This window comes from Neoarius graeffei, chromosome 18 (genome assembly GCF_027579695.1).
Source record: "Neoarius graeffei isolate fNeoGra1 chromosome 18, fNeoGra1.pri, whole genome shotgun sequence".
In the NCBI taxonomy this organism is placed as follows: Eukaryota; Metazoa; Chordata; class Actinopteri; order Siluriformes; family Ariidae; genus Neoarius; species Neoarius graeffei.
The window spans coordinates 33,287,562-33,431,740 of NC_083586.1; the positions used below are offsets into that span (position 1 = coordinate 33,287,562).

A 144,179-nucleotide genomic window follows, 5' to 3' on the forward strand; every position below is an offset into this window, starting at 1 on the left:
TTTAATGAAGCCACACCCTCCAGACTGGATTTTTGGACTTCAGACTACTTTTTTGGTACTTGCTCAAAACTCAATTCTGATAGGCTGGGGCACCAACCCTGGCCCTAAGCCACAGCCAACCTGACTCGGTTTCTGGTTTCCAGACTACTTTTTTGGAACTTGCTCCAAACTCAATTCTGATGTGCTGACATGTGCCACCAGACCATAAGACACTTCACCACACTCTTTTCTTTGGAAAACAGACAACTTCATCAGGAAAAACCCTTATATCTCGCTCCCTGAAAGACATTGGAGGAAACTTTCACCACAGGGTCGTACAGACTGGGCTCCTCTATCAAATTCCAGTGCTATTACACTAGGATTAGGGTTAATTCCAAAAATCAAGTCTCAATTCCAAAAATCGAGTCTCAATTCCAAAAATCAAGTCTCAATTCCAAAAATCAAGTCTCAAACTCCTAACCGAGACTTGATATTTGGAATTGAGACTTGATTTTTGGAATTGAGACTCGATTTTTGGAATTGAGACTCGATTTTTGGAATTGAGGCTTGATTTTTGTTATTTTTGATCTCTGGGGCAAAGTAGGGTTGTGACTTGATGTCTGGAACTTGATATCTGGAATTGAGACTTAATACCTTGAACCCATTAGGTTTCACACTTTATACCTGGAATTCAGACTTGATATCTGGAACAAATTAGGGTTGGGACTTGATATCTGGAACTGGACACCAAAAAAGCATTTTATTGCAATTCAATAACTTTAATGCACTTCCATATCTTTGATAAAGCCACAATTTAATGCACTTCCATATCTTTAATAAAGCCACACCCCCCAGACTCGATTTTTGGAATTGGGACTAGTTTTTTGGGACTTGCTCCAAACTCAACTCTGATAGGCTGGGGCACCAACCCTGGCCCTAAGGCACACCCCACCCGACTCGGTTTCTGGGTTCCAGACTACTTTTTTGGGACTTGCTCCAAACTCAATTCTGATGTGTGGGCATGTGCCACCAGACCATAAGACACTTCACCACACTCTTTTCTTTGGAAAACAGACAACTTCATCAGGAAAAACCCTTATATCTCGCTCCCTGAAAGACATTGGAGGAAACTTTCACCACAGGGTCGTACAGACTGGGCTCCTCTATCAAATTCCAGTGCTATTACACTAGGATTAGGGTTAATTCCAAAAATCGAGTCTCAATTCCAAAAATCGAGTCTCAATTCCAAAAATCAAGTCTCAATTCCAAAAATCAAGTCTCAAACTCCTAACCGAGACTTGATATTTGGAATTGAGACTTGATTTTTGGAATTGAGACTCGATTTTTGGAATTGAGGCTTGATTTTTGTTATTTTTGATCTCTGGGGCAAAGTAGGGTTGTGACTTGTTGTCTGGAACTTGATATCTGGAATTCAGACTTACTACCTTGAACCCATTAGGTTTCACACTTGATATCTGGAATTCAGACTTGATATGTGGAACAATTTAGGGTTGGGACTTGATATCTGGAACTGGACACCAAAAAAGCATTTTATTGCAATTCAATAACTTTAATGCACTTCCATGTCTTTAATAAAGCCACAATTTAATGCACTTCCATATCTTTAATGAAGCCACACCCTCCAGACTGGATTTTTGGACTTCAGACTACTTTTTTGGTACTTGCTCAAAACTCAATTCTGATAGGCTGGGGCACCAACCCTGGCCCTAAGCCACAGCCAACCCGACTCGGTTTCTGGTTTCCAGACTACTTTTTTGGAACTTGCTCCAAACTCAATTCTGATGTGCTGACATGTGCCACCAGACCATAAGACACTTCACCACACTCTTTTCTTTGGAAAACATACAACTTCATCAGGAAAAACCCTTATATCTCGCTCCCTGAAAGACATTGGAGGAAACTTTCACCACAGGGTCATACAGACTGGGCTCCTCTATCAAATTCCAGTGCTATTACACTAGGATTAGGGTTAATTCCAAAAATCAAGTCTCAATTCCAAAAATCGAGTCTCAATTCCAAAAATCAAGTCTCAATTCCAAAAATCAAGTCTCAAACTCCTAACCGAGACTTGATATTTGGAATTGAGACTCGATTTTTGGAATTGAGACTCGATTTTTGGAATTGAGGCTTGATTTTTGTTATTTTTGATCTCTGGGGCAAAGTAGGGTTGTGACTTGATGTCTGGAACTTGATATCTGGAATTGAGACTTAATACCTTGAACCCATTAGGTTTCACACTTTATACCTGGAATTCAGACTTGATATCTGGAACAAATTAGGGTTGGGACTTGATATCTGGAACTGGACACCAAAAAAGCATTTTATTGCAATTCAATAACTTTAATGCACTTCCATGTCTTTAATAAAGCCACAATTTAATGCACTTCCATATCTTTAATGAAGCCACACCCTCCAGACTGGATTTTTGGACTTCAGACTACTTTTTTGGAACTTGCTCAAAACTCAATTCTGATAGGCTGGGTAACCAACCCTGGCCCTAAGCCACAGCCCACCCGACTCGGTTTCTGGTTTCCAGACTACTTTTTTGGGACTTGCTCCAAACTCAATTCTGATGTGCTGACATGTGCCACCAGACCATAAGACACTTCACCACACTCTTTTCTTTGGAAAACAGACAACTTCATCAGGAAAAACCCTTATATCTCGCTCCCTGAAAGACATCGGAGGAAACTTTCACCACAGGGTCGTACAGACTGGGCTCCTCTATCAAATTCCTGTGCTATTACACTAGGATTAGGGTTAATTCCAAAAATCGAGTCTCAATTCCAAAAATCGAGTCTCAATTCCAAAAATCGAGTCTCAATTCCAAAAATCAAGTCTCAATTCCAAAAATCAAGTCTCAAACTCCTAACCGAGACTTGATATTTGGAATTGAGACTTGATTTTTGGAATTGAGACTCGATTTTTGGAATTGAGACTTGATTTTTTGGAATTGAGGCTTGATTTTTGTTATTTTTGATCTCTGGGGCAAAGTAGGGTTGTGACTTGATGTCTGGAACTTGATATCTGGAATTCAGACTTAATACCTTGAACCCATTAGGTTTCACACTTGATATCTGGAATTCAGACTTGATATCTGGAACAAATTAGGGTTGGGACTTGATATCTGGAACTGGACACCAAAAAAGCATTTTATTGCAATTCAATAACTTTAATGCACTTCCATGTCTTTAATAAAGCCACAATTTAATCCACTTCCATATCTTTAATGAAGCTAGACCCTCCAGACTGGATTTTTGGACTTCAGACTACTTTTTTGGAACTTGCTCAAAACTCAATTCTGATAGGCTGGGGCACCAACCCTGGCCCTAAGCCACAGCCCACCCGACTCGGTTTCTGGGTTCCAGACTACTTTTTTGGAACTTGCTCCAAACTCAATTCTGATGTGCTGACATGTGCCACCAGACCATAAGACACTTCACCACACTCTTTTCTTTGGAAAACAGACATCTTCATCAGGAAAAACCCTTATATCTCGCTCCCTGAAAGACATTGGAGGAAACTTTCACCACAGGGTCGTGCAGACTGGGCTCCTCTATCAAATTCCAGTGCTATTACACTAGGATTAGGGTTAATTCCAAAAATCAAGTCTCAATTCCAAAAATCGAGTCTCAATTCCAAAAATCAAGTCTCAATTCCAAAAATCGAGTCTCAATTCCAAAAATCAAGTCTCAAACTCCTAACCCTAATCCTAACCGAGACTTGATTTTTGGAATTGAGACTTGATTTTTGGAATTGAGACTTGATTTTTGGAATTGAGACTTGATTTTTGGAATTGAGGCTTGATGTTTGTTATTTTTGATCTCTGGGGCAAATTAGGGTTGAGACTTGATATCTGGAACTTGATATCTGGAATTCAGACTTAATATCTTGAACCCACTAGGGTTCACACTTGATATCTGGAATTCAGACTGGATATCTGGATCAAATTAGGGTTGTGACTTGATGTCTGGAAACTGGACACCAATAAAACATTTTATTGCAATTCAGTAACTTTAATGCACTTCCATATCTTTAGTAAGCCAAAAAACCTTTAAAGAAATGCAATAACATCAAACATTTCAAAACACACTTTTAATAGAACAGCATGGAACAGAAGGTCATGGGGACACTTTGGGCTTGTTCTTCCACAGCCCTAAATCCTCCTGGGGAACGTTGTTAGGAGCATGTTTCAGGCCATTTGGAGTGTATTGGTGCCTGTTTTGGAGACATTTAAATTTGATATTGAACTCTTTTAGCTTGAGCCTAGGCTCGTAAGCCCCAACATCACGTCAAGGTAGAGTTCACGTTGGGGTTGTTAACACAATGTGGTTTTGTCTAAGCAATGGGTCGGGTTAGGACTCGTTCCGGAAATCGAGTCCAAAGTCCTAACCGAGTGATTTCCAGAGCCATTTCACCCACTTGAAAGCCAGAAAAGTCATTTCTGATGGGCTATCGTGTTTCAGCATCCCATATAAGCCCTGGGAGTGGGGGGAAAAAAAAAATTTTTTTGGATGAGTTTAGGCCCACGGTGTCGAGTAAAGGTATTAGGCCTTTGACCCATCCGTAGGGTCTGGCAACGAGGCCAATTTTTTTTTTCAAAAATACGTTAAATATGGTTACCCTGAGCACCATGCATTCTTTTTTGTACACATACAACTTTCAGCCTGCAAAAGGGCTCTCTCTGAAGTGAAGGAGTTAGGGTTAGCGGGTTAGGGAAATAGACTTCATTTCCGGAATTAGGCCTATTGACAGTATCCTATACCTGGAACGAGGCCTAACCTTTCAAAAACATTTAACACTACAAGTCCCAGCATTTTTCTGTCTACCTAGAAGACCCACATAGGGGCCATTTGGCCCGACCGCTTTTCCCTTATGCACTCCTTTTGTTATGGTAATGAGGCTGTTAGTGGCAGTGTGTGGGGGGAGGGGGTCACCCTTCACACACTTCACACTTCAGTGGTGAAGTCATGTTGGCTGCTTCTGTGAGAATGAGGAATAAAAACACATTCTATTCTAAAATGTGAACATGTGAATGTCCCATGTGACCATAACATTTATCCCCATGGCAATTAATCAATTGAACAAGATATGGGAGATACATACTACACTCATACTTATGTTAATGTACAAATGATTCCTTTTAACATTTCTAGCATTGATTGATGCCTCTGACCAGTGGTCTGTATTTATTTACACGTTTTGCTATTTATTGTGTTGTGATGGGTTTTTTTATTGTATGTGTTTTTTGTCACTCTGCTGTGCTGTAAGACAAATTGCCTTTTTTAAGGACATTAAAGCTTTCAAGTCAAGTCAAGACAAGTCATAACGACTCATGTGACTGCAACCAGACAATTGTTTGATGGATAAATACCTCAGTGCACATGGACTATCGCTTCAGTTCCCTCAAGAATTTTGTGGTGAAAGAAGCTCCTCTCCAAGGAACTAAGATGCAGAGATTCAACATTCAACAGGCATTGGAAATGATCCTGGATGGAGCAAACCCTTGCGACAAGTTCAAGTGGCTCCGGCCGTGTGCCACTAACAGCCACATTTCCATAACAAAATGAGTGTCCACAGGGGGGACTTGGGGCCAATTGGCCCTCTTGTGGGTTTTCTAGGTATAAAGGCCAAATGGCCCCTATCTGGGAAAAAAATCATGTCTCCAAAATAGGTAGGGTTATCGGGTTAGGGAAATAGACTTGATTTCCGGAATTAGGCCTATTGACAGTATCCTATACCCGGAACGAGGCCTAACCTTTCACAAAAACATTTTTTTAAAAATCATGTCTCCAAAATAGGTAGACTCCAAATGGGCTGAAACCTGCTCCTAACACCTTCCCCTGGGAAGATTTTTGGCAAGTGGGACTTGGGCAAATTTTCACTACCGGCCTTCCATTGAAATGAATGGGTTAGGGTTTGTTTTTGAATAACTCTGAAACTAAAGGTCCTACGGCTTCGCGGACGCCTCAGCCACGATCGGGGACCCCAAGTTAGGGGGTATGACGAATCTGAAACCGCGGGGACATTCGGGTAATTTTTCACGAATATTTTTACACTTTTTTTCTGACCTGTGAGCTTTGGGCGTATCTCAGGACAGGAAGGTGCTAGAGACTCGGTTCCGAGTCAGGTGCGCTCGGCGCCCTCGATTTAGGGGGGGTAGACTTGATTCTGGGTCAATAACACCTTTTCCTGATTTTTTTGTGAATATTTCCAACTATTTTTACGAGGCCTTTTGCCGAGTGCGTTTCGGGCCGCCGTTCCGGACAGGAAGGTCATACGGACGTCAGACGAGTATCCCCCGTTTCGTCTCGCTTAGGGCTATCTACCGATAGGGGCGCGAGGCCCTAGCCCGAAAAGGCGGGCCGTGATTGGACGAAATCAAAATTCCAACCGGCAAGTCTAAGCAATGGGGTCAGGTTAGGACTCGTTCCGGAAATCAAGTCCAAAGTCCTAACCGAGTGATTTCCAGAGTCATTTCCCCCACTTGAAAGTCAGAAAAGTCATTTCTGATGGGCTATTGTGTTTCACCATCCCATATAAGCCCTGGGAGTGGGGAAAAAAAAAAAAAAAAAAATTGGATGATTTTAGGCCCACGGTGTCGAGTAAGGGTATTAGGCCTTGGACGTAGGGTCTGGCGACGAGGCCGATTTTTTTTTTTCAAAAATCCATTAAATATGGTTACCCTGAGCCCCACGCATCCTCTTTGTACACATACAACTTTCAGCCTGCAAAAGGGCTTGCTCTGAAGTGAAGGAGTCAGGGTTAGCGGGTTAGGGAAATAGACTTCATTTCCGGAATTAGGCCTATTGACAGTATCCTATACCCGGAAAGAGGCCTAACCTTTCAAAAACATTTTTTAAAAAATCATGTTGCAGTTGCAAAGAGAATTCACTACTAACGCAAACTTTACAGCACATCAGGGAAAAAAGGACAAAAAAGGCTACCGGTAAACCCACTGAACTTTTTTATATGCAAACGCTGCGCTCGCAGTAATCCGTGGGCATGACAAATGTTTGTTCCTTACCTGTGATTGGTTTAAACTTTCTTTCTCAGTGGCGTGTAGTAAAATATCTTCAGTTAAAGTGAACAAACTGCCTGTGAAAGGGCTAATGGTTAAAATGGTTCTTACTTTAACACTGGTTTTTTGTTCAGTTATATTTGTTCAGCAACATATTACCTGAATGATTACAAATTGTTAAAATATACTTAATTTACCTTATACATAAATATTTATATATTGTTGCCTAATGAACTTGGGTTTTGTTATAGAAAAACAAGCATTTATTCATACATGCTTTGTTGTAGAAAAACAGGCATTTATTCATACATTTATTTTATGTTTGTATGTTTAAAGGTTTTTAACCTTCTAGCTTCTACTTCTGATTCTGGTTCTATGTTTTGTTCTGGGAAAACCCACTAATACCACAATTCTACTATAACGTCAGTTCCACTGAAAAGCAATAAAATACAAGACGAGTGGAATGCTGTGTCCGAGTCCTTCCCTTTCAAGTGTGGGAAACCCTGATGCTCACATACACTTGACAGACCCTGTGTTTGACTTACATCTCTGTTGTTGTTGTGAAAAGAAGTGTGGGGGAAGGGCATTAGCAGCAGAGAGCTTCTGTGTGGGTGGGGAGGGGCAATAGCAGCAGAGAGCTTCTTCTAAGAGCTTTTCTTTGACAAGACCCAGACTGGATTTTCCAAAAAAACACCTTGGCGGCGTGGCTTAGGTCCTAGGGCTACCCAGCACGTCAAAATTGAGTTTGGACCAGGTTAGGGCATTGGACGTCAATACTGGAATTAGGCCTATTGACAGTATCCTATACCCAGAACGAGGCCTAACCGTTCAAAAACATTTAAAAAAAAATCATGTATCAAAAATAGGTAGACTCCAAATGGGCTGAAACGTGGTCCTAACACCTTCCCCCGGGAAGTTCTTTGGCAAGTGGGACTTGGGAAGTTTTCACTACCGGCCTTCCATTGAAATGAATGGGTTAGTGTTTGTTTTTGAATAACTCTGAAACTAAAGGTCCTACGGCTTCGCGGACACCTCAGCCACGATCGGGGACCCCGAGTTAGGGGGTGTGACGAATCTGAAACCGCGGGGACATTCGGGTAATTTTTCACGAATATTTTTACACTTTTTTTCTGACCTGTGAGCTTTGGGCGTATCTCGGGACAGGAAGGTGCTAGACACTCGGTTCCGAGTCAGGCGCGCTCGGCGCCCTCAATTTAGGGGGGGTAGACCAGATTCCGGGTCGACGGCACCTCTTCCTGATTTTTTTGTGAATATTTCTGACTATTTTTACGAGGCCTTCGGCCTAGTGCGTTTCGGGCCGCCATTCCGGACGGGAAGGTCGTACGGACGTCGGACGAGTATCCCCCATTTCGTCTCGCTCGGGGCTATCTACCGATTGGGGCGCGAGGCCCTAGCCCGAAAAGGCGGTCCGTGATCGGACGAAATCAAAATTCCAACCGGCAAGTCTAAGCGATGGGGTCAGGTTAGGACTCGTTCCGGAAATCAAGTCCAAAGTCCTAACCGAGTGATTTCCAGAGCCATTTCACCCACTTGAAAGTCAGAAAAGTCATTTCTGATGGGCTATTGTGTTTCAGCATCCCATATAAGCCCAGGGAGTGGGGGGAAAAAAAAAAATTTTGGAAGATTTTAGGCCCACGGTGTCGAGTAAGGGTATTAGGCCTTGGACGTAGGGTCTGGCAACGAGGCCGATTTTTTTTTTTCAAAAATCCGTTAAATATGGTTACCCTGAGCCCCACGCTTCCTCTTTGTACACATACAACTTTCAGCCTGCAAAAGGGCTCGCTCTGAAGTGAAGGAGTCAGTGTTAGCGGGTTAGGGAAATAGACTTCATTTCCGGAACGAATCATAACCTAACTCATTGCTTAGACATTGCCGGTTGGAATTTCATTTTCCCTCCAAAAACAGTCAGTTTTTTGGGCCTGGGTTTCGCGCTTTTTAGGTATCGGTAGAGAGCCGGGTCTGTGCGGCCCTACGGTAAAAGTTTTCTCGGGTGTCTTTCGTGGACCGAGTTATGGGCCTTTTTTGGAATGATTTTGAATTGAATTTTGAAACGAATGGGTTAGGGTTTGTTTTCGAATAACTCTGAAACTAAAGGTCCTACGGCTTCACGGACGTGTCGGCCACGATCGGGGACCCCGATTTAGGGTGCGCGACGATTTTGAAGCCGCCGGGACGTTCGGGTAATTTTTCACGAATATTTTTACACTTTTTTTCCGACCTTTCACCTTCGGGCATATCTCGGGACAGGAAGGCGCTAGAGACTCGGTTCCGAGTCAGGCGCGCTCGGCGCCCTCGATTTAGGGGGGGTAGACTCGATTCCGGGTCGACGGCACCTCTTCCTGATTTTTTTGTGAATATTTCCGACTATTTTTACGAGGCCTTCGGCCTAGTGCGTTTCGGGCCGCCGTTCCGGACGGGAAGGTCGTACGGACGTCGGACGAGCATCCCCCGTTTCGTCTCGCTCGGGGCTATCTACCGACGGGGGCGCGAGGCCCTAGGCCGAAAAGGCGGGCCGCGATCGGACGAAATCGAAATTCCAACCTGCAAGTCTAAGCGATGGGGTCGGGTTAGGACTCGTTCCGGAAATCGAGTCCAAAGTCCTAACCGAGTGATTTCCAGAGCCGTTTCCCCCACTTGAAAAATAATTTCTGACATCGACCCGTGCGGCTCGATCGGACTCGGTGCGCTATTACGTTGCACGACCCCTTTTTCCCCATTAATTTATATGGGCTTCTTTGGAGATACGTGAGATCTCGCCAGCAGATGGAGGCAAAACACAAGCGATAATACTCTGCCTCTCGACTTCAGTTCCACAGGGAATATTGGTGTGATTTTCTGGGGTCTCCTCACAGGGCCTGGCTAAGCGCGCTGCATCACTCTCGCGATTTCCCACAGGGGAATTGTCTAGTTATTATTATTCTTATTCTTCTTATTATTTTTTTTTCAAAAATCCATTAAATACAGTTGCCATGAGCCCCACGCATCCTTTTTTGTAGACATACAACTTTCAGCCTGCAAAAGGGCTCGCTCTGAAGTGAAGGAGTGAGGGTTAGCGGGTTAGGGAAATAGACTTCGTTTCCTTGAATTAGGCCTATTTACTGTATCCTATACCCGGAACGAGGCCTAACCTTTCACAAAAACATTTTTAAAAAAATCATGTCTCCAAAATATGTGCCAAACGCCTCCAAATGGGCTGAAACGTGCTCCTAACACCTTCCCCTGGGAAGTTTTTTTGGCAAGTGGGACTTGGCCGTTTCACCCACTTGAAAGTCAGAAAAGTCATTTCTGATGGGATATTGTGTTTCAGCATCCCATATAAGCCCTGGGAGTGGGGGAAAAAAAAAATAAAAGGGTTTCATTTCATCCCAAATCATTTTGGATGATCTTAGGCCCACGGTGTCGAGTAAGGGTATTAGGCCTTGGACGTAGGGTCTGGCGACGAGGCCGATTTTTTTTTTTCAAAAATCCGTTAAATACGGTTACCCTGAGCCCCATGCATCCTCTTTTCAAACTGTTTTTACGGGCCTTCGGCCTTGGACGTTTCGGGCCGCCGTTCCGGACAGGAAGGTCGTACGGAGGTCGGACGAGTATCCCCCGATTCGGCTCGCTCGGGGCTATCTACCGATACCGCGTTTGTTACGGTTCGACCCCGTTTTAGGGGCGAGACGGTCGGACTTGATTTTTGGAACTCGGACTAGTTTTTTGGAACTCGTTCCCGGTTTCCCAAAAAAACGATTCGGGGGAGTCGCCCGGGGTCCGGGGGCACGTCCCGTCGTATCGGAATCGAGTTTCGAGCGATATTTCAAAAAAGCGGTCTCGGATCCGGATGTCGGGTCTGGGGGGCGTGGCCTAGGGTCCGGGGGCGTGTCCCAGCCTATCAGAATCGAGTTTGGGGCGAGTTCCAAAAAACCAGTCCCAATTCCAAAAATCGAGTCCGGGGGGCGTGGCCTAGGGTCGGGGGGCGTGTCCCAGCCAATCAGAATTGAGTTTGGGGCAAGTTCCAAAAAACCAGTCCCAATTCCAAAAATCGAGTCCGGGGGGCGTGGCCTAGGGTCGGGGGGCGTGTCCCAGCCAATCAGAATCCAGTTTGGGGCAAGTTCCAAAAAACTAGTCCCAATTCCAAAAATCGAGTCCGGGGGGCGTGGCCTAGGGTCGGGGGGCGTGTCCCAGCCAATCAGAATCAGGTTTGGGGCAAGTTCCAAAAAACTAGTCCCAATTCCAAAAATCAAGTCTGGGGGGCGTGGCCTAGGGTCCCGGGGGGGTCCGCAGCCAATCAGAATCGAGTTTGGGGCAAGTTCCAAAAAACTAGTCTGGAGTCCAGAAAACAAGTCTCTAGTGTTAGAGCGCCACCTAGAGTCCAATATGCCCTCGGCCTAGCCGACTAAGCTAAGCTATCCCAATTCCACAAACTGTGTTCTTGGATTCCAACTTGCCATTACCGATGAATGGTCGCAGTCTGTCGTGACCGGTCGCGACGAAAAAATTCCAACTCCACAGTCCCCGCAATGGGGCCGGTTCCACAAATCAAGTCTATTTGCCTAACCCTAAGTAAAGATGGGAAGAGGATCACCAATCCCCCTAATTCTGCACCGACAAATAGTGGACCAATATCAGAAAGGAGTTCAACAGTGTAAAATTGCAAAGAGTTTGAACATATCATCATCTACAGTGCATAATATCATCAAAAGATTCAGAGAATCTGGAAGAATCTCTGTGCGTAAGGGTCAAGGCCGGAAAACCATACTGGGTGCCCGTGATCTTCGGGCCCTTAGACAGCACTGCATCACATACAGGCATGCTTCTGTATTGGAAATCACAAAATGGGCTCAGGAATATTTCCAGAGAACATTATCTGTGAACACAATTCACCGTGCCATCCGCCGTTGCCAACTAAAACTCTATAGTTCAAAGAAGAAGCCGTATCTAAACACGATCCAGAAGCGCAGACATCTTCTCTGGGCCAAGGCTCATTTAAAATGGACTGTGGCAAAGTGGAAAACTGTTCTGTGGTCAGACAAATCAAAATTTGAAGTTCTTTATGGAAATCAGGGACGCTGTGTCATTCGGACTAAAGAGGAGAAGGACGACCCAAGTTGTTATCAGCGCTCAGTTCAGAAGCCTGCATCTCTGATGGTATGGGGTTGCATTAGTGCGTGTGGCATGGGCAGCTTACACATCTGGAAAGACACCATCAATGCTGAAAGGTATATCCAGGTTCTAAAGCAACATATGCTCCCATCCAGACGACGTCTCTTTCAGGGAAGACCTTGCATTTTCCAACATGACAATGCCAAACCACATACTGCATCAATTACAGCATCATGGCTGCGTAGAAGAAGGGTCCGGGTACTGAACTGGCCAGCCTGCAGTCCAGATCTTTCACCCATAGAAAACATTTGGCGCATCATAAAACGGAAGATACGACAAAAAAGACCTAAGACAGTTGAGTAACTAGAATCCTACATTAGACAAGAATGGGTTAACATTCCTATCCCTAAACTTGAGCAACTTGTCTCCTCAGTCCCCAGACATTTACAGACTGTTGTAAAGAGAAAAGGGGATGTCTCACAGTGGTAAACATGGCCTTGTCCCAACTTTTTTGAGATGTGTTGTTGTCATGAAATTTAAAATCACCTAATTTTTCTCTTTAAATGATACATTTTCTCAGTTTAAACTTTTGATATGTCATCTATGTTCTATTCTGAATAAAATATGGAATTTTGAAACTTCCACATCATTGCATTCCGTTTTTATTTACAATTTGTACTTTGTCCCAACTTTTTTGGAATCAGGGATGTAAATTGCCACATTGCTTCCAATGGAATTCTATCTATGACAAAAGATAGAATAGAATGCCTTTACTGTCACTATACACATGTACAATGAGATTAAAGCATCTCCAATAACAGTGCAAACACCGTGTAGAGAGAGAGAGAGAGAGAGAGAGAGGAAGGGGGGAAAGGGGGGGAGTGCAAGGGGGTAAGGTGCACAGTCTGAGGTGTATGTGTTGTGTTACACATTATGGAGTGAAGTATTGCACATATAAAGTATTTCGCAGAGACAGTCACATTATAAATTATTGCACGAGAGAGTCACATTAGAAGATAAAATATTACACATTATGAAGTATTGCAAGGTAAGGTAAGGTGCACAGACTTGAGGTGTATGTGCTGTGTGTAAGGTGCACAGTCCTGAGGTGTATGTGCTGTGTGTAAGGTGCACAGTCCTGAGGTGTATGTGCTGTGTGTAAGGTGCACAGTCCTGAGGTGTATGTGTTGTGTGTAAGGTGCACAGTCCTGAGGTGTATGTGTTGTGTGTAAGGTGCACAGTCCTGAGGTGTATGTGTTGTGTGTAAGGTGCACAGTCCTGAGGTGTATGTGTTGTGTGTAAGGTGCACAGTCCTGAGGTGTATGTGTTGTGTGTAAGGTGCACAGTCCTGAGGTGTATGTGTTGTGTGTAAGGTGCACAGTCCTGAGGTGAATGTGTTGCGTTTCACATTATGGAGCGTGGTATTGCACATTATAAAAGTATTGCATAGAGAGTCACCTTATAAAGTACTGCACATTATAAATTAGTCAAATAGTAAAATAGTAAAATAAATAGACTATAAAGTCAGAGCATATCTGAGTTCAGGGCAGTTATGGCTTTTGGAAAGAAGCTATTTTTTAATCGATTTGTCTTTGTCCTGATGCACCTGTAGCGCCTCCCTGAGGGCAACAGGTCGAACAGATCAAAGCCAGGGTGGGAGCTGTCCTTGATAATATTCTTAGCTCTGCTAAGGCAGCGGGAGGTGTAAATGTCCATCAAGGAGGGGAGAGGGCAGCCAATGATCTTCTGTGCTGCCTTAACTACCCTCTGGAGCCGCTCCCTGTCTACAGCAGTGCAGCTGCCGTACCATACTGTAATACAGTACGTCAGCATGCTCTCGATGGATGAGCGGTAGAAGGTCAGCAGCAGGTTGGAGCTTAAGTTGTACTTCCTGAGGACTCTCAGGAAGTGTAGCCGCTGCTGAGCCTTCTTAATGACTGCTGTAATATTTGCTGACCAGGAGATGTTGGCGGAGATGAGGACACAGAGAAACCGGAAGGTGTGGACCCTCTCCACATACACATTATTGATGTAGAGGGGGGCTAGGTCGGTGCTGTGCTTCCTGAAGTCAACAATGAGCTCTTTGGTTTTCTTGGTGTTCAGAGCGAGGTTATTTTCTGAACACCAGGCTGCCAACTTCAGGACCTCCTCTCTGTAGGCTGCCTCGTCTCCCTTTGAGATGAGTCTGACCACTGTGGTGTCATCAGCAAACTTGACAAAAAGGTTGTTGTTGTTGTGGGTCGGACTACAGTCGTGGGTGTAGAGGCAGTACAGGAGGGGGCTCAGCACACAGCCCTGTGGAGAGCCAGTGCTCAACGTGCGGGTGGAGGAGAAGTGGGGGCCAAGTCTCACAGTCTGGGGCCGGTTAGTAAGAAAGTCCTTTAACCAGGCACATGTGAGAGGGGGGAGGCTGAGAGTGTCCAGTTTTCTAATAAGGATGTCCGGGATTATTGTATTAAAAGCTGAACTGTAATCCACAAAGAGTATGCGGATGTACAGTAGCTCTGCTGCTGCTCCAGGTGATTTAGCACAGAGTGGAGAGCTATGGCAATGGCGTCCTCTGTGGATTTGTTTGTGTGATATGCGAACTGGTAGGGGTCGAAGTCTGGGGGGAGGTGGTCCTTGATGTGCTGAAGAACTATTCTCTCGAAGCACTTCATGATTACTGGGGTGAGGGCCACAGGACGGTAATCATTCAGGCTGGTGACGGGAGACTTCTTCGGTACTGGGATTATTGCTGCAGATTTTAGGCAGGGCGGGATGACTGCCTGAGCCAGGGAGAGGTTAAAGATCCTGGTGAAGGTATGGGCGAGCTGGTGGGCGCACTCTCTGAGCACCTTACCAGGTACACCATCTGGGCCGGCAGCTTTCTTGGGGTTCACTGCCAGGAGCACCCGTCTGACATCATGCTCCTGTACAGTGAAAGGAGTGGTGTAGGAACTGTGTGGTGGTGGGGGCAGGGCAGGAGCAGATGAGTGCTGCTGAGATGTTTCAAAGCGAGCAAAGAAGCGATTTAGCTCCTCTGCTAGCAGCGCACTCCCGTCTCCTGTTGGCAAATCACAGTCTCTGAAGTTTGTGATGTCCTGAATGCCCTGCCACACCTCCCGTGTGTTGTTGCTGGACAGGTGGGATTCTATGCGCAGCCTGTGGTCTGCCTTGGCTTTATTTATTCCTCTTTTCAGATCAGCTCGAGCAGCTCTGTACAGAGCTCTATCACCTGACCTGAAGATGATGGATGGATGGATGGATGGATGGATGGATGGATGGACAATGGAAAAACACCTCGCACACGACTCTGGTGCAAATTAGCATTTAGAATAGAATAGGAAAATATTAGGAGGTTGAGGTAGTTTTCAAAGTACAAAGTATGAGTAATGAAAAGACACTGAGCAATATTCACTCTGACCAGTATTCTAAAGTATAGAGCTGCAGCAGATAGTTGTTATACAGGTGCCAGTTATATCAGTTACCATGTAGTTGGTCTCTGACAGGTATTTGTCAGTCCCATGAGATGTGGACACCCAAGAACCTGAAGCTGGACACCCTCTTCACCTTGTCTTTTTTGATGAGGACTAGAGCATATTCATCCTCATTACATGACCTCCTAAAGATGATGATAATAATGTCCTTTGACTTCATGGTTGTCGTCAGAGCACCAGCTCACAAGTTTTTGCACTTCCACTTGGGCTGATTTATCACTATCTGTAATCAGCCCAATTACTGTTGTGCCATCTGCAATTTTTTTATGGTGCTGGTCATGTACATAGGTGGACAATCATGCATGAAGAGGAAGCAGGAGATGGGGCTCAGCCTGAGACATGTGGTGTGCCAGGCCTCAGAGTAAAAATGAAGGACAGGCGGGTACCAAGTCTGACTGTCTGAGGGTGGTCTGATAGAAGGTACAGGGTCCAGTAGCAAAGGGTTGAGCTGGAGCCTTGTCCATTTAGATTAGAGATTAGTTTGCTGGGGATGATGGTGTTGAAAGCAGAGATGTAGTCAGTGAATGGTATCCTGATGTGTGTGTTCAGTCTTTCTAGATGGGTTAGGACAGTGTGGAGGGCAGTGGAGATATTTTTGGTGCGGACAGGATAACTTTTGTAGTCTGTGATGGATCGAAGGCCTTGACACGTTCACTGGGTGTATGTGCTTGAAATGATCAATTCATTGTTTGTGGGTAGCTTTGACATTCTTTATGCCTCTTTTCAGGAGAAACTTTTGCAATAGAATCTCTCTATTTACCAGTCAATCTATATCCCTATCCTTACCTATGGGCATAAGCTGAGCAGGGGTGCTGGAAGTCAGTTAGAGTTGGGGGTGCTGAGAGAAAGTTTATATAATGACATAATATTAAATGCAGTGCAGCAGCGCAACATTGGTGATTTTTGTATTAACACATGAACACACAGTACCAGAAAACATTAACGAGTAACTGTAAACAGGCCATAGCTTTGCTAACAGGCTTTCACTGAAGAACGTGCTCCAAAATGCCGACTCCATACTAGAGACGTCCTCTTGCTCTCATTAAAACATGTGACATTACAGGATCTGTGACAGAAACAAGAAATAACATAACTTACTAAATTATATGCCCAATCCATATGCCCTGTAACAGGTGAGGCAGTAAATTGTGAGACAGGGAATCCGAATCAGCCATGAAAAATCATGATCGGTGCATCCCTATAACTAATCATCCAGCAGCACCATCACACCAGGCCAGATCCAAAACAGTCTGTGCAGTCATTTTCTCTTTGGGCTATTTCACAATCATGGTTATCTTTTTGAATAACACCAACTAACTCCTGCAACTAGCTCTAGTGTATATATATGCTGGATTTTCTTCTACCTTATTTTACAGGGACACACCTACAGCCCTACCTACAGCAGTAATGTCGCTTATAAGTTCTTATAAATATGTTATAAATAAGTCAAATACAGGCTCAGTTTTGACCATGTGGTAATTTCATTTAATTCTACTTTAATTATTACACTTAGATTTTACTGGTTAAATTCAGAATTGCATTTTTTTTTTAGCACTAACTAGGTTTTACTTTGGGATGTATACAGTACTTTCATTCACAATAGAAAGATATTTAAGTGGAAGTTACATGTTTTTGTAACTAAAACTAAGTGCCTCTGACAGTATCCTTTGTCCATCAAAAATGTCCTCTTCGGAAAACACTGACCATATGATGAGGTTGTAAATGATTTTTTAAGAAATATTTGTCCCTTTTGAAGCAGAAGACTGTTGTTGCACAGTGAAAAACAGGACTTGAAACGGACGTGAGACACATTTGCAGCAGAACTTCATGTCATTGAAATGTGGGTGTCAAAAAGTGTCCTCTCTGGAAAACCACAAGGATTTTCAGCACTTTAGTTGTTATTACAGTTACCACCGTGTACAAACATCACTGCACAGGACTTGAAAATGTGTACTTAAAATTACATACATTTCAACAGTTTTTCACTTTGTATACTTTACTCTTGTGGACTATAAGAAAGTGGGTCAATTTTAGAAATACACTATAAAGAATCTTCTCACTACAAGTAACACACTCAGTATACGACCTGTAGCTCTGAAATTCTGCGTAGTTCATTTCCATCTCAAAAGGTTATTTCTGGCAGCAGTGAAACACCACAATCTGAGGTTTGATTTTTGGACTACTGTGGACCCAAAACATATGCCCTGATTATGAAACAGCCCCTTTAGCAACTGCATGTGAGAGGAATGCGTTGATTGGTGTTCTTTTTAATGCTGCCAGTTTGTTAACAGCTTCTATATGAAAATGGGATTTCTCATGCTCCCGAAACTTTCCCCCTGCTTTTCGCCAGTTGCTAAACCCACCTTTCACAAACTTTCCATCTCTCCTCTGACACTGACAAGGTTCTTCTGAATGGCAGAGCAGCATAATAGGCATACAGGTTTGTCATTTTCCCTAATGGAGTGAAACTACTGTATATCCATTGTGAAAACCAACCTGACTTGAAGGATTGGGTAAAGTTTTAGTTTCCAAAGCACCTGGCTGGAAATGAAAACTCAGTTGACTGGAAAGGCTCTTGACCAATGGAATAATTAGCCAGGCACATGCACACAAGGCTTTAGGGGTGCTTGAGCCCCTGCCCTTTTTGCTTCGAATTAAATGTTGCCCTTTTAAAATAATAATAATAATAATACAGTCCTGTTAGAAGTTTAAAACAACGGCGGTACAAAAACTCCACGGCAATCTACCAATGTTCCTGTAATCCGGGGTGGTTGTGTGCGCTGAGCTGCTGCTTCTCTGTCCATTGCTGCTCCGCTCAAGCACGGCCAGAGAGAGGGCGTGCGTGGACAGAGAGAGGGGGCGAGCGGACTGAGTGAGGGGGAAGAAGCCACTGTGTGCGCTGCCACAATGAGAACAGAGGAGACGGACATTGAGGCAGCTTGAACATGTGAGTTATGGTCTAACAGTTAGCCCTTTCAAACTGTATGTACATGACATTTGGGCGTTTGTAGGGCTACTGACATTTGTGCAAGTAATTTAAGTCTCTGTAGCTTAATAATCTGCTTGTTAACTGACGTGACCTGACCTGTTACTGTTCACAATCGATTGCCTCGGCCATGCTTCGGTGGACATGCAAGTATCATATATCGTCGGGAAGCTTGCAGTCTCCTCTTGTTGTATATATAACTAGTCGTCGACCTCTTCCACAACGTGCTCAAATCAAATGTGGGTTATGTTTCAGAAAAAAACAAAAACAAAAGCTTGTGAAAAATGTACTCAGAAGCCTATGCAAAGAAGAGAGGCTCTCTGATCTCCTTCTCTCGATTGAAAAAGATACCCATAAATCACAGTGAGGTCATTAATATCTACAGGGACATGGCCCCCAGAAGGTTACTGCTTTAAGGCCCCTGGAATGTTAGGCTTCTACCTTATGAGAGGAAGGACTGATTTTTATCATTTTGTCCATTAGGCTATTTACTTATTTGTTCAAAGTTCAGGTTTCACTGTTCAATGTTAAATCTTTAACAATAAAAAAGCCTAATAATGCACTAGTGTTTTATTGCTTTGCATGTCTTCCAAGCCTATGATAATGTGATTGACAATTTTGCTGACACAAAAGAAATGGCAATTGCATATCACTTTCACCAACACAGGACACATAGCTAAGTACTTACCTTCCTATTAGTACGTTAATTTTAATTCTACATTTCCATATTTTGGAAAGGACCGGGGAAAAAAATCATGCACTTGCTGCCATTTTTCTGACTTTGAGCCCCTGCCCCTCTATAATCCTGTGCACGTCCCTGTAATTAGCTATGACTTGCCCGCGAGCTGCCATAGGACCATCAGGGGGTAATGTTAGCACTGACATTAGCTGCACTGATGTCACAGCAGTAGCACAGCAGCAGTAGGCCAAATCTCCAACAAATATTATAAAAGATGTTGTTTGGTAGATGTTCAGCCTACTGCTATGCTACTCTCACAATGAAATGAAATAAGTGTTGTTGTTTTATTAATGAATTGTTTAGAAATTTTGTTTTTGCCTTGAAGTTACAGCCCTCTTAGCACCCCTACTTCCAGTGCCCTTGGAGCTGTGGGCAGTGACTTAAAGAATAAATGTTAGAAAATGAGGGTCACTGGGCTCACTCTCCAGGGCTTACTTTCCATAGCAGTTCAGGAGAGACTTGGTAGAGTAGAGCCACTGCTCTTCCTAATAAAGATGAGCTAGTTGAGGCATCTTACAATGATGCTTCATGTTTTGCTACTGCTAATGATGTATCAGGTACTCCTACTGGATGGAGACTCCAAGGCAAACACAGAACCTGCTGAAGAGATTTTATCTCACAGGTGGCTTGGGAACTTGTTGGCATTACCAGGAGAAGCTGTGGAGAGACTTAGGAAAGGGTTAGCTTGTTCAAGCTGAACTTCTCTTCCTGCTGCCCCATGACTACCAGGAAAACCAAAACATCAGTCAATCAATACATTGTGTGATTAATGAAGCCAATTATGCATAGATGCATGTCAGACTAATAATTTCTGTGGCAACCAGTGGAAAGGGAAAAATAGTTTCATTGTAGCAGCCATAAAACTGATTAGCAATATTTCATATACATTTAATAAAATAGCTTATTTTACAGAATTGCTTATGCGTTTTGATATTGCTATAGCCTACAGGCCAGACGCGCAGCTTGTGAACAGGCAAGGCAGGCAACTGCTTGGGGCCCCCTGAGAGTCGGGGCCCGAGGGCTTATTTATTTTGTTTTTTATTGTTTTTATTGTTTTTATTGCTCTTTACCATTGTATTTTCACATTTGGAATTAAAAAAACTTTGGTTTCATACATTTTTCGTTGGTGTCAGATTATTTATAACATATTGGTGATGAACACTGGTCAGAAGGGCCCCCTGAAAATTTTTGCTTGGGGCCACAACAGACTCTAGAATCGCCTCTGCTACAGGCTAATAGATAGCATGACAATATGCTAACTCTAAATGTAGCTATAGCTTTTGCCCAGAGTTTTCTTTTTAAATTGGTTTGTAAATTGAATTATGATTGACTGGCTATATTTTTTGTGTATATGTTACATTTTATCTATCACTTTAAGTACTGTAGGAGACAGCAGAATGGAAACTCCCCCTCCTTTTGTCACTTCCTCAATATGCTTTCCAGTAAATTATGCACATTTTCCTTCCCTTGTGTAACTTACTGTTTTAACCGAAATTCATTTTGGCAACTTCACACGAAGGAACCCTGAGAGGTAAGCATAGTTTTATTTAGACACTTTCTCATCATTTCGCATTATTTTATGATGGTTTTAACCTGTTCTAAACTAAAAGTGATACACAGTAGTGTGAACTACTGCCAACTTTATCAAGTTTATATTAATCAGTGTTCTCATGCCACAGTTTAATATGAGGCTGTGTGGATTGCTGCTGACTCTCTCCTTGGTTCTGGCAGATGAAAATGGTAACAATCTTTCCATAAATTAAATGATAGAGATGACGACATTTCCTGGCATCTTGATGTTTATTTTCAATTATTCAGTGTTCAATTTCAATTTCTGTACTTTGGTTACAGGTGATGACAAATATTCCGAATGTGACAAGGTACTTTCAGTCCTATATTTTGATATGTTACAGTATGTTGTAATTTTTCATGCTACGGTATGTACAGAAAGAAAAAAAAAAGATTGAAAAGTGTATTTCTGTTCTTCCTCCCAGGATAGCACATATGTAATACCGAAGAAGGACCATGAGAATCACATAAATTCAAGTAATCTAGGACATATACATTTACATTTATATAATACAATTACTGACTTGTATTTATATCACATTTAGAAGCAAAACTTCAATGAAATGAAAAAAATGTTCAGTGGGTTTAGATAGTCAACTTCCCTTTCGAGATGGTTCTAACAGTTTATAGAATTGTTCAAGATCATGGGGGCATTTAATAAACTGCCCTGTTACATGTTTTAGTCAAGACAGTCTGAATAGACAACTTCAACTATCCACTGTAGAATCGCTTTAGTGTACTGGGTCACGGTGATGCAATTGATGCAATAAATTTTAATTTCTTGCCCAATAATAATAAGGTGGCTGTATTATGTATTAGTTATTTTCTTATTTATTCTGAGAAGTACCTCATTTAGGGGAAATTGGGTGGATTCATCTCTACTTGCACTTCTCTCATCATGTTTTGCTGCAGGAATGGAGTTCCTTGGATAGAATGATGTATTAGGTTTTTCAACAGATAAACCAAAATTTTGCATATTTACTAAAAAGTTTGTTTTCAGACAGGCAAACTCTCTTTGTTTTCTTTCTTTTTTTAATATAATGCCTGGCCATGAGATACTAAATCTTTGTCACAAAATTGTCACACAGAAAACGTGTGTTTGAACATCCAAAGATTTTTTTTTTTAAGTGGATGACTTAGAGAACCATTTGGTGAGCCTCTGCCTCCTCTGACATTATAGTGAGTAATAGGGTTTCATTAGGTTATTGAAGTTGCACAAGCTTTAATTCTGTCAACGCACTGATTTGGACCAAATAATTTGTAAATTAAAGGAAGATTACACTGCTCATATAATTTTAATGTAATTTATTAATGATGTGACATATCAGACTTTTTAACCATCTGAAGTTATATTAATGTTATAGGACCTGCTTGAGACAAGTCGGTTCCTGTTTTTATTAATAACATCTATAAACAGTAGTTCCGTCACTAATCTCATCAAATGAATAAGATAAAAAGTGCAGCTTGCTGTAACATATAATGTTACAAAGTAGTTGAAACTTTTGTTTATAGCTGTTATAATGTAAGTCAGAACAGAAACTAACTTGTCTTGTAGATTTGACACAACATCTAACTATAAATGGTTAAAAAACATGACGTGTCATTCTTAAATAAATAAAATAAATCATTAGTGCTAGCAAAGTGCTATAGTATAATTGTCGTATAATAATTGTATAATGGCATGCTGTTATTGTGGGGAAAAAATACAACTTCAAGACTACACATAAATTGGAGATTTTATCTTGCTTTTATTGAGTCTTTTTTTACTTTTGAATTGTTTCACTGTAAAAAAAAGAATAGTTGAGAATACTTGAAATTTCAAGGCAACCGTCTGCATTAAGAATTTTATGTTTTGCCAACGATGTGCCCATGATAATCCAAACTATGATAACACTGTTATCTTTATTAAGAATTCTTAATTAAGTCAATTTTCAATTCCTCATTCTACCAACATAGATTTCTCTTTTTGCTGAACAGTGACATTCACAGTAGTACAAAAAGGCAATTGAGGTTATCACAATTTTGGGGGGGGGCTTTTTTCACCTTTATTTGGATAGGACAGTGTAGAGACAGGAAATGAGCGGGAGAGAGAGATCAAGAAATGACCTCAGGTCGGAATCAAACCCAGGTCCCCAGATTTATGGTATGACACCTTATCCACCTGAGCCACAACGCCCCTGAGGTTATCACTTATCATTAAACTATACATGCCTTTTTTCATTGTTCTACACAATTACAAAACTTCAATAATGTACAATAAACTTCACACTTTTTTAAAAACTTTATTTCAATATTGAAGTTTTGTAATTGTGTAGAACAATGAAAAAAGGCATGTATAGTTTAATGATAAATTGCAATAACCTTGGGGGCGTTGTGGCTCAGGTGCCATGCCATAAATCTGGGGACCCGGGTTCGATTCCGACCTGAGGTCATTTCCTGATCCTTCCCTGTCTCTACACCGTCCTATCCAAATAAAGGTGAAAAAAGCCCAAAAGAAATCTAAAAAAAAAAATTGTGATAACCTCAATTGCCTTTTTGTACTACTGTGAATGCCACTGTTCAGCAAAAAGAGAAATCTATGTTGGCAGAATGAGGAATTGAAAATTGACTTAATTAAGAATTCTTAATAAAGATAACAGTGTTATCATAGTTTGGATTATCATGGGCACATCGTTGGCAAAACATAAAATTCTTAATGCAGACGGTTGCCTTGAAATTTCAAGTATTCTCAACTATTCTTTTTTTACAGTGTACAAATTATGGCTTTTATTTAAATAACTCACACTGTTGAATACAGGCAGTGGAGACTGGTGGGATAATTTATTTATTTATTTTATTTATTTTATGGGGGGGAAGCCCTGTGATGGCCTGACGACTTGTCCAGGGTGTACCCCGCCTCTCACCTATAGTCTGCTGGGATAGGCTCCAGCTTGCCTGCGACCCTGTAGGACAGGATAAGCGGCTACAGATAATGGATGGATGGATGGATGGATGGATGGATTATCTGGGGAGGGGTGCACAGTGAATAAAATATGCTCCTGATACAACCCTGTTTCCAAAAAAAGTTGGAATGCTGTGAAAACATAAGTAAAAACAGAACGTGATGATTTGCAAATCATGGAAACCGTATTTAATTGAAAATAGTACAAAGACAACATATCAAACGTTGAAATGTTGACACTGCATTAAAAACAGAAACAATCACTGCATGGGCTCAGGAACGCTTCTGAAAATCATCCTCTGTGAACACAGTTCATTACTGCATCCACAAATGCAAGTTAAAGCCATATATAAACAATATCCAGAAACATCACGGCCTTTTCTGAGCCCGATCTCATTTATGATGTATAATAATTGAAGGTGAAAGCTGTCCTGTGGTCTGATGTATTGAAATTTGAAGTTCTTTTTTGAAATCATGGATGCCATGTCCTCTGGGCTAAAGAGTAGAGAAGACCATCCGGCTTGGTATCAACGCACAGTTAAAAAGCCAGCATCTGTGATAGTATGGGGGCATTAATGCCCATGGCATCGGTAGCTTGCACATCTGGGAAGACACCATTAATGCTGAATGATATATACAGGTTTTGGAGCAACATGCTGCCATCCAGTCGATGTCTTTTTCAGGGAAAGCCCTGCTTATTTCAGCAACACAATGCCAAACCACATTCTGTACATATTAAAACTGCATGGCTCCATAGTAGAAGAGTCTGGGCGCTAAATTGGCATGCCTGCAGTCCAGACCTGTCTCCCATTTAAAGCATTTGGCGCATTATGAAGCGTAAAGTATGACAAAGGAGACCCTGAACTGTTGAGCAAACAAAACTGTATATCAGGCAAGACTGGGACAATTTTCTCTTTCAAAACTACAGCAACTGGTCTCCTCAGTTCCCAAACATTTACAGAGTGTTGTTAAAAGTAGAGGTGATGCAACACAGTGATAAACATGCCCCTGTTCCAACTTTTTTGAAATGTGTTGCTGACATCAAATTCAAAATGAGCATATATTTTTCAAAAAACAATAAACTTTCTCAGTTTCAAGATTTGAACTCTTTTCTTTGGACGATTTTCAATGAAATATAGGGTTTCCATGGTTTGCAAATCATTGCGTTCTATTTTTATTTACATTTTACACAGCATCTCAATATTATTGTATATAATTTAAAACTATATACATAACTTTTGAGATTTGAATCTGAACTGTGTTTCATCTGAATAGCAAACATGGTGCACACATGTTGTAACCCTTTTGTTTAAACAAAGAAACAAAAAATCTGAAAATCTTAGTTTTGTTTTCTGTCCTTTTATGTAATTTGTACTTTGATTAGACAAAGTTTTCAGTCTATCAACTGAGACTGGGGGGGGGGGGGGGGGTTCGCCTGTTAGCCCACTGATACGAGAAGCCCTTGAAGACAAATAAAGGTGGTTAGTTGATCAGAACAGATTATTACTAGGAAATAGTGCAATTATAAGATATGGTGCACATTTACAAGGTATTTTACTTTTTTTTTTTTAGATTTAACTTTATTTTTAGAATACTTCTCAGAATACATTTTATTTTCACATAGCTAATGTGGTTAATGTCTATAACTAAATAGAAAAGATTTGAATTTTAATGTCCTACAACATTATATAACCAAAGAAACAAATGTTGAAAAGAGTTGATGACTTTCTCGACCCACTAAATGTGGTTATTTCTGTTCAGTTTCCTTTTGAGTCTCGAGTCAATTAATATAGCTGCATTTTATACCAGCCGTGACACTGAAGTCTTTTTTTTTTTATCTTGTGACACCTTAATTTCTGATGTCTTTTCTCAGATATATCTAAAATCACTTGCCTTATTTATAATGGAAATGCATTAAATTGTTCCTGGAGCACAGATTCACTTCCTGAGGATACACAATACTCTGCTTCATTTTTTCAGTAAGTGTTGGTAAAGTTTATGGTTGTCCCTATTGAGTGATGTTATTCATCTTGTCAATACAAATATTTAGCAGTTTATTTTTGTTAATTGTAAATATAATTGACATGTTAGAAATTGATGGTTTTTTGTTTGTTTTTTTGTCCTCATAGCAGATATGACCCATCAAATGACTCCGCTTTAAACTGTGACTCAGAAAGGTCAAAGAAATTGGTTGAATGCCAAGGCCAAATTAATTTGGATGTTTTTGACACCGATATTACTGTTAAAGCCAATATTTCCATAAATGGTGACTGGTACATCATCTGCCAAAGTTATGATCCAGTAGATATTGGTAAGAAATACTCTATTACACACACATAATACCATCAGAAGTACCAGTATTAGCTGAAATTTATATGCAAACAATTTAACTTTACAATAATTTGCCATTATATTTTGTCAAGATTGCTTTACTTCCTTGTAGTTTAGACTCACAGATACTCTAAAATATTATATTATGGCGGCACGGTGGTGTAGTGGTTAGCGCTGTCGCCTCACAGCAAGAAGGTCCGGGTTCAAGCCCCGTGGCCGGCGAGGGCCTTTCTGTGTGGAGTTTGCATGTTCTCCCCATGCCCGCGTGGGTTTCCTCCGGGTGCTCTGTTTTCCCCCACAGTCCAAAGACATGCAGGTTAGGTTAACTGGTGACTCTAAATTGACCGTAGGTGTGAATGGTTGTCTGTGTCTATGTGTCAGCCCTGTGATGACCTGGCGACTTGTCCAGGGTGTACCCCGCCTTTCGCCTGTAGTCAGCTGGGATAGGCTCCAGCTTGCCTGCGACCCTGTAGAAGGATAAAGCGGCTAGAGATAATGAGATGAGATGATGAGATAATATAATATAATATAATATAATATAATATAATATAATATAATATAATATAATATAATATAATATAGGGCGGCACGGTGGTGTAGTGGCTGTCGCCTCACAGCAAGAAGGTCCTGGGTTCAAGCCCAGCGGCCGGCAAGGGCCTATGTGGAGTTTGCATGTTCTCTCCGTGTCTGTGTGGGTTTCCTCCAGGTGCTCTGGTTTCCGCCACAGTCCAAAGACATGCAGGTTAGGTTAACTGGTGACTCTAAATTGACCGTGAGTGTGAATGGTTGTCTGTGTCTATGTGTCAGCCCTGTGATGACCTGGCGACTTGTCCAGGGTGTACCCCGCCTCTCGCCCATAGTCAGCTGGGATAGGCTCCAGCTTGCCTGCGACCCTGTAGAAGGATAAAGCGGCTAGAGATAATGAGATGAGATATTATTTTATATTACAGGACACTTTTTCGATGGAATAAAAACATGTATTCTATTCCCTTCTAGCGGGTTTCGTTCATTTGGTTTGATAGCATGCAATATTGTTTGCATATTGTTTATCCTACATGTATTATGTCACTCTACCCAATGGGGAATGAGTGCTGAATATAGTTTACGATATTGCATGGTTGTCAAGACAGCATGACATCACACGTTGCACATGTAAAACTTCCACGCTAGCAAGCGACTGTGACAATGTGTAAAGAAACATGGCCACCAGGTCTGCTTCGTTAAATATGGAAGATTTTGAGAGAATTTTAAAAGAGAAAGACATGTTGAATACCTGAAAGGAACGTGTATGTATAATAAGAATAATATTGGCTGGCTTTTTTCTGTGGTATATCAGATAAATTCCATTCAGCTTCCATGCTAGCTGAATGGAATATATCTAATATACCATGAAAAAAAACAATTATTTAAATATAATATAATATAATATAATATAATATAATATAGGGCAGCACGGTGGTGTAGTGGCTGTCGCCTCACAGCAAGAAGGTCCTGGGTTCAAGCCCAGCGGCCGGCAAGGGCCTATGTGGAGTTTGCATGTTCTCTCCATGTCTGTGTGGGTTTCCTCCAGGTGCTCTGGTTTCCGCCACAGTCCAAAGACATGCAGGTTAGGTTAACTGGTGACTCTAAATTGACCGTGAGTGTGAATGGTTGTCTGTGTCTATGTGTCAGCCCTGTGATGACCTGGCGACTTGTCCAGGGTGTACCCCACCTCTCGCCCGTAGTCAGCTGGGATAGGCTCCAGCTTGCCTGCGACCCTGTAGAACAGGATAAAGCGGCTACAGATAATGAGATGAGATGAGATGAGATAATATAATATAATATAATATAATATAATATAATATAATATAATATAATATAATATAATATAATATAATATAATATAATATAATCTCATCTCATCTCATTATCTCTAGCCGCTTTATCCTTCTACAGGGTCTCAGGCAAGCTGGAGCCTATCCCAGCTGACTACGGGCGAAAGGCGGGGTACACCCTGGACAAGTCGCCAGGTCATCACAGGGCTGACACATAGACACAGACAACCATTCACACTCACATTCACACCTACGGTCAATTTAGAGTCACCAGTTAACCTAACCTGCATGTCTTTGGACTGTGGGGGAAACCGGAGCACCCGGAGGAAACCCACGCGGACACGGGGAGAACATGCAAACTCCGCACAGAAAGGCCCTCGCCGGCCCCAGGGCTCGAACCCAGGACCTTCTTGCTGTGAGGCGACAGCGCTAACCACTACACCACCGTGCCGCCCATAATTCCATACATATATGTTCCAAATGCTATTTCATAGTTTTGATGTCTTCAGTATTGTTCCACAATGTAGATAATAGTCATAATACAGAAAAGTCAGAAAAGCCTATGAATGAGGAGATGTGTCCAAACTTTTGACTGGTACTGCATATACAAAAGAAAATTCACACAATGCTGTCCAGCTTTCCAAGCTATCCAGAATAAGAGTGACATTTTAAATTTGTTGATGACACACTGTTAAAAACAAACAAAAAACCCAGACATTTAGGAGACTAGGCATTATATTCCTCCAGAAATACAATGTATGCACGTTATATACACATTACCAGGTCATAGGACAACAATAAGCAGCTCCTCTTTACACGTACAGTGGTGCTTGAAAGTTTGTGAACCCTTTAGAATTTTCTATATTTCTGCATAGATATGACCTAAAACATCATCAGATTTTCACACAAGTCCTAAAAGTAGATAAAGAGAACCCAGTTAAACAAATGAGAAAAAAACATTATACTTGGTCATTTGTTTATTGAAGAAAATGATTCAATATTACATATCTGTGAGTGGCAAAAGTATGTGAACCTTTGCTTTCAGTATCTGGTGTGACCCCCTTGTGCAGCAATAACTGCAACTAAATGTTTCCGGTAACTGTTGATCAGTCCTGCACACCAGCTTGGAGAAGTTTTAGCCCATTCCTCCGTACAGAACAGCTTCAACTCTGGGATGTTGATGGGTTTCCTCACATGAACTGCTTGCTTCAGGTCCTTCCACAACATTTAGATTGATTAAGGTCAGGACTTTCACTTGGCCATTCCAAAACATTAACTTTATTCTTCTTTAACCATTCTTTGGTAGAATGACTTGTGTGCTTTGGGTCGTTGTCTTGCTGCATGACCCACCTTCTCTTGAGATTCACTTCATGAACAGATGTCCTGACATTTTCCTTTAGAATTCGCTGGTATAATTCAGAATTCATTGTTCCATCAATGTTGGCAAGCCGTCCTGGCCCAGATGCAGCAAAACAGGCCCAAACCATGATACTACCACCACCATGTTTCACAGATGGGATAAGGTTCTTATGCTAGAATGCAGTGTTTTCCTTTCTCCAAACAGAAAGCTTCTCATTTAAACCAAAAAGTTCTATTTTGGTCTCATCCGTCCACAAAACATTTTTCCAGTAGCTTTCTGGCTTGTCCACGTGATCGTTAGCAAACTGCAGATGAGCAGCAATGTTCTTTTTGGAGAGCAGTGGCTTTTTCCTTGCAACCCTGCCATGCACACCATTGTTGTTCAGTGTTCTCCTGATGGTGGACTCATGAACATTAACATTAGTCAATGTGAGAGAGGCCTTCAGTTGCTTAGAAGTTACCCTGGGGTCCTTTGTGACCTCGCAGACTATTACACGCCTTGCTCTTGGAGTGATCTTTGTTGCTAGACCACTCCTGGGGAGGGTAACAATGGTCTTGAATTTCCTCCATTTGTACACAATCTGTCTGACTGTGGATTGGTGGAATCCAAATGCTTTCAAGATGGTTTTGTAACCTTTTCCAGCCTGATGAGCATCAACAATGCTTTTTTGGAGGTCCTCAGAAATTTCCTTTATTCATGCCATGATTCACTTCCACAAACATGTGTTGTGAAGATCAGACATTGATAGATCCCTGTTCTTTAAATAACACAGGGTGCCCACTCACACCTGATTGTCATCCCATTGATTGAAAACACCTGACTCTAATTTCACCTTCAAATTAACTGCTAATCCTAGAGGTTCACATACTTTTGCGACTCACAGATATGTAATATTGGATCATTTTCTTCAATAAATAAATGACCAAGTATAATATTTTTGTCTCATTTGTTTAACTGGGTTCTCTTTATCTACTTTTAGGACTTGTGTGAAAATCTGATGATGTTTTAGGTCATATTTATGCAGAAATACAGAAAATTCTAAAGGGTTCACAAACTTTCAAGCACCACTGTAACTGAAGCATAAAACATTCTCAGAAAATTTGCAGCCTTATAAAATGCCATGGTGAGAAGGGGGAAGGCATGTTCAAAAATCATGAATGGGTCAAAGCCTAACAAAGAATCTGGTCTAGGGAAAAGTACAGTCATTTACATAGCATATATATATATATATATATATATATATATATATATATATATATATATATATATATATATATATAAGCAATTTGTAATTACATATGAGTGGGACATTTAAAGTGATATTTTAGGTAGTTGACAAACAGTTTTGCTACAGTGCCTTAGGACTACCACTGCCATGATAACTTTAGGACTGCATCAGTCCTGACTCAAGTCTCCATCAGTAAACAGTTGATAGCATCAACAAAATTAATTTCCTGATTACACAGTTGCACATTTTGACCATGCAGGACACAGTTATAGAAGGGAGTTATTGGCAATCATGCTGTCCATTTTCACCCCAAATGAAGATGGGTTCCCATTTTGAGTCTGGTTCCTCTCAAGGTTTCTTTCTCATATCGTCTCAGGGAGTTTTTCCTTGCCGCCATCACCTCAGGCTTGCTTATTATAGAAAAAATGTATAAATTCACATGTTCAATATTTATATCCAGAATTTATATATTTCTGTAAAGCTTATTTGTGACAATGTCTATTGTTAACATCACAATACAAATTGAATTGAATTGAATTGAACTTCAGTTTTTGGCTGTTTTCCAGAAAAGCTGAATCCCCCAGAAAATATTACAACTTTCATTAACTCAACAAACTTAGAGATACGGTGGATGCTGCCAATAACTTATTTTTCTCCCAAACCAAGTTGTTTTATTTATCATCTGAAGATTAATGATGAGGTAAGAATTTGTACACATTTCATACTCACAGTTTGAATTTTACTGTCAGTGCTTGCAGAGATACTGTAATGTGGTTCCCCCCTCGCCCTAGGACATAAAGTTGGAAGGTGATTTGGAATATATAAAAAAAAACATTGACCCAACAAAGAGTTACATTATTCAAATAAGGACAAAACAGGACCATACCTGTGCCAAGACTGAATTCTGGAGTGACTGGAGTAAACCTGTGGGTAAGTCATTTTGAATCATCAAATGGCCCCTTGGCTTTAAGTGTAAAGATTATAAATAATGGAATATATGTGTGCTCTTCAAAACAGTGATCAACCCATCTAAAAGTAACTCCCAGCTTGACATTATTGTGATTGTATCCATTACCTTTGTTCTTCCTATGATTCTTTTGGCTATTCTGCTGATCTGCAGGTTCCAAAGGTAAATATTTCTAGTATTACTTCTTACTCTAATTAGATTAATTAATGTATAACTCATGAATTTTAAGCTTGAATTAACTGATTTCAAAGTCTGTATTTGACATTTGTTTTATGTGCACACCCTCTTACTCTTTCAAGCTATTCACTTAAATCCTGGTGTCTTGTAAAGAGTACATCCTGGGCTTTCCAATGATATATCATGTGACCCGGAGGGTTGCTGGGAAATTCCTAGTAAGGAAATCACAACAAAAGAGAAATTGAGAGACACATTTTTTTCTTGGTTCCCAGGAGGATGAGTGTATGTATGTGTGTGTGTATATATATATATATATATATATATATATATATATATATATATATATATATATATACACACTGGGTGCGATTTGCTGGGGGGGATGGGGGGGATCATCCCCCCCTCTGGTTTTTATCTCTGCTGAAAAAAAATCCTCGGGGACAACCCCGTCAATAAAACAAACAAACCAAAAAAAAAGTTGACATGACAAGCATGTTGTGACACAGTTTTCTATGGTCTACATTGCACTCACTTTCAAAATGACCCGAAGTGGCAGCTTTGATGTTCACGAACGTCCCCAGCAAATAGATACATTGTAGATAATAACAATATCTTTGCGTTCTCATAGAACGCAAAGATATTGTTATTATCTACAATGTATCAATGTATCTGCAGGGATGCAAACAGCGCGCCTTTTGGCGGATGCCACCTTTTTCACGGCCGATTTTTTTTTTTTTTTTAGGGGGGGCGTTGGAGTGTCTGATTATAATTTCAAAGTAAATTCTGTATTAAAATTACTAAATAAGCAAATCCGTTACAGTCCATGAAACGGGAAGTATAAGGATGAGAAAAAAACAGTTTAAATCGGAAAGCTGCGCACAATGTGAACTGCGCCATCAGAGCAAACTGTTAATTTAGTATTCATGTATTTTAGTGATTTTCGAGTCACTGTCCATTTAATCCAGAGGGAGAGAAACATCACAGCAACGCGACAAGCAATGCGAACTTTGTTGTGTTAGTGTTCGTGTATTTAGAGAGATAGGAAGATGAATTTACTGTACTATCTCTGGTTTAGTGTTCATTTTCATTTAGTGTTATTCATTTGATATCATCGGATGTTACTGAGCTGTTAGCCTATCGTTACCTTAATTTTGTGACCTTTCATGATTTAAAAAAAAAACCATCCCCCCTTCTGTTTTTTTGACAAATCGCACCCTGTATGTGTATATATATATAAAATACACTGCTGAGTTCAAATTGCTTTTTTTTAATTACATTTACAGTGGTTAGAAGACAGCCTTATCCAGAGTGACTTAGTTATAAAAAACACATCCTTATGCTCGTTCACTAAGTCAGGGACTAAGAATACCATCAAGAAAAGTTTATGAAAACTGTCACTTTATATTATTGCTATGAAGTAAAATATATGAAAAATAAAAAATAAAACCAACAACAAATCCATCAATTAAGCCAAATAAGACATCAGTTTGACAAAAGAAATGCAAAATGAGGACAGGCCGGTCTGTCTGCAAGCTGTAAACAAGTGACTCAGCTGATGGAAGATTTAACTCTTGCTTATTATTATTAATATTATATGTTATGAAATGTATTTATTGCCATTGATGTGAGTGAAAATAACTGAAAACATTTGAGGAAATGGGTGAATGAAGGACATAGGCTTTATATGGGCTTTTCAGCACCATTTATTTCAGTTCATTAGATTTGTATAATATCACTTTTCATGAGTTCAGTATTGTAACAGAAGAAAAGCATGATAATGGAACCAGTAAAAAAAAAAAAAATCTGCATTCTACAACTCCAGTTCCAAAAAAGTTGGGATGCTGTGTAAAATGTAAATAAAAATAGAATACGATGATTTGCAAATCATTTTCAACATATATTCAATTGAATACATGTTGAAATATATTAACAGTATATATAATGTTGAAAATTATACTATTTATTTATTTATTTATTTATTTATTTAAATATACACTCATTCTGAATTTGATACCTGCAACATGTTCCCAAAAAGGATGGAGCAAGGTTCAACACTTTGTGAAAAAACTGCATGGGCAAATAGTCCAACAGTTTAAGAACAAGGTTTGTCAATGTACAATTGCAAGGAATTTAGGGATTTCAGCCTCAATAATCAATAATATAATCAAAAGATTCAGTGAATCCTGCACATAAGGGGCAAAGCTGAAAACCAACACTGAACACCAAAACTGACATGATCGTATAAAACACATTACTACATGGGCTCCAGAATGCTCCGGAAACTTGTATATTGGTAAACACAGTTCATTCCTGCATTTACTATGCAAAGCAAAAGCCAAATATCAACAACATCCAGAAACATTGCTGAATTCTCTGGGCCCGAGCTCATCTGAGATAGAAAAGTTTGCTGTGGTCTGATGAGTCCAAATTTCAGATTGTTTTTGAAAATCATGGATGTTGCCCTCTGGGCTAAAGAGGTAAAGGACCATCCGGATTGTTACCAGCAAAAAGTTCAAAAGCCAGCATGTTATGGTATGGGAGTGTATGTTAGTGCCCATGGCATGGGTAACTTGCACATCTGTGAAGGCAATATTAATGCTGAAAGGTACACACAGATTTTGGAGCAACATACAGTATGCTGCTATCCAAATGATGTCTTTTTCAGGGACATTCCTGCTTATTCCGACAAGACAATACCAAGCCACATTCTGTATGTGTTACAAAAGCAAGGCTTCATAGTAAAAGAGCTAAACTGGCCTGCCTGCCTTCAGTTGAAATATGTGGCACATTATGAAGCACAAAATACAACAATGACTGAAGTCATATATCAAGCAAGAAATTCATTTTCAAAACTTCAGCAATTAGTGTCCTCAGTTCCCAAATGCTTACTGAGTGTTGTTAAAAGAAAAGGATGTAACACAGTGGTTATATTAACATGTCCCTGTCCCAACTTTTGTTGGAATATGTTGCAGAATGAGTCTATATTTACAAAAAACAATAAAGTTTATCAGCTGCAACATTAATTATCTTGTTTTTGTATTGTACTCAATTAGATATAAGTTGAAAAATATTTGCAAATTATTGTATCCTGTTTTTATTTACATTTTACACAGTGTCTCAACTTTTTTGTAATCGGGGTGATAAAAACAGAGTCTTGATGTTGTCCTCTAACTTGACTTTGATTAAGACTGAAATAACTCTTGGTTATTTAAGACATGCGGTTAGGTTAATATGGGACGGCCTTGGGCTGAGGTGCCCTTGAGCGAGGCACCTAACTCCTAACTGCTCCCTGGGCGCTTTTAGCACTGTTGCCCACTGCTCTGGGTATGTGTGTGCTCATTGCTCACATGTGTGTGCATGTGTGTGTGTTCACTGCTTCAAATGGGTTAAATGCAGAGACGAATTTCACATGTGTGTGATGAATAAAGTTGTGCTTTCTTTCAATGAGCGGCCCTCATTGGCGTGATTGAAAACTACTTTAAATTCTTTAATAAAATTGTCGTAAGTGTCGGACTGGACTATGGGCCAGACTACGGTAGCCCAATCTAAGGCCTTGCTCGTAAGGCGAGAAACCATAAAAGAAATACGAACCTTGTCCGAGCTCGGGGGGAATTCGCAAAAAATATTGAACATTGTAACAAACCCCCTTACACTGATTAGGTGAGCCATCAAATTTATCCGGCTTGCTGACAACAAATGGACTGGAACCTGCCGTGGGGGGAGCAGCCTGGTTGGTGACCATAGGTGCACCGGGGAAGCTGAGTCATTGGAGTTGGGTAGTAATTTCCTTCATGCTTTCAACGATCTGCATTAATCGTTTTTGCTGCTCCCCCTGCTGCTGCATAAGATTCTGGATGGACTGAGTCATGGAGTCGAAATGCTGGTGATGTTGTCCAAGCATTTGTTCTTGGCTGCTAAGCGCCACCTGTAGCTCCATGTAATCCACCGTCTGTGTAAGGGGGATTGTGGGAAGTGGAGTCCTGAGTGTTACGTGAGCCCAGGAGCGTGACAGTAGATGGATAGTCACAGCAGCATATGTCTAGAACGCAGTGCAAGCAATTGTCTGTTAACAACATTTTCCTGTAATTTAAGTAGAAATGCTCTCCCTCTAGCAGTGATGCACTAGGAAAATAAATTTCTGTAGAAATACAGAGAAAAATGTACTGGCAATATTGGTCCTATAGCAGTAAAACAGCATTGTCTCTGAGGACATGTAGGCTGTCCAGTCACAGTGCATACATCAATAGTGAATAATAAAAATTTAACAAGAAAAAAGTCTTTGGTATATGCAAAGAAATGCTGTAAAGATATCTTCAGAAACAAATAAATTAAATGTTTCTACAATAAAAAATACTATAAATGTAAAAAGTAAACAGTAATAAATGAAGCAAAGTTAATATTTGGTGTGATGACTTGCTGGGGAAAAAATTGTAGTCTCAGGTACAGTGAGTGGAGTTTTATAAGGAAATGAGCTGTAGGTTTTACTGAGCATCTTACAGAACCACCCACAGTTCTTCTGGACACTTTGACTGTCACACTTGCTTTTTCTTTTCTTTTTTTTTTGAATGCATGCAAAACCCAACAGTTTCCATGGTGTTTTTCGTCTGAAAATCTATCTTTTTTTTTTTATTTCAGATTAACTGAGAAGCTTTTTCCATCCATTCCAAATCCATCGAAAAACGTTCAAATGCTTCTTGAGAAAAATGATTTTGATCAGGTAAAATAAGTTACCTTATATTTGGTATATGAGTGTATCCTATTGGGTTTACATTGAAATTCACAATAACAAAATAAAATTTGTTTCTCTTTCTCTACCAGGCTATCCCTCCTAAACAACGTGAAGAATGTGCCGAAATCCTTGACGTGATGGGTTAAAGAACCATTCTATAACAACATATATTAAACTAGCATTAAGTGAAAGTTATCTATTATAACAAATTGTTGAGTCTTTTTGAGACTGTGTACAAACAGATGGAATTGTGTTCAGTAGAGTTTGAAGATGTTGCATAGATGACACTTCTCAGTGGTTTTGGGTGTAGATAAGTGGTTGAAAAAGAAGAATTGTGTAAAAACTTCTTGTCGCCTTAGGTGATGTGATATCGCCCCCCCCCCCCCCCCCCCCCCCAAAAAAAAGTTCAAAAATTATGGCAACAGTATTGCTGTATCACTGATGTGTACTATATGATGTGTACTCCATATTTTTAGTTTTTATGTACTGTTTTAAAACATTTTGATGTTAACACATGACGTGAATAGGCCTATGGATTTTTAATCATATGTAGATGCTGTAATGAATGTCAGCATTGTGTTTATAGCAATCAATTAAAAAGCTTTGGGACATACATTTTACTTGCAACCATGCAGAAATGTAAAGCAATACATGTATAATGAAGACTTTATTTTAATTTGATTGTATCTGTTAATAATCATTATTTAATGTATATTGATGAATTTCTTTCAAGTGCTTCACTGTTTGTTGCAGTAATTCTTTTTGATGACCCTATGACTACATGCACATCCTTCCTGTAAAGGCATTAGAGCATTTCACATGGGGTACTTTCCACCTTATTTATATGCACACCAGCTTTGTAATATCTAGCACTGTATGCTTTATATTTCATATTTCCCATGATCTCGAAATGAAGGTGAGTACATTTAGACATGTTTAATGTTTAAGGCTGAAATAGGACTGATTTGTTTCTTCTAAAAAATGATCTGTTTAATAAAATTTTTAATTATTATTTTTTTTTCATAATTAATATTTCTAAAGTTACTGTGCCATAAAACTGATGTAAGTTGAGATTGCTTACATCCATGTCGTGTATTTTGTGTTCATTCATTTTTTGTTTTAATGAAAAAAAATTTAATTCAAATCATATATAGTTACATTACTCAAATATCTTGCATTTCACCTTTATTTGTTTATCATTTCAGATTCATCTCATCTCATCATCTCTAGCCGCTTTATCCTTCTACAGGGTCGCAGGCAAGCTGGAGCCTATCCCAGCTGACTATGGGCGAAAGGCGGGGTACACCCTGGACAAGTCGCCAGGTCATCACAGGGCTGACACATAGACACAGACAACCATTCACACTCACATTCACACCTACGGTCAATTTAGAGCCACCAGTTAGCCTAACCTGCATGTCTTTGGACTGTGGGGGAAACCGGAGCACCCGGAGGAAACCCATGCGGACACGAGGAGAACATGCAAACTCCACACAGAAAGGCCCTCGCCGGCCCCGGGGCTCGAACCCAGGACCTTCTTGCTGTGAGGTGACAGCATTAACCACTACACCACCGTGCCGCCCCCATTTCAGATTCATTTACACCTAAAATTATTTAACAATCCGGAATAAGCCTGCTGCATATGCCAATTACTGGGTAGTAGCAAGAAGAGATCTGCCGTTAATGCCTGATGTATTGCTAATATACAGTAGATCACTATGTTCTTTATATAGCATGTGGGTGACGGTAAAGGAGGACGACAAGGTGGTTAAAAAATCAGTAGGATTTTCCTAGTGCTGCAATTTAATAATATTTTTATCGACCAAACTATATTTCTGCATATATTGATCCCATTTGATCATATATTTTGTTGAAACAGAATTGCAGAGTCTCTGGTTTAGATAACTAAGGAATAGCCTGTAGAATATCTTACTTTTACTTCCATGCTGACTCTGTTCATATCAAAATGTACTGTAGTGGGCAATTTTTTATATGTATACTTGGATTCATGAAGATTTGATTTCTAGGCTTTATGTGCTGAAACAACTTGAATAATTTTTTTTAATTTGTCAATATTTTATTTTGTAAAAATAATTTTATGAAAAATGAATTAATTTCCTGCGTTGACCTGGCGACTTGTCCAAGGTGTACCCCACCTCTTGCCCATAGTCAGCTGGGATAGGCTCCAGCTTGCCTGCGACCCTGCACAGGATAAGCTGTTATGGATAATGGATGAATGGATTGCGTTTTGTACTGTGTGCAATGAAAAATAAAAACAAAATAAACAGTTGCAGTTTATTTCCATTTTCCATCCAGAACGATGTACAAGGGCAGCACCGTGGTGTAGTGGTTAGCACGGTCGCCTCACAGCAAGAAGGTTCCGGGTTTGAACCCAGCGGCCGGCGAGGGCCTTTCTGTGTGGAGTTTGCATGTTCTCCCCGTGTCTGCGTGGGTTTCCTCCGGGTGCTCCGGTTTCCCCCACAATCCAAAGACATGCAGTTAGGTTGATGTGGGGCGGCCTTGGGCTGAGGTGCCCTTGTGCAAGGTACCTGACCCCTGACTGCTCCCCAGGCGCTCTGGTGTGGCTGCCCACTGCTCTGAGCACTTCACTGTGCTTGAAGTGTGCATGTGACAAATAAAGGTTTCTTCTTCTTCTAGACACAGACAACCATTCGCACTCACATTCACACCTACGGTCAATTTAGAGTCACCAGTTAACCTAATCTGCATGTCTTTGGACTGTGGGGGAAACCACCTGGAGGAAACCCACGCAGACAACATGCAAACTCCACACAGAAAGGCCCTTGCCGGCCACGGGGCTCGAACCCGGACCTTCTTGCTGTGAGGCGACAGCGCTAACCACTACACCACCGTGCCGCCCACTGTTTATAGTATTTTTTTTTAACGTTGAAACATTTCATTTCAGTATTTTAAAGACATTTTTAGTCTACAGCATTTCTTTACATTCTTTTGCACATCTCACACTCAACTAGAAAGAAAGACATGTGATAAGCACTGATAAGCACATGTTGTGCGTGATCTCTTAATGCTGCTGGTTTTTGGCCACAGTCAGGGGTTTTCCGAAAATGTTCATTTAGTGTCCCCCAGTCATATTATATTTTATTCTTATTGGATAGTTTTTGAAAGTCATTAACATACCAGTGATACTATGACATCTGTCACTTTACCTAAAAGACATGTACAAGATGACAAAATGTGTAAGACTGCAACCTGTAAATTGTAACAAGTAATACCAAAATTAACCAATCAACAGAAACAGTTTTGTTTTACGGACAAACTGGCTCTCTCACTAATTCTCACTAAAGCTTAAAGATGCTCTATGTAGGATTTAGTGGCATAGCAGTAAGGTTGCAGATTGCAACAAACTGAATCCTCTGCCCTCACCCCTCTCTTTCCAAGCTTGTATTAAACCCTACACTTTAACACCAGCAGTTTCATCCCAGTGGCAGCATATGTGTGGCCACTTTTTTCACTTTATCTTAGACTAATCAACATTTCAATCATTTTATGTGAGTTTCTAATAAACTTGTATATAAAATTAAAATAAAACAATGCTTTTCCCATAAACACTTCTGAATATTTTATGGTTTTCTTCTGTAACCTAAAAGTCTGGTATGTGGTTGGTAGGTGGTTTGCCTGCACTTTATTTGCACACTTGGGCCAAGTTTACATTAGACCGTATCTGTCTCGTTTTCTTCGCGGATGCACTGTCCGTTTACATTAAAACGCCGGGAAACGGGAATCCGCCAGAGCCCACGTATTCAACCCAGTTCATATTTGATCCGGTGCTGTGTAAACATTGAGATACGCAGATACGCTGTGCTGAGCTCTAGCTGACGTCGTCATTGGACAACGTCACTGTGACATCCACCTTCCTGATTCGCTGGCGTTGGTCATGTGACGCGACTGCTGAAAAACGGCGCGGACTTCCGCCTTGTATCACCTTTCATTAAAGAGTATAAAAGTATGAAAATACTGCAAATACTGATGCAAATACTGCCCATTGTGTAGTTATGATTGTCTTTAGGCTTGCCATCCTTCCACTTGCAAGTGGTAAGTGACACGCATGCCCGATATGCACTGGGATCACACACACAGCGGCTCAGTCCCGAATTACTGCTCGTGCGCTTCACTCGCGCGCTCTGTGAGCTGCGCAGGGCCGGAGTGCGCACCCTCCAGAGGGCACTCGCTGTTCAGGGCGGAGTGATTTGGAGAGCAGGATGCCTGCGGAGCCGAGCGTATCCGTGTATTGGCGTTGCTGTGTGCACGCGAATTGTGTATTGGCGTTGCTGTATGCACGCGAATCGTTTTTAAAAACGTTAATCTGATGATCCGCTGACACGGTCTAATGTAAACCCCACCTTACACTACATGTGCAGGAATAAAACTTTACTTCTAACAGGTTTAAACTGTGAGCATAGTATTATTTTATTGGACCCAAGAAAACAATCACACAAGCAAAAATATAACAAGCACTTAACTCTTTTCTATAATATCTGCCTGGAGAATCCTAGCTTTATACCAGCCATTTCACAACAGCAGTTTCATCCCAGTGGTATTTAGTACGTGTGGCCACATTTTTTTGTTTATCTTAGGGCCTGTTAGGCTAATCAACATTTCAATCATTTAATTTTAGGTGGGATTCTGATAATTGTGTGACATAAAATTAAAATTACAAATATATATATATATATATATATATATATATATATATATATATATTTCTTCTTCATCATCTTTCTTTCTTCTTTTTTGTCTTCCTTCCAGTACTGGATTCACGCTCCCATCTGCAAAAACGCAAAACAAACATGAAAGGCACTCTAGTTTGGTTTGTCCATTCTGGGCTTCTATTAAAACATGACGGGCTCTGTAGAAGAGAACCTGCTCCCTATGTGGGGAGCCATGGGGAAGCCATGCCCTAATAGTTAGAGATGCAACTTTGGGATCAAAAGGTTGCTGGGTTGATTCCCTGGACCAGTAGAAATGGCTGAAGTGTTCTTGAGCAAGGCACCTAACTTCCAACTGCTCCCCAGGCTGCTCTGGGCATGTTGTATGTGGCTCTGGATAAGAGCGTCTGCTAAATGCCATTAACGTAATATAATATAGATATAAAGGGCTTATTTTAAGCTTACAAAAACACAATAATTCATATTTACAGGTGATTATACACTAACAAATACATATTTATGAATACGATATTATATTTCTGCTAATAGGTCCCCTTAAATCTTATGTAGTATACCTTTAATGTTCCAGAGTCTATCCCAGGAACAGTGAGTGTGAGGTGGGAAAGCAATTTTAATGGGCAATTTTAGCACAGCCAATTCGTCTACCAGCATGTTTTTTGGTAGCTGGGAGGAAACTGGCGTATTTGGATGGAACCCATTCAGACGTGGGGAGAACATGCCAAACTCCAGATTAAGCTTTGAACCCAGGACACCAGAGCCATGAAGCAGACATGCCATCCACTGTTCCACTGTACTATATACAATATTCCCATTTTTTATATCCAATATTGCTGATATTTTAAGGGTTCTGAGTTGCTCATCTCTAGTCATTACATGTATTATTCAGCATGTGATCGCTGTACTTCCACAGGTTCTTTTGTCTTGCTGTCTCATCTGCACCTGCTTGCTTTCAAGACTCCACTTCCAGAGAATTTACAGCAGCCTTCAAATATGGCTGCTATGGACTACAACACCTACTCTGCCCTAAACCACTCACAGTCTCCCAACTACTGATTGCACACACCTGGACTCAATCACCCCAGCACACTACTTAAAGGAGAACCTTTATTTTTAAATACACTTCTGAGTGGATAGTACGTATCTCCATCCTTGACTCTTGTATGCTGCATAAATGGGAATAAAAAATATATATTTCTGAGAGTTAAAATCGACCGCAAAGTTGGCATTCAAGCTGCCCAGCTGGGCCACCCAGCCCTGAGTGCATGACGTCACAGCAGGAACCGGTTTTAAGGCTGAGGCCTTTTACAGCTATAGACCAAAGTCATATCAATAAAAATTTATGGTGAAAGTAAGAAATACCGTTACCGACTTGCTCAACTAAGACTGAGTTGACTTAATTGATTGATTGTGGGTTGACTCTCATTAAAACAGGATAGGTGTTATAACTTATGTAACATACATGTACATGCATGCATTTTCACTGATAAAACGTAAAAGGCTAATTAAATAATCAGATGAACTGAGACAATCACATTCTGAAGCAAATTAAATAAATCTTATACCGGTAACTTAAACACACAATACAATTTACATGTATTAATCTAAATGCAGGTAAATGACAAGTGTTGTTGTTTTTGTTGTTCTGTATCCAGATGGGTGGCACGGTGGTGTAGTGGTTAGCGCTGTCGCCTCACAGCAAGAAGGTCCTGGGTTCGAGCCCCGTGGCCGGCGAGGGCCTTTCTGTGTGGAGTTTGCATGCTCTCCCCGTGTCCGCGTGGGTTTCCTCCGGGTGCTCCGGTTTCCCCCACAGTCCAAAGACATGCAGGTTAGGTTAACTGGTGACTCTAAATTGACCGTAGGTGTGAATGTGAGTGTGAATGGTTGTCTGTGTCTATGTGTCAGCCCTGTGATGACCTGGCGACTTGTCTAGGGTGTACCCTGCCTTTCACCCGTAGTCAGCTGGGATAGGCTCCAGCTTGCCTGCGACCCTGTAGAACAGGATAAAGTGGCTACAGATAATGAGATGAGATGTATCCAAATGAGAGTTGGAGCTTACCCGTCTGTGTTCTCGCTTCTTGAAGGCCGATCTTGTGGCCGATTGTTTTGAAACGATCTGACTTTCAGTTGTTCATTCAGTTCTCCGTTCATTCGCTTCTTCCACATAAGGGTGAGATACTGCTGCTGAGGCAAGCATATCCAGCGGAGAAATCAGACAACTGCTCCACTCAATTCTCCATTTTCTCCATACTGAGTACTCTGCCATTACTGCTTGGCTCAAACAATAACTAAAACCCAGGACAGGATGGGATGTCACCGGTTTTAGCAACAACCACAGGGAGGTCACTGCCCAAGCAATAATATGTCATGTCCCATCCCGTCCTGTTCCATCCCGGGTTTTAGCAACAATCCTCAGCTCACACTCTGGGAGAACTGGTGCAACTGAACTTACTTTCCTTTTCTTGTAGTTTTCTTTTCCTTTAATTGTTGGTATTGCACCCTCTTTCAATACGGGCTTATAGCCAACGCTCCTCAGTAAAATGTGTAGAGCAGAGGAGAGACCACTTCATAGGCGCCCAATGTGCCCGTGAACTTCTCACAAAGCATGTCCAAATCTTTGCAGTTTGAACATTCTTAGGCCATAAATGCGACGTAAATCCACCTTCTGTCATGTTGCTGCACCCGCCAGCAACACATCTACGTGGCATGGCGATAAATTAGCTCAAAATGGAAGCTCAAAGTTGCAGTCAGCTCTGTGTTTTCGTATAGCAGAAATGGCGATGAGACCGATAGCCTTCCTGCGTTGACGTCACAGATGTCAAGGTCATTCACTCAGACCGCTACCTACAACCTCAAATCCAAAAAAGCTGGGACACTGTGTAAACTGTAAATAAAAACAAAAATGTGATAATTTGCAAATCATGGAAACCCTATATTTCTTTGAAAATAGTACAAAGACAGCAGATCACGTTGAAACTGAGAAATTTTATTGTTTTTTGAAAAATATGTGCTCATTTTGAATTTGATGTCAGCAACACGTTTCAAAAAAGTTGGGACAGGGGCATGTCTACGTACCACTGTGTTGCATCACCTCTACTTTTAACAACACTCGGTAAACGTTTGGGAACTGAGGAGAGCAATTGCTGTAGTTTTGAAAGAGAAATTTTGTCCCATTTTTGCACGATACACAATTTCAGTTGCTCAACAGTTCGGGTCTCCTTTGTCATATTTTGAGCTTCATAATGTGCCAAATGTTTTAAATGGGAGACAGGTCTGGATTGCAGGCAGGCCAGTTTAGCACCCAGACTCTTTTACTACAGAACCATGCAGTTTTAAAATGTGCAGAAAGCAGTTTGGCATTGTCTTGCTGAAAGAAGGAAGGCCTTCCCTGAAAAATATTTTGTCTGGATGGCAGCATGTTGCTCTGAAACATGTATACCGTATATCATTGAGCATTCATGATGCCTTCCAAGATGTGCAAGCTACCCAATGTCATGTACATTAATGCACCCTCATACCATCACAGACGCTGGCTTTTGAACTGTGCACTGATAACAAGCTGGATGGCCCCTCTCCTTTTTGGCCTGGAGGACGTGATGTTCAAGATTTCTAAAAAGAATTTCAGATTTCGATTCGTCAGACCTTGGGACAATTTTCCACTTCACCTCAGTCCATCGTAAAAGAGCTCGGGCCCAGAGAAGGTAGCTGTGTTTCTGGATATTGTTTATATCTGGTTTTAACTTGCATTTGTGGATGCAGTAATGAACTGTTTTCACAGATGATGGTTTTCTGAAGTGTTCCTGAGCCCATCCAGTGATTTCCACTACAGACATGTGTCTGCTTTTAATGCAGTGTCTCCTGAGGGCTTGAAGATCACAGGCATCCAATGTCAGTTTTCAGCCTTGTCTCTTGCATACAGAGATTTCCCCAGATTCTCTGAATCTTTTAATGATATTATGTACCATAGATGATGTGATCCCCAAATTCTTTGCAATTTTACATTGAGGAACATTATTCTTAAATTGTTGTACTGTTTGCCCAAGCAGTCTTTCACAGAGTGGTGAACCCCTCCCCATCTTTACTTCTGAGAGACTCCGCCTCTCTGGGATGCTCTTTTTATACCCAATCATTTTACTGACCTGTTGCCAATTAACCAAATTACTTTTTTTAGCATTACACAACTTTTTCAGTCTTTTGTTGTCCCTGTCCCAAGTTTTCTGAAACGTGTTGCTGACATCAAATTCAAAATGAGTATATATTTTTCAAAAAACAATAAAATTTTTCAGTTTCAACATTTGATATGTTGTCTTTGTACTATTTAAATGCAATATAGGGTTTCCATGATTTGTAAATTATCGCATTCTGATTTTACTGATGTGTTACAGAGTGTCCCAACTTTTTTGGAATTGGGGTTGTATATGAATAATTTTAATCATAAAAATGACTCTATTAGATTTATTGTTAATGCTTAAAACTATTCCTATGCCATTCTTGAGGTCTCAAGGCATTTATAAACAAAAAGTGAGGCCATGGTTCTGCGTATCTCCTTTAAGCACACTCACTGCACTGGTTTATTGTGAAGTAAATGTGCTATTACTGTTGGTCTGACTTTGCCAAGCCCTTGAGTGCCTGCACTGTTATTCTGATTTTGACTTTGTTTGTATTTTTGGATTTTGCTCTTTTTCCTCTGCTTTTGATATCCTGTTTGTGCCTCACCTTACCATTGCCTGTTTTTACATCTGTCTGTTTCCTGCCTACCTGACACTTGTCAACCAATATATGTTTATTTTCTCAAATTGTATTATTTTATCTCTAGGAAAATGATAGTTTACATATTTCTATTACTGGAGTTTTATTAGATATACACTAATTTGTAAACTATTATATGAAAAGTTTGTGGTTTACAAAAAAAACCAGTAATTGTTCTGATTGCCTTTTAGGCCTCTGTATTAAACATTTTGAACATGTAATGTCAAAACTGTAGCTGTAACTTTTAAAATTGGTTAACCATAGTGCCCTTATCTACTAAAATGGAGAACAGAATTTTGAACAAACTTGTGGGGAAAAAAAAGGTTTGAGTGCTTTGGGCAATACAAGAAATATATTTATCAGAACTTAGTTAACTAATATGCACTGTTTAAACAATACAGATAGTAAATAGTAGTTGTTTGGTATTTCTCCTGATAAGTGGAATTTGCACATTTTTGGCACGTGGTGGAACATTTTTCTCAAAACATTTGGTATTTTCCTTCTAATCGAGTATATCATCAGTAAAACTGGCTGTATTTATTAAAACCTTATCTATTTAGTAAAGATACTTGGTGAAAACTATGACATTTTCATGAATTTTAAACAACTCAGTTTGTATAAAATCTGAACAACACATCTTAACAAAGGTTAGAAGAATGAATGACCACTAGATATAAGGCAGATTGTACAACATTGTGTTTAATAAATGCAAGAAACAAGTGTGTCCTTATTTGCAATTCATACATTATTTTCAGTTTCTTTCTACTGGAATTTCCTGATTACAGCACACAGACTAAACACTTTCGAGAGGAAATTTCCAGAAAACAGAATTCATCACACAGACTTGGCATCATGTAATTGGGCAGGTGCCTTGAATATGTTGCCCACTACACAAATTATCATTGCTCCATTGCCATCTTGTGGGATAGTTTCCTTAAGTAACAGAAGGCCAGTAGAGTCACTTGAGAGATACTATACATACACCAATCAAACAAAGATGGATAGACAGAGGTACAACTCATTTTGTAGATAAATGCATGCATTCATTACTTGGTAAATATAGTTTAGAAAAGGGAAAATTATTTACACAGACACACTCCATCTCAGTGGGTCACATTTCCATGTAGGCTGATTCTGCTGGTAAATGAACACATGGAGAAAAAATAGTTAGAGCTAAATTATAAGTGGAAAGAGACAAGATACACTCCTGTATGACTGATTTGCTACGTAGGCTGAGGTTTAAACCACATGCAAAGCTGCAAGAGCATCTGGGAGGTCACTTGGTAGAGTGCATACTTCCACCAAGCCAGGTATTAGAATATCCAGACGTTTACTATGTTTATGTCCATATCCGGATTTGCATCAAAATCTAATCAATTGCTCCTTGGCCCGTGACCCACCTTTTCTCAAAATTACATCCAAATCTGTCCACTATATTTTGAGCTACATTGGGAACAGACAAACAAACGGAGGCGAAAACATAACCTCCTCTAACAAAGATGATGGAGTAAAAGACAATCAAAACAAACAAAACAAAAGAATGGCTTATCATTATCAATGTATATTTATATTTAAGATGGTGCCTTAGATTCTAAGCAACTTCTAACATTTACTATGAACACGGAGATTCTTAATTTTGAACTCAATAATCAATAGGCATAACAATGCAAACAGTAACTGCCTACACAGATGAACTATTCAGTGTCTTAGAAGTATAGAATATGAACACCATGAATCCAAGGACACAGTATTGCATCTATGTTTTCCCCCCAACATTTTCAGAACATTTGTGTCATCAATGTTATATTATCAGGGAGGTAGGTTTCAGAATTAAATACCCATATCTTCTTATTTTCGACAATATCTATTGGTCCTGAGTGTCTATAAAACACATCTCAAGTTATATTTCAGAGTTTTTCCACATAAACAGAACAAGTAAGAAGAAAAATAAAACTGATAGGTTGACATTTTCTGTGAGGACACATTTATCATGTATGGAAAGAGACTTCAAAGTCAACACTTAGTAACAGTCACGCTAAAGTGGTAACTTTAAATAACCTTCCAGACAAAGTGCCTTGCTCTGAACATGACAAGGTTATGTTTCTCAGTAATATGACAAGCTGCATTTTTTTTGCCTTACTCACTTTAGGAGAGAGAAAAATGAGAGGCTGGTGAGGGATAAAACTGTTATGGCAGTTATATAGTACTGTGCAAAAGTCTTAGACACGTAAAGAAATGCTGTAGACAAAAAAAACATGGCTTAAAATACAGTGGTGCTTGAAAGTTTGTGAACCCTTTAGAATTTTCTATATTTCTGCATAAATATGACCTAAAACATCATCAGATTTTCACACAAGTCCTAAAAGTAGATAAAGAGAACCCAGTTAAACAAATGAGACAAAAATATTATACTTGGTCATTTATTTACTGAGGAAAATGATCCAATATCTGTGAGTGGCAAAAGTATGTGAACCTTTGCTTTCAGTATCTGGTGTGACCCCCTTGTGCAGCAATAACTGCAACTAAACATTTCTGGTAACTGTTGATCAGTCCTGCACACCGGCTTGGAGGAATTTTAACCCATTCCTCCATACAGAACAGCTTCAACTCTGGGATGTTGGTGGGTTTCCTCACATGAATTGCTTGCTTCAGGTCCTTCCACAACATTTCGATTAGATTAAGGTCAGGACTTTCACTTGGCCATTCCAAAACATTAACTTTATTCTTCTTTAACCATTCTTTGGTAGAACAACTTGTGTGCTTAGGGTCGTTGTCTTGCTGCATGACCCACCTTCTCTTGAGATTCAGTTCATGGACAGATGTCCTGACATTTTCCTTTAGAATTCACTGGTATAATTCAGAATTCATTGTTCCATCAATGATGGTAAGCCGCCCTGGCCCAGATTCAGAAAAAACAGGCCCAAACCATGATACTACCACCACCATGTTTCACAGATGGGATAAGGTTCTTTTGCTGGAAAGCAGTGTTTTCCTTTCTCCAAACATAATGCTTCTCATTGATACCAAAAAGTTCTATTTTGGTCTCATCCGTCCACAAAACATTTTTCCAATAGCTTTCTGGCTTGTCCACGTGATCTTTAGCAAACTGTAGATGAGCAGCAATGTTCTTTTTAGAGAGCAGTGGCTTTCTCCTTGCAACCCTGCCATGCACACCACTGTTGTTCAGTGTTCTCCTGATAGTGGACTCATGAACATTAACATTAGCCAATGTGAGAGAGGCCTTCAGTTGCTTAGAAGTTACCCTGGGGTCCTTTGTGACCTCGCTGACTATTACACGCTTTGCTCTTGGAGTGATCTTTGTTGGTCAACCACTCCTGGGGAGGGTAACAATGGTCTTGAATTTCCTCCATTTGTACACAATCTGTCTGGCTGTGAATTGGTGGAGTCCAAACTCTTTAGAGATGGTTTTGTAACCTTTTCCAGCCTGATGAGCATCAACAATGCTTTTTCTGAAGTCCTCAGAAATCTCCTTTGTTCATGCCATGATACACTTCCACAAACATGTGTTGTGAAGATCAGACTTTGATAGATCCCTGTTCTTTAAATAAAACAGGGTGCCCACTCACACCTGATTGTCATCCCATTGATTGAAAACACCTGACTCTAATTTCACCTTCAAATTAACTGCTAATCCTAGAGGTTCACATACTTTTGCCACTCACAGATATGTAATATTGGATCATTTTCCTCAATAAATAAATAACCAAGTATAATATTTTTGTCTCATTTGTTTAACTGGGTTCTCTTTATCTACTTTTATGACTTGTGTGAAAATCTGATAATGTTTTAGGTCATATTTATGCAGAAATATAGAAAATTCTCAAGGGTTCACAAACTTTCAAGCACCACTGTAATGAAATGAAATGTTTCAACAGTAAAAAAAAAAAAAAAGTACTATAAACAGCAGAAAGCCATAATAAATGAAACAAAGTCAATATTTGGTGTGAGACAACCCTTTGCTTTCAAAAAAAGTAGTCTCAGGTACAATGAGTGCAGTTTTATAAGTAAATGAGCTGTAGGTTTTACTGAGCATCTTGCAGAACCAGCCACAGTTCTTCTGGACACTTTGTCATACTCGCTTCTTAATTTTGCACCAAAACCCAGCAGCCTTCATTATGTTTTCTTTTTTTAATCTGAAAAGTGCTCTCTTTTGTGCAATATGATGCTCAGATACAAACATTTTTTTTTTCTGTAACATTTAATTTTGTGCTGGAAAATGAACGTTTGGAACTGTAAAATGTTTTTGTACTGACTCGATAATGAAGAAATCATAAAATAGAAATCTATAACAAAGTTTCTATGAAAACCTTTGCACAGTATTGTATATGTAAATGATAGTATAAGAGACAATCTCAGTAATGGGTGGCCTTTGTACCTCATCAGTTCAAGAAAAAAAATGTATCTGCATTTTATATCATTTTATTTGACAGCATTGCATTTTTAACTTTCAAGAAAACACATTTTCCCACCTCCAGGCTGATGACCGATTATTTTGTATTCTTCTTCTTCTTTTGGCTGCTCCCATTAGCGGTCACCAATACAACTCATCATGATCCACATATTTGATTTGGCATAGGTTTTTACACTGGATGCCCTTCCTGATGCAATCCCCCCCATCTATCTGGGCTTGGGCATTAAGGCTACATCCATTCCACACGACAACGGCAACGAGATTTTATTAAAAAAAAATATCGTGTCCACATGGGCAACGGATCAGTAAAATATCAGGTACATATGGCAACGCAACGCTTGCTGAAAACGATGCAATACACATGCCACACCTCTAGGGGCGCTGTAAGACGGTCCCATCGGAGACATCAGAACAATAGAAGAAGTAAACGCATGCGCATAAACCCTTTCTACCCGGTGTGAAGCACTGTCAGGAACAAACACACAACAAGAAGAAGATGGCTGCGACTACGCGAGGAAATCGTGCCTTCTGTGTGTACAAATTAGTTTTATTAGTGTGCATAGTTTTATATAACTTAATTTTCTTATTGTGTGAGCATTTTGAAAAGCATTTTTATATAATTTATATAACTTTTTATATTGTGTGTGAACATTTTGAAAAGCAGTCTTATCCAATAAAAAAAAAGAAATTCAAGAAATGGTTCAGTTACTTGTTTGTTTAAAAGAAAAGCTGTATACAAAGGTGAATGCAATGCAGTGGTTCATACAGAACAGCGAGAGTGCCGCTTGTTCTAGTCATGTGGTTGTGACGTCATTGTAAATAAATCCGTTCTACTCATCCAGACGACTTCACAACGGCGCTGTTGCCAGATTTTTCCACTCTGGACACGGGGAGAACATGTAAACTCCACACAGAAAGGCCCCCGTCAGTCACTGGGCTCGAACCCAGAACCTTCTTACTGTGAGGTGACAGTGCTAACCACTACACCACCATGCCACCCCTAGTATAACCAGAGAAACTGATAATTTTGAAACACACGCACATACATATATATATTCACTGGATATGAGCAATCGCGTGCTCTGATTTGCTAATCTACTACTAGGCTATCAGCTCATATACCGTGAGTCGAGAAAAACGTGTTGCTGAACCAACCAAGGATGAAATAAAAACTCTATTTGAAAACAAAACCCCCCAAAATACAAAAAATGCAACAAAATATGGAATAAAAGTATTTGATGGTAAGAATGTCTCATCTCATTATCTCTAGCCGCTTTATCCTTCTACAGGGTCGCAGGCAAGCTGGAGCCTATCCCAGCTGACTACGGGCGAAAGGCGGGATACACCCTGGACAAGTCGCCAGGTCATCACAGGGCTGACACATAGACACAGACAACCATTCACACTCACACCTACGGTCAATTTAGAGTCACCAGTTAACCTAACCTGCATGTCTTTGGACTGTGGGGGAAACCGGAGCACCCGGAGGAAACCCACGCGGGCACGGGGAGAACATGCAAACTCCGCACAGAAAGGCCCTCGCCGGCCCCGGGGCTCGAACCCAGACCTTCTTGCTGTGAGGCGACAGTGCTAACCACTACACCACCGTGCCGCCCTGGTAAGAATGTATCTTTTTTTTATTTTTCAAAAATAATTATAGTATTTTTCACAAATTGCTACTGTCATTTCACCAGTTTGTTTACATTCTAAGCAGAAATTATTTTGTTGGACATTTTGTATAAAGTTTTAATTTATTAATAATAATAATAATAATAATTTCAGTTTATATAGCGCCTTTCACAAACCCAAGGACGCTTTACACAGGAGTTTTAAAAAAAAAAAAAGGCCACATTAGGAAGAGTAGTGTGAGGTAAAGAGGAAAGTTTTCAAGTTAGCTTTGAAGGAAGAGAGAGTGGAACAGTCACGAAGCGATTGTGGCAATGAGTTCCAAAGTTTAGGAGCAGCAACACTGAATGATCTGCCACCCATAGATGCCAGTTTAAAATGTGGGACAGTCAAAAGTCCACAGACAGAAGATCTGAGGGAGCGGGAGGGACAGTACAAATGAATTAGTTCACAGAGATGGGAAGGGGTGAAACCATGAAGAGCTTTATAGGTTAAAAGCAAGATTTTGTATTTTATCTGAGAGATAACTGGCAAACAATGCAGTTGCTGTAAAACAGGAGTAATGTGAGTCGTGTGCTTGGTGAGTGTGAGGACTCTTGGTGCTGAGTTTTGGATGTACTGCAGGCAATTGAGCAATGTAGCAGGGAGACCATAAAAGAGAGAACTGCAGTAGTCAAGACGAGAAAAGATAAACGCATTGACCAACATTTTGGCATCAGTTTCCAAGAGAAGAGGGCAGAGATGTGCAATATTGCGGAGGTGAAAGAAAGCATTCTTAGTAATGAGTTTAAAATGGGGTTCAAACGTAAGGGTGGTGTCAAAGAGAACTCCAAGGATTTTTATAACTTGGGAAGGACTTATAGACACACCATCAACAGTGAAATTGGAGAAGTTCAGAACCTGTCTTTTGGTACCTACTAATAGAACCTCCGTTTTGCTAGCATTAAGTTTAAGTTCTTATGCAGTTCTTATGCAGCCATTGCTTAAGGTCAGTGATGCAAGTCCTTAGCAACTGGACAGAGGCTATGGAAGGGGTGATAGTGATGTAGATTTGAATGTCATCAGCATTACAATGAAAGTTAAGGCCATGGTTATGAATAATCTGGCCTATAGGAGAAATATATAATATAAAAAGAAGGGGACCAAGGACAGAACCCTGAGGCACACCTTGAGCAACAGTAACAGTGGATGATTTATGAACACCAATAGAGATGAACTGTTGCCTGTTTGCTAGATATGACTGAAACAGGATAAAGCTAAGCCAGTAATACCAAAAGAAGATAGTCTGGAAATGAATATCTCATTATGTACAGTGTCAAAGGCAGCTGTGAGGTCCAAGAGAACAAGGACATTGAGATGACCAGCATCAGTTGAGAGCAGGAGGTCATTAACAATTCTTAAGAGAGCAGATTCAGTGCTATGCATATTGCGAAAGCCTGACTTAAAGGGTTCATAGAGATCATTATGAGCAAGGAAAGTATGAAGCTGAGAGGCTACAACTCTCTCCATTACTTTAGCTAGGAAATGGAGATTAGAAATGGGCCTGTATTTGGACAGTGAAAGGGAATCTAGACCAGGTTTCTTTAGTATTGGTGTAACAGAAGCAATTTTGAGGGAGATGGGAACAGTGCCTAAAGCAAAACACTGATTAATCATATAAGCAATATAAGGGGAAATAGCAGATACACAGGATTTAAGAAGTGCAGTGGGTGCAGGGTCCAGCAGACATGAGGAGGAGGAGGACTTAGTCATAATTTCTGATACTTTAGAAGAATCAATAGGAGAGAAAGCAGAGAGACAGCAGTCAGCTTTATGAGAAAGAGCTACTTGCGAGACAGAAGAATGAATTTCAGAATGAAAGTGTTGGTAAATACTGTCAATTTTATCCTTGAAAAAATCCAAAAAAGCCTGACACTGAGCAGGGGAGCTGGGAGCGGTTGAGGAAGGAGGCTGAAGAAGTTTATTTATTGTATTAAACAGAGTTTTGGGTCTATAGTTGCCACTCTTAATAATGTTAGTGTAGTAAGAGCTGCCCGATTCGATTATTTATTGAATTTGCAAAAAATAAAAATTCTCCATTTCTCAAAATCCAGTGAATGTGGATAGAATAAAACAGTTATTCCATTCAATCTCATTGTATATGGCTTATAGCCAACTTGCCTCGTCGGCTATCAGCGATATTCGATTTCATGGAATAACTGTAATATATATATATATATATATATATATATATATATATATATATATATATATATGTTTGTCGTCAGAAGTTTACATACAGTGACATGAAGGTCATCTTGGATATAAATGTCATGGCAATATCTGGGCTTTCAGTAATTTCTTTGTGGGCTTTCTGAAATCAACACAGGGTCAAAAATATATACATACAGCACACCTAATATTTGGGTAAAATGTCTCTTCACAAGATTCACCCTAGCCAAACATTTTTGTTTACCATGAACAAGCTTCTGGCAGAATTTTGGTTGGATGTTTCAGGATTCTTCATGGTAGAATTGGTGGAGTTAATTTTTTTTTCCCTTGGCATAGACTCAACTTATAAGCACGGTCCATATATTTTCAATAGGGTTGAAGGCAGGACTTGTTTTAAGCTTTATGTTAGCCTGCTTTATCCTCCACAACCAGCTCTGATGTGTGTTTGGGTTCATTGTCCTGTTGTAACTCCTAAGTCCCAAGTCGTGTTCAAGTTTCTGATGGTTTATGCTGAAGAATTCTGAGGTAGTCCTCCTTCTTCATTATTCCATCCACTTTGTGCAATGAACTAGTTCCACAGGCAGCAAAACAGCCCCAGAGCATGATGATCCTACAACCACCACCAGCTGGTACAGTGTCCCTCTGTACAGGGTGGTCATTGTGGCCAAACAACTCAATCTTCGTCTCATCTGACCATACAGCTTTCCTCCAGAAGGCTTTTTCTTTGTCCGTGTGGTCAGCTTTCAAACTTTGATACCTTCAAGCTTAACTAATTTTGGAACAGGGGGTTATTTCTTGGATAGCAGCCTCTTAGTCCATGGTGATCTGAACTGTAGACACTGATCCATCAGCTTCCAGTTGATGGCAGGGCTGTGCCATGGTGGTTCCTGGGTTGTTCCTGACCATTCGAACCAATTTCCTTTCAGCTGAGGGTGACAGCTTGGGTTTTCTTGAAGCAAAGTGGCTTGGCAAAGTGACTACACCTCACAATAACTTGGATACAATTATTTGAACTGATCTTGGAATTTGCAGTTGTTTAGAAACAGCTCTAAGAGACATTCTGGAGTTGTGTATATCTGCAATCCTCTTTCTCAGATCTGCACTGAGCTCCTTGGACTTTCTCATTTTACTGTGTGTTGGTCAATCCAATGAGTGCTGTAAACAAACCCTTTTTATGAAGGCACAGAGAAGCTACCAGCTGTAGTCAATCATGATCACTAACAGGAAATTAAAAGACCTCGGCCTTGGCAAGATAAAATACATTTTGGAAGTTTCAGCACCTCTGAATTAATCTGAGTGTGTGTAAATTTTTGACCCTGTATGTATAATTTTGACCCTGTGTTGATTTCAGAAAATCCAAAGAAAATTAAAACTTGTGCACTGAATTCTAGTGATTTTTTTTATTAAAGATGTACGCTGTACAATCATTCTGCCACAGAAAAAGAACAGTTCAAAGAAATGACTGAAAGCCCAATATTGCCATAACATTCATATCCAAGATGACCTTCATGTCACTGTATGTAAACTTCTGACCACAACTCTCTCTCTGTGTGTGTGTGTGTGTGTGTGTGTGTGTGTGTGTGTGTGTGTGTGTGCGCGCAATTGTTGGCACATTGCTCTAATATAATGTCAACAAAACATTTCAGAATGTGCTGAAATATAATCTATATGTGTGGTGGAAACAGTACTTTTGCATCACACCAAAACATTGTTGATTATTATTATTATGAAAGTTATGAAAGCCCAACAGTTATGGAACAGCCTTCCAAATAGTTTTCGGGAATCAGGCACAGTCTCAGTGTTTAAGTCTAGGCTGAAAACTTATCTGTTTAGTCAAGCCTAAACATTTGACAACGTATCAAATGTTGTAACCGAGAAATTTTCATCTCATTCTAACCCTAACCCATCGCATTCCATAACAGTCTGTGGGGTGAAATTGTGGAATGGTCTGGATAATGAGCTCAAAAATAGCACCAACATAAAACTGTTTAAAAAATTATATAAAAACATGTTAATAAAAATATATGAGAATGAGGACAGGCAGACTATATAGGTGATGATGAAATTGAGAGTAAGTCTGTGACTGGTCTTCTTGTATTTAGTGTATAGTTATAGGTATGTGTATATGTATGTACTGTATATATGTATTGTATGTGTGTATATATGCATAACATAAGTATCTGTATATATGATTTGATTTGGTCGATATTATACCATGTCGGTATGTTTTGATATGTTGGTATGTTTTCTTTTTTGTTTATTGCTTTTGTTTTCTTTTGTATATATAGTTTATTATGGTGGAAAGTGACATTTGATTAGCGGTGGTATAGAGGGTTAGGATTGGATAAGTTATTACTTCTTCCTAATCCTTTCTGAACATTATGTTATTGCCTTGTGGCTATGCTATTCTGTTTGTTTATGATGATGTTTTGATTATTGTATTTTTTTATTTAAATTTTTATTTTTATATCTTTCTTCTTTATTGTTCAGAATAAAGTAATCAATCAATCAATCAATCAATCAATCAATCAATCAATCAATCAATTATTTTCCCATCGCATCATGCTATAAGGTTTTCTTACATAGTTGTAAATAGGTTTCTCAGCAAACAGAAAATCAGTTTGCACCTGAACTGAAATAGATGGCTCTTTTTCTTTTGTAACATGTTGACATTTTAACTCTCAGCAGAAAACTCTGATTCATTTCATGTCATGAAACTACAAGATAATGCAGTGTCTTGCAGTCATAACGATCCGTTTTCTCAGTGTTGTCTTGAAAGAAGACCCATTTGAATAGAAACCTTACTCAGAGATTAGGAAGTTTTGCTTTTAGACAGCAGCAGACATGTCTTTACCACTGCATTGATTTTGCAACTTGTCATGTTACACAGAAACCACAAAGCCCTCTGTCCTGAAGATGCCTTCATGTCAAACTTAGTTACCACTTTATCTCTAATTGTTACGAAACGCTACACTAGAGACTCCTTCTTTAAATGTTAAAGAAAGGTCTTCTCAAAAAACATAACCATGCCAGCAATTAAACTTATACAGTATTTTAATCTTTTTTATGTGGAATGATAATGTATTACTCTTACAGAAAATGAATGAACAGTTTCTAATCAATCAGAATAGAGAATTCAACTGCTCAGGACTAAGATAGAACTTGAGAATGTCAGGTTTCAGTATGCAAATATATTCTGTTTTGACACTGTTTTATCACAGGAAATGGGTGGATTTGTATGTGAAGCTGCATTACTTGAAGATAAAAGTGAACGCACGCTTCTGCACTTTTCCCCGTTGTCGGTGTTTTATAGAAGTCATAACAAGTAATTTATCATCTTTCCATGTGTAAAAAAAATGTCAAAATAAGTTTATGTGACTTTAAGTAACTGTATGTTAGGAGTACTAGAACATAACTTGGATTGACATCATTAACATAGCGTAAAATGCTGAAGTTTTCTGAAGTCTTTGTTGCTTATATCTTTCCTCATTAGCATAAGCTACAAATGCACATGCTCCAGCACTCACATTAAATTATGGCTGTCTGTTTGAGTGAGCTCTATTGTCTTAGAGTTATCGTATACTTTCTGTTCAATTAGTGGAAGCTTGTTTCACTCATTTAGCAACTTTATGATTGATTTACATCCTGACATACTTTCCATATTTTTAGATGTAACCTGATTGTGGTTACTCAGATACAAATGCTTTGAAGTTATTGATTCAAATTTTTTGCCATATCAAACACAATCTGTTATCTTACCACAAATCTGGATGACAGGATAAGCACATGCAAGCTCACCTCCGATTTGTCTCTTCTCTTCATTTACATGTGATTTTTCAAGAGGATACAGAAGTGGAACCATGTTATGTGGGGTCTCTTTGCAGGATTCAATGAGTTTATCCAATGACTGGAACCACTGTATCTTCTCCTTGTTTTCAGTCTTCAAGGGTTATAAAAAAATGGGGAGAATATTTATTCCTTAATACAGACTGTAATATAATTATTACAGAAATATAAAGACGTATATTTACTGGTTTCATCATGATGACTTCCATAAAGTTAGTGTATCTTCTGGGTATCATAAAGAAAGCTGTTGTATTGTGCAACATTTACTCAGTGGCCAATTTAATAGGAACACCTATACCCTTGCACCTTGTCATTATCCGATCAGTCAATCATGTGGCAGCTACACAATGCATAAAATCATGCAGATACTGTACATGTCAAAAGCTTCAGTTAATGTTCACATGTTCAAACATCAGGTTGTGTCAGACAGGAGTGGGTTTCCCAAAAGCCTCTTAACGCTAAGAGCATCTTAACTAGGAGAGAGAGAGTGCATGTGTTCATTGTGATGCTCACTCTACCATTTAACGATGATCTTTGTGCTACGACGCGTTTGGGAAACTAACCCCAAGTTGGTTTGAAGTATTTCAGTAACTGATTATCTCCTATAATTTTCACATAAGTGGTGTGAAAATTAGTCTCATATAATGGTGTGAAAAACAAACAAAAAGAAACCTTTTAGTGAGCTGTAGTTCTGCAGAAAAGCCTTGTGAATAATACAGATCAGAGGAGAATGGCCATGCACGCTGGAGCTAACAGGAAGCCTACAGTAACTGAAATAGCTGCTCATTACAACCATGATGAGCAAAAAAGCATCTCAGAATGCACAACTTGTCGAACCTTGAAGTCGTTGCATTACAATGTCATAAGACTACATAAGGTTCCACTTCTGTCAGCTAAGAACAGAAATCTGAGGTGGCAGCATGCACAGGCTCACCAAAAGTGGACAGTTGAAGATTGGTAAAAGATCAAGCAAGATTATTCCAAACCTAATCAAAACTATGGAAGTGGCTGGTGAGTGTATATTGCAATGTAAAGAAACTGAAATTCTAATTGTGACTCCCATGTGTCACACCTGCGCAGTGTGGCACGTGCATCAGATGGACTCTTGGGCACGCTCCAGACAGTGTACGTGCCAAGCGGACTCTTGCACGCGTGCCGTTAACAATGCTCACCTGCACAGAATTCAGGCATAATCAGCGCCACTATATAAAGACTGTGCAAATACATGCTCACTGCTAAGTATTGTGTTACAGTATGTTGTGGACACTTTACCAAGCCTTAGTCCCTTGTTTGTATTCCCAGTTTCCTGATTTCCTGTTTCCTCGTTTCTTGTTCTGCCTGTGCCTGTGATAATCTGTTTGTGCCTCGCTTGACCTTTTGCATGTTTCCTCATCTCCAATTTTTTTCCTGTTGTCTTTTATTAATAAAACGCTTCTGCACTTACATCCATCTTCCAACCCATCCCTGACACCATGACAAAAGAAGTTAATCAGGCTTGACTCATAAGTGTCTGATTTATTAAAATTTCATGAATAAAATCTTTTCAAAACAGGAAAACACTTAAGAGAAAAAAAATTAGTTGTCATTAAAGTTAGCCTTAAATGAATTAATAGCTTGTGAGTGTTCAGTTCTCCCTTAACTTAAGCATTTTTTAAAAATTATTTTAGCATATTTATTATAGTCTTTGTACAACCCCAAATCAGAAAAAGTTGGAATGGTATGGAAAATGCAAATAAAAAAGAAAGCAGTTATTTCTAAATTTACTTTGACTTGTATTTTATTGCAGACAGCATGAACCCAAGATATTTCATGTTTTGCCTGGTCAACTTCATTTCATTTGTTAATATACATCCATTCCTGCATTTCAGGCCTGCAACACATTCCAAAAAAAGTTGGGACAGGGGCCAATTTAGGGCAAGTGATCAGGTAAAATAATTAAATAATGATGTGATTTGAAACAGGTGATATCAACAGGTGATCATAATCATGATTTGGTACAAAATCAGTATCCAAGAAAGGCCTAGTCTTTGAGGAGTAAAGATGGGCCGAGGATCTACAGTTTGTCAACAAATGCATGAGAAAATTATTGAAATGTTTAAAAACAATATTCCTCAAACAAAGATGGGAAGAGATTTGGATATTTCACCTTCTATGGAGTATAATATCATGAAACATTTTAAAGAATCTGGTGGAATTTTGGTGTGTAAAGGGCAAGGGCACAAGCCTAATCTGAACACCCGTGATCTCGGATCCCTCAGACGGCACTGCAGCAAGAACCGTCATTCATCTATAGCTGATATAACCACATGGGCTTGGGATTACTTTGGCAAACCTTTGTCAAGCATGACAATGCAGAGTTACATCCACAAATGCCAGTTAAAACTTTAGTGCGCTAAAAGGAAACCTTATGTTAAGTGTGTCCAGAAGTGCCGTCGACTTCTCTGGGCTCGGAGGCATCTGGGATGGACCATCACACAGTGGAAACATGCATTATGGTCAGATGAATCAGTGTTCCAAGCCTTTTTGTAAGAAATGGACGCCGTGTCCTCTGGATCAAAGACGGAAATGAATATCCAGTCTGTTACTGGCAACAAGTCCAAAAGCCAGGGTCCGTCATGGTATGGGGTTGTGTCAATGCCCTTGGCAAAGGTAACTTGCACTTCTGTGATGGCAGCATTAATGCAGAAAAGTACATTGAGATTTTGGAGCAACATATGTTGCCTTCAAGAAGACATCTTTTCCAGGGATATTTCAACAAGACAATGCAAAACCACATTCTGCACACATTACAAAGGCATGGCTGTGGAAGAAGAGGGTGCCTGTCCCCTCTGTTCCCAATAGAGAATGTGTGGAGAATTTGGAAATTAAAAATACAACAACGAAGACCCTGTATTGTTGCACACCTTAAGACCTGTTGGCAGGAAGAATTGGAACAAAATAACACCTGAAACACTTCATCACTTGGTGTCTTCAGTTCCTAATCACCTTTTACATGTTGTGAGAAGAAATGGCAACATTATAAAGTGGTAAATGTGTTGTAAGAATCAAAATTGAATTGAGTTTACTTTGAGAAAAAAAACAAAATTAATGAGGTATTGTTTTGAGTGCAATACAAGTCAAATACTGTTTACAGATCATTGTTTTCAATTTGAATTTCAGTTTTAACATACGTGGGCGGCACGGTGGTGTAGTGGTTAGCGCTGTTGCCTCACAGCAAGAAGGTCCGGGTTCGATCCCCGTGGCCGGCGAGGGCCTTTCTGTGTGGAGTTTGCATGTTCTCCCTGTGTCCGCGTGGGTTTCCTCCGGGTGCTCCGGTTTCCCCCACAGTCCAAAGACATGCAGGTTAGGTTAACTGGTGACTCTAAATTGACCGTAGGTGTGAATGGTTGTCTGTGTCTATGTGTCAGCCCTGTGGTGACCTGGCGACTTGTCCAGGGTGTACCCCGCCTTTCACCCGTAGTCAGCTGGGATAGGCTCCAGCTTGCCTGCGACCCTGTAGAACAGAATAAAGCGGCTAGAGATAATGAGATGAGTTTTAACATACCATCCCATACTGTCTAATTTGGGGTTGTATGTATTTATTGTGGCGGCACGGTGGTGTAGTGGTTAGCGCTGTCGCCTCACAGCAAGAAGGTCCTGGGTTCGAGCCCCGGGGCCGGCGAGGGCCTTTCTGTGTGGAGTTTGCATGTTCTCCCCGTGTCCGCGTGGGTTTCCTCCGGGTGCTCCGGTTTCCCCCACAGTCCAAAGACATGCAGGTTAGGTTAACTGGTGACTCTAAATTGACCGTAGGTGTGAATGTGAGTGTGAATGGTTGTCTGTGTCTATGTGTCAGCCCTGTGATGACCTGGTGACTTGTCCAGGGTGTACCCCGCCTTTCGCCCGTAGTCAGCTGGGATAGGCTCCAGCTTGCCTGCGACCCTGTAGAAGGATAAAGCGGCTAGAGATAATGAGATGAGATGTATTTATTGTGTTGTGTTTGTGTGTAAGACTTGCGGGTATGGTACAAAGACAGATCACTCTTTAACAAACAACCACAGACATGAAAGCATAACCCTTAGGCATATATCTGTAGCTGTCACTCAGAAACCACAGTGTACCCTCTTTCTTTTTTTAAATCAGCTAATGTTTGGCATAGACATTTAAGTTTCATGTTTGTGCTTTGCAGTATGCAACTGCAATAAAATAATCTGTCCATCTATCGTCTATGCCACTTATCCATTGAGGGTTGTGGGTGACATTAACACTTGCACCACTAAAAGCCAATCACACTTACATTTGCATCTATGGGCAATTTAGAGTAACTAGATAACCTGATCCACGTGTCTTCGGACTGTGGGAAGAAACTGGAGCACCTGGAGGAAACTGTAGGCTCAAGGAGAACATGCAAACTCCACACAAAAAGGCTGCAGTTGACCAGCAGGTTCAAACCCAGAACTTTCTTGCTGTGAGACTTTGCCTGCTTTAGATTGGTACAAAGCTCCTAAGAGAAGTGTTTCTTTAAAGTACTGTGGGCAGTTTAATGCAACTGTATTTTTAAAACATGTGAAGACTTCAGCTGATGTTTAAAATCTTGCCATAAGTTTAGACATTAAGTTTCTCTTAACTGGTCTCATTTCATACATTATTCATTATAAACAATCAAAGCACTTCATCATTAATATACTATAAGAAACATTAACAACATCACCAACTAATGAGGTAACTAACTATTTAAATCAAAAACCAAAAGGACCAAATTATCAGCACCTGCATTTACCACTGTTTCCATGATCAATGAAAATGAATCCCACAATAACTGACACGAACACCTTAGTGATGCTGAATGCAGTGAACATTAGTGAATGCAGCTGTTACTCATCACTTAAACAGATGTCGATTAGCTTACTTTTTTAAATAAAGTAATTAATTGATAGGGTTATGTTCATGCTTAAGTTCAGGATTTGTTATTGTGAACTAACACAGTAAATAATGTTAGTTAAGAGATATGCAGTTGAATTGAATATCCATATATAGGCCACATGCCAAAAGTTTGACTATATATGATTGAAACAAAAAACAAAAAAAGAAAATAAAAAATGGGGGGTACAGTGAATATGGAGGCCCTGAAGTCCCAGAACACTGTAAAAAATACATATCTAGGGTATTTACATGAAACACCGGGGTATTTAAATAATACTTCAGTGTCTTCTAGGAAGCCATAGGTGTATATGGAGGATGCAAGAAAACACACGCGTCTGTGATAAAGACACCGGCGTCTATCAGTAGACACAAGACATGTCTTCCAGGCATTGCTAAATACCCTAGACATGTCTTCCAAGTATTTTTAAATACCCAAGACATGCCTTCTAAGTGTTACATTTAGGGGTATTTAAATAAGACATGTATAAGTCCTTTTTTATTGACAGTGAAGGTGACTGAAAAAAAATCATGTGGCACAAGATAATAACTTGCACACAAGTTTATATATATATATATATATATATATATATATATATATATATATATATATAGGCGGCACGGTGGTGTAGTGGTTAGCGCTGTCGCCTCACAGCAAGAAGGTCCTGGGTTCGAGCCCCGGGGCCGGCGAGGGCCTTTCTGTGTGGAGTTTGCATGTTCTCCCCGTGTCCGCGTGGGTTTCCTCCGGGTGCTCCGGTTTCCCCCACAGTCCAAAGACATGCAGGTTAGGTTAACTGGTGACTCTAAATTGACCGTAGGTGTGAATGTGAGTGTGAATGGTTGTCTGTGTCTATGTGTCAGCCCTGTGATGATCTGGCGACTTGTCCAGGGTGTACCCCGCCTTTCGCCCATAGTCAGCTGGGATAGGCTCCAGCTTGCCTGCGACCCTGTAGAAGGATAAAGTGGCTAGAGATAATGAGATGAGATGAGATATATACAGTGGTGCTTGAAAGTTTGTGAACCCTTTAGAATTTTCTATATTTCTGCATAAATATGACCTAAAACATCATCAGATTTTCACACAAGTCCTAAAAGTAGATAAAGAGAACCCAGTTAAACAAATGAGACAAAAATATTATACTTGGTTATTTATTTATTGAAGAAAATGATCCAATATTACATATTTGTGAGTGGCAAAAGTATGTGAACCTTTGCTTTCATACAGTAAAAAATGGAGTGTCAATATTGCAGTGTAAACCTATTTTCCTCTGGATAGAGTAGTTATAACACTATGCAGAGTAAAATCGTCTAAATGGTACTGTCAAAAGTGAGAGTTAATTCCCACTTGCACACAACGACAAAATCTACTCTGCAGGGTGATGATTCCCCGCGAAAATACAATATAGAGTCAGATTAACTCTGAAAATCTTACACTATCTATAGTGTTAAATATTTTTACACACCTCATTGTTAATTTTGACACAAAATAGAGTAAAATTAACTCTAAAAATCTTACACTGGCTATAGAGTAAATTTTACACTGATTTTGAGTGGGACCAAATGTTATCTGACAGAGTGTTAAATTCAACTCTTAAAGAGTAAAATTGACACTATGATTTTTACTGTGCAGTATCTGGTGTGACCCCCTTGTGCAGCAATAACTGCAACTAAATGTTTCCGGTAACTGTTGATCAGTCCTGCACACCGGCTTGGAGGAATTTTAGCCCATTCCCCCGTACAGAACAGCTTCAACTCTGGGATGTTGGTGGGTTTCCTCACATGAACTGCTCGCTTCAGGTCCTTCCACAACATTTCGATTGGATTAAGGTCAGGACTTTGACTTGGCCATTCCAAAACATTAACTTTATTCTTATTTAACCATTCTTTGGTAGAACCACTTGTGTGCTTAGGGTCATTGTCTTGCTGCATGACCCACCTGCTCTTGAGATTCAGTTCATGGACAGATGTCCTGACATTTTCCTTTAGAATTCGCTTGTATAATTCAGAATTCATGGTTCCATCAATGATGGCAAGCCGTCCTGGCCCAGATGCAGCAAAACAGGCCCAAACCATGATACTACCACCACCATGTTTCACAGATGGGATAAGGTTCTTATGCTGGAATGTAGTGTTTTCCTTTCTCCAAATATAATGCTTCTCATTTAAATCAAAAAGATCTATTTTGGTTTCATCCGTCCACAAAATATTTTTCCAATAGCCTTCTGGCTTGTCCATGTGATCTTTAGCAAACTGCAGACAAGCAGCAATGTTCTTTTTGGAGAGCAGTAGCTTTCTCCTTGCAGCCCTGCCATGCACACCATTGTTGTTCAGTGTTCTCCTGATGGTGGACTCATGAACATTAACATTAGCCAATGTGAGAGAAGCCTTCAGTTCCTTAGAAGTTACGCTGGGGTCCTTTCGTGACCTCACTGACTATTACACACCTTGCTCTTGGAGTGATCTTTGTTGGTCGACCACTCCTGGGGAGGGTAACAATGGTCTCGAAGTTCCTCCATTTGTATACAGTCTGTCTGACTGTGGATTGGTGGAGTCCAAACTCCTTAGATATGGTTTTGTAACCTTTTCCAGCCTGATGAACATCAACAGCGCTTTTTCTGAGATCCTCAGAAATCTCCTTTGTTCATGCCATGATACACTTCCACAAACATGTGCTGTGAAGATCAGACTTTGATAAATCCCTGTTCTTTAAATAAAACAGGGTGCCTACTCACACCTGATTGTCATCCCATTGATTAAAAACACCTGAGTCTAATTTCACCTTCTAATTTTAACTGCTAATCCTAGAGGTTCACATACTTTTGCCACTCACAGATATGTAATATTGGATCATTTTCCTCAATAAATAAATGACCAATTATAATATTTTTGTCTCATTTGTTTAACTGGGTTCTCTTTATCTACTTTTAGGACTTGTGTGAAAATCTGATGATGTTTTAGGTCATATTTATGCAGAAATATAGAAAATTCTGAAGGGTTCACAAACTTTCAAGCACCACTGTGTATATATATATATATATATATATATATATATATATATATATATATATATATATATATATATATATATATATATATATATACACACACACACGGGGTGGCACGGTGGTGTAGCGGTTAGCACGGTCGCCTCACAACAAGAAGGTTCTGGGTTCGAACCCAGCGGCTGGTGAGGGCCTTTCTGTGTGGAGTTTGCATGTTCTCCCTGTGTCTGCGTGGGTTTCTTCCGGGTGCTCCGGTTTCCCCCGCAATCCAAAGACATGCAATTAGGTTGACGTGGGGCAGCCTTGGGCTGAGGTGCCCTTGAGCAAGGTACCTGACCCCTGACTGCTCCCCAGGTGCTTTGGTGTGGCTGCCTAGTGGTGTGTGTGTGCGCACGCGCGTGTTCACTGCTTCAGATGGGTTAAATGCAGAGGATGAATTTCACTGTGCTTGAAGTGTGCATGTGACGAATATATGGAATCAATTTTGTGCCAAAATGTTCATACAATACTTTTGAAATATCAAACAAAAACGACAAATCAAAATACAAAAAAAGAAAGTCAATTTTTTTAGACTGGCAAAAAAATGATTCATGTAATCGTGCAAAATATCAGTCTATTACTCTTCAGAAACCTTTTATTTTTGTTCCGCGTCTTTCTCAGTTTTGTTTGACGTAATTTATTTTGGTTGCGATTCCAGCTTTCTCGTTTGCGCTCCCTGACTTTTTGCTTGCAGTTTTGGCACAAACTTCACGTGTGGGTGGGCTGTCCAGGAATGCATTCCCATTGGCTAACTTGTGTTTGACTGACAGCTACGCTCAGCCATTCCCCCGGAGGCTGTTGCGGCCATTTCCTACTCGGATTCTGGCGGACTGTTTGACGAGTGACCGATCCATTGACTGTAAACAAGGATGGAGTGGACTTCAGTGGCGACTATGATATTGAATTAATTCAACAAAGTGTAAATTCAATATCATAGTCGCCACTGAAGTCCACTCGATCTTTGTTTACCGTCAATGGATCGGTCACTCGTCAAACAGTCCGCCAGAATCCGAGTAGGGAATGGTTGAGCGTAGCTGTCAGTCAAACACAAGTTAGCCAATGGGAATGCATTCCTGGACAGCCCGCCCACACGGGAAGTTTGTGCCAAAACTGCAAGCAAAAAGTCAGGGAGCGCAAACGAGAAAGCTGGAATCGCAACCAAAATAAATTACGTCAAACAAAACTGAGAAAGAAGCGGAACAAAAATAAAAGGTTTCTGAAGAGTAATAGACTGATATTTTGCATGATTACACGAATAATTTGTTTGCCAGTCTAAAAAATTGACTTTCTTTTTGTTTTTTTGTATTTTGATTTGTCGTTTTTGTTTGATATTTCAAAAGTATTGTATGAACATTTTGGCACAAAATTGATTCCATGCGAATAAAGGTTTCTTTCTAAAAAAATTTTTTTTTGTGTGTGTGTGCAAGTTATCATCTTGTGAAAGATAATAAACTCGTAATAAACTTGTGTATAAATAAACTTGTGTTATCTTGTGAAAGAAAAAAACTCGAGCAGATTATACAGATTATATTATTGTAATACTCTTTTACGCTCAAGATGGCAATATCATGACAATAAAAATGACACTATATGTAGTTTATTGATGCATAGTGTTTGGGATTGAATATGAAATTGGTATATATATATATATATATATATATATATATATATATATATATATATATATATATATATATATATGCACACAGTGGATATAAAAAGTGTACACACCCCGTTAAAATTATAGGTTTTTTGATGTAAAAAAAAAATGAGACCATGATAAATAATTTCAAAACTTTCCCCACCTTTAATGTGACCTATAACCTGTACAATTCAATTGAAAAACAAACAAATCTGTTAGGGGGGAAAAACATAAAAAATAAAATGCATACAATAAGCTGGTTGCATAAGTGTGCACACCCTTAAACTAATACTTTGCTGAAGCACCTTTTGAATTAATTACAGCATTCAGTCTTTTTGGGTCGGAGTCTATCAGCCTGCCACATCTAGACTTGGCAATATTTGCCCACTCTTCCTTGCAAAAGCACTCCAAATCTGTCAGATTGCGAGGGCATCTCTTGTTCACAGCCCTCTTCAGGTCACCCCACAGATTTTCAATTGGATTTAGGTCTGGGCTCTGGCTGAGCCATTCTAAAACTTTTTGGGGGTCATTGTCATGCTGAAAGATGAAATTCTTCTTCATCTTCAGTTTCTAGCAGACACCTGAAGGTTTTGGGCCAAAATTGACTGGTATTTAGAACTGTTCATAATTTCCTCTACCTTGACTAAAGCCCCTGTTCCAGCTGAAGAAAAACAACCCCAAAACATGATGCTGCCACCACCATGCTTCACCGTGGGTATGGGGTTCTTTTGGTGATGTGCAGTATTGTTTTTGTGCCAAACATACCTTTTGGAATCGTGACCAAAATGTTCAACCTTGGTTTCATCAGACCATAACACATTTTCCCACATGCTTTTGGGAGAGTTGATGCAATTTTTTGCAAAATTTAGCTGGGCCTGGATGTTTTTCTTTGACCCTACCTTATAGTCCAGACATATGGAGAATATGGGAGATTGTTGTCACACACATGTAGTACACAACCAGTATTTGCCAGAAATTCCTGCAGCTCCTTCAGTGTTGCTGTAGGCTTCTTGGCAGCCTCTCTGACCAGTTTTCATCTTGTATTTTGGAGGAACGTCCATTTCTCGTTAATGTCACTGTTATCGCATCTTTTCTCCACTTCTTGATGACGATTTTCACTGTGCTCCATGGTATATCTAATGCTGTGGAAATGTTTTTGTCCCCTTCTCCTGACTGATACCTTTCAACAATGAGCTCCCTTTGATGCTTTGTAAGCTCTCTGTGAACCCTAGCTTTTGCTGGAGGATGCAACTGAGTAAATGTCTGAACTTTATTTGGGGTTAATGAGATTCATTTTAACTGATGGCAGGTGTGAACCCAAAAAGACTGAATGCTGTAATTAAATCAAAAGGTGCTTCAACAAAGTATCAGTTTAAAGGTGTGCACACTTATGCAACCAGCTTATTGTACATTTTTTTTCTCTTCTCCCTAACAGATTTGTTTGTTTTTCAATTGAATTGTATGGTACAGATTATAGCTCACGATAAAGGTGGGAAAAGTTTTGAAATCATTTATCATGGTCTCAATTTTTTACATCAGAAAAACCTAGCATTTTAACAGGGTGTGTACACTTTTTATATCCACCGTGTGTGTGTGTGTACACACACACACACACAAACACATTTTATATATATATATATATATATATATATAGAGAGAGAGAGAGAGAGAGAGAGAGAGAGCAAGAGAGAAGAGAGAGAGAGGTAGTGTATGTGTGTGTGTGTGTGTGTGTTGTACAAAAATGATTAAAATTAAAATGATTAAAATTAAAAAATAAAAGTTAAGTATTGTTGGTGGTGTTCATGCTGTGCATTGACATACTTATATGACTCATATGTTATTTGAGTTTTGTTTTTTTGATTATAATCTTTTAAAGAAAGAAGGTGCAAAATATAAAAAAAATTGTCACAATCAAGTTTATGCTGCTTACCTCCAGTGCCCAACCTTGAGGTGAATGGACAATCCTGTATGTGTGCACAAATGGAGTTTTCCTTAATAAAAAAAAACACGTGAAAGTAATTTATTATTTCCTCAGCTACATTCCAGACAGTTTATTTTGCATCAGGATTTAAATCTTTTCATTTCGATGCTCCTGTGCAATGCCTGAATTTATCCATGTGCAATCTTTCTACAAGTGATTTGCTTTCCAAATTCCTCATTCCTTATTGAATGCACCAGCGGTATATTTACTGTCGTAACGTTTGCCATGGTAGTGCTGAGAATCATAATAATATATTCTTACCTGACACAGAGACATAAAGCTCCGCGCTCACTTTGGCTGTCTCTCAAGAGGAAGCTTCCATCCTTCCCATATTTCCCCAATAACCATTCCACGTCCCTTTGGCCAATCTGGCCATAGTACATGTTTTGGAGCATTTTATTTTTTCTAACGTGTGAACGTTGCCTTTGAGGTGATATCTGAGCGTTTTGGGTTTTTTCCCCCCCTTGCGTGTGAATAACAGAAGAGGTGTGTCTGAGAAACCTGCACTTTCGCACCTTTTCTCTGTGCGCACTGATGGGTTCAGAGGCACACCACAAACACTGATGCTCTCCACTATATATCACATGTAAACCTGAGGGGGGAAAACTATATAAAAAAGAAAAGCGTATAAACTTGTAAATAATATAACAGAAATCAGTTTCAGCTATGAAGTACAGTAACTATGATAGACATGATGGGGAAAGCAAGCGCAAGGCCTTTTGTGCATAAAATGTTGGAGATGCGCAAAAGCAAGTAAATGCGACTATGCTTTAGAATATTCACATGAAGTGTAGAGTAGTGCAGAATGTGACCTTGCTCATGTCATACTCCACCTTACTTGTATATAGCTTTGGATAAAGGCATTTGCCAAAAACATAAATGTCAGTGTAAAGGGAAATCTGCTGAACTTATGGAGTAAGAAGAAACCTTTGTCACATGCACACTTCAAGCACAGTGAAATTCATCCTCTGCATATAACCCATCTGAAGCAGTGAACACACGCACCCAGAGCAGTGGGCAGCCATACTACAGTGCCCGGGGAGCAGTCAGGGGTTCGGTACCTTGCTCAAGGGCACTTCAGCCCAAGGCCGCCCCACGTTAACCTAACTGCATGTCTTTGGACTGTGGGGGAAACCGGAGCACCCAGAGGAAACCCACGCAGACATGGGGAGAACATGCAAACTCCACACAGAAAGGCCCCTGCCGGCCACTGGGCTCGATCCCAGAACCTTCTTGCTGTGAGGTGACAGTGCTAACCACTACACCACCATGCCGCCGTGTAGACTGCATCACAGAGACTACCCCAGGAGAGGGGCATGCACTTTAGACGTACAAGTTCAAAGCTCAGTACTAGACATGGAGACAGTAAAGGAACAATAATACCATGCTGATATCCTTGGCTGGGTACACAGGGATGGACATTTTAATGCAGAATTTGCATGAAACCTGATTGACTTTGTACTCTTAGAAAACACTGATCCATGAAAACAAGTTATAAAGGTATACTGATCTGTTCTAGATCTGTTCTGTGATACTTTTCAGAGGAAAAACAGCTTGTAGCTTGTTAAAGTAATAATAATAATAATAATAATAATAATAATAGTAATAATAATAAGTATTGAAAGCTTCCTGTGTTCTGAGATGCTACAACAGGCAGTCTTTGTGCACGCGCGCACACACACACACACACACACACACACACACACACACACGTTTGTCTCACTTTCTTTGTGAGGCCCTTCCATTGACATAATTATTCATGCAGTTAATTAATACTGTACCTGCATCTAAACCTGACCCTGACCTTAAAGGAAACTTTTTGGCTCTTTTTTTGTTTGTTTGTTTGTTTGTTTGTTTGTTTGTTTGTTTGTTTGTTTTAAGTTTTGTTAAAAACAACAACAATTTCCTTTTGGGGACCATCCAAATGTCCCCATAAGGTCAAAATCGTCAGATTTTACTATCCTTGTGGGGACATTTGGTCTTCAGTAGTATATAAAAACACATGCATGCACACACGCACACGCACACAAAACCCACATGTTCAGAGTACTCAAAACAAAACAAAGCTTCTCACGCTTGTGTGTGTGTGTGTGTGTGTGTGTGTGTGTGTGTGTGTGTGTGTGTGTGTGTGTGTGTGTGTGTGTGTTTGTTGCTAGAGGGCAAAGTGTACAAATCTTCCACAGGAAATAAAAAATGTTGACCAAAGTTCATGTGCACTATTCAGTGTAGAATTTAAGAAGCATAAGTATAATGAAGACTAAATAATAATAATACTAGTAATAATAATAATAATCAGTTGGCAATCACCTAGCTAATGGTGCCAGTGAAAAAATGAACATTCCTTAGCAGTAAGGCTAAAAGGCACTAAACAAATGAAATGTAAATTAGACAAAAATTATGCCACATCCTCCGTCACACAGATTACCCAGAGACACGTCCCCCAGGGGGTAACCAGCCTGGGATCGAAAAGTATGCTGCTGAAATAACCTCATCCTCCTCCAACAATGACCAGGATGGTCACCAGAACAGGAACTGCCTAACCACTGACCCTCCCGGTTCACGGCCAACCGAAAATCAAAGACAAACAAAAAATACCAGACATAGATGGACAAGGGAGGAGTATAAAGAAGTGATGTATTGGTTTTATTTTTTGTTACAAAAACTTGATAAAACTACACTGAAGATACATACAATACGTGGAGAAATGGAAAGTAGAACAAAATACCACCAACCTTCACTGGCCTTTGGTCATTGGTTATGACTCGGCAAGTGATTGTATAAAACACACATCAAAAGAAGATAATAATAATAATAATAATAATAATAATAATAAAAGTGGGTGGCACAGTGGTGTAGTGGTTAGCACTGTCGCCTCACAGCAAGAAGGTCCAGGTTTGAGCCCCGTGGCCGGCGAGGGCCTTTCTGTGTGAAGTTTGCATGTTCTCCCCGTGTCCGCGTGGGTTTCCTCCGGGTGCTCCGGTTTCTCCCACAGTCCAAAGACATGCAGGTTAGGTTAACTGGTGTCTCTAAATTGACCGTAGGTGTGAGTGTGAATGGTTGTTTGTGTCTATGTGTCACCCCTGCAATAACCTGGCAACTTGTCCAGGGTGTACCCCGCCTCTTGCCCATAGTCAGCTGGGATAGGCTCCAGCTCGCCCACAACCCTGGAGAACAGGATAAGCGGCTACAGATAATGGATGGATGGATAATAAAAGTTTACAAAGTGCTTGGCAGTGAATTAAAAGAGATTTGAATCCAGAGTGGTATTTAAAAACAAACTGAATAACACAGGTTAAAGTACTAAAAGGAAAAGGCCAACATTTTTTATAGTGTTATAGTAATAACTGTGGGGCGGCACGGTGGTGTAGTGGTTAGTGCTGTCGCCTCACAGCAAGAAGGTCCGGGTTCGAGCCCCGGGGCCGGCGAGGGCCTTTCTGTGTGGAGTTTGCATGTTCTCCCCGTGTCCGCGTGGGTTTCCTCCGGGTGCTCCGGTTTCCCCCACAGTCCAAAGACATGCAGGTTAGGTTAACTGGTGACTCTAAATTGACCGTAGGTGTGAATGTGAGTGTGAGTGGTTGTCTGTGTCTATGTGTCAGCCCTGTGATGGCCTGGCGACTTGTCCAGGGTGTACCCCGCCTTTCGCCCGTAGTCAGCTAGGATAGGCTCCAGCTTGCCTGCGACCCTGTAGAAGGATAAAGCGGCTAGAGATAATGAGATGAGATGAGATGAGTAATAACTGTAATATGTTACCAAGAATTGAAAAATTCTTGGATGTTAAAATGGTGTGTAGTCTACAGATGAGACAGGAATGTCCATGTATTTGGACTCATACATGGTGGTACAATGTGGAATCACAAGAACATCTTACCAAAAAATGGCTTATATGTCGTACCTCTATGTGTCTTTTTAGTTCTGCTGCATAACTTGGATGGCAATGAAGATTTCAAACTGTTCTCACATTTTTGTTGTAAACACAGACGCTGCTTCCTGTGCAGCAATTGTTCTCTAACGCCTTTTTGTCATATTTTCAGGATGTGGTAAGAAACCCATGCGGAACTGAACTTTTAGTCCTTCAACATGCACTTAACTGGAAAATATACCATTGTATCCTAACACTACACTACTAAAGCCACTTTAGTTTCACATTAATAACTATAAGGTCAAATCCTAAAAGAATAATGACAGGATTGATGGACAAAAAAAGGTGATGACCTTAAAATAAACACCCCAAATGAAAATGTACTGATGTAAACATAACTAATTTCATGCTCTGAGTTCAAGAGTTCCGTCTTGACCCTGTACCAAGCCTGTTATATATAAATAAATAAAGATTCCCACCACCAATATACATTAAAAATAATAAAAATGATAACAGTCAACAAAGAATGCATTGTGAGAATTATCCAAAGGACTTCATTCACAAAGGTTTTCATGATGCAGAGTACAGAAATAGCAAATTTAACATCAAATTTAACACTCCACTGAATCTGTAATGGAGTGTTACTGATGCTTTCACTTCTTCAGCACAGCAGCAAATTATTTTCAGTTAGTAGATCTGGCCTCTCCCCTCCTTCTCTCCTCATGAGTCATAAAAGACAATGGGTAATGCATATGCATAAATAAGGCATACGTTCGGCACACTGAATATTGTTGGAATTTTTGTTACCACTGGCGTAGGTGATAACGTGGTGCAGAGAAGAAAAATAAATCTTTCAAAAAAAATCACAGTTGCTAGAGACAGTAGCTGTTGCAAGTTTGGGTTAGCTTGGCAATATAGCTTACCCAACATTAGGGATGTGGTATGGCACACAATCTATATTATATTATACTATATTATTATTATATTATACTATATTATTATTATATTATACTATATTACTATATATTATTATTATTATATTATACTATATTATATGTATGTAGTTTGGGGAATATTTGTTTCATACACTCATCGCTGGGGAAGCCCTGGGGAAGCCATGGCCTAAGGGTTAGAGAAGCAATAGGTTGCTGGTTCGATTCCCTGGACCAGCAGGAATGGCTGAAGTGCCCTTGAGCAAGGCACCTAACCCTTAACTGCTCCCCAGACTCTGGGTATGTTGTACATCGCTCTGGATAAGAAGGTCTGTTAAATGCCAGTAAAGTAATGCTTAAAATCATGCAGATACACATCAAGTATAAAAATGGGTGTCCGGTGATGGACAGGGTAAAGGACTGTATAAGGGGGACACTGGATCGGGTATACAGCAAGCTACACAGGCTGTCTGGTTAGAACAGGAATTAATGGATGTCCACTCATGAGCAACAGTGTAAACCGTGGTTTTACTAGAAAACAGAATAAAATACAAATACAACAAGACATGAGTAATAATATACACACAAGCAATAATGTAAATAATAACAATGATATAAATACAAATACACATCGCATTAAATATATATTAACGCAAATGAATAATAATTATATACAATGTAATACAAATGTAAAACACACAAATGAATACTATATAAGTAAAACAATGTAAAGCCCAATGAATGCTACTTACACCCCATAATAAATAACACAACACACTAGATACTGACTATATACATGATATGTACACAATATGTACAATGTGTACAACGTACACGGAGGATGAGGATAGCTGCCTACAGCAGCTATCATTACCAAGGTGCGTGGTGCAACTGCTTACAGCGAGTCACACCCGCATGAAGACACAGAGTGTGTCGGCTGAATGAAGGGGAGCGTGGCTCCTTTAAGCGCTGCCCCGCGCTGTATTGCGCATAGAAGGTTAGAATATGTGGCGCGGTTATGAACTGTACATACCACCACTACACTCCCAACACGGCAATGGCTAATAATGAAATGTGCTCCCTTAACAGACCGCGGTCGAGAAGACAAGCGCTATCATTACATGGCTACTGAACAGAACAGAACAAACACGTAAGAAAATAGACAGACACAGGATGAGAGAAAAAGAGAAGAAATACTCGCTAGCCTTACCGCCACATGTAACAGTTACACATAACGAGTACACACATAACACAGTAGCTACGCAACAATAAACAACTTACATTCAAGGACGCACGGAATGCTCACACGGCACAAATGATGGACGTTGGATCCTGACACGTCCGCGATAGAAAGACAGAAAGCAAGAAAGAAATGAAACAGAGAGAGAAAGAAAGAAACGGATCCAAATATTCACTGATGAGAAGCAGGTGTTGCATGGAGTCCCCGTCTGATGTGTGCTGTGTTTTCTTCGATGTTTGTGCGCATCTTATATAGTCCACGCAGCACAGTGTGATGGACAGTGGCGCCAGGGTGTCTGAAGTTGGCGTGTGATGGACAGTGGCGCCAGGGTGTCTGAAGTTGGCGTGTTGTAACATGCCCTGACAACTAACGAGTTGGGAGCCACTATGTCTGACAAGGGTGCCTGTTTACTACTTTTAAAGGTCAAAATAATTAAGACCTGGCACCGCAATTCTGAACATCAAGAGCTTCAGTTAATGTTCACTTCAAACATCAGAATGGGAAAAATTGTGATCTCAAAGTGTGACTTTCTCTGTGGCATGGGTGTTTTTGCCAGATGGACTGGTTTGAGTATTTCAGAAACTGTTGATCTCCTGGGGTTTTCACACACAACAGTCTCAAGAGTTTACACAGAATGGTGCGAAAAACAAAAAACATTGAGTGAGCAACAGTTCTGTGGGTGGAAATTCAATTCAATTCAATTCAATTCAATTCAATTCAATTCAATTCAATTCTTTATTCCAGACCCAGGGGGATCCATATCACAATAAAAACATCACAACACAGTAAAAAGTAAAACAGACAGACAAAAAGAAAAAAAAAACGTTGCATAGTTCTCATTAGTCATTGTCCCACATACAGGCATGTTCGCCAGTGATTCCACAAGCTAGAGAACAGTCTCACAGAGCTACGTTCAGGGCTAGCCAAAACAGCAATTAAGTTGTTTCGTGACTCAGATGCCCTGCACATAAATCTATACATCAGATTACGCAACACAGCTGCACAAGTAGGTACCCCAGCACTGACAAACATTTGACTTGCACTAGACCTTCTTGGAATTCTCAGCAGCAGCAGCCTCATGCTGTCATTGTAAGCCACCATGAGTTTCTTAATGCTGCCTTGTTTGTAGTGGCACCACAGTTGTGCAGTATACAATGGTGTACAGTACGCTTTAAAGAGTGAGATCTTGACCGACACAGAGCACATACTAAATTTACGGCACAGCATGTTCGCTTGCGCATACAATTTCTGACGTTGTAACAAACGCTTTGTTGATAAGAGAGATCAGAGGAAAATAGCCAGATTGGTACAAGCTGCCAGGAAGGACATACAGTAGTAACTCATATAATCACTCTTTACAACCATGGTGAGAAGAAAAACATCTCAGCATGCAACAGCATAAGACCACATTGGGTTGGTTCCAGTCATGCTAGCCAAGAACAGGAATCTTAGGATCAAGAACAAGTTCCTATTAAAAGTGGCCAGTGAGTGTATATGCACAAGCATCTGGATGTCATCATAAAAACAGCAATGTGAAAACTGTAGCAAAACAATTCTGTGTAGTGGTGGGCAGTTCAAATCATTTTAGTGAACTGATTCTCTTGAACAGTTTGAGAACATGACCTGAGAATTTTCTTCAGAGTTCACACTTAGTCCACACTTTCTTGCTCTTTGTTGATTGTTATTAGCTTATTTTTGTGCACTGCATAGTGATACCAAAAGTTTCTGACTGATTGCAGTTGACTGGGAGCAGCTGAATTAGAAAAAAAAAAAAAAAAGGACTCAGTTGTGCTAGTGAATCGGTACAAATGACTCACAAAAAAAGAGAAGTTGAAAAAATATGACTCAGTCGTGAACTGCACACCAATAATTTGTGGTTATGGCTGACAGAGTTGTTGTTTAAAGATGTTAGCCAATCAGAGTGAAGCTATTTACATATTTACATATTTAATATTTAAAGGCACAGCTGCAAATTTAGCCTGTTTTATCCTATAGAGTTTTCACGCCATGGCAAAACAGCATAAGAAAAAAAAAAGAACCAAGGCGCTTTTTTTTTAAATAAAAAACTCACAAACTTCACAAAAGCATACCATGAAATAATGTAAAATAATTGAAAAGTGCATAGCATGCCTCCTATAAGAACTGAGTGTGTCCAGTCACTACACTCACCATCCACTTTATTAGGAACTTGTTCTTGATTCTAAGGTCCCTGTTCTTGGCTGCAGGACTGGAACCCAATGTGGTCTTCTGCTGTTGCATGCTGAGATGCTTTTCTGCTCACCACGGTTGTAAAGAGTGATTATATGAGTTACTATATCCTTCCTGGCAGCTTGAACCAATCTGACCATTTTCTGATCTCTCTTATCAACAAGGCGTTTGTTTCCACCCACAGAACTGTCTCTCACTCAATGTTTTTTGCACCATTCTGTGTAAACTCTAAAGACTGTTGTGTGTGAAAACCCCAGGAGATCAGCAGTTTCTGAAATACTCAAATCAGTCCATCTGGCGCCAATACCCATGCCACAGTGAAAGTCACAAAGATCACAATTTTTCCCATAGTGATGCTTGAAGTGAACATTAACTGAAGCTCTTGATTTGTATCTGCATGATTTTATGTATTGTGCTGCTGTCAAGGGATTGGCTGATTAGAGAACTGCATAAAATAGCAGGTGTATGCATGTACCTAACAAAATGGCTGGTGAGTGTATATTTATTGTCAATAATTTAGTGCTGCAAACTTAGTCCTGGGTATGACTTTAAATTGCAACCGGTGGTGAGTCTCAGGTCTGGGTGGACTTGAGTATTGGGGAAAGTGGAGTTAGACCTTAATTACCATTGCTCCCAGGTCTGCTCTGACCTGCAGTTGTAGCATCTGCCTGGCTTCCAGCTATGGGTTAAAGAGTACATCACCAATAAGGCACTGGCAGCAGGGTGCTTTTCGGTGCAATGTGGCAGATGAAAGAAACAGGGTCAATGGCACACCACCAGATGGCATGCGGAAGAGCCATTCAAATGGCCAATGGATGGCATCACTCAGCAAATCACTTGTCACTGCGGGGCAACTTCCATACCCATCAGGTCTGTGGTACTTTTGTGCACCACTTGCCATCAGGTCTGGAGGTCCAGAGAGACAACACGATGGGGGCACGACATAATTTGTCTTAGCTTATTGTGCAAGGCGCTTCATTAGGAGAGGAGAATAGTATGCGAGAGCTCACAAGGCCAGACATTCCATGGCAGCTTGGCCGGGCCATTTGTGCCGCTGCTGCGAGCGACTCTGTCATTCTGGTGTGGGCCTCATGCCCCATCTGTGTTTCTGCGCATCCTAATGAAGCAGTCATCATTGCTAGCGATGGACAGCTGATGACAACAGGTCACAAACTTAGAGACTTGGATACAAGTGCACTCCAATTCCACAATCTTTTAAAACTATGTAAGGGGGGAAAAAAATCAGTTATACAAGTTAGTTCTGTTCTACTAATTTGATTAATGAAGTGCCGTTCCAGCAGTGCTTATGTTTAGTATAAATGTGCTGGGATATTTCATTGTTTGTATCACTCTGCTTGTCTATGTTTGTTCATAAAAATTCTACCAATAGTTAATTAAGTTGTAACTGTTACTACGACTAGCCATCAGTCAGTCAACATGCAACACTCTATCCAGCTGTGGCTTTTGTGGGAAATATTTCCTCCGACAGAGCAAAAATAAATAAAATATTTGGCCATGTTGTGTCTGAAATGTCCGTTACTTGATATTAATTTCTTATTAATCAAACTGTTGGGGAAAAGCAGTATAACATTTGCAATCGTGTTGTTGTACCGGCCAAATCGGCACTCTTGCTCATGTGATATTGCTAAAATATCAGGCTGATGCAGAGATCAAAAGGCATTACAGAGAAAACAATTAGTATCAATGGAACTGAATGTTCATAAGCCAGCACATTTTGATCGCACTTGGTTAAAGGGTTGAAACATGAGTTTCTTAACAAAATAAATCATAAGAACTAAGAATATGTCAAGTTCATCATGTGTGCTTTTAAGATGGCTTTCATCTTCCATCAGCTGAGCTGTGACTGGACCAACAGTAATGCCTCAATTGAGCAAAGTACTCATGATGAACTGGACTGTTTAAAGAGACCAGAAAGATATGCTGGTACTAAACCGTTATGAACCTTAAATATCAGGAGCAGGCCTTTATTTTCAGTGCAAAATTTAATTCACAGCCAATGTAGCTTACAGGAGACAAGCAATAAGCTCTGACTTTTTTTCATAAAAACTCAGACTGCTGCATTCTGACATGAGGTACGGGGACCCATCTAGTGTTGTAGTACTTGAGACCGGTCTTGGTCTCAAGACCACTTTTTGAAGGTCTCAGTCTCACCTCGCAATCAACTGCATTTTTACTCTGTCTTGTCTCGGTCTCAGCTATAGAGGACTCGGGATTTTATTTCAAGACCAGTCAAGACCACAACTATGGGGATTTCACTCAATTGATTTATTTGTTAACATCGTTACTGTGATTGGATGTAAAAATTCTTGCTTCAAATGTGACCAATAACGTGACTCATTGCTAATTTGAAAATTTTCTTTGTTACCAGCTGTCACCCCTCCCTGCCCCTTCACACACCCTGGTCTGGTCCTGGTCTTGACTCAGTTACGCCCTGCCTTGGCTTCATTTTAACCCCTCAAAGTCTTGGTCTTGTATTGGAGAACATAGAAACATAGACAGGCATCATGTTGACCAGCCCCCCCACCCACCCACACACGCTCAATCTTTCTCCTGCACTGGACTCATGTGGAACATTGCACACAGCTCACATATGTATATATTTTGTATATTGTCTTTTCCCCCCATTGACATATCATAATTGTTTTTATGCACTATTATCATGTACATTATCACATGTTGCACTCTTATGGTTTACAGTTCCATAACTTATGTTTCAGAACACTGACTGCTACCTCACTTCACTGTGTCACTTTATAGGGCTCTACATCACTAGTTTGTGCACACCACTAGTTGATGTAGTGCCACGACTAATTCTTGTTGTTTGTGGCTGTCTTTTGTGAGCAATTGTCCTCATTTAATTCTAGTTTTTTTATTCTATCCATTATTATTCATCCATCCATTATCTGTAGCTGCTTATCCTGTTCTACAGGGTTGCGGGTGAGCTGGAGCCTATCCCAGCTGACTATGGGTGAGAGGCAGGGTACACCCTGGACAAGTCGCCAGGTCATCGCAGGGCTGACACACAGAGATAAACAACCATTCACACTCACATTCACACCTACGGTCAATTCAGAGTCACCAGTTAACCTAACCTGCATGTCTCTGGACTGTGGGGGAAACCGGAGCACCCAGAGGAAACCCACGCAGACACGGGGAGAACATGCAAACTCCACACGGAAAGGCCCCCGTCGGCCACTGGGCTCGAACCCAGAACCTTCTTGCTGTGAGGTGACAGTGCTAACCACTACACCACTGTACCACCTTCAGTAATGAAATATCTTATCTTGTCTTAAAGGATATGGGACATGAAACATAAAAGCACGCTATATCAGTTTCTTTCCATTAAAAATATGAATTAATTGCATCAACAAACACAAAATAATTTATTAAATTCAACAAAGTCGTTATATTCGTGATGATTATATGGCATTTCTGCTCAACTTCCGATATGCATTTTTTGCAACCGGAAGAGCCGCTGTCACGTGATCATACGTCACAAAAACTTTCAGGCACAGCACAAGCGGGTAGATGAATGGAGAAGTGGATGACAAGAAAATTGTTTTTATAGTTTTTAAAGTACATTGGACATCATACATTGGACATCATGGTGTATTGTGCTGCTTATGGTTGCAATAATTCCAATGGGAAATGCCCTGGAGTAAGTTTTTTTGCATTCCCCAAGGACCCGAAGCTGAGGAAAGTGTGGGCTCACCTGCGCATGCGCAGTAGGCTTCGCGCATGCACAGTAGGCTTGGTAGGACAAATCCAAGAGGTAGGATAACTTTACAGAACACCTGTTGAAAAAACTTTGCACCTACTGTTTCCCACAAACTGTGTTCGGACCATTTCACTGAGGATTCTTTCAACATTAATACTCAGGTACTGAGCGATATTAATTCATGAAACATGAAACAGGAAGTATAAGGATGAGAAAAAAGAAGCAGTTTAAATCGGGAAGCTGCGCACATTTGCACCAGGCTGCACAAATGTGCGCAGCTTCCTGATTTAAACTGTTTTTTTCTCATCCTTATACTTCATGTTTCATGAATTAATATCGCTATTTTTTCTTTTTAAATCGGTTCTGCGCGATTCAGCCGTGAAAAAGGCGGCATCCGCCGAAAGGCGCGCTGTTTGCATCCCTGCACGGAGGCCAGGGGACAGGGCAGGAATATTTTTGTTGATATGAGTGATCCGGTGCGATTTTGCGACCCCCCTGTTGAAGACCTCTGCGCTAAGCGACTGAAAGCCGAGGTAAGGATTAGTATTATAATTTTGGGTGTATCAATTATTGATTATCATAATTCTGACTCGTTTCGCCATTTTGAATGTTTTCATCTCGGACTCTGGAAGCATTGTATCTCAATCAATCTCGAAAAATATCAGCAAAAAAAAAAACTAGCTTGCAACGGACTTTAGCTAGATCTATGATGAACTTTCAATGTATGACACAAAAATAATACTTCTTTCAACAGATCATTAGCCTTTGAGCAGAATTGTTTTTAACTTACCAGGAAGTGTTATCGAGCCGACTGCTTTCAGTTTCATGGGAACTGAATGAACTCTCACTCTCAGAATCATCTGACCCGTCAGAGTAAAGATAAGATCCATGTTCATGTGAATTTCCAGCTATCGGTTCGAATTGATAGGGTCTAACTTCACATCTCTGTGAAACATCGGGAATATCACTGTCGATGGTGTCCATTTCGGTAACCTGTTTACATTAGATTCCCAAGCGCTGGCTCCTTGGAAAGTTTTTGTGATGTCACGGGTCACGTGACCACCTAGCTAATTAACGAATCCTTGTTTTACGCTGATGTATAAAAAAAAACTTGAATAATGTGGTGATTTTCACATTTTTGACGCCCTGCAGTGATTTAGATGACATTTCTTATGTCCTTTATACATAATTATGCCCAGGTAAAAATCCATGTCCCATATCCTTTAATACACTTTGGTCTTGGTCATGACTTGATCTTGACTATAACACTCAACCCATCTGTAGCTATGAATCCAAGACAACAAAAGTGGCCCTGTGCTGTGAAAGGCATTACATTTTCTCTATCAATCAAAGTGAATTTTTTCCAATCGAGACATATACCAAGATCAGAGCATTCAGCTTCCTTGTAGGATTTGCATATTTCTTATTCTGGCTGTTTTTCAGATGATGATGATGATGGTGATGGTAAGCAGTTTTAAAGATGTTAATTATACTGTATGTCAATAAAAAGATCAACAAGCATCGAGGGTAAAGGTTTTCATTTTAAAGAATAGCCACTAAAACCTCCAGAACAAAATCAACAAGCATATTACAACTAGGGATTGTCACGAGTCCTCGAGTATCAGGGACTCACAAATAACAGTAATGATTGATCACACAATTGATGACACAATAAATGTGTGAATGAATGTTTATCAATTACATATTTTTTTAATCTTGCAACTTTATGAAATACATTTTACACTGATCAAAGTCCATTACCGTACAACACAACATAAATCGTTCCAGAAATGGAGCCAAATATTCATTAAAAAAAAATATTCATTAAAATACATTGAAAATTGATTGATTGGTTAGAGTGGCATTGGGGGTGGGAACTTACAATTTACTGAAACTGAACAGATGACAATCATTTCAGAGACTCTTGAGCAGGAGCTTCTTCTTGGCCAAAGCTTTAGCACTAGCTCTATGGTTAACAGTGTCTTCAAAAAAGTGCAGTAAACACTTAATGAATTACCTTGAGCCCCAATATAATGTACCTTTTCAGAAGACAATCACCACAAGGACAGACACCCTATATGAAATTAATGCTTCTTTACTTAAAGACATCCTATCAAAGCCAGAAAGGGTTGCTGTCACTACTGACTCATTGACCTCGCTAACTAGTAAACTATGAGGTTTAAATAAGTGTTTATTTTTGTCCAAATTATATTGTGTTTATTGTTGATTATACTAGTTGCTTTTCTTCTGGTCACTGATGTAGCAACCCACTCAGGGCCTGTAGTTGATTATAGCACAGGAGCTGTTATCTGTCTCAAATAAATAGGGACGGCCATCAGATTCAGATGCCCCATCCATATTGTCAAATATTTGAGGATTACTACTTCACAAATTCTGAATGACTTCTTTTGTAAACATCAGAAAACAGCTCTCGAACGATAACACTGGGCTACAGCCAAAATGCTTCCGAAATAAATATAGTCAAACTTTACGAATTCTGGGTCGCTGAGAATGAAAATTAAATTTAAAATTGTTCATTGACTTTAGTTTTCAAGGTTGGCTCTGTGAATAAATCTATGATTGGGTTTGGATAGTACTTACTTTTTTGGTAAAACAATGAATGATGCAATACCGGCTTCAGATTGCATCATACATGATATCAGGTTATTTCTAGAAGTCACGATGATGCAATCATAAGTCAACTTACATCACTCTGCTGAATAAATTGCCCTATAATCAGCTAAAAAAAAAAATCATACAGTGCTATGCACTCGAGATTAAGTCTTTGCTTGACAAGAGATGCTCCGTTTCATGAATACAAGAGACAAGCTGCCAAAAAGCACTGAGTACACACTGAATAAGGACTAAACCTATTCAGTACTTATACATAATTGTTTTTTTGCCATTTGGTTCATAATACATTTTATTTATATAAACTTTTTGCACCTGGCGACTTGTCCAGGGTGTACCCCACCTCTTGCCCATAGTCAGCTGGGATAGGCTCCAGCTGGCCTGCGAAACTGTAGAACAGGATAAGTGGCTACAGATAATGGATGGATGGACGGATGGATAAACTTTTTGCTGATTTTCTAGTGTTACATAAAGAGAACAGGTGAAATATCATGTAAACCAACCATAAACACATGAAGAGACCTAGGTTTACAATTTTTACTTAAAACATTACTATCTGGGGCGGCACGGTGGTGTAGTGGTTAGCGCTGTCGCCTCACAGCAAGAAGGTCCTGGGTTCGAGCCCCGGGGCCGGCGAGGGCCTTTCTGTGTGGAGTTTGCATGTTCTCCCCGTGTCCGCGTGGGTTTCCTCCGGGTGCTCCGGTTTCCCCCACAGTCCAAAGACATGCAGGTTAGGTTAACTGGTGACTCTAAATTGACCGTAGGTGTGAATGTGAGTGTGAATGGTTGTCTGTGTCTATGTGTCAGCCCTGTAATGACCTGGCGACTTGTCCAGGGTGTACCCCGCCTTTCGCCCGTAGTCAGCTGGGATAGGCTCCAGCTTGCCTGCGACCCTGTAGAAGGATAAAGTGGCTAGAGATGAGATGACATTACTATCTGCACAATGTACATAAGTATAAAATGTAAAATCCTAAATATCTTAGAAGCCGTTGCCAATCAGCTGTTTTAATTGTCATATTTGAATTCAACACACCAAATTACAGAACAAGCAGCCAATTTCATCTCTGAGGCAGAGAACTTCTGAAAAATTGTTGACCAGTGTAATCGATCACAGGCACCAAATGGGGTGCTCCAAGCCTGTTAGTGGTGAAAACAATCAGTTTACTTTGATGTAGATGTTTTCCCCATAGAGTTACAATCCATCCATCATCTGTAACCGCTTATCCTGTGCAGGGTTGCAGGCAAGCTGGAGCCTATCCCAGCTGACTATGGGCAAGAGGCGGGGTACACCCTGGACAAGTCGCCAGATCATCGCAGGGCTGACACATAGAGACAAACAACTATTCAAACCTACACTCAATTTAGAGCCACCAATTAGCCTAACCTGCATGCCTTTGGACTGTGGGGGAAACCGGAGCACCCGGAGGAAACCTACACAGACAACATGCAAACTCCACACAGAAAGGCCCCCGTCGGCCACTGGGCTCAAACCCAGAACCTTCTTGCTGTGAGGCGACAGTGCTAACCACTACACCACTGTACCACCCTAGAGTTACAATGTGTAGACAGTTTACATTTATAGTGTTCTAACTCAATACTGGTCTGATTTTGGTCTGTAAAAATTTGAACCCAAAAAGATGGGAAAGATGACCCCAGGTTAAAAAATACTGGAGTTCCCCTTTAATGTCTGTAATGTATGGTATTTTGGCTGAATTGTAGCATCGCATTTATTTTTTTTACACCCCTGAAAATAAGATCATGTTTTCTAATTAAAAAGAAATCTGCTAAATCATGTTTAGGATTTCATATCTCCAGAAATATTGTTCCATGCCACATGAAATTTGGCAGATATAAAGACAAACCTGTTTGCTATCTGTCTAAAACTCACTGCAGAAGGCAAAATTTTTTATTATGGGGTTTTTGACATGGGGAAAAAAAATTCCAAATGCAAATGATAGAGGCATACAGAGCCCACTTTAAAATACAGTGGTGATAAAAGTAATAGTTTGGCTTAAACTACTACATTTCATTGACTTTGTGTCATCATCTGATGTCTGAACGACCAACAGAATTCAAGATATTGACAAAATCACCAGATAAGTTTAAAAATTTGCGCTATTTTGACATGCCCGGATGGTGATGTTGGCTCACTAGTAAAATCATGAAAAGCTGTAAAATACTGTAAGCTGCTGTAGATTTATGAACAAGTTTAGTACTATGTTAGTTGAAACGTTGAAGCTTTTTCAGGAAATTCTAGTTCAAGAATTTTCTTATGAATGAGCTTAGCTTAGCAACATAGAATGACTTACTTAGCATTAGAAACATTTCAGGAAACCCACCCCAGACTGAAATACATCATCCAAATTGCTGGTGATTGATAATAATTAAAAAGTATCTTTAGTCATGACCCATGATGCCCATGATAAAGTTAAGCCTCCATTATAAATTACTGTCATCTTTGAAAATGATCATTCACACAAGAACAGTTAGACGTATGAAAAAAAAAATCTGTACCAAATCTCATACTATTCTTTGCCTTCATCAGTCAGATAATTTAACCTTTTCTTGAGTTCATCAACCAACTTTTCTTCTGCAACTTCCATGCTGCTTTCCCAGTCTGAAAGAGAGAGAGACGTGTGAGAGACAGCACATCATATTTCTTGTCATTTCGAGTGTATTAATTGCATTGTCCTCACTTGGATTCGAGCAGGAAACTGTGACAGAAAATGTGACTTTTGATCCATAACCTCCTCGGTGTTCTCAAACACAGGCTGCTCCAGATTCTTCCGTTTAAACCACTCATCGAGACAGTTTCTTAAAGATACACTATTTGGTTCTGCAAAATAATAAATGAATTGGTAAAGTATATGAAAACGTCCTTATACTCTGGCCATGATTTATTATTTATTTGTTATTTTAGCAAGTGGCAATACCTTGAATCTAGACAATTTTTCAAAGGATTTCCTATTATACGATTCTTTTAAAAAAAAATCATAACTAGGATTATTAAGTCTATTTCTTGGCTTTTTTTTTTTTACTAATTTCAAGCTTAAAATAGTCGTTCTATTAAAAATTCTCACTATAGTGTTTAATTCTAGAAAGAAATAAAATTATCTGCAAATAGAATAAGAAAATTTAATGCTTGAAATCAGTAAAAAATAAATAAATAAATGGGCCACTGATTGGAAGGTCATAAGTTCAAGCCCGAGTGCCAGCAATCTGTCACTGGTGGGTCCTCAAACGAGGCCCATAACCTGCTCTGCTGCAGTGGTGCTGTATTATGGCTGACCCTGAGCTCTAACCCCAACTTCCTAACAAGGTACGCATTCAATCAACCAACCAGGGTGTCAGTAATACAGTAACTCACACGGCCCTGCCGTGAGAAACCAGACTTATTTAGAATTAGCCAAGTTGTTCTTCATGAGAACAATTAGATCTTCCAAACAAAACAATCAGAATCAAAATCCATTGGAAACTCAGGGAGGAGTAGCAATTTTCCTGAAAGTTCGTTAACCGACCTAATTAGCAACTTGTTTATGAGAAATCACAAAAGTAGGGAGTAACTTTTGTGCAGAGTGATTTAGATCTTCCAAACAAAATCAGAATCAAAATCCAGTGGAAACTCAGGGAGGAGTAGCGATTTTTGTGAATTGTGGACGGACGGACGGACGCCGGACATCGTGTGATGGCAATAGCTCATCGGCTACGGCCGGTGAGCTAATGAAAATAATTTCACTACTATAAAGCATATGACAAAATAATGGCTCTATTTTCTTCATATATTTACACATCAGGTAATGCTGATTAGAAGTGGTGAGGTAGATGGAAAAAACTGTACAAAATGTGATACAAGTGCAAAATAATAAACGTGTGTTCCATTTACAAGGAAAATTAAAAAAGGATTTTGTTCACGTAAGAGGTGTGATTATGGTTCAAATATGTAAAACAAAACGAAGACAGCTCAGGTAGAAAATATCACACTGTGGGTGCTCATTTTAATTATTTTCATACTGTGACGGCAGCCCAAGCAGAACATCGCTCCTCACTTTACCGCTCCCATGGTGCTGAAGAAACAGTGACACTCCAACACCACTGTTTTGGACTCTTGAAAGCAGCGTGGCTGCAGGGCGGAACCCGCTGATTGCACATGGCTGGAGGGACTTAAGCGACCACAAACACAGATTATTTTGGGTTTTCTTAGAGCATAGTTACTGATTCCTCCCTCCTCTCCCTGCACAGGTCATCTCGCCAATGCTGACACCAACGCCGAGGACAAAGAGGAAGACAACGGAGAAATCAGCACTCTCACCAGCAATCACCACTGCTCCTGCTTTCAGCAGTAGAGCAACGAAAGGCCCAGATGTAGTCAGCCCTCCACCGCTGCACCAGATACAATTTTCTCACCCCTCACACTTACCTTGCTTTTTTTTTCCCAAAAATAAAACAGCACTTAACTTTTCCACTGAACCCTGGGTTGAGTGTCTGTGTTCCCCACCGTAGCCGCGAATGCCACAGTAGATGCCATTGTACTGTTTTGCTATTGTTGTCGTTTGTTTTGCAGGGTATAAACCAGGCTTGTAGTACTCCAGTCCAGGACTCGGTCTTGAGTCCGACTCATGCCCTAATTTTAAGGACTCGTGACTTGACTTGGACTTGAGCACTGATGACTCGGACTAGTGAATTAACTGCATTCGGACTCGTAAATTGGAGACGAGGACTCTGATTTTTTCTTGAATTTTTGAAATACACTACCATTCAAAAGTTTGGGGTCACCCAGACAATTTTGTGTTTTCCATGAAAAGTCACACTTTTATTTACCACCATAAGTTGTAAAATGAATAGAAAATATAGTCAAGACATTTTTCTGGCCATTTTGAGCATTTAATCGACCCCACAAATGTGATGCTCCAGAAGCTCAATCTGCTCAAAGGAAGGTCAGTTTTATAGCTTCTCTAAAGAGCTAAACTGTTTTCAGCTGTGCTAACATGATTGTACAAGGGTTTTCTAATCATCCATTAGCCTTCTGAGGCAATGAGCAAACACATTGTACCATTAGAACACTGGAGTGAGAGTTGCTGGAAATGGGCCTCTATACACCTATTGCACCAAAAACCAGACATTTGCAGCTAGAATAGTAATTTACCACATTAGCAATGTATAGAGTGGATTTCTGATTAGTTTAAAGTGATCTTCATTGAAAAGAACAGTGCTTTTCTTTCAGAAATAAGGACATTTCAAAGTGACCCCAAACTTTTCAACGGTAGTGTATGCCATAATAATTAGGCATAAGATATTTATATCTACATTCATTTTTATACTAATGTTGTGAAAGAGAATGCACATTCACCTGTTCATACGTCATGTTCAGGAACAAACTAACGTTAATGGCGCTAAAATGCCTGGAGAGAAGCCCCTAGGATTGTCCGCTTTGCTGATACAGACTTCTCATGCAGTGGGAGAAAATGCATTGATACGTGTTCCATATGTAGAAGAACTATCAAGGAGACGACGGGGACAACCGTGAACTTCAATCGTCATTTGGCAAGACCAAACCCAGAGAAGTAAGTGACACACTATGTTCATTGCTCTGTTGACAGCGGGGCTTGTTGACCGATGAACTAGCTAGTGTTAACCCTCTCTCATGTTATTTGCCCTGTTGATAGTGGGCAGGGCTTGTTTCTGACTCAACTCTGATCAGTAGTGGACTCGACTCGAAATTTTCTTTACTGACTGACTTGACTCGGACTTGAACATTGGGGACTCGAGGTTTAGTGACTCGACTACAACACTGGTATAAACATAGCAAACATGCAAAATGGGAATGTTATTTTGCTCCTTTGAAAGATGCAAATCTCAGTAGAACTTGTTAGTCAATCATTTTGCACCTTTAGAGATTTATTAAATCAGGATAATTTCCTTATTTATTTATGCAAATCTTTTCTGAGTAAAAGCACAGGGGTTAGCATGCAATGCTTTAGAAACTCATCTCATCTCATTATCTCTAGCCGCTTTATCCTTCTACAGGGTCGCAGGCAAGCTGGAGCCTATCCCAGCTGACTACGGGCGAAAGGCGGGGTACACCCTGGACAAGTCGCCAGGTCATCACAGGGCTGACACATAGACACAGACAACCATTCACACTCTCATTCACACCTACAGTCAATTTAGAGTCACCAGTTAACCTAACCTCTTTGGACTGTGGGGGAAACCGGAGCACCCGGAGGAAACCCACGCGGACACGGGGAGAACATGCAAACTCCACACAGAAAGGCCCTCGCCGGCCACGGGGCTCGAACCCGGACCTTCTTACTGTGAGGCGACAGCGCTAACCACTACACCACCGTGCCGCCCCTAGAAACTCATCATTAGATTATAATTTGGTTTATAATCTGTGATTCGTACCTGGCTCCACTGCTAGCAGACCCAGAATGCGTTTACTGAGATGATTAATATTTTCTTTTTTCTTCTTTTCGTGTGTGCTCTCCATGGTATAATCTTTGAACAGGAGCTCAACTGAGCTTTTATATAGGTTGCATTTGAGTGAATAAATGAGGTCTTTTTGATCTTTTGTTGTCAGTAACTTATTAATCTGAACCTCTGTTTCCTCAACTGTGCGACACTTTGGCAAAGACTTGAACCCAAAGAGCAAAGTTAGCATGTGCAGGGCTTTCTGCAGGGCATCCTGCTTTGCTTCTGCCTCAGTGGAGCCTATAGAGAAAAAAAAAAAAAGTTAGTGAATCAATTTTTCCCCATCCACAAAAATCTCTGCAGTGGGCGTTCCAATAAAAAAAGACAAGGTAAATAATATAAATACACATGACAGTATGGGAAATAACACAACACACAAAATTACACAAAGCAAAAAGATAAACATAACTGTGCAAAGCTAAAGCTAGCTCCTCTGCTGTCTGAATTTTCTTACTCCAACATGTATCAGGGTTTGTGTCTTACTGTAATAATGTGCCATGTATTGTTATAAATTTTGTGATGAACATAGCAGCCAAACTAACCTTTTCCATCATAGACGAAACTGTAGGTTATATCAGTAATGGAACACCTGTTGTCTTCAAACACTTCCTTAGGAAGGGTGAGAGACGTCTGGGAAAAATCTTGTTTCACCAGCATGGAAGCATTGTCTCATCTCATCTCATTATCTCTAGCCGCTTTATCCTGTTCTACAGGGTCGCAGGCAAGCTGGAGCCTATCCCAGCTGACTACGGGCGAAAGGCGGGGTACACCCTGGACAAGTCGCCAGGTCATCGCAGGGCTGACACAGAGACAAACAACCATTCACACTCACATTCACACCTACGGTCAATTTAGAGCCACCAATTAGCCTAACTGCATGTCTTTGGACTGTGGGGGAAACCGGAGCACCCGGAGGAAACCCACGCAGACACGGGGAGAACATGCAAACTCCACACAGAAAGGCCCTCGCCGGCCACGGGGCTCGAACCCGGACCTTCTTGCTGTGAGGCGACAGCGCTAACCACTACACCACCGTGCCGCCCCAAATTGCAACTCATTAGGTCAATTGGCAATAGGTCATTAACATGACTGGGTATAAAAAGAGTATCTTGGAGTGGCAGCGGCTCTCAGAAGTAAAGATGGGAAGAGGATCACCAATCCCCCTAATTCTGCACCGACAAATAGTGGAGCAATATCAGAAAGGAGTTTGACAGTGTAAAATTGCAAAGAGTTTGAACATATCCTCATCTACAGTGCATAATATCATCAAAAGATTCAGAGAGTCTGGAAGAATCTCTGTGCGTAAGGGTCAAGGCCAGAAAACCATACTGGGTGCCCGTGATCTTCGGGCCCTTAGACGGCACTGCATCACATACAGGCATGCTTCTGTATTGGAAATCACAAAATGGGCTCAGGAATATTTCCAGAGAACATCATCTGTGAACACAATTCACCATGCCATCCGCTGTTGCCAGCTAAAACTCTATAGTTCAAAGAAGAAGCCAGACTTCCGGTTGTGAGTGAACGCTGGCGCGCTTGGCTGCCGCTGCTCCCTGGAATTGTGTGAAATTGCGTTTATGTTCGCTATTGCCTATAGAGTTATTGTCAGCTTAGTCTAGTCGTCTGTAGGCCTACTAGTTAGACTATTTATTTACTTTACATCTCGGACTTACTTTTTGCGTTAACGTATTACATTGGACCTAAAACTTTCCACCTGACCTAGCTTCCTGCCGCTGGTTACCGCAACTTGAGTGTATCACCTGGGGTGTACCGGAGTAAACACTTGGTGTTTATTTTAAGTGAACTGTCGTGGAACTATCCCTCTGCTACCTCTGGATATCTTAGCCGACTATTGGAAAACTGTCCTGCAAAAAATACGGAGTGTACCTGATATGCTGGTGGACTGCAACGCTGTGCATACCTGACATCTGCCCCTGCCCTGGATTATCTGCCTTGGGTCAGGGTTGGCCTGAATCGCTTTGTGGACTTTCTGTTAGCAGCCTCTGCCCTGGCTGCCACCGAGGGTTGGTCTGCTGGTATAATGCCTGCCTGCGCCGTGTCGGTGCGAGCCCTCTCTGGGGTATTCTACTGGGCCTGCTTGGTAAGTTACTTGCTTACTGCTTAGTGGGTGAGTCTCTTGCTTGTGCATGACAGTGGCTTCTCCTGTTGGCTAACGCACCAAACTGGCTGTGCGAGCCCTCTCTTGGGTCTTCATGCGACTGGCTGTCATTTTGCTCTGGCTTGTCCACTGGCTGTTGCCATCTCAGCCCTCTCTACATCTGTGCGTAAAGTGGGGTTCCTCGCCAATGGTCATGGCCCTAAAATACTCGGTGGTGTTCTTACACAGCTTGCGAAAGAACACTTATAGATTTCCTGACGACCTCAAAATGCACCAACACCTTGGTATTATTCGTCATCCAAAATACACCCACAGAGGCTCTAGGAGGAACTTTGCCTGCTATAGCCACCCCAATGACATCGACTCCCTCTGGAGTTTGCGCCGCAAATACTCGCCCGCTCGTAGGCCTACTGCAGACTGACCAGCTGACGTGAACAATTTGCGCACTGTGAAGTACACCTTGCCTTCTCAAAATTGCAACCAAACTTTTTCATCTTTTGCTCTTTTAAATGTGAGATCGTTAAACAACAAAGGACCTTTTATTAATGATGTTATCATAGATTTGAACTTGGACTTTTTGTGTCTAACGGAAACGTGGCAAGCTCCTAATGACTTTATAGCACTAAATGAAGCTGTGCCTGCTGGTTATACATTTATTGACAAGCCCCGGCTATCAGGTCGTGGGGGTGGATTGGCTGTGCTTTATCGTTCTTGCTTTAAGCCTGTATATGTGACTTTAAAGGATTTTACATCTTTTGAAAGTCTTGCTCTTAGTTTTAATGGTAGCCAACCACTACTTATTTTACTTGTATATAGGCCCCCGAAAGCGTCAACTGTTTTTATTTCTGAATTTTCTGATCTTCTTTCCTCTGTCTGCCCTAAGTATTCATCTATCCTAGTTTTAGGGGATTTTAATATACATGTTGATTCTAACCACTGTAATTTCTCAAGCCAGTTCTTGAATGTTTTAAATTGTTTTGACTTGGATCAGCATGTAAATTTTCCCACACACGTGAAAGGTCACACACTGGATCTTGTATGCACTAGTGGAAAAGCCCCATCTGATATGTCATCTAAAGACCTTGCCATCTCTGACCACACAGCTGTTCTTTTTGGTTTTGCTATCCCTGAGCCTCAGTCTCGTATGCACTCAAAGCGCTCCATTACATACAGAAACATAAAACACAAACACTGCTGAGCTCACTAGTTTATTACAAACACGGCTTATGTCAGAGTCTTATAGCTCCCACTTGGATGACCCATTGCTGATTTACAACTTCCATCTCTCTGAAGCACTGCATCAACTTGCTCCCTTAAAAACCCGCGCTGTCTCCTTCACACGATCTGCTCCCTGGTACACACCTGAGCTAAGAAAGATGAAAGCAGCCGGTAGACAGCTTGAGCGGCTTAGTAAGAGGACTGGACTGACTGTGCATGCACAGGCTTATAAAGAGCACATTTTATCCTACAAACAGTCATTAAACGATGCTAAATCATTGTACTATTCCTCAGTCATCACCAGTGGTCACAATAACCCCAGAGCTCTATTTTCAATAATTAACAAACTTGTCCAGCCATCCAAACCCTTCCCGCTTACCCCCACAACTGATCTCTGCTGTGAGTTTCTGGACTTTTTTGACAACAAAATTTGCACCATCTACAAGAAACTCCAGTCATTACCAACTACCCAGTGTGACATTCCATCTCTGACCACACCTGCCATGTCACTCTCATCTTTCTCCCCTGTTGATGACACTACAATTCACGACCTAGTCACCAAGGCTAGGCCCACCACCTGTCTCCTGGATCCCATGCCCACCCCTCTTGTGAAGGCCTGTTTGCCTGCTCTTTGCCCTCTCCTTGTCAACATCATAAACTCATCTCTTGTCTCTGGCATCGTCCCTTGCTCCTTGAAAACTGCTGCCATCACACCAGTCCTTAAGAAACCAGGAGCTGCTTTTGATGATTTTAAAAACTACCGGCCCATCTCTAACTTGCCTTTTATTTCTAAGATTCTTGAGCGTATAGTGGCCCTGCAGCTCCAAGACCACCTTACATCATGTGGCTTGTGGGAAGAGTTTCAGTCTGGTTTTAGAGTGAAGCATAGTACTGAAACAGCCTTGGTCAAAGTGATTAATGACCTACTTATTGCTGCAGACTCTGGCCATTTTAGCATTCTTTTATTACTGGACCTGACAGCTGTGTTTGACACGGTTTGTCATAATACACTGCTCACTCGATTTGAGACACTTTTGGGTATTACAGGCACTGCACTTTCTTGGTTTAGGTCATATCTCACGGGTAGGGAACAGTTTGTTACTATCGGTGATTTCCGGTCCCATAGTTTGCCCCTTGCTCATGGTGTACCACAAGGTTCTGTCCTAGGCCCCCTGCTCTTCACTATTTATACTCTCCCCCTTGGCCATATCTTCCGTCAGCATAATCTTCATTTCCACAGTTATGCTGATGATACACAAATTTACATCCACACCAAGCCCTCACATCCACTCCCACTTTCTGACCTGGCTGCCTGCCTTCATGACATTAGCAATTGGATGACTTGTAACTTTCTTAAACTCAACCATGATAAGACAGAAGCCATACTCATTGCCACTCCCACCCTCCTTAAAAAGATAAACCATTCTCAGTTCTCCATTCCAGGCTACTTTACCACCACCTCATCTGAAGTAAAGAACCTTGGTGTCATTATTGACTCATCACTTTTTTTTGAATCCCACATAAAACAGGTCACAAAAACAGCATTCTTTCATCTGAAAACCATCTCTAAACTCCAATCTTCTCTCACTCTTGCCACTGCAGAAACTCTCATCCATGCTTTCATAACCTCAAGACTGGACTATTGCAATGCCCTCCTTACTGGTCTTCCAGCCAAATCAATAAACAGATTACAACATATCCAGAACTCTGCAGCAAGACTTCTTACCCACACCAGACCATGGCAACACATCACGCCTGTCCTTCACCAACTCCACTGGCTTCCTGTTCAGTCACGCATTCAATTCAAAATCCTCCTACTCGTCTTTAAGGCACAGCATAATCTAGCACCCCCTTATCTCACTCATCTCCTCTCCCCATACCAGCCCACACGCACCCTACGCTCCACTGACACACACCTCCTTGTCACCCCCTCTACTTGTCTTCATTCCATGGGTGACAGGGCTTTCAGTGTAGCTGGGCCTAAACTCTGGAATTCTCTCCCCCTCTCATTGCGGCAGTGTACCTCTCTCTCTTCTTTTAAGGCACAATTAAAAACCCACCTTTTTACTCTTGCTTTTTCCTTTTAATAGATACTTTTTTTTAATCGGTTTTATTATTTTAGTGTCAGAATGGTCCAGCTATTTCATTGTTTTATGTTTTTTATTGATAGTTTACTTGTTATATATTCCTGTCTTGCTTCGTTTTATTCATCTTATTTTTCATTATTTCTAATTGTTTATAATTGCTTGATTTTATTTTTACACTTTTATTGTTAAGTGTCCTTGATTACCCTGAAAGGCGCTTTAAATAAAATTTATTATTATTATTATTATTATTATTATTATATCTAAACATGATCCAGAAGCACAGATGTCTTCTCTGGGCCAAGGCTCATTTAAAATGGACTGTGGCAAAGTGGAAAACTGTTCTGTGGTCAGACGAATCAAAATGTGAAGTTCTTTCTGGAAATCAGGGACGACGTGTCATTCGGATTAAAGAGGAGAAGGACGACCCAAGTTATCAGCGCTCAGTTCAGAAGCCTGCATCTCTGATGGTATGGAGTTGCATTAGTGCATGTGGCATGGGCAGCTTACACATCTGGAAAGACACCATCAATGCTGAAAGGTATATCCAGGTTCTAGAGCAACATATGCTCCCATCCAGACGACGTCTCTTTCAGGGAAGACCTTGCATTTTCCAACATGGCAATGCCAAACCACATACTGCATCAATTACAGCATCATGGCTGCATAGAAGAAGGGTCTGGGTACTGAACTGGCCAGCCTGCAGTCCAGATCTTTCACCCAGAGAAAACATTTGGCGCATCATAAAACGGAAGATACGACAAAAAAGACCTAAGACAGTTGAGCAACTAGAATCCTACATTAGACAAGAATGGGTTAACATTCCTAACCCTAAACTTGAGCAACTTGTCTCCTCAGTCCCCAGACGTTTACAGACCTCTGTAAAGAGAAAAGGGGATGTCTCACAGTGGTAAACATGGCCTTGTCCCAACTTTTTTGAGATGTGTTGTTGTCATGAAATTTAAAATCACCTAATTTTTCTCTTTAAATGATACATTTTCTCAGTTTAAACATTTGATGTGTCATCTATGTTCTGTTCTGAATAAAATATGGAATTTTGAAACTTCCACATCATTGCATTCCGTTTTTATTTACAATTTGTACTTTGTCCCAACTTTTTTGGAATCGGGGTTGTATGTGTATAACAGTGGCGACTGCTGGTTTTTAAAACAGGGGAAGCCCATTTTACGCATTCATCGTAAAACCTGTAGGCCGGATATCAAAGCATAGAAAGGTGTGCCCCATTAGCATAGTGAACTAGACAACCCTACCTAGTGGCAGAAAGTATTTTTGCTTGTACATTTCATGTTATAGTCTGGCTTGCCAGGCTAGTGCCTCATATCCTTAATTAAAAATATCAAACATCCAAAAATCACTGGCTATTCAACGAAGAACCTTGAACATCATACCCTGATATGCAACACAGAGTCTTTAACACAACACCCAGCTGTGCAACACATCCTTGAACATCTTCTGCAACACAGTCTGGAAATTCATAACCAGGTAGGCTATGCAACACACAGAACCTTGAATATTATACCCAGGTATAACCTATAACACAGAGCCCACCATTCTCTTAACATTACTGAACAATATACACACTTCAGATTCATGAACATTATATGATGCACACTATTTATACACAAATTCTGCCCTCCGCTCCTTTTCCAGAAAATGGTCTGTGACCCTGTCATACTAGCTGGTTGTGTTTTCCAGAGACTTCACCAATTTCTGTTAGCAGCTAGCACTGCAGATCCCAATAAGGCTCAAGCTAGCCTACAACCAGATTGAACTACAAATGAAATAAACGAGTGAATTTGCGAATGATCAAACTGATAGAATGGATGAAAGTTAACGGAGCACAACGAGTAATATTTACATTTATTTACAGAGTAATGTACAGAGACATCAATGAGAAGAAACGTTTATATGAAAAGAAAGTCGGACAGCACTTTGGCACACGACTACACTTTCTCGACATCCGCTGGGGACTGACTGACTCATACTTCCGTGTTCCTCGCCGATGCCGAAGTACAGAGCCCGCCCTCCTCATGTCTTTCAAACACTACCTCCAATAATCCTTCATCAGCCTGGCTTCTTGTCCCTCCCACTGTTTCGTTTAGTCCCAGAGAAGCCCGGCTTCCCTGGAAGTGACGATTTTGTCGATTTTAACCAATAACAACTAGCCGAAATTGGCTGTTCAGAGCCCTCTCATAGACTGCAACAGATACCCGGCTGCCAGCCATAGAGCCCATTGAAATAAGAAAGGTTACAGCCAGTGTTGCCAGATTGGGCGGTTTTAAGTGCATTTTGGCGGGTTTTGAACATATTTTGGCTGGAAAACATCAGCAGTATCTGGCAATGCTGGTTACAGCCTGGCAGCAAAGGTGATTCTCGTAGCGCACTGCAAGTTCATCAGACATCACTCAAATAAGTTACAGGATAGTTATGAACGTAAATACAATCTTGGGCATATATTATGTTATGCAAGTTATTGTTTTAATGAGAATTCAACGTCGTAGATGCCGCAGTTTGGGGAGAGAATTTTAGGGGAAGCTCGGCTTCCCTTGTTGTATCTGAGAAATCACCCCTGGTGTATAACTATTACAGTCATATAATCATTGGCACCCACCTTCAAGGGAAGTCATGCCAAACTGACAGGCTAGTTTCCTGTAAGCTGATTCAGTGGCTTCTTCCTCTTCAACACACTCATCAGACACAACTTCTTGGTTGTTGAGGGACACGGTCACAATACCATAAAAGACAGTGCCTGGAATTTAAATAGCAAACTCAAATACTGCTTTCATTTTGCTAACAGCTCATCCTACTGTTTTCAGTCAGGCTTTCGTAATATGCATAGCACTGAATCTGCTCTCTTGAGAGTTGTTAATGACCTCCTGCTCTCAACTGATGCTGGTCATCTCAATGTCCTTGTTCTCTTGGACCTCACAGCCGCCTTTGACACCGTACATCATGAGAGACTCATTTCCAGACTATCTTATTTTGGTATTACTGGCTTAGCTTTATCCTGGTTTCAGTCATATCTAGCAAACAGGCAACAGTTTATTTCTATTGGTGTTCATAAATCATCCACTGCTACTGTTGCTCAAGGTGTGCCTCAGGGTTCTGTCCTTGGTCCCCTTCTTTTTATATTATATGTTTCTCCTATAGGCCAGATTATTTGTAACCATGGCCTTAACTTTCATTGTTATGCTGATGATATTCAAATCTACATCACTATCACCCCTTCCATAGCCTCTGTTCAGCTGCTAAGGTCTTGCATCACTGACCTTAAGCAATGGCTGTAACTGGCTGAAGCAACTGCCTTAAACTTAATGCTGACAAAATGGAGGTTCTATTAGTAGGTACCAAAAGACAGGTTCAGAATTTCTCCAGTTTTACTATTGATATAGATGGTGTGTCTATTCATCCTTCCCAAGTTATAAAAAACCTTGGAGTTATCTTTGACTCCACCCTTACGTTTGAACCCCATCTTAAACTAATTACTAAGAATACTTTCTTTCACCTCCGCAATATTGCTCGTCTCCGCCCTTTTCTTTTGGAAACTAATGCCAATATGTTGGTCAATGCATTTATTTTTTCTCGTCTTGACTATTGCAATTCTCTCTTTTATGGTCTCCCTGCCACATTGCTCAATCGCCTGCAGTACATTCAAAACTCAGCAGCAAGAATCCTCACACTCACCAAGCGCACTGCTCACATCACTCCTGTTTTACAGCAACTGCATTGGTTGCCAGTTATCTCCCGGATCAAATACAAAATTTTGCTGTTAACCTATAAAGCTCTTCATGGTTTCGCTCCTTCCTATCTCTGTGAGTTAATTCATTTGTACTGTCCCTCCCGCTCCTTCAGATCTTCTGTCTGTGGACTTCTGACTGTTCCTTGTTTTAAATTGGCATCTATGGGTGGCAGATCATTTAGTGTTGCTGCTCCTAAACTTTGGAATTCGTTATCACAATCGCTTCGTGACTGTTCCACACTCTCTTCCTTCAAAGCCAACTTGAAAACTTTTCTCTTTACCTCACACTATTCTTCCTAAATTTTTTTTTGGTGGTAACTCTTTTGTAAAGCGTCCTTGGGTTTGTGAAAGGCGCTATATAAATTGAACTTATTATTATTATTATTATTATTATTATTATTACCGTAAAATACCAAATAATAGCCGAGTTCCAATTAACCGCCGAGTTCCCTTTAACGGCCGGGTGTACGCGTGTGTTGTGACAAATAAAGGCCGGTTCCGAATACTCGCCGGGGTCTAAAAAAAAAAAAAGCGTCCGAACGTTCTATCTAGAATCTTGAGGCCCAGCACTTTTCTGGTTTTCTGGTGTTTAAACGATTTTGCATTGCATAGTTTTCTACCGAAACAATATGAATGAATGAAATTATTTCTATAATACTGTTTACAACATTTTGTTACGTGATAATAAACATGCCATTTCAATGTTATAATCTTGCTCTACCGTAATATTTCTTGAGGAATGCAACTCCGTAACTTTTGACAGATGTCTTAGCCACCCCTTTGGGGTATTCACCCAACGAAAGCCAGCGTGTGTGGTGACATTGAGGACTGCGGGTTTCCAAGGTTGGACTGCTGCTTCTGTTAAACGACCTAAATTGCCGAATGCATGCGTCAAAGCACACACTGAGTTTTATTAAAGACCTTATACCATTTCACTTGCCCTTACCCATTCGGATCTGGAAGACGCTTTACAAAAAAGGTGAGAGCGTTCTAACATGCATTTCAGTCTGCTCGCGGCCAATCTAATCCAAGGGGCCTTTTCAACAAGTAATCTGTCGTGCAAGTTGGGCAGAAGCACGCGTCAGGCAGGCAACATGTAGGCCTACAAGTCAGTAACCTATTCAACTAACTTTCATCCGAACTTTAAGTTTTCTACGGGGTCGAGCCACCGTACCAACTCACTCGGGGAATAGGCTCATATCCGCCAAATAGGGAGACGTCTTGGAGAGAAACGTGAGAATGCAAGATGACAGTATGTAGCCACTGCAGGTCACTTATTTTTTCAGCATAAGAAAAAACCCTTTGGTTTGACACTTCGCACCCTAATTATGTTGCTTCAGCGTCGCGCCCTCCATGCAATTTCAGATTGACAGACATCGCGAAGCGCAAAGGGTGGAGGGAGGCTGCATGGGTGAGGGTGATAGCAAGTGACCATAACTTTGCAGAGTAATTAAATCACAGTGCTGCGCACAGACAATGGTGTGGTTTCTTGATTATTTTGTAAAGCATGCGCTTAACTAGTCATTAACAGGAAAAGGTGTGTGATTTATCCTTTATCCACCCCGACTGTGCCATGCGAAGATGCATTCTGCGTCTTCAAAATTCCCCGAAGTCGGCACCGTGCTATCTGTAATCTAACTCTAAACAAACTGTAAGTTATACTGGTTAAAAGTAGGCCTATCTGAGAATGATTTTTTCCCCGTTTTGAGGTAGATTTTGGGGAAGGTGTTTGTGAAGAAGGAATTAATCGCCTGTTCCAAATAGCCGCCTAGTCTCTAATACGCGCCGGGTCTCTTACGTGATTGAGACAAATAATCGCCCGGGCTATTATTTGGTATTATACGGTATTATTACTGGTTGTTTCTGAAATAGCATATTTTCACTGTACATGTATAGTAAACTTCTGGCAGAGGTGGACAGTAACGAAGTACATTTACTTGAGTACTGTACTTAAGTACACTTTTTGAGTATCTGTACTTGAGTATTTTTTTTAAACTTCTGACTTTAACTTCACTTCATCTGAAAGGCAAATATCGTACTTTTTACTCCACTACATTTCTATCAAGATCCTCGTTACTATGAAACAGCTTTGAAAGTAGATGTTTTTTTCTTTTTTTTTCTAAAATGTGATTGGTTTTTTCGCAGGTGACACTGAGACAGCCTATCACTAGGGTCACGTTACATCCATAGACTGTATAAAATCAAGTTCAGTGATTTTTCCACAACATTATTTGAACACGATCAGTTGATGGCAGAATGGAAGGAGGTGGTTCTTCTGGGGAATGCATGCACTCATGGCCCATGAACCCATGTTTCAGTTTTCTGAAAGGATTAAATATTCACTTCGTTTTAAATCTTTGCATTGTTTGTCTAAAACGAACCACATCACGGCCTACAAAAACTCACCATTCAACCTGCGGAAGCATATTGAGGTATGTAGACATTTTTATTCCAAGAGAAAGCTTGCAACGAAGTTGTCTGTGCTTTTAGAGCTAGCGATAACATTGCAATAGCTATGCAGTCTGGCTAGTCAATTGACTTTCTATGGATTTGCCCACCAAGTCGCCATAGCCTTGTCCATGGCTAACGTTAACACATAGCTAGTTAACTTGGACACTGTTAGTTAGCATGTAAAAACTGAGTTACACTAACATGAATAATGTTAACTGATCTGAAGTCCATCCATCCATCCATCCATCATCTGTAGCCTCTTATCCTGTTCTACAGGATCGCAGGCAAGCTGAAGCCTATCCCAGCTGACTATGGGTGAGAGGCAGGGTACACCTTGGACAAGTCGCTAGGTCATCGCAGGGCTGACACAGAGACAAACAACCATTCACACTCACATTCACACCTACGGTCAATTTAGAGCCACCAATTAACCTAACCTGCATGTCTTTGGACTGTGGGGGAAACCGGCGCACCCGGAAGAAACCCACGCAGACATGGGGAGAACATGCAAACTCCGCACAGAAAGGCCCTTGCCAGCCACTGGGCTCAAACCCAGGACCTTCTTGATGTGAGGCGACAGTGCTAACCACTACACCACCGTGCTGCCCTGAAGTCCTTTCAGAAATATGTTTTGGCATAATCTTGCCACATAAACAATGCAGAAATATTTCTTTTCTAGTAGCATTAGCTACCTAATATGATTTTGAGTTTGAAAAGAGTTTGCTAGCATGTCAGGTGGAGTTTCACTGACTAGCTAGCTTAACGTTAAACCACCATGATGGCACAGCATGCGTTCATTTTGTGAATTCACATTTCTGTCTTTGTTAACGGCATTAGGTTTTGTAAGCGCTGTGGCAATAATACAACGATGCGTTGACAGAAAATATACTTTTAATACTTAAGTATTTTTAAAAGCAAGTTCTTCGGTACTTTAACTTAAGTAAAAATTTGACTGTACAACTTTCACTTGCATCGCAGTAACATTTGACCAGTGGTATCTGTACTTTGACTTAAGAAATGAAGTTGGGTACTTTGTCCACCTCTGACTTCTGGGTACCTGTAGAATCCCTTCCGGAGGCTTGGCTGGGCATCTCTGGAGGACTGGAGTCCAGGGTTTTCATCTCCTGACAGTCAACAACATTGACTGTGTCTGCTGTAGGTAGACCCTGGACCACAGTGACACTGTTCTTTGCTTGAAGGCTATCATTCTTGCTAATTACTTCTGTATATTTGATAATGATCAAACTACTTTATTACAAAAAGGCACAGAAAAACAAACACACTGCATATTTACGATATAATGCCATGTTGAATTTATAGCACTTTAACATTCACTGAAGTGTTACAATTCGAGACATTACATCAATAAATTCAAACTCACTGTGTGAACTGTCTTCACTGGTAGTGGGACCCTCAATTTCTTGACTGATGCATACTTTTTTTAATGAAAAATCTTACTCAGGTTGCTTCAGACCAAGAGCATCTACACGTTCCTTCAGAAATCCTATCCAGTTGTCACCAGCATTGGCCAGAGACCTGCAGTTAATGATCCCTGACAAATTTTGCACGGCAGTCTTAGCTGCCTGATGTTCAGCCTGTTTCTTCTTTGAGGAGCCATCTAAAGGGTTTTCATAAACCAAGCATGGAGCATCAGTGATGGATACCAAAGCAAGCTGTAAGGGGTAGTCCAATCAAACAATTCTATGATGGTTAACAATGTAGACAGCTTCTGAACTACCTTTGTCGTAAAACGTGAAAGAGCCACTGAGCTGGAGTTTGCATAAGGTCTGATCATCTTGGTGAACTGGGAGTTCCAATGGTAATGGGAAATTACACCTCTTAAAATTCTCCAGGACTGTTGTCTTAAAAGTATTACCTGCTACAAGGGGAAGAACAAGACTAGAGGAAGACCAAGCCCTTGATTAAATCTATTTAACCATGACAGTCACATTATTATTATTGGCACTGACCTTTAGGAGGAGTCAGGCCAAACTGACTGGCTAGTTTCCTGTAAGCTGATTCAGTGGCTTCCTCATTTTGAACACACCAATCAAACGTTACTTGTTGGTTGTCGAGGAACACAGTCACAACACCATAATAGACAGTGCCTGAAATGGAAAGATCAAAAAGTACATTTTCTATGTTTAAAGTGAAACATGTAAAGCATCATAAAAAAACAATGTCTGTCATTTCAACATGTACAAAGTTGCCAGTTTATTACTACTTTACTGCTAGCTTTATTTATTTATTTTTATTTAAATCAAGAACCCTTCCCAGAAAGGGGCATTTTGAAATCACTTTATAAACCAGCAGTTCCCTGTGTTGTGACAGCATTATGTTTTGTTAAATAGAAAAGGAGAAAAAAAATCTTCATTGTCTGTGTAAAATGTCCTCGGGTGTATTTTTTGTACGACAGTGGATTATCAGTATTGAATTCAAAAAAGCTAGGGAAAATATTTTACTTGAGGATGATGTAGATGAGGATACTGATGAAGTGGTTTCAGTTGTCTCTTCTTTCCACTCAGGGTGGGAGTGCATATATGTCAGGGCTATCTTAGCAACCTCTTGGTGGGCAGTTCTTTTATTATTACACACCTCCAAACCTCTAAAGGCCCTTTTCCACTACCCTTTTTCAGCTCACTTCAGCTCGCTTCAGCTCACTTCAGCCCGACACGGCTCGCGTTTCGACTACCAAAAACCAGCACGACTCAGCTCGTTTCAGCCCTGCTTAGCCCCTAAAACTCGCACGGTTTTGAAGTGGGGCTGAAGCGAGCCAAGCCGTGCCGACTGAGGCTGGGGGCGTGAGCAGACACTCCCCTGTGCACTGATTGGTGAGGAGGAGTGTCCTCACATGCCCACACACGCCCCGCGAGCGCGCTGGGATCTGTAAACACCGCAAACCCGGAAGAATAATAATTACGAATTACAAGAATTTCTGAAGCCTTATGCGCCTCGCCTCATCTATACGCTCTTGCCAGTATCTGTTGGCGACAACAAGCCACAGCACCAAGACCAGCAACACTAACGACTCCATGTCCTCCATGTTTATTGTTTACTATTCGGGTCGTGAGACTACCGCTTAAAAGCTCACTGAATCAGTGACATACAGAGCATCGTGGACGAGTTCGCGGAGCGCAAGGCTCGTCGTATGCCCTTCAAATAATGCGCGCAGTAGGCTATTGATGTTTTATTATGAGCCATGTACAGTATGTCGCCTAATGTTTTTTTGTTTCTGAGTTACATGTTCGTTTGAAGGACTTAATGTACAAAATAACATAGTTGCACCCCGTAGTGTTGAAATTGGTAAACACAGTGCATTCAGTGAGGTTTGCACCGCCCTCCTTTTATTTCTGACTCTTCCTGTCACCGTTGCAACCTCTGAGCGCTCATTCGTATGCCCTTCAAATAATGTGCGCAGTATAGGCTATTGCTGTTTTATTATGAGCCATGTACAGTATCCTAATGTTTTTTGTTTCTGAGTTACATGTTCGTTTGAAGGACTTGATGTACTAAATAACATAGTTGCACCCGGTAGTGTTGAAATTGGTAAACACCGCAGTTGCGGACATTTTGTAGCCTAAAATGATGTTATGATAAGCTTTAATAAAGGGCCCGGTCATTTGCCCCGCCCCCGGCCCGGCTCTGACTTGTTCCGCCACTGTCACTGATGTCACTGTTTGCGCTGCTTAACGACATCACGTGACGTCCACCCACTTTCGCTAACTCCACCCAATGTGTCCACCCACTTCCAGCCAGCACGGTTCAGCGCGGTTGTAGTCGAAATGCAACTTCAATAGCCCCGCTCAGCCCGACTCAGCTCGACTCGGCACGGCACGACTCGGCCGCGTTTGTAGTGGAAAAGCGGCAAAAATGTACGTCCATTCACTTTCACAATACCCCTGTAACCTGAATAGACAATAATTTGAATTAAAACAAAGATCCATTAGTGTATTCGACAGAAAAATGTGGACTGTATTACAATTTGTAATGACTTTCTAAACACATCGAATGCACAATTGCAAATCTGCAGTAAAGAATTATTAGATCATGGATTAAAATCCATCACTTATAATAGAATTAATGGTTTGGTTACCACTCGCTTCACATTCCTCTGTAAATTCAGGATCTGGCATGTTCCTTCTTTGAGCCTCTTCAAACACATGATTCTTGAATTTAAGTACATCACAACTGAACACTGGTGTAGGTGCAATTGGTAATTAAGTGATCAATCTCATTAAATCAGTCTCATTAATTATAGTATCACTTGTGGAATCAGTCTCATTAGCTAATACCATTAATTTTGGTGCTTAATAATAAATTACCAAACAGCTAAATTATGGTATATTCCAAATTATTATGATCACTTACCGTATTACATAACTCATATGCACCTTGGAATTCTTTTGAGATTTGGGCGACTTTAAAAGTACTGGAACAACAAATAAACACACAGTTTCAACAATAATTGAATTTATTATAACAAAGATCATTATATACAAATATGATATGGTATGTGTGTGTGAGAGGCCTTATGACCACGTGTTTCTAAGTACAGCAAGAGAGTTAGCTTTGGTTGCTAATTGAGATGTGTTGGCCACGTGTGGAGACACAGATTAGCCTTGTGTTGCTAGCTAAGACAAAGGAATGCTAGCTGTGTTTGTGAGGCCTGTGTGTGTGGCCTGAACAAAAGTTAGCATGGATTGCTAGCTAAGGTGTGTTTGTGTGTGGCCTGTGGCCTAAGCAAAAAGGTTAGCCTAGCTTGCTAACGAGACAAAAGAATTAGCCGTGTGTTTAGCTAAGGTGTGTTTGTGAGGCCTGTGGCCACGTGTTTCTAAGTAAACAAGAGAGTTAGCTTTGGTTGCTAATTAGACAAAAGAATTAGCCGTATGTGGCTAGCTAAGGCCCAAGGATCCTACCTCGTGGAGTTAAGACCAAAGGTGTGTATGTGAGTGTGGAGGAGGGCCGCCACATGTTCCCTTGAGACAATACCCTTAGCCCTGGATGCTAATGGGACAAAAGAATTAGCCGTAGGCTAATTTCACTAGCTTATAACAGTACTAAATCCACTGAAATATTGATGCGGTCAAGATACGTGTAATAATGAAATTAAAGTGTTAGCCAGGAATAGAGACAGAGCATGCAAAGCCTATCTATTAAACAATTGAGAGATTAAAACAAAATAGAACAATCAATTCAACACAGAGTGTCTACAGTGTACACAATTAAACCGTTCCTGAGTTTAAATTCACACTGCTTCTTAAAAGCCAATTCCTAAGATTAGGTTTTGCCCAAATGCCAGTCTTACTTCAGTATCTCGTCTCTACGCGAGATTATGAGAAGATGTTCCGAGACTTTTGGAGTTTCACCGTTGTGGAGCACGTGAGTTGCTTCCGTGGAAAGCAGAGGATTTATTGGTCCGACACGTGGTCGCTCGTGATGAAAAGTTGTTCCCTGATCAGACAATGTGCACAGCTTTTTAATTAGAAGGATCCGGTCACTTCTAAACTTTAACTGCTTGGGCTGCAGTCCATACGTACATATAATGATAGACAAACAAAACCGGCTGTAGCTCAACCGAGAGAGAGATAGCACAATTTAAGTGGTTCTACCGTGGCCAAGGGTGAACAAAAACCGTGTTGAATCGTATTCTCGGGAGAAAGATGTATTTTCTTGGGTTTTCTGGTGCGGGGTATCTCTTTGTGTCCAGATGGCTTGACATCCAAGACGAGAGAGACGGAAGCATTGTTCCGTTACTTATGCCTTCATGGAGGATGTGACGTTGGTGATCCCGCCTCGGCGTGACACAGGTCACGCAGAAGCTGGTTGATGGGATTTGTAGTTTTTTAAAGAGAAACGGGCTGTTGTACCTACACTGGGTTTGTGGGTTAAATTTAGTTCAATATATACAGTATAAGAATATATAAAGATACAAGGTGTTTACCCTTATAATTTACACGATATATACATTTTTTGCACTATCAATTCTCAAGATGATTACTTACAAATTACGTTTAGCCAAATCAATTAATCTTATTATATTTTTTGGATCTACGTATATTTTAAAGTACAAAACAATCTTGCTGTGTGAGAGACAAAGTGTGCGATTTCATTTTTCTATACTTTGTCAATAATGTTGATCACATTACATGTACTATGGCATTTAAACAGTATAATTAATAGAGAGCAGGAGGATGGCCAATCCAATCATGCAGAACAATGTTAGCAGATGTACTTATTAATAAAGAGCGTGAGCAGCTGTGAGTTATGAGCAAAAAAAGCTAGCAGAGATCAATGTCTTATTTCTGGAAGGAAGGTGATTGTGCGATTGGTTGAGAGTGAGCAACCATAGCTCTGGGAACATACATCTTATTCCCATATCCAAAGTTTCAAAATTCAACTTGAATCATGGGGAAATTGTAGTCTAACATGAGCGAGTAAGACCAAAGTAAGCACGTATGTCACTGCTGAGCAGAATGCAGAACAGAAGTACAGTGCCCTCCACAATTTTTGTGAGCTAACCCTCACAAACCGGCAGTCCCAAGTCTTTTTCTCACTAATTCCCGGTCGTTAAACAACAAAGTGGACGAGCTACGACTGCGGATCATGTCACACAGTCTGAACCACTGTATGATGATAATTACGGAGACTTGGTTTGACCAAAACATCCCGGACGCTGCTACTGAGTTAGCAGGCCACGCTATCTTCAGAGCAGACAGGACTGTTCACTCTGGTAAGAGTAGAGGAAGAGGACTTAGTATTTATTTAAACAGCTGGTGCACAAACACTACAGTTAAAGACATGTACTGCTCGCCAGACATAGAGTATCTAATGCTGCTGTGTAGACCTTTTTACTTGCTGAGGGAGTTTACATTGGCCGTCATAACAGCTGTGTATGTGCCACCTCAAGCTAATGCTAGGCTAGCTATGGAGAAGTTATACCACTCCATTAGCCAGCATCTGTCAGCACAACCAGACAGTATTGTTATAGTGGCAGGAGATTTTAATCATGCCAAATTGAGGTCAGTTCTGCCCAAAATCCACAAGTATGTAAACTTCCCCACAAGAGAAAAGAATGTTGTAGATCAAGTCTACTGCAACATATCAGATGCTTTCAAGCCAGCCCTCTGCCACACCTGGGACTCTCAGATCATCTCTCCCTGTCTCTGATTCCATCATACAAACCACTCAGCTGCAGACAGAAAACATCCACAAAAACAGTCAAAGTATGGACTAAGAAAGCCACCTCAGCCCTGCAGGACTGTTTTGAAGATACAGACTGGGGAGTTTTTGCTGAGGAGGCAGACCTGGGCCCTGTACTACGAACGGAGGTTAACCTACCCAGAAGTAACCCAGGGTTCCCCCGCTAAACCGGGGTTGACAAAACCTGGTTATCTTGTTTGGGGTTAAACGGTACTACGACGCCAGTTATGAAGTTGATTTGTTGAACCTGGTTTAACCTAATCAGGGTTAATGCGCGTTCACGTGAAAGGGGAGGTTATCAGCGCAAATCCCCACTGTTCACAATGGCACGGTCGCCGTACTTCACGGAGGAAGAATGCGCTGTCATAATGCAAAGCTACGAGGAGTTCAAAACAACATTAAGAGCAAAATCTAACACAGCGGCTGCCAATAAGGAGCGGCAAGCCTGTTGGCAACGAATTGCCGATCGGGTAAATGCGCAAGTACATTCTCCCTTCTACATGTTCCAGAACAGAAGTATAGGATGAGAGAAAGCTTCATGATCAATCACAAGTCACAGAAAATGGTCCTTCGACGTGGCCCCAGTCATATATAGCTTGTTTAATGTCCGAAAAATCCTGAATAAAATTTGGTATGGTAAATTCATGGAGTAGCCTACTTAAGCTGATATGTGCACAGAGTCACATGAATTAGGATGACTGACTGTTCAGTCCCTTTGACTAAGTTGGTGTATGTCCTGTGAACATTTCGGAGGCAACAGCAGTGCCAAACGCACCTGGCAACAGGTGAAAATGAAATATAAAAACATCATTCATAATGGTAAGTGTGTGCGTGTGTGTGTGTGCGCGCGCGTGCAGGCAAGCATTCATTTGCCTTTTATTTATTCAAGTTTTATCTGTTTGCCTAATAGTTCAAATTGTTTTGTATATAGTTTATAATGTTGTGTGATATTAATGATAATATTGTGGGAAAACTACTTTGCACGGACGTTCATTTAATTTATTCTATCGTTATTTTGTTTGTTCTATTTTGTGTATTTCATTTATTTATCTGTTTGTCTAGTTGTATCTATTTTTCTAATAATAATATATTTTTGCATTAATAGTTTGTTTTTTCCTATTAAAATAATCTTGTGTTCTTGTTATAACTTTATTTATCTGACTGTTTATAGTTGTATCTATTTTTGATACAATTTCTATATTTTTAATATATAAAGTTTGTTTTTTTCTATTAAAATGTTCTTGTGTGATAACTAGTTCTTGTGTTATATTTATTGTAGTTGTATCTATTTTGTATCTCAGACTTAAATATTTTTGTAAAACAAGTGTTTTTCTATAAAATATTCTTGCGTTCTTGATAACTATGTTCTTGAGTGGGTTCTTTTTTTTTTTTTTTTAAACAGAAAAGCCGTTCTGCATGGACATTCATTGAAGCCCTCATTGTTTTTTAATGGTTATTTATGAGCGTTTAGGGGTTACAATAATGTAAGTCTAGGTTGCTTTATATAAAAGGTATGTCCAGAAATATTGATGTCACTGTCTAAGCAGAGGGATCTGGCTTCTTTAGACGCTGTCTTCTTAAAACTGAATAAATATTTAAAAAGAGCCAAATGAGCCAGTCTTTTGAACGGCTCTTTTCAAAGAACGGATCACAAAGATGCGGATCCCATCAAAGAGCCATAAATCCCATCTCTAATCTGCGCTCCGATATCGCACGGGTCATCCAGGTACGTTGGCATTGTCTCTAGAGGAAATGTCGGTGGAGAGGTGGTGTTTAAAAAGGGTGTGGTTAATCGGAAACCTCGGGTTAACCAAGAACATAACCTGAGACGAGCAGGTTTGAGCTGCAGCGTAAGTTGCCATGGCAGCATACCTCGGTTTGAACATAGCCAACTTTCGTAGTATGGGTTAATCGGGAAGTTACGCTGCACGTGATCAAGTTACTCTCGAAGTTACCCTGGTAAACCAGAAAACCCGCTTCGTAGTACAGGGCCCTGGAGAGACACACAACAGCTGTTCTCTCGTACATTAACTTCTTTTTTGGTCTTGGTGGGCATTTTTGGAGACTACATTCGGATGCACAAATTTCGTTCTTTAACTTTTGCCGAAGAGACCGGTGATATTTTTCGGTTTCGTTTTCCACAAACTCCCGAATGTGGCTCCTCAGTATGTGCAGACTCTCAGCCGCCTGAAGCCAGTGTTTTCGTCACTGAAGCGCTTGTAGGAATCCATTAATCCCACAAATCACAGATAAGCGTTTATTATCCCACCTGTTTATTATTCCGCCTGTTGTTATTGCTGATATGGTTTGGTGGTAGAATTGACCCGATGATTTCCAACAGAAACATGTCACGCCTATGGTTGCCAGATATTCAGTCTTTTCCACAGGGTCCAATCACTGATCTCAACGTAAAATGGCTAGAGAGCTCATTGGCCAATCAGAGTGACGGGATCTGTCCGCCATATTACCACGCACATCGGATCGGTATGGTCATGTCTCTGCAGAGGAAGCCAAGGCAAGTTTATTTACATAGCGCATTTCATACACAGTGGCAGTTCAATGTGCTTTACAGAGGTAAAGGCAAAACAGTAAACAATAGAAAATACAATTACATAAAATAAATGGGGATGAAGAGAGAAAAAAATAAGAATTAAACAATAGTAGAAATAAAATAATAAAATGAAGTAAAAGTTCAGTAAAAAACAGCAGAATAAAATAGAATAAAAGTTAAGTAGGCGGCACGGTGGTGTAGTGGTTAGCGCTGTCGCCTCACAGCAAGAAGGCCCGGGTTCGAGCCCCGCGGCTGGCAAGGGCCTTTCTGTGTGGAGTTTGCATGTTCTCCCCGTGTCTGCATGGGTTTCCTCCGGGTGCTCCGGTTTCCCCCACAGTCCAAAGACATGCAGGTTAGGTTAACTGGTGACTCTAAATTGGCCGTGAGTGTGAATGGTTGTGTGTCTATGTGTCAGTCCTGTGATGACCTGGCGACTTGTCCAGGGTGTACCCCGCCTTTCGCCCGTAGTCAGCTGGGATAGGCTCCGGCTTGCCTGCGACCCTGTAGAACAGGATAAAGCGGCTAGAGATAATGAGATGAGAATAATTAATGAATTTAGGGCCATATGGCCCCGAATTCTCCGCTGTTTTTTTCCTCCTTCACCATGACCCGATTCAAGATACTACGTCATGCATCACGTGGTACAAATTTGAAACTGGAGAGAACAATGGAGGATGTGAATGAAACATGAAAGACAGACTACAGTAACGGAAAGCGAGAAGAAAAGAAAACATTATGTTACAAAGAAAGGAAACTACCCAGATAGCAAAAGGGCGTTGATTCGACGGGGAATCATCGGCATGTTCTTCGACCATACGCCGTCGAATCATCGTGGATCACCAGCGTTGATTCAACACCGCTTTGCTCATACGAGTTTGCGTTGAAACGACGTTGAAAAGTGGATGGTGGCCGACAGAGAATAGACCCCCTTTCACCCTTTATTCAACTACGGAATTTGGTCGATTTATAGTTTAATTTTCAGCGATGATTCATCCAACTTTACTTCCTGTTTTATGTACAACAGGAAGGCTACAAATTAAGCAAAACAGGCTAAATTAAACTAGCTAACAATAAAGCATCAGGGCTCTTGCCTAGGATGAACACACACATGCATACTTCAACCATGAAAGTGAAACTTAATTTATATCAATGTGCGTAGGCTACGTCCTGTTTTATGTACAACAGGATATAAAAATGCATGCAACAATGCACCTCTCCTAATGTTTGTCAAGCTATCTAATGAGGCATAACTTTTAACATTTATAAGGAACAGAACACACTTGAACAAGTTCTTAGAAACATTTTATGATTTATTTATAATTTATAATTGTGGCCTATTCCTCCTGCGGTGCAGACACCTGTACATGGAAACAGAAAAACATAACCAAAATTAATTTGATGCAGCATTGATAAAGAAAGTCAGCAGTAGGCTATGGGTTTCTTGAAAGTTCATGGCCGCGAGGCGCGACCCATGCACAAAAGAACAGGTCAGCTCAAAACGACATGCGACCTAGGCCTACATGCTCGATTTAAACGCTAAGTTTTCACTCCAACGCTAAGTTTTCACTCCAACAAGACAAGAACTTCGACTCGTTTTTCGATTGAATAATGCATTTGCATTGTTGTTGTTTCAAATGGATACTAGTTGAGGGAAATTTCTCCAACGTGTGATATGACTGAAGTTCATCATAACTTCTTAAACTGCTTGAAATTGTATTAGAAATTCCCTTTATTAATAGTGACTGAATAATGGTACGTACCAGATGTCCAGGGATGAATAAAAATGTAGTGTGGTCCAGTGTTTTTCTCAGTGTTGTTTCAATGGTCCAAGCGTAACAGCAGGCCGATCCACAAGAGAGTCGCTATCCAACCGAGTGGTGTGGGAGTTTCACGTGCACCCAGGTATATAATGGAAATGACGTCATCCAGTAAACAGCAGTGGTAATCGCACTGCATTATGGGACAGCGGGACATCCAACAACATATCGCTACGTATACGTACTGGCCCTTTTTTATATCATGCCTTGAAATGAAAGTCAATACAACAGAGATGAGAGACACCGGGTATGAAAGTAACACCAGGATAAGTTGTAACACCACCATTCCCACCAGTTAGGTATAAGATGCAGGTTTTGTAACACTTTCAATCTTCTTAGAATTAATTTATGATCATCTTGGAAATGTTAAGTTATTTGCAAAAAAACTTTCAAAGATAGAAGGTCAAATCCATTGCTGAGTTAAGAAAGTAAACTGGTTTTTGTTCTTTTTTTATCATTTACTTATCATTATCACTTATACTTATATCATTTACTCGTATCTGTGTGTAAGCAGGATAAGACAAACAGTGGCAATTTATATTCTGAACAATTAGTTGCTCATCCTACCAATGTTGAAAAGTGGCCGGCAAAAGTGACGATGGTTCAACATCGTATATTCGACCTTCTCTGACGGTCGACAGATCAACCTTTACCCACGGTGATTCAACAGTGATAAATCAACCTTCTCCGACGGCGGAGAAATTGACGTTTCACAGCGCCGTTTCAGCGTTGATTTTCTGACTTACGACGGAAACCGACCATTCTGACCAAGAATCGGCGCCGTTTCAACGTCCCTCTGCTATCTGGGTAATAAACATCGGCGGTCAGCGAGCACCTCGGTGTGATCAGCTGTTCGTTTAGCTACAGAATGATGGAACTGTCAGTGTGCGATCAAAGGTAAACCTGTAGATGGCAGTAATGCAACACTGTGGATGCCAGCTGCTGTAAAACCCAAAAGAAGAAGAAGGTAAACCTGCGCATGCACACATGGACTTCCTCTGTCTGCTTGACTGCGTGAAGCAAGCTATTTCATGCACATTATTTGCTAGGGAATCCCCTCTAATTTAAGAACATCCCAGCTGCAGAATGGCCTGGGTTTTTTTTTTTTTTTTAGATATTACAGAAATAAACATATATCATAATGACCAAATTTCCGATGGAACTAAATTTCACCGATTTTATGAAATCGAAAGGCAGTCTCGTTTTAAGGTTATGAAAAATAAAACTTACCAAAAATTAAATGAACCATTTTAGCATAATAGAAGAATATAACTTAAAAAGTTCATTCATTATTTTTTTCCAATCAACCTCTTCTATGTTCTGACTTGCTTTTTTGTTATATGCACCTGAGCGTGTTGATCTTATGATGTTAAAAGCAAAGTTGTTTCTACATAAGGAACTTGCTGAGATACATATTTGTTTATCATGCTTGCAACTGGTTTTGGCTGGTTTCAGTTTAATCCTTGAAATTTGTCTTCACTCGCACATCTACTCTCCATTTTTCCATTGAGCTAACCTAATCAGTAATGTAATACTCTATCACCCGCTGAAGCTACCCAATCACACACAGACAACTCGGCTTCTTGAATCACGTCTTTGTCACGCCCGGCTTTGCCTTGCTGAGAGTGCTCACTCCTCCCCATATGATTATTGAACTTGTCCGGGTCTCCCTCCAGTCCAAAGGGGGAGCTGTCTGGTACTGCAACACCTGGTCTAGACAGCCGTGACAGTTCAAATACGTGGCCATTCAGTGTTCGCTAGCTGGCTATCGGGGCTTTTGGGTTGGGTAACTCTTGCTTTGCGCCATGGAGGCCCTGCACGGGCCAACCAGCGCTTTATTATTTCTTAATTATGTTTAAATAAAATACTATTTAACCCGAACAACGGTGTGGACTCCCTTTATGTTGTGCTTATTTTGAGCTAAGTAGGCACGACATATGGGGGCTCGTCCAAACCTTTGATAGTGAATTGGATTGTGGCATTTTGGTAGTGTAAACTTCCTGTGCTTGTTTGTGGGGAGTTTCACATCGTTTGGAAGGTTCGGGGTTAAATATTGTAGTTGTTTTGGTAAACTTCCTCATTTTGATAATACTTTTTGGAATATTGTTTTGGAAATTTGGAGCCTTTTGGCCTATTATTTTGATTGTTTGGCGTGGCAGTGTGTTTGTGCTTGCGCTGCGGGGTGGCAGATCGCGGAGCTGCGTTGGGTTTAGGCTGCTGTGTCACTGAAGCCTGGGTGAGGGCACCGCCTTGGAAATCCGGCTGAATTGGCATCTGTCGGGACAGTACGGGTCCAACGGTATCGGTGAGTAAATGATCCTTGCTCTGGGGCCCAGTGTGAAGACAGGTCAGTTTAGTGGGGGGTAAATGTTTAGGGGGAATCTCCGCTGCTGTCTCGTAGCGCGAGTGGCATTCCACTTTGCCAGAATAATTTGGATTTGATTGTGTTTGGATATCGGGTTTGTTTGAGGAAGTGTTTTTGTTTGAGCCAGGGTTAGCATGTGTTTGGTGGCACGTGCTGGTGCCTATTTGTGGCCAGTTTTGAATATTGTATTGGTGAATTGGATTTGTTGCAGCAGGATGAGTAATCTTGAAGCGTTTTTTAAAGCTCCTTCGGAGGCATTGTTCTTCATGCTCACCAAGGATCAATTATATAGTGTTGCTGACCACTATGAAATTGATATAGCGTTGCCGAAGACCGCATTAAAAGAGGACTTGGTTTTTTTTTTTTATTCGGGGGATGTTGATTAATGCCATGTACACACGTAGCCGGGTATTTTTAAAACCGAACATTCCCCCCCCCCCCCCCCCCCTCCGTTTATAAAAATGTTTTATCCACACCACCTCGTCTTCGAAAAAAAATCCCTTCCACACATAACCGAACATCTGCGTTTTCAATCACATTCATAAGCATTCCAAACCTGTAGATGGCATTATTTCCCCAAATCCTACCCCCTAATCACATCAGAATAGCCCTCTGTTGGCGTCACTTCCGCCTAAACATAAGGCCGAATCCCATTTCACCCCTTGGACCAACCCCTTGGCCCTTCCCCTCCATTTTGCGCGTTCACGTGAAGGGGTAGGGGTATCCCAATCCCAGTTAACGCGGAGGGGTAGGGGAAGGGGTAGGGCTTCTGTACCCCTCCAAACGGAGATTTTCCTGGAGCTGACTCCGAACGAAGGGGTTTGAGTGATTTCCCACAATGCCATGCGGATTTCAGCGAGATTTCATGCGGATTTCAGAAAGATGGCGGTTCCCGCGGCGAAAGATTGTCATAAATGTATTTTCTCCATTATTTACGTGTTTTAAGTTGTTATCCAGAGGAAACACGCCGCTTGATTCGCTTTCGAGCTGAGAATGAGCAGCGATTTCTGAAATCCAAGCTGCTGCTAAAAAGCTTTGGGAGTGAGTATTGTTTTCGGTTGCTTGACTGCGTACGTTTTGTTCTGTTATTCTCGCTTTTATTGTTTACATGAGTGTTCTGACACCTCATTCTGTCGGATGTGGTGCACGAAGCGCCAAAGATATCCCGTTCAGTGGTGTTAGTTAACAAATCACACCCTGCCAGCAGAGATTTCTGGTTCTGGCTCTGACTGTAGCGGCTGGTCGCAGCCAATGACGCATTTGGTCGCGTTTTGCTAACGTAAACGCTGACGGAGGTACGCGATGACGTATGCGATCGTTGAAGGGCTATCCCAATACGTAAGGGTTGAATTTCAAGCCCTATCCCTTGTAGCTCAGTTTCAAGGGGAAGGGGGAGGGGTAGGGGTAGAAATTAGAATTGGGATTGGGCCTAAAACATGACGCCAAGCTCATTCGTCTGGACAGACTCGGAGACAGAATTGCTTCTAAACACAATTTTGGAGTATAAACTTCAAAAGACGCAAGAAAACGTTGATTGGGAATCTTGTCAGTAGTTGGGCTTCTAAAATTAAACATGTAAATAGCACCTGCACAATAATTAACGCTTTCAAGGCACTATTCCGATCCATTACTCTTTGTCCATGCTTAATCTGGCTTCTGCAGTAAACAAAGGTTGCATGTTTGACGTCAGGGCAGATTTGTTGTCATTTTTTTGGCGCAGATTGTGACGTTCTAAAACGCAAAACTCCGGTTATCTCTGCCTACACGAAAAGGCATACACGGAGTTTTCAAAAATCTTCACTTTGCCCGGAGTTTTTTTTAAATATTCGTTTTTGATGTTTTCATGTGGATGACAGGCCAAAACGTAGAAAAATATCTTCGATTTAGCAGATACCCGGCTACGTGTGGACGGGGTCTCAGACGGGGACCTCGCTGTCGTATGAGCAGCAAGTGGAGTTAAAATTGCAACACGAACTGAAAATGCAGCAAATTAAATTAGAAATGCAAGAAAAGGACAGGGAACGTGAGTTGGAGATGCATAAACTTGGAAATGCAGAGCAGCAGCGCGAGTTTGAGCCGCTAAATTCCAGCTGGTGGCTAAGGGGAACCTCGGCAGCTCTACGCCAACTTCCAACAGCTTGGCCAATATGGTAAAGTTTCTGCCTAAGTTTAACGAGCGTGACCCAGATGTCTTTTTCTCATTGTTTGAAAATATTGTATCTGAGCAGCACTGGAGTGATAACTTTTGTTACAGACATCTTTAATTGGTCGCGGTCAGCAGGCATTTGTGGCTCTACCTTCTTCGGAACGAAAGGTGTACAAAAGTGTTAAAGCGGCTGTGTTAGTGTTATGAGTTGATTCCTGAAGCTTACAGACAGCGTTTTCGTTCGTGGAAAAAAAAAAACTGACAAGCAAACGTATGCAGAATGGGTCAAGGATTTAACCAGTTACTTCCAACGTTGGCTTACAGCCGAAAGCGTTAATACTTTTGAAAAGCTTTGTGACCTGTTGGTATTGGAGCAGTTTAAAGACACACTGCCTGATCGTATAGCCACTTATCTTAACGAACAGAAGGTTGAGGCCAAGTTTACATTAGACCGTATCTGTCTCGTTTTCTTCGCGGATGCACTGTCCGTTTACATTAAACCGCCGGGAAACAGGAATCCGCCAGGGTCCACGTATTCAATCCAGATCGTGTCTGATCCGGTGCTGTGTAAACATTGAGAATACGCGGATACGCTGTGCTGAGCTCTAGCTGGCGTCGTCATTGGACAACGTCACTGTGACATCCACCTTCCTGATTCGCTGGTGTTGGTCATGTGACGCGACTGCTGAAAAACGGCGCGGACTTCCACCTTGTATCACCTTTCATTAAAGAGTATAAAAGTATGAAAATACTGCAAATACTGATGCAAATACTGCCCATTGTGTAGTTATGATTGTCTTTAGGCTTGCCATCCTTCCACTTGCAAGTGGTAAGTGATCTGCGCTGGGATCACACACACAGCCCAGTCCTGAATCGTGGCTCGTGCACTTCACTCGCACGCTCTGTGAGCTGCGCAGGGCCGGAGTGCGCACCCTCCAGAGGGCACTCGCTGTTCAGGGCGGAGTGATGTGGAGCGCAGGATGCCTGCGGAGCCGAGCGTATCCGTGTATTGGTGTTGCTGTGTGCACACTAATCGTTTTAAAAACGTTAATCTGATGATCCGCTGATACGGTCTAATGTAAACCCCACCTAAGACACCATCTGATGCTGCTGTCCTCGCCGATAATTTCTCGCTCACTCACAAACACTACGTTCAGACTGCAACCTGAAACGACCCATATCCGATTTGTTGTGAAATCCGATTTTTTTGGTAATCCGTTCACATTACCAATTATATGAGACTTGTATGCGATCTCCAATATGAACGGAAAACGACCCAAAAGTGTCCCGCATGCGCAAATTGATACGTAATAAGCACATCTACGTAATGCGTAAACCAAAAAAAAGCGCACTCTTCAAGTTTAATGATTTTTTTGTTTGTTTGTTTGTTTAATTATCTGGTTAGTGTTAGTGTGAGGTCTCGTGTGTTTTTGTTTCTGAACTGAAATGAAAACGTGTAGCCTGGTAACGAGGGTTGACTCCTAAATGTCTCTCTAATTTCTATATAAGTGCACTACATGTTACTAGGAAGTAATGGATTTTTAAACTCTATATAGTGCACTCGAGCTTCAGTAGGCAGTCATTTGGGATACGGCCGCTGTATTACCAAACTCTTAATTCAGGCTTAATAATTTGCAGATATTTATTTCATCATATTAAACTTTCTACATTTTTATAAATATTTAGATTGTTTATAGCCAGCTGAATTCTGCAACTTCTCTCAGCGCTGGCTCAAGGTGCAGAAACACCAGTGCAGTTTGCTATGGAGATGAGGCGAGACCTGGCGATGTGGTTTTTGTGGCGGAACTCGCACAATAATCTGATTAATGTGGGCAGCAGACTGAGACCGAAGGTGTCAAATTACTGGAAATTTCCAGAACAATCTTATAATCTTGTAATACAGGATGGTTTAAGTTATAAATCAGTTATAGAAACTGTTTTATTTAATCAGGCTAACAGATCAACATCCAGGTCCCTACCAAATCCACCATTAGCTTGATCAATTCTATAAAAGTCTATTTAAATTCTGAAAACTGTACAAATGTTGTTGTTTTCCACCAAAGAGGTGGGATTACCCAACGCAGAATAGTGACATTTGTCTCTTGTTGATGACGTGTAGGTCGCATGAATGCGACCTGTCCGGTCAGACTGCAGTCGCTTGTGAAAATATCGGATATGCATCGGATTTAGGACCACATATCCAAGCGGCCTGGGTCGCATGTGAAAAAATCGGATCTGTGTCGTTCCAATTGTCAATAACAAATCGGATACAGGTCGCATATGGGCAAAAAAATCGGATATGGGTCGTTTCAGGGTGCAGTCTGAACGTAGTCAAAATTCCATCGCGTGTTTCTAGTTTGGGTTTTGACACTTGCAAGGACCGTCGTCCTGGCAGTGGTAGCAGTGGCATAAGAAGCTCGCCGCGGGCCCCGGTGCGACCTGTGGAATACGGGCCCCCTAGTGGGCATAGTGACACTTAAGGGAGGATTTAAGACATGCAGGTTAGGTTAACTGGTGACTCTAAATTGACCGTAGGTGTGAATGTGAGTGTGAATGGTTGTCTGTGTCTATGTGTCAGCCCTGTGATGACCTGGCGACTTGTCCAGGGTGTACCCTGCCTTTCGCCCGTAGTCAGCTGGGATAGGCTCCAGCTTGCCTGCGACCCTGTAGAACAGGATAAAGCGGCTAGAGATAATGAGATGAGGAAATACGCTCAGTATAATATGGATTTATCACAAAAATACACGCGTGTATTTATTATTTTGAAAACCCACCAGCCGACTGATCTGGCACGTTTTAATTGTGCGACAATAATGACGTAAATAACAGCGCGGCGGAGTAGTGTCCGAAAGTGTGTTTTCATTTTACCAGTGAGCTCACTATATAGTCCTCTATATAGAATTCCCTAGATAGGGAGTAGTGAATGAGTGAGTGATTTCAGACACAGCCTATGAAAGCTCCACCTCCAGTTAGACACCATGGAGTGTCTAAAAATGTCTCGCCAGAATACACAGCGATCAAAAAAAACTATACACAGAACAACTACTATTACTGTGTCAGTGTGATGAAAATTATATCTGGTCTTTTTCCATACAGGGAAGGAGTAGATGTTAGTTTGCCACCCTTTCCTGTTCTTCCCTACGCTCCTGCCGCTTCTTGGAGCCGCTTTTGTGTTTGAAGGGCATTGTTTTGCTCGCAACGATAATGGAAATATGCAGACATCAAAGATACTGAGATCAGTCTACCCAGAATTCCTTGTAATCTCAATAGAAACAAAGTTACTTTTGCGAATGACAGACCTATTATCATTTTATGTAGCATTTATTTGATGGATTTGTAAAAAAAAAATCCGCAACGGGCCCCCCGACGGTCACGGGCCCAGGTGCGGCTGAACCGGCTGAACCTGCAATAGTTACGCGCCTGAGTGGTAGCACGAATACTTCTGTTAATTCCAACACCAATTCCGTGCATTTCAAACCTTTTGGGTTTGATCCTAAAAAAGATTGCAATTATTGTTTTGGTAAAAACCACTAGAAGGCAAATTGCCCCATTCTATTGGATAAAATAAAGAATGACGGATGCAAGGTTAGCCTCTGTGCTTCCTCTACTCCTGCTATGCGATCAGAGGGTAACTCCAAAAATGTTCCAGTGAAAATGGGTATCAGTCACACAGTAGCTGTGCAGTGTGATGCATCTGAGTTGGTTACATCTAGTCTAGCAGATTATGTGCCATTCGTTACGGAGGGGTTTGTTTCACTGGTTGGTGGCTCTTCTCGTGTTCCTGTAAAAATTCTTCGTGACACAGGGGCATCAGAAAGCTTTGTCAGTCTGTTTTGCCATTTTCCTCTAAATCTGATACAGGTAATTTCGTATTGATTAGAGGTATTGGTTTACAGTCTTTCCCTGTGCCATTGCACAAAATTGAGTTATATTCCGGTTTTGTGAATGGCGAGGTCACAATTGCTGTTCGTCCCTCCTTACCCATAGAGGGAATTAATTTGATTGTAGGAAGTAATTTAGCCCGTGACTGTGTTCCCTAATCAGGTCTCACCATCTCCTGTGGTTATGACACAGGCTTTTCCACCAAATGAGTTGGATAAGTGTCAAAAAGATTTTTCAGATGTTTTCACATGTGCTGTGACGCGCGCTATGGCGCGCGTGCAAAACTCCAAGATATCTGATGTATCTAAGAACACATTTGTTCCTCATTTACCAGTACCTTTGTCTCGCCCTGAAATTGTGGAAGCTCAGAAGACAGAAGTTTACAAAAATATTTTGACCTTGCTTTGAACATAGTAATGAATTAGAACACAAGTATTTCGTCAAGGATGGGTTGCTGCTGAGAAGGTGGTCACCTAATGCAGATTCTACTGTGAGAGAGCAGGTTTTGCAGGTAGTGATGCCTGAGAAATATCGTGAAGTTGCTCTTAAGGCAGCTCATGGGGAGGCAGCAGGTCACTTTGGGGTGAAGAAAACCTACAACCAGTTGTTGCAACATTTTTATTGGCCACAGATAAAGAGGGATGTTGCTCTGTTTGTCAGGAATTGCCATGTGTGTCAGGTTGATGGTAAGCCAAGTGTTATTAAACCAGCACCTTTGCAACCGATTCCATCTGTTGGTAATCCATTTGAACATTGTGTAGGCCCTTTGCCCCAGTCCAAGTCTGGATGTGTATTTGTTTACTATAATGTGTCAGGCTACTCGTTACCCTGCTGCATATGCTTTGAGGTCCATCACTACTAGGTCTATTGTGAAATCTTTGTCTCAGTTTTTTTCTTTCGATATTTGGCCTTCCTAAAGTCCTTCAAAGTGATCGAGGTTCAAATTTCACGTCAAAGACTTTTGCAGCAGCCTTGAAACAGCTCCAAATACAGCATAACCTTAGCAGTGCATATCACGCACAAAGCCAAGGGGCCTTGGAACGTTTCCATGCTACTCTGAAGTCTCTGTTGCGTGCGTACTGTGTGGAAATGGGTCGGGATTGGGAAGAGGGTCTGCCTTGGTTATTGCTTGCAGCTAGGGCAGTTGTGCAGGAGAGTACTGGCTTTAGTCCAAATGAACTAGTGTTTGGCCATAAAGTTCGTACTCCTTTGTCCGTGTTGTCTCAGTTCCTCTGAACCACCTAAGATCGTGTCTGAAAATGGTTTTCGACGCAGGCTTCTCCTGGCATGTAAGTTGGCTAGTGAAAATTTAACTGAAGCCCAGGTAAAAATGAAGAACAATTATGATTGAAAGGCTGAAGGTTGTACTTTTAGTACAGGAGATCAGGTTCTGGCATTGTTGCCTATTCCTGGGTCTCCATTTGCTGCTAATTTTTCAGGGCCTTAGTGTTCGACAGGTATCAGCGACAAACTATTTGGTTGCTACACCTGAATGTAGGCGTGCTACACAATTGTCATGTGAACTTGCTTAAGCCACACTATGCGTCTGTGCATTCTGCTGCTGGTAAGGGTGGGACCGAGTCTGTTGGTTTAGTGGTGTCTGCAGTTAGTAGGTCTCCTGAGGTGGGGGATGACATAAGAGGCCCTGATGATGCTGTATTACATGCTCGGTTGAATAATTCAGAGATGTTGGCTCAGTTGGATATTGTCCTGAGTCATATAGAAGTAAGACAGAGAGAACAGTTGAAAACATTCATTTTAGAGTTCTCTTGTTTGTTTTTAGATATTCCCACATGTACATCGTGGATTGAGCATGATATAGAGGTTGGTGATGCAAAGCCTGTTCGTCAGAGGTTTTACCATGTTGGTCCAGACAAACGTAAAAGCTTGGATGAGGGTGTCCAGTATCTTCTTGACAATGGTCTTGCTATTCCGTCATCTTCCAGTTGGTCTTCACCTTGTTTGTTGGTCAAAAAACTTGACCACACGTATATGTTCTGTACGGATTACAGAAAAGTGAATGCTGTAACAAAGCCAGACTGTTATCCGTTACCTCGTATAGAGGATTGTGTTGATCAGGTTGGTTCAGCTCGCTATGTGAGTAAATTTGATTTACTTAAAGGATACTATCAGGTCCCTCTCACTCCTAGGGCACAGGAGATCTCTGCTTTTATCATGCCAAATGGTTTGTATTCTTACACACGGATGCCATTCGGGTTGCGTAATGCCCCCTCCAGTTTCCAACGGCTCATGAATCGGGAGGGTTGCGCTGTGTATCTTGATGTGGTGTGTTGTTCTGACACATGGGAAGACCATCTTGTGCATGTTTGTTTGCTCTTTGAAAGGTTTGCCGCTGCCAGTCTTACTGTAAACTTGGCAAAGTGTGAGTTTGCTTAGGCTACAGTGGTGTATCTTGGCAGGATAGTTGGTCAAGGTAAAGTGTGGCTGATGAGAGCCAAAGTCTTGGCCATTGACAAATTTCCACGTCCGGCAACGAAAAAAGAATTAATGCGTTTCTTAGGTATGATAGGATATTGCAGAAATTTCTGCTGTAATTTTTCATCTGTTGTTGCTCCTTTGACAAACTTGTTGAAAGGTTCATCTCAGTTTAATTGGACTCTTGATTGTCAGCAAGCATTTGAGAATGCCAAGTCCCTTTTGACTTCTGCCCCAGTCCTGTCTGCACCTAAGTTGGAGGAGCCGTTCCTGCTGCAGGTAGACGCCAGTCAAGTAGGAGCAGGAGCAGTTCTCCTCCAAAAGGATGAGGATGGAGTAGACAGGCCAGTTTGTTATTTTTCTAGAAAATTTAACTGTCACCAATTTAACTACACCATAGAGAAGGAGGCCCTGGCTTTGGTATGGGCACTCCAATATTTTGATGTCCATGTTGGTGGTGGGGTGCACCCTGTGGTCGTTTTCTCTGACCACAATCCCCATGCCATGTTGAATTTATAGCACTTTAACATTCACTGAAGTGTTACAATTCGAGACATTACATCACTAAATTCAAACTCACTGTGTGAACTGTCTTCACTGGTAGTGGGACCCTCAATTTCTTGACTGATGCATACTTTTTTTCTTGAAAAATCATACTCGGGTTGCTTCAGACTAAGAGCATCTACACGTTTCTTCAGAAATCCTATCCAGTTGTCACCAGCATTGGCCAGAGACCTGCAGTTAATGATCCCTGACAAATTTTGTATGGCAATCTTAGCTGCCTGATGTTCGTCCTGTTTCTTCTTTGAGGAGCCATCTAAAGAGTTTTCATAAACCAAGCATGGAGCATCAGTGATGGATACCAAAGCAAGCTGTAAGGGGTAGTCCAATCAAACAATTCTATGATGGTTAACAATGTAGACAGCTTCTGAACTACCTTTGTCGTAAAAAGTGAAAGAGCCACTGAGCTGGAGTTTGCATAAGGTCTGATCATCTTGGTGAACTGGGAGTTCCAATGGTGATGGGAAATTACACCTCTTAAAATTCTCCAGGACTGTTGTCTTAAAAGTATTACCTGCTACAAGGGGAAGAACAAGACTAGAGGAAGACCAAGCTCTTGATTAAATCTATTTAACCATGACAGTCACATTATGGGAGTTTTTGCTGAGGAGGCAGACCTGGAGAGACACACAACAGCTGTCCTCTCGTACATTAACTTCTTTCTTGGTCTTGGTGGGCATTTTTGGAGACTACATTCGGATGCACAAATTTCGTTCTTTAACTTTTCCCAAAGAGACCGGTGATATTTTTCGGTTTCATCTTCCACAAACTCCCGAATGTGGCTCCTCAGTATGTGCAGACTCTCAGCCGCCTGAAGCCAGTGTTTGTAATTTTCGTCACTGAAGCGCTTGTAGGAATCCATTAATCCCACAAATCGCAGAAGTTTATTGTTCCACTTGTTTATTATTCCGCCTGTTGTTATTGCTGATATGGTTTGGTGGTAGAATTGACCCGATGATTTCAAACAGAAACATGTCTTCTGTCGATTTATTGGCAGTTAACAATCGATGTCATCTACTAGGCTGAGGTGTGATCTCAAGGGATATTAAATTGCAGACTGACTATAAAAAAACTAAATTCTGTTTGCTAGTTGAGTGTCCTTTTAAATACTGTTAGAGCTGTTACTGCTGATTGTGTGAATGGCTGACTTAAGTTATCTATAGTTACAGATTTTCTTAATGTTCTCCTCATCTTCTCTCTTTCACTGGAATACTGTGTACAGTGTATAAGAACATGCTCAACCTTTTCTATTTCTCCAGTGTGCACAAGCCCCAGAATGATGTTTCCCTATTATAACCACTTTTTAGACTTGTGTGCCCTATCCTCAGCCTAGTCAACCAAACCTCCTCCTGTCGTTTCAGTTCACCACCCCTTCTAAACACCACCTCCTTTTGTAAATTATATAGATGCCTTCCTTTCTCCTCTGTATTCCATCTCTCCTGCCACATTTTGTTGATGTCTTTATTACTTTAATTTCTGCCTTGCTTAATGGGACTTTTAACTCAACCTCGTTTGCCTTGATGGCCTCTTGGCCATTTTATCCACTCTCTCATTACCCTCAACCCCCTTATGAGCTGGAACCCATGTGAACTGAATAAAAGTTTTATGTTGGTTTATCTTAAATACGAGGTGGTTAATTTCATCTAAGAGATCTTGTCGGCATGTAGATTTTCCACTCTGGGTACTATTTAAGGAAGACATGGAATCTGAGCAAATAACTGCTTTACTAGGCTTCACCTCCTCCACCTACTGCAGGGCCAGTATAATAGCCATCATTTCTGCTGAAAAAATTGACAAGTGATCTGGCGTCCTTTTCCCAATACTTGTATTGTAGCTGGGGATGAATACTGCTGCTCCTGTCTTACCAGTTTCATCTTTAGAAGCATCTGTATATATCTGTCGTGTCATCATACGTTACTTCTAAATACTGCTGTACATTCTGATAAAAAACCTCTGGATTTTGCAATCTCCTTAGTTTCCAATTTTACAATAGAGAAATAAAATAACCAAGGGGGAATGATTGACCTTGTAATTGTTTTGCAAAGAGAAATGTCACTGATCCCCAATTGATCTGCCTGCTGATTACCATCCCGCCCCAAAACTGCGTACGGGTCGACCATACTCCCAGCATTCCCTTAGTACCTGTTTGGTTGGGTGATTATCTTCATGACCCTGTAGGTTTAGCCAGTATGATGGTGATAATTTCAGTCGCCTGAGGTCCAGTGGCATCTCCCCTGCTTCCACCTGAAGTACTGGGACTGGAGAGGTCCTGAAGGCACCACAGCATATATGGAGGGCTTTGGCTTGTATCTTGTTTAGCTCTAACAAGGAAGACTTGGCTGCTGAATTATATGCTATACATCCATAATCCAATGCTGGTCAGATTAGGGCACTATAAATTCTTTTCAAGGATGTGCTTGATGCCCCCCAGTCATTCCCTGCTGAGCATTTCAGAATATTAATTCCCGTTTTACATTTGTCTATAACCTTTTGAATATGATTTTTTTAAAAAAAGTTTGATATCGAACCATACATTAAGGTATCTTAAATTATCCGTTTGCTTGAGTGGCTGCCCATACAACCTGAGGTCCACTGTAGGGTTAACCCTTTTTTCTTTGAGAAACATATAACTTGTGTCTTTTCAACAGATAAATGAAACCCCCACTCATGTGACCATCTTTCAACCTCGTTTATAGCTATTTGCATTCTGTTCCTCAGACTATCAGAATTTCGGCCTCTCACCCACAGTGCCCCATCTGCATAAAGTGCTCTACTGATTCTGGAGTCAATATTGTTAAAAACATCATTAATCATTATATTAAATAGAATTGGGCTGCAGACGCTACCCTGTGGGGTACCATTTTCTATAGCGTAGATATTTGAATGGCTCACTCCAACTCTTACCCCTATAGTTCTATTCCTTAAATCTCTAATCCAGTTGAACATTTTGCCTTCTATTCCCATTTTATTCAATTTAAATAAAAGACCCTCTTTCCAGAGCATATCATTATGCTTTTTCAATATCAAAGAATGTTGGCAAGACTGACTCCTTGTTTGCTTGAGCTTTCCTAATTTCATTTTCTAGGCAGGTTATTGGATCCATAGTAGTACGGCCATTTCTAAAACCACTTTGTGGAGAGAAAAGACTTCTTTTTTTCAATCTCATATACTAACCTCTTAGTTATCATCCTTTCCATCAACTTACAAAGATTGGATGTTGGTGCTATAGGCCTATAGCTTTTGACCTCTGCTTTATCTTTTCCCGGTTTAGCTATAGGTACCACTACTGAATGTTTCCAGCTAGAGGGCAGCTTACCTTGCTCCCAAATTTTATTATATAACTTTAAAATCACACTTTTAGCCACATCAGATAATTGTTCAATCATTTTATAACAAATTCTGTCTTTGCCTGGAGACGTATTTTTAACACCCACTAATGCTCTTTTCAATTCAAATAATGTAAAATTCTTATCAAGTGCGCCCTCACTTATATCTTTCTTTCCTAATAAGTTTCCATTATCTTCAATCATTTTTGTTCTCCATAATAACTCATTTAAGTTTTTAGAGCTATGCACTTTAACAACGGCCCTAGCAAGCATCTCTGCTTTTTCATCATTATTTACTGCTTCACCATCACTATCTTTAATTACTGGTAAAGAGAAATCCCTTCTTATTCCTCCCATCTTTCTGATCATTCCCCATATCCGAGACCTTAACTTCTGATCCAGTAGTATTACAGAAACTCCTCCAGTAATTCCTCTTAGTTTCCCTTATTACTCTTTTAGCTTGAGACTGTGCCTTTTTATATAGTATTAAATTATTGAAGGAATGATTTGATTTTACCATTCTAAATGCTTTATTTCTGGCTTTGACCGCTTTTTTACATTCATCTGACCACCATGGCACCATTTTCTTTTCCCTTATCCCAGAAGACTCACCCAGAACCTCTTCTGCTGACTCATATATTTGTGATTATGGAATTTACTAATTCAACATCATCGCTTAAGTTTGACATATTCTCCATAAGTTTGCCACTTGCCTTCATGCTATATAGCCCCCAATTAGCGCCTCTCATTTTCCATCTTGGGTACCAGTTTTCTTCCAAATTAACATTCTGCTCTTGTATCTTGGTCCAAATTGGGTAATGATCACTTCCTAATGGGTTGTTGTTGTTGTTATTATTATTATTATTATTATTATTATTATTATTATTATTAAGAACTTCCCACTGCCTGACTCCTGCTAATAGTTCTGAAAGTAAGGTAAGGTCAAGTGCTGATTCTGTTCCATGTACTAGATCAAACCTAGTGCCTGTTCCATCATTTAAACAGACTAGATTGTGGTCATCCATAAACTCAACAGTACTCCCATTATCATCTGTTCTTATGCTTCCCCATAATGTGTTATAAGCATTGAAGTCTCCACATAAAATATTTCTACAATTTCCCTCCACACACAAACTATCTAAAAAAAACTCTTCTAATCTTTTGACAAGGGTTATAGAAGTTAATTATTTTAAACTTGGTTCTACCCACCCATACTTCCACTGATATTGCTTCAATTTCTTTATTTATATTTTGTGCTTTGTAATCAAGTCCCTGTTGAATAAATGTGGCTACTCCCCCACCTGTTCCTAGGCTTCTATCTTTACGTACTGCTACGTATCCATAGGTTATAAAGTCAAATGATGGCTTTAACCATGTTTCTTGGATACAAATGATATATTAGGTTTAACCTGCTGTTCTTCAATAGAATGTTTAAATTCTTGCCCATTCGCAATTAAACTCCTGGCATTCCACTGTAATATGGACAGTACCATTATAAAACACCACCACATGATTGCTGACTTTCAGACACTCTGGTTGCTAATACTGCATTTACAGACTCAACGGATAATTCCCCTATATCCAGGTACTTTTCTGCTGCTCTTGTGGTGATCTTTATTCTCTCTGTTCTGCTATCTGTCTGTGCTGAGCAATTGATAACTTCCACGATGAAGGCAACAAACTTTTTCTTCTCCACAATCAAGGTGTCTTCATAAATGTTATAATTCAAAGGTTGTGCAGCTCTTTGAGTAGGAGGTTGAGACACAGACACTGCTTTAGCATCAGATCGTACTTTGCCATCTACCTTTTTGATTGCATCAGCATAGGTAAGCTTCTCCTTCACCCTTATGTTTTGAATCCGTACTGCTCTTTTATGGGCCTCGCATCCTTTATAAGCAGCGCTGTGCTCCCCTCCACAGTTACAGCACTTTTAGTTCCTACAGCACAATTGCCATATTTATGTCCCCCGCCACACACACACTTGGCACACCTGGCTTTAGCCCTACAGGCTGCAGCAATATGCCCAAACCTTTGGCATTTAAAACACCTTGTTGGTGGAGGAATGTATGCTCGTACTGCATAACTGACATACCCAATCTTGACTCTTTCCGGTAATCACTCTTCGTCCAGAGCTATCATAACTGACAAACTAGGACTTGTAACTCCTTCTCTTGTAATAGGCAAACGTTTCACCTTGGTGACTCTAACCCCTTTCATGTTAACTCAGATCTGTTCCTCTGTCAACTCAGTAGATACTCCAGATATCACACCCATACACTTTCCCTTTTCCTCCCACACTTGCGGCTTTATCGCTTTCCCCAATAGTGTCTTACACTTCATTAACCCCTGCTGCTGGTCTCTATCCCTACACACAACCATCAAATTGCCATCTCTTAAAGTTTTGACTGTTTGTACTTCACCAACTAGCTTGTATACTGCCTCGCTAACTTTTTTTTTAAAGGATTTAGAGTACACGGGGATTGGAATCTAAGGATGACTTTTATTTAATTTCTTTTTCCTTCCTCCCTCCTCTCTTCATCAGGTTCTAGTTCTTTCCTTTTCTTACTTCCTCGATTGACCCTCTGCCATTCTCCTGAGTATGTATTTCTCTCATTGTAGTCGCTTGACGCTAGACCACCACCTTCATCTGCCTCCTCCATCTCACTCACTTCCTGCAAATCCCGGCTCACACCTCCAGCCCGCCTCTCTCCAAAACAATCTCCAGCCCAAATTCCAGAAACATGTCACGCCTATGGTTGCCAGATATTCAGTCTTTTCCACAGGGTCCAATCACTGATCTTTACGTAAAATGGCTAGAGAGCTCATTGGCCAATCAGAGTGACGGGATCTGTCTGCCATATTACCACGCACATCGGATTGGTATGGTCATGTCTCTGCAGAGGAAGCCAAGGCAAGTTTATTTATATAGCGCATTTCATACACAGTGGCAGTTCAATGTGCTTTACAGAGGTAAAGGCAAAACAGTAAACAATAGAAAATTAAATTACATAAAATAAAGGGGGATGAAGAGAGAAAAAATAAGAATTAAACAATGGTAGAAATAAAATAATAAAATGAAGTAAAAGTTCAGTAAAAAACAGCAGAATAAAATAGAATAAAAGTTAAGTAGGCGGCATGGTGGTGTAGTGGTTAGCGCTGTCGCCTCACAGCAAGAAGGCCCGGGTTCGAGCCCCGTGGCCAGCAAGGGCCTTTCTGTGCAGAGTTTGCATGTTCTCCCCGTGTCCGGGTGCTCTGGTTTCCCCCACAGTCCAAAGACATGCAGGTTAGGTTAACTGGTGACTCTAAATTGACCGTAGGTGTGAATGGTTGTCTGTGTCAGCCCTGTGATGACCTGGCGACTTGTCCAGGGTATACCCCGCCTCTCGCCCGTAGTCAGCTGGGATAGGCTCCAGCTTGCCTGCGGCCCTGTAGAACAGGATAAAGCGGCTAGAGAGGATATGAGAACAATTAATGAATTTAGGGCCACATGGCCCTAAATTCTCTTTTTTTTTTTTTTTTTTTCCCTCCTTCACCATGACCCGATTCAAGATACTACATCTTGCATCACATGGTACAAATTTGAAACTGGAGAGAACAATGAAGGATGTGAATGAAACATGAAAAACCGACTACAGTAACGGAAAGCGAGAAGAAAAGAGAACATCCTTACGAAGGAAAGGAAACTAATAAATATTGGAGGTCAGCGAGCACCTCTGTGTGATCAGCTGTTCGTTTAGCTACAGAATGATGGAACTGTCAGTGTGTGGTCAAAGGTAAACCTGTAGATGGCAGTAACGCAACACTGTGGATGCCAGCTGCTGTAAAACCCAAAAGAAGGTAAACCTGCGCATGCACACATGGACTTCCTCTGTCTGCTTGACTGCGTGAAGCAAGCTATTTCATGCACGTTATTTGCTAGGGAATCCCATCAAATTAAGGAACTTCCCAGCTGCAGAAAGGCCTGTGTGGGTTTTTTTTTTTTTTTTTTTTTTTTTTAGATATTACAGAAATAAACATGTATCATAATGACTTTCACCGATTTTATGAAATTGAAAGGCACTCTCGTTTTAAGGTTATGAAAAATAAAACTTACCAAAAATTAAGTGAACCATTTTAGCATAATAGAAGAATATAACTTAAAAAGTTAATTCATTAATTTTTCCAATCAACCTCTTCTATGTTCTGATTTGCTTTTTTGTTATATGCACCTGAGCGTGTTGATCTTATGATGTTAAAAGCAAAGTTGTTTCTACATAAGGAACTTGCTGAGATACATATTTGTTTATCATGCTTGCAACTGGTTTTGGCTGGTTTCAGTTTAATCCTTGAAACTTGTCTTCACTCGCACATCTACTCTCCATTTTTCCATCGAGCTAACCTAATCAGTAATGTAATACTGTGTCACCCGCTGAAGCTACCCAATCACACACAGACAACTCGGCTTCTTGAATCACATCTTTGTCGCGCCCGGCTTTGCCTTGCTGAGAGTGCTCACTCCTCCCCATATAATTATTGAACTTGTCCGGGTCTCCCTCCAGTCCAAAGGGGGAGCTGTCTGGTACTGCAACACCTGGTCTAGACAGCCGTGACAGTTCAAATACGTGGCCATTCAGTGTTCGCTAGCTGGCTATCGGGGCTTTTGGGTTGGGTAACTCTTGCTTTGCGCCATGGAGGCCCTGCACGGGCCAACCAGCGCTTTTATTTTCCTTTAAATGCGTATTATTTTTTTAATTATGTTTAAATAAAATACTATTTAATCCGAACAACGGTGTGGACTCCCTTTATGTTGTGCTTATTTTGAGCTAAGTAGGCATGACATATGGGGGCTCGTCCAAACCTTTGATAGTGAATTGGATTGTGGCATTTTGGTAGTGTAAACTTCCTGTGCTTGTTTGTGGGGAGTTTCACATCGTTTGGAAGGTTTGGGGTTAAATATTGTAGTTGTTTTGGTAAACTTCCTCATTTTGATAATACTTTTTGGAATATTGTTTTGGAAATTTGGAGCCTTTTAGCCTATTATTTTGATTGTTTGGAGTGGCGGGTGTGTTTGTGCTTGCGCTGCGGGGTGGCAGATCGCGGAGCTGCATTGGGTTTAGGCTGCTGTGTCACTGAAGCCTGGGTGAGGGCACCGCCTTGGAAATCCGGCTGAATTGGCATCTGTCGGGACAGTACGGGTCCAACGGTATCGGTGAGTAAATGATCCTTGCTCTGGGGCCCAGTGTGAAGACAGGTCAGTTTAGTGGGGGGTAAATGTTTAGGGGGAATCTCCGCTGCTGTCTCGTAGCGCGAGTGGCATTCCACTTTGCCAGAATAATTTGGATTTGATTGTGTTTGGATATCGGGTTTGTTTGAGGAAGTGTTTTGTTTGTTTGAACCAGGGTTAGCATTTGTTTGGTGGCACGTGCTGGTGCCTATTTGTGGCCAGTTTTGAATATTGTATTGGTCAATTGGATTTGTTGCAACAGGATGAGTAATCTTGAAGCGTTTTTTAAAGCTCCTTCGGAGGCATTGTTCCTCATGCTTACCAAAGATCAATTATATAGTGTTGCTGACCACTATGAAATTGATATAGCGTTGCCGAAGACCGCATTAAAAGAGGACTTGGTTTTTTTTTTTTTTATTCGGGGGATGTTAAGAAGCAGGTGCTGCCTGCCGAGGGGCGGGAGGGAGCGCGGGCATAAAGGGGAATTGGGTTTTGATGTGAAGCCAACTTTGCCGGCTGTGCACTCTCAGACGGGGACCTCGCTGTCGTATGAGCAGCAAGTGGCGTTGTTAAAATTGCAACACGAACTGAAAATGCAGCAAATTAAATTAGAAATGCAAGAAAAGGACAGGGAACGCGAGTTGGAGATGCATAAACTTGGAAATGCAGAGCAGCAGCAGCGCGAGTTTGAGCCGCTAAATTCCAGCTGGTGGCTGAGGGGAACCGCGGCAGCTCTACGCCAACTTCCAACAGCTTGGCCAATATGGTAAAGTTTCTGCCTAAGCTCAACGAGCGTGACCCAGATGTCTTTTTCTCATTGTTTGAAAATATTGCATCTGAGCAGCACTGGAGTGATGAGGAGAACTTTGTTACAGACATCTTTAATTGGTCGCGGTCAGCAGGCATTTGTGGCTCTACCTTCTTCGGAACGAAAGGTGTACAAAAGTGTTAAAGCGGCTGTGTTAGTGTTATGAGTTGATTCCTGAAGCTTACAGACAGCGTTTTCATTCGTGGAAAAAATCTGACAAGCAAACGTATGCAGAATGGGTCAGGGATTTAACCAGTTACTTCCAACGTTGGCTTACAGCTGAAAGCGTTAATGCTTTTGAAAAGCTTTGTGACCTTTTGGTATTGGAGCAGTTTAAAGACACACTGCCTGATCGTATAGCCACTTATCTTAAGGAACAGAAGGTTAAAGCTGGGCATACACTGTGCAATTTTTGGCCTGATTTTGACACGATTTTCACTCGTGCGACTATTTGAGATCGGGCCGAGTTTTGGCTCAATTGTGTGTCTCGGATCGTGGAGTATACATGGGGTAACGACAAGCGGTTAACACCTCACGACCTCCTCCCGATCGATCGGATGAAAATCAAACCTGTTTGAAATCCTGGTCGCCCATCATGAGGCTATCGCACTGTTGAAGCAGTGTCACGAGCCGATTTACCTCAACCTGTCACACTACACATGCGCGAACACCGATACGGAAGAGAAAACAAACACTGAGCAGCACTTCCGGTCTCCTTTTTCACGTTGCAGTTCCAGATACAAGAATCCGACGAGTCGTGTATGGAAGTACAGTGTGAGCAGTCAGATCGGATCGTATAGTGTGAGAACAGGAATCGTAAGCTGCGTGCTGTTTACCCCTGCGATTCACTGGTACAGTGTGAGCAGCAGCTGAATACCGCAATTGAAAAAATCGCACAGTGTATGCCCAGTAGACACCATCTGATGCTGCTGTCCTCGCCGATAACTTCTCGCTCACTCACAAAATTCCATCGCGTGTTTCTAGTTTGGGTTTTGACACTTGCAAGGACCGTCGTCCTGGCAGTGGTAGCACGAATACTTCTGTTAATTCCAACACCAATTCCGTGCATTTCAAACCTTTTGGGTTTGATCCTAAAAAAGATTGCAATTATTGTTTTGGTAAAAACCACTAAAAGGCAAATTGCCCCGTTCTATTGGATAAAATAAAGAATGACGGACGCAAGGTTAGCCTCTGTGCTTCCTCTACTCCTGCTATGCGATCAGAGGGTAACTCCAAAAATGTTCCAGTGAAAATGTGTATCAGTCACACAGTAGCTGTGCAGTGTGATGCATCTGAGTTGGTTACATCTAGTCTAGCAGATTATGTGCCATTCGTTACGGAGGGGTTTGTTTCACTGGTTGGTGGCTCTTCTCGTGTTCCTGTAAAAATTCATGACACGGGGGCATCAGAAAGCTTTGTCAGTCTGTTTTGCCATTTTCCTCTAAATCTGATACAGGTAATTTCGTATTGATTAGAGGTATTGGTTTACAGTCTTTCCCTGTGCCATTGCACAAAATTGAGTTATGTTCCGGTTTTGTGAATGGCGAGGTAACAATTGCTGTTCGTCCCTCCTTACCCATAGAGGGAATTAATTTGATTGTAGGAAATAATTTAGCCTGTGACTGTGTTTCCCCCTAATCAGGTCTCACCATCTCCTGTGGTTATGACACAGGCTTTTCCACCAAATGAGTAGGATAAGTGTCAAAAAGATTTTCCAGATGTTTTCACAGCATGTGCTGTGACGCGCGCTATGGCACGTACCCAAAACTCCAAGATATCTGATGTATCTAAGAACACATTTGTTCCTCATTTACCAGTACCTTTGTCTCACCCTGAAATTGTGGAAGCTCAGAAGACAGAAGTTTGCAAAAATATTTTGACCTTGCTTTGAACATAGTAATGAATTAGAACACAAGTATTTCGTCAAGGATGGGTTGCTGCTGAGAAGGTGGTCACCTAATGCAGATTCTACTGTGAGAGAGCAGGTTTTGCAGGTAGTGATGCCTGAGAAATATCGTGAAGTTGCTCTTAAGGCAGCTCATGGGGAGGCAGCAGGTCACTTTGGGGTGAAGAAAACCTACAACCAGTTGTTGCAACATTTTTATTGGCCACAGATAAAGAGGGATGTTGCTCGGTTTGTCAGGTTGATGGTAAGCCAAGTGTTATTAAACCAGCACCTTTGCAACCGATTCCATCTGATGGTAATCCATTTGAACATTGATTGTGTAGGCCCTTTGCCCCAGTCCAAGTCTGGATGTGTGTATTTGTTTACTATAATGTGTCAGGCTACTCATTACGCTGCTGCATATGCTTTGAGGTCCATCACTACTAGGTCTATTGTGAAATCTTTGTCTCAGTTTTTTTTTTTTTTTTCGATATTTGGCCTTCCTAAAGTCATTCAAAGTGATCGAGGTTCAAATTTCACGTCAAAGACTTTTGCAGCAGCCTTGAAACAGCTCCAAATACAGCATAACCTTAGCAGTGCATATCACGCACAAAGCCAAGGGGCCTTGGAACGTTTCCATGCTACCCTGAAGTCTCTGTTGCGTGCGTACTGTGTGGAAATGGGTCGGGATTGGGAAGAGGGTCTGCCTTGGCTATTGCTTGCAGCTAGGGCAGTTGTGCAGGAGAGTACTGGCTTTAGTCCAAATGAACTAGTGTTTGGCCATAAAGTTCATACTCCTTTGTCCGTGTTGTCTGGTGATTTCAGTTCCTCTGAACCACCTAAGACCGTGTCCGAAAATGGTTTTCGACGCAGGCTTCTCCTGGCATGTAAGTTGGCTAGTGAAAATTTAACTGAAGCCCAGGTAAAAATGAACAATTATGGTAGAAAGGCTGAAGTTTGTACTTTTAGTACAGGAGATCAGGTTCTGGCATTGTTGCCTATTCCTGGGTCTCCATTTGCTGCTAATTTTTCAGGGCCTTAGTGTTTGACAGGTGTCAGCGACAAACTATTTGGTTGCTACACCTGAATGTAGGCATGCTTCACAATTGTGTCGTGTGAACTTGCTTAAGCCACACTATGCGTCCGTGCATTCTGCTGCTGGTAAGGGTGGGACTGAGTCTGTTGGTTTAGTGGTGTCTGCAGTTAGTAGGTCTCCTGAGGTGGGGGATGACATAAGAGGCCCTGATGATGCTGTATTACATGCTCGGTTGAATAATTCAGAGATGTTGGCTCAGTTGGATATTGTCCTGAGTCATATAGAAGTAAGACAGAGAGAACAGTTGAAAACATTCATTTTAGAGTTCTCTTGTTTGTTTTTAGATATTCCCACATGTACATCGTGGATTGAGCATGATTTAGAGGTTGGTGATGCAAAGCCTGTTCGTCAGAGGTTCTACTGTGTTGGTCCAGACAAACGTAAAAGCTTGGATGAGGGTGTCCAGTATCTTCTTGACAGTGGTCTTGCTATTCCGTCATCTTCCAGTTGGTCTTCACCTTGTTTGTTGGTCAAAAAACTTGACCTACACGTATATGTTCTGTACGGATTACAGAAAAGTGAATGCTGTAACAAAGCCAGACTGTTATCCGTTACCTCGTATAGAGGATTGTGTTGATCAGGTCGGTTCAGCTCGCTATGTGAGTAAATTTGATTTACTTAAAGGATACTATCCGGTACCTCTCACTCCTAGGGCACAGGAGATCTCTGCTTTTATCATGCACTGAAAAAAATGGCTCTTTGGATTTAATTAATTTCCTTATGTCAACAGGTCGCACAAACTCCAATCATCTAAATCCAGAAATTTTTTTCCAGTAAAGTATGATTATATTTATTAAATTGAATTTACTTATATTTTTTATGTAATTGCAGGCAATTTTTTTCAACAACATTTACCCAAGTTTTTAAATAAAATTTACTTATATTGATTTGCATGGCTTTAATTAAATTTCTTATTTATTCTATACAAATCAAAAGCATTTGTGTATATTTAATTTTTTTAATAGAATTTACTTATATGGCTTTAATTACATTTATTTATTGTATACCACATGCAATTGTGTATATTCCAAACAATACAATGGTTTAACGCCCAATTCAGTTTGGAAAGGAAGACCGCAACACTGCGTCTTTACCATTTAACCACTTTATTCTGACTTGCTGAGTCCGTAAGCCAAAATAGTGATGAAATGGTAAAGAAGCAGTGTAACACTTATTCTGCAAAATGAAAGCGATGGATTGAAAAGCTCCCCCTGCCAATTAATTGTTTAAGGTGTGCGAGCCCTGCCAATATCCATATGCAGTTGGAAGCAATACAATAATGAAAAGTAAAAGCCACGATAATATTGCGAAGGGATGTTTGAATTGTTAGGAACTACCTTTAAAACATTCCTGCGATTAACCTTTAATAAATGTAACCAACAAAACAAACCAAGTACTGGCAATGTTAACTTTATTTTCTCTTGGGGGGGGAAAAACACATCAAGAACATCCAATCTTTCTCTAAAACAATCACTTTGTTTCCAAGATATTTCACTTTTGTGACAAAAACCTCCATATTAAAAAACAAAACACTGGAGCATGATTGACATCTTGATCTATGACAACTTGACATCAACTTTAAGTGCTGAACTGTGCTCCTCTTTTTTCCTTTGACTCGTTTGCCCCGTCTTCCATTCTGAACATCCCCTCACAACTCTCCTGACTCTCTCTCCCTACTTACTTTCTCCCACTTCCCATCGCTCTCACTCCCTACTTACTTACACTTTCTCCCTCACACTCTGCCACTCACTCACTCACTCACTCCATCTCTCCCTACTTACTTTATCCCTCTCTTCCTCTCTCTCTACCGTCTCTCTCTCTCTCTCTTCCCTGTATGTCTACACTCTCCTACACAGCTGTGCAGCAATCTGGGGGAAATGGGACTGTACTGTATTTTTACCCCGTTTTCTTCAGTGCGGGTCAGGCCTGTGTTGGGATGAACCAGGCAGGGTCAGCAAGGCTTGTGTGTACATTGTAGTCCCAGTGGAGAGGGCACTCTGAACTGAAATGTTCCCCATAGTAATAATAATAAAAAATAAATAAATAAAAAAAGTCCCTCAAAGTATCTCTAAACTTGAACTGAAACTCTGCAATTGAAATCTCCCCCCCTCCCCCCCCCCCCCCCCCCAAAAAAAAAAAAACCTTACAGCGCAGCATCCAATTTGTTTTTTAGTCCATAAACTCTTGGGGAGACTCGCTCCCGATCCATCTCCATGAGCACTTTCTGGACAAACTCATAAAAGTACCTGAGCTCACGTGGATATGCCATGTTCATGACATATTATTGCAAACATGAAAACACAGGCCTGTGCTTCACTGGCAGTGTTGTCGAGGACAATAGTGCCCTCCACATGGATCCCAATATCTTCGTGGTCTCCAGCATCTCCCCCGTCTTTGCAGATAAGGCAGATGCCCATGGGTTGCTTGCGGAATTCCCTCTCGATATCAAGTCCTTGGATGTCCTGGGGGGGGGATAAAGTCGAGACACTGCAGGTGAATAGGCTAAACTTGCAGATATCGCCATGAAACTTTACCAGTTGATTTTACACACACACAAAAATGTATTGCAATGTATTGTTAGACATTGAACCCAGGGCAACGATTTTAATCGTATTTAGCCCTAAAATAGTGGTATACCCCTTTAAGACGGCATGTGATGGCAATGAATAAAGTGGCTTACCATATACTCCCGGATGAGATCTTCATCTTTCTCGCCCAAGTAGATGCATAACGACTTCAAGGCAGCTGACCTCTTCTGACTAATGGGACTGGTAGTCTGTGTAGAAGGATGAAAATTAGTAAACCAAATCAAATTTTACAGAACAAATACATAAAAAATGAAAAAATAAAAAAAAACACACACCTTGCAATGTAATATTTACAACCTGTGATAACCTTGAAGGGGCTAGTATACACACATGGTACTCCGAAAACACATACATATATTCAGTAATACAATGCTCAAAAAAGGAAACAGACTGGACATGGTTTATATCCCACAAAGAAGCCTAGAAAGCAGCACGTCTCCCTCAAATTAGGTTATCAGATCATGAAACAGTCCTGCTACTGCCCGCGTGAATCCACCCACAACGAAAAACATTAAGGAGAAGACACAGACACCACAACTTAGCATGAAGTGCATTCATGAGGTAAGGCACACAAAATTACTCGGGACAACTAGAAGCTATGACTATCAGGGGATGTCCACAGGCTGCTGACGTGCACGACGATTATGGTAGGGCATCTAACCTATTACTGAATACAAGCCTGTGCCATGATGAAGCTGCAAACCCCCTCTGCTGAGCGATCTGAAGGTTTTTTTTGCACATTACAAGGAAAACTTCTTAAGACGCGCATTCCAGATGAAGCACAAACGTAGAGTGAAATAAAACAAGATGTCCATTTATTGTTCAGTCCAGTTGACTTTCCATTTTTTCCAACAAAAGAAACAAAACTAAACAGAGCACAAAACTATGCTGTCAAAAAAACTCTTACCCACACTTTGTCTGCCATGCACCTGCGAGTGTACCCATTAATTGCAATCTGTGAGTCGTACTACCAATGTGCATGGAGGGAGGAGTTCACAGTACCATTCAAATCGCTTGACAAGTAGGATGGCAAGACAGGGGGACTTAGGTCTAGATATATAAGGTAAGTATATAAACAAGGTAAGTATATAAAACAGAAGAGGGGAGTATTTCAACAAGGTAAGTGTATAAACAAAAGAGGTAAGTATATAAAGATGATAAACAAAACATGACAGGTAACCGAATCCATTGGGTAAGTATCTATATCCAACATAAAAGCTTTTCTTTACAGGTTCCAGCAACTAAATCAAAATTTTTACAAAACACAAAAATGGCTCCTACACATTCACTGACAGCTTTAACGCAGCACACTGGATCAAGCCATCGTCCCCTCCAGTTTCAACGATTACCTTCCTGTTCACGAACAGGGCCTGACACTTCACATAGGATGCTCTGTTCTGCTGTTCACCCTGCACTCACTCAGCTGGAGGAAAACCACTCAATGCTGTTCATCGCCTAAAGTTCAGCATTGACCACCATAATACCAACAGTGTCTGCAGTGGACAAGCATGGCCTCAACACCTTCCTCTGCCACTGGCTACTAGACTTCCTCAGCAAGAGACCATAAGCAGTATTTGCCAGCAACAACCCCCAGAGCACCGTCACGCTAAGTACAGGAGCACCACTAGCCCTCTGCTCTTCACCCTGCTGACACACCAAAGCAACACAAAGCAACCTACAGTACCAACCACCTGGTAAAATTCATCACATTGATGGTGATGCTGTGGAGACAGCAGCACAATGAGTACAGTGAGCAGATTCTCTCCTGGACCACAAACACATTACTGGGCATGAAAGCCCAGCAGTGCCTCCCATTCCTACGCACCCTGTAGCACGCCAGTGCCCCACCACCCATAACCCCCGACAGGGGGACCTTTGAGAGCATCTTGTCCAGCTGAATCACTGAACGGAGCGGGAGCTGCACTGACAACAGCAGAGCCTTGCAGCATATTGCGAACACAGCTTGGAAGATCATAAATGCTCCCCTCCCCTCCTTGCAAGACATACATCACCCACAAACTTGCCACAATTGTGAGATGCAACTTTCCCAAGAGACAACCTTTACAATCTGCTGCTTTGTAGAAAGATGTACAGGATCGAGAGACGTGGTAAAGAGAAATATACAGAAGGGGGTAGGCACCACGTAATGCTACTAGATTAATGATAAATATAGAACAGTACACATAAATTTACCTCCGTCAAGACTGTCACATGTTTGGCTAGTTTCTGGCCAGGAATGCCTCCCTTTTTGCGGAGTACAGAAGTCAGCTGAGGTAGACAGCTGTCCAGCTTTGCCATGAAAGTAGACATGAGTGGCAATGTTATGATGCGTTGGAACTCTGCCTGCAACTGTTGTACACAAAAAAGATCAAGAAGACAAGGACCATGCTAAGTCATTGATACAATAAGATTAATAAAATGGCGAAAAAGGTGAAAGCCAAGATTATATACCAACAAGTACAATGGCGATAAAAAATAAAATTTAAAAAAGCATGTGCCTACCTCACCAGCACAGAAAAGTGCAGGCCACCTGGCTTTGAACTCAGCAGCAGATGGAGTTCCGTGTACCACCTCCTTTCTTCTGAAAGCGAAGGTTCTGGACATCATCTCTTTCACCAGCTGTGTACGGTCCCTTTGCTCAACATCATTGAGCAGTTCAACTCGGAGCTTTTCTAGGCTTTCATCAGTTTCACCAGCAGGGTTTGAGGGACAGTAGTTTACTTCAGCCTTCCTGGCCTTCTTCACGTTTTTGGCTGGGAGACAGTCATCCTTAGACTTGTTTTTGAGAGAATTTGTCACTTCTGGACAGCCAATCGCTCTCATTTTTGTTCTGTGATTTGCCATCTTATATTTGAGGCTAATCATCCAGGCGTAGTATCCACAAGCAGAATGATCTTTCAAACGGGAATTTTTTTACGAGTGCTGCTGCTACATCGTCAAATTGGTTATTTCTTGGGTATGCAGTGTAACTAAAAATCTCCTCAGCTAGCTTCTCCATGATGTCAGTCTTGAGGCCTGGAGTAATATTCAGCAGAGATCCAGTTTCTCTGAAGCACTCATTTCCGCGTTGAAGCTGTAACTCCACATTGTAAGGAAACCGCGGAATAGGGAATTCACGTGGCCATGGACATTCTCTCAGTTCTGAGTCTGAATGAGAGGATTACCGTGTCATCTGTGTCTGATGACTGTGAGGACACACTAGCAGCGCTTTGGCTACTGCTTCGTTCTACTGGAGACCATGACGTAGAGGGCACATTGTGTGTTGAGGGACCTGGAGACAATGAGGCAGTGGACACATCACCAATATAGACCAACTTAATTGTACTTCTGTCCTGTAGGTCCATTATTGAAGTAATGTTCTCATATTCATCGTTGAACACTGGGTCCTTGAATTGAATACGAAAATCTCTAGATATCCCAAATGCTTGTCGAATTGTGTCATACAGCTTGGTCAGATTTGTTGGCACTGGGTCTAGTTCAAGCCTACGGTAGTCTCCCTCATCAACAACCCTCAACATCATTGGCATCTGCATATTTTAATCTGAAAAAAGGACAAAAAAAAGGTAATTAATATCATGCAAGAATCTTACTTAAAGTTGCAGTGTATAAGAGTGTGGCCATTGTAGGTATTGCAACTACTGTTAATTTAAAATGTGATGCCCATGGGGAAGTCACACCCTTCTACTTCCGGTCTATGGGGCCTTAACTCAAAAATGTTTTGAATGGAAGTGAATGGAGCGAGTCAAGCTAAATTCTGATTCCGTTTCACATCTGGGCCGGATTTCACATATGATGGCAGCGAAATAAACATATGTGGATTGGCGTAGGAAGACCACATTTTTAGCTGGCAAGAAACGTTATTTTAGTTTTTGTGCGAGAAATGTAATGACAACATGCGCCTCAGGTCATTGACATGAACCGAGGCTAAAGACGTGCAGCCAGAACAAGTCCATCATTTTTGACATGAAGCCCTGTTTTTAGGTAGTCTGGGATGAAATAAGGTGGTTCTAATCAAAATTTGAACGA

General features: G+C 40.9%; 3 protein-coding genes and 2 long non-coding RNA genes across 13 annotated transcripts in view; 1 reads left to right on the forward strand and 4 right to left on the reverse strand.

Annotated features, from left to right (window-relative positions):
* The first annotated feature begins 20,772 nt into the window (after positions 1-20,772).
* Positions 20,773-36,836, forward strand: LOC132866129 (interleukin-5 receptor subunit alpha-like). 3 transcript variants are annotated; one of them, XM_060898718.1, is made up of 11 exons: positions 20,773-20,865; positions 21,014-21,074; positions 21,186-21,214; positions 21,329-21,380; positions 25,718-25,823; positions 25,974-26,155; positions 31,144-31,277; positions 31,369-31,507; positions 31,595-31,706; positions 36,357-36,438; positions 36,540-36,836. In XM_060898718.1, the coding sequence occupies exons 2-11, from the start codon at positions 21,020-21,022 to the stop codon at positions 36,594-36,596; spliced, it is 948 nt and encodes a 315-aa protein (XP_060754701.1). In that variant the 5' UTR covers positions 20,773-20,865; positions 21,014-21,019; the 3' UTR covers positions 36,597-36,836. The 3 variants fall into 3 exon arrangements, with proteins under 3 accessions (XP_060754701.1, XP_060754699.1, XP_060754700.1); XM_060898716.1 differs by lacking the exon at positions 20,773-20,865 and having other exon boundaries at positions 21,005-21,074; XM_060898717.1 differs by lacking the exon at positions 20,773-20,865 and having other exon boundaries at positions 21,005-21,074; positions 25,977-26,155.
* Positions 36,837-46,579: 9,743 nt separating this feature from the next.
* On the reverse strand, positions 46,580-70,085 carry LOC132866707 (SH2 domain-containing protein 1A-like). 6 transcript variants are annotated; one of them, XM_060899492.1, is made up of 5 exons: positions 69,842-70,082; positions 69,530-69,590; positions 57,973-58,114; positions 46,993-47,039; positions 46,580-46,877 (listed from the first exon to the last, which is right to left on the reverse strand). In XM_060899492.1, exons 1-4 carry the CDS (start codon positions 69,973-69,975, stop codon positions 47,017-47,019), a joined length of 360 nt encoding a protein of 119 aa, XP_060755475.1. In that variant the 5' UTR covers positions 69,976-70,082; the 3' UTR covers positions 46,580-46,877; positions 46,993-47,016. The 6 variants fall into 6 exon arrangements, with proteins under 6 accessions (XP_060755475.1, XP_060755473.1, XP_060755478.1 ...); XM_060899490.1 differs by having other exon boundaries at positions 46,993-47,042; positions 69,842-70,081; XM_060899495.1 differs by lacking the exon at positions 57,973-58,114 and having other exon boundaries at positions 69,842-70,085.
* A 33,622-nt stretch (positions 70,086-103,707) lies between these two features.
* On the reverse strand, positions 103,708-104,390 carry LOC132866709 (uncharacterized). The gene is made up of 3 exons (XR_009650612.1): positions 104,260-104,390; positions 104,028-104,168; positions 103,708-103,907 (listed from the first exon to the last, which is right to left on the reverse strand). It is a non-coding gene; the product is annotated as an uncharacterized LOC132866709 (long non-coding RNA).
* A 35,427-nt stretch (positions 104,391-139,817) lies between these two features.
* LOC132865764 (uncharacterized) lies at positions 139,818-143,044 on the reverse strand. Its single transcript, XM_060898279.1, has 4 exons — positions 142,656-143,044; positions 142,347-142,502; positions 140,246-140,341; positions 139,818-140,027 (listed from the first exon to the last, which is right to left on the reverse strand). Exons 1-4 carry the CDS (start codon positions 143,016-143,018, stop codon positions 139,818-139,820), a joined length of 825 nt encoding a protein of 274 aa, XP_060754262.1. The 5' UTR covers positions 143,019-143,044.
* A 498-nt stretch (positions 143,045-143,542) lies between these two features.
* Positions 143,543-144,179, reverse strand: part of LOC132866710 (uncharacterized) — a 7,121-nt gene continuing 6,484 nt past the window's right edge. For both annotated transcript variants that reach the window (XR_009650614.1, XR_009650613.1), the window contains one exon: positions 143,543-143,694. This is a non-coding gene — a long non-coding RNA (uncharacterized LOC132866710). The remainder of the gene's footprint in view (positions 143,695-144,179) is intronic.

Coding starts and splice junctions, on each gene's coding strand:
- LOC132866707 (XM_060899490.1), bottom strand. CDS start 69,975: ATGCTCCAAAACATGTACTATGGCCAGATTGGCCAAAGGGACGTGGAA. Junction 69,591..69,841: donor GCTTTATGTCTCTGTGTCAG/GTAAGAATATAT, acceptor TTTTTTATTAAG/GAAAACTCCATTTGTGCACA. Junction 58,115..69,529: donor CTCAAGGTTGGGCACTGGAG/GTAAGCAGCATA, acceptor TAACCCTTGAAG/ACTGAAAACAAGGAGAAGAT.
- LOC132866129 (XM_060898716.1), top strand. CDS start 21,005: ATGCCACAGTTTAATATGAGGCTGTGTGGATTGCTGCTGACTCTCTCC. Junction 31,508..31,594: donor TGACTGGAGTAAACCTGTGG/GTAAGTCATTTT, acceptor TCTTCAAAACAG/TGATCAACCCATCTAAAAGT. Junction 31,707..36,356: donor CTGATCTGCAGGTTCCAAAG/GTAAATATTTCT, acceptor TTTTTATTTCAG/ATTAACTGAGAAGCTTTTTC.
- LOC132865764 (XM_060898279.1), bottom strand. CDS start 143,018: ATGATTAGCCTCAAATATAAGATGGCAAATCACAGAACAAAAATGAGA. Junction 142,503..142,655: donor CACTTTTCTGTGCTGGTGAG/GTAGGCACATGC, acceptor TGTGTACAACAG/TTGCAGGCAGAGTTCCAACG. Junction 140,028..140,245: donor ATCTCATCCGGGAGTATATG/GTAAGCCACTTT, acceptor TCCCCCCCCCAG/GACATCCAAGGACTTGATAT.